At 41.1% G+C, this 144179-nt stretch overlaps 1 protein-coding gene across 2 annotated transcripts; it reads left to right on the top strand.

Moving 5' to 3' along the window:
• Positions 1-22925: 22925 nt before the first annotated feature.
• Positions 22926-141786, top strand: LOC126092592 (uncharacterized). Of its 2 annotated transcripts, XM_049908284.1 has the most exons (15): positions 22926-23310; positions 23421-23548; positions 23638-23794; positions 23880-24005; positions 24276-24416; positions 37441-37558; positions 53306-53499; positions 56915-57037; positions 76648-76864; positions 85590-85746; positions 98138-98332; positions 98417-98606; positions 111942-112079; positions 120706-120999; positions 137726-141786. In XM_049908284.1, the coding sequence occupies exons 1-15, from the start codon at positions 23308-23310 to the stop codon at positions 137999-138001; spliced, it is 2457 nt and encodes an 818-aa protein (XP_049764241.1). In that variant the 5' UTR covers positions 22926-23307; the 3' UTR covers positions 138002-141786. The 2 variants fall into 2 exon arrangements, with proteins under 2 accessions (XP_049764241.1, XP_049764240.1); XM_049908283.1 differs by lacking the exon at positions 22926-23310 and having other exon boundaries at positions 23319-23548.
• The last annotated feature ends 2393 nt before the right edge of the window (positions 141787-144179 follow it).

The following is a 144179-nucleotide window of genomic DNA, read 5'->3' as shown; positions in this document are numbered from 1 at the left end:
CTGTTGGCCAGATCAGTAAGAAATCTTAAGTACATTCGGTTCGACAATTTCAGATTGTTTTCGAATGTCTTTTCGCCCTTTACGCACACCGAACGGAGCAGGACTACACATAGGCCCTTGCTTCTGCATTTCGCTCACTAGCAAACACACGTTAGTTCTCCGTTCCACAAAAGACTGAAACGATACATGAACACACGATACCTCACGGTAAGACTGTACCCTCTGCTGGCGCTGGCTCTGACCTATAGGTCTGTTGACAGTGTAGATCAAAGCAAAGTGGCGGTCGAATCACCACGCTTAGTGCCGGCGGGCTGCAGAGAGCGTGGTGTGACCTTGGGGTATCTAATTTCGTGACGGCCACTTCACTAAATTTTTCGTTGACTAAGACAGCTATGACCATACCGCAGCTGCATTCTGAGAATGATCTCCGCAGCTTTATTCCCATCAGAGTTCCGAATACGAATAGTTCCTTCTAAGAATCTTGCTGGACACAGATTTACTAATTTTAGCCTGAAAAGTGCGTTAAACAACTTAACTGAATTTGTAATTAATACGTAAGCCACAGTGAAACATAGATGTTCGGTGTTTGATACCTACATTTACGTAAGTCGATACAAGAAATCAGTGATGTACTTCGCAGTGTACATGTCATTAAGTTACTTTAGATGATCTTAAGCACATGTTTATATGAGTGAAAGTAAGAACCATGGACTCATAATGCCGGTAAACACAATAAAAGTATGATGTATCGAGTACTCATGTAGTTGCAAGTATCGTACACACCGACATATGTGACCGTTCTCGGAGCAGATATGAATATCGGATATTGTAATTGAAAAGTGTATTGCCAGTGACATATGGGTCCTGTATCGGATACTACATTAAGTGGTTTTCCTATCTGGCAGTGACGTCTCAAGACATAAATGTAAATGACATATAATGAAATAAACACACCCACACTAAAAAAGAATTCCCTTAAGATTACTTAATGCAAACAAGGCACCAAGCTAAGACGGAATTCCCACTGAATTTTGCACTACATAAGCCGTGGAATTGGTCCCTTACCTAGTTCATATTTACTGAGGGTATCGCCACCGGATGATCCAGAAGAAGAAGTTCGGAACGACGTTGAACGGTATTTATGCTGGTGTAAATGAATGACAGCTCTCTTTAAATGTAAATTAATGTGACGTAATGCTCATAGCCAAGAGCAGGAAGGCGGTAGTGCCTGATTGCAACATTAATGGAAAATTTCTGGACTCCGCCCCATCGTTTAAAAACCTACTAACATTTATGAAATGGAACATACAAGCAAAATCAGTTGTACGAAAGATGACTGGAGGACCTCGCTCTGTTGAAACGGTTCTGGCGAAGTGCGGACCATCTTTAGAAGAAACCTATACAAGACTCTAGTACGAGCAATTCTAGTTCATTATTCCAACGTGTGGGGTCTTTCTTAGGTGCGAATGACGGAAGACATCGAGAAGTTTCAAAGTAGCTCTGCTAGGGTCATAACAGGTCAGAAGAGACTGAACTATAACGGGGCAGAAATACTTAGTGGAATTAGTTGTGAGTCTTTGGAAGATAAGCAACAGTACTGGTAGCTACATTGAAAGAAGGTAGCTGTTCTGCTATTCGCGTAGGGATGGCGAGAATAATAAAATAGAGTTAAGGACGAGACAAACGGACAGTCATTTATGCTCATCCATTCACGAGGACTCTGTAAACAAGCGCGAAACCTCTAACTGCTAAGTTTCGGTTTTTGAAGATTACTTCTCGAGTGTGCCGCAGTTAGAATTTTATTTACAACAGCGAGTATCGAACGCGCCGGCGTTCTAATTGCTAGTACCTAGGAAAGAAAGTAACGAGGCTGCTCGGATTATTAAGGTATTATTTTCCAAGCTGTACCACCACGCTACAGTGTTTTACCTTGAACTGTGCCCTTTTGGAGAGAAAGGTTCATCAAGACAAAAAATGGCTCTGAGCACTATGGGACTTAACGTCTAAGGTCATCAGTCGCCTAGAACTTAGAACTACTTAAACCTAACTAACCTAAGGACATCACACACATCCATGCCCGAGGCAGGATTCGAACCTGCGACCGTAGCGGCCGCGCGGTTCCAGGCTGTAGCGCCTTTAACCGCTTGGCCACCACGGCCGGCTTTCATCAAGACAGTCCGAGTCGGTGGCAGTGACCAGGGGCCTAATTCTGTATCATTCATACCGATCGGTGCAGTAGGTTACCCTCGGTAGTGACGTCAATTTGTGTCTTTTATCCGAAGTTCCTGTTCAGTAAGCTTCCGAGACCTGATACCGGTCGCCCCTCCTGCCTATTTTTCGACAACTTTTCAGAGAAGTTTTGAATTTCGGTATGCCTCTCCCGTTCGGTTCGGTGTGGTTTATTTACACCTATAATTTGTTATTTTAAACAAACAGTACTGCTGGAGTCTCTGCAGTCTGTAACATGTTTGATTAAGCAATTCAGAGGCGGGCTGCTAGATTTGTTGCCGGTAGGTTCGGACAGCACGCAAGTATTACGGAGATGCTTCGGGATCTCAATTGGGAATCCCTCGAGGGAAGGCGACATTCTTTTGAAGGAACGCTATTGAGAAAATTTCGCGAACTGCCATTTGAAGCTGACTGCAGAGGGATTCTGCTGCACGGCAATATACACTCCTGGAAATTGAAATAAGAACACTGTGAATTCATTGTCCCAGGAAGGGGAAACTTTATTGACACATTCCTGGGGTCAGATACATCACATGATCACACTGACAGAACCACAGGCACATAGACACAGGCAACAGAGCATGCACAATGTCGGCACTAGTACAGAGTATATCCACCTTCCGCAGCAATGCAGGCTGCTATTCTCCCATGGAGACGATCGTAGAGATGCTGGATGTAGTCCTGTGGAACGGCTTGCCATGCCATTTCCACCTGGCGCCTCAGTTGGACCAGCGTTCGTGCTGGACGTGCAGACCGCGTGAGACGACGCTTCATCCAGTCCCAAACATGCTCAATGGGGGACAGATCCGGAGATCTTGCTGGCCAGGGTAGTTGACTTACACCTTCTAGAGCACGTTGGGTGGCACGGGATACATGCGGACGTGCATTGTCCTGTTGGAACAGCAAGTTCCTTTGCCGGTCTAGGAATGGTAGAACGATGGGTTCGATGACGGTTTGGATGTACCGTGCACTATTCAGTGTCCCCTCGACGATCACCAGTGGTGTACGGCCAGTGTAGGAGATCGCTCCCCACACCATGATGCCGGGTGTTGGCCCTGTGTGCCTCGGTCGTATGCAGTCCTGATTGTGGCGCTCACCTGCACGGCGCCAAACACGCATACGACCATCATTGGCACCAAGGCAGAAGCGACTCTCATCGCTGAAGACGACACGTCTCCATTCGTCCCTCCATTCACGCCTGTCGCGACACCACTGGAGGCGGGCTGCACGATGTTGGGGCGTGAGCGGAAGACGGCCTGACGGTGTGCGGGACCGTAGCCCAGCTTCATGGAGACGGTTGCGAATGGTCCTCGCCGATACCCCAGGAACAACAGTGTCCCTAATTTGCTGGGAAGTGGCGGTGCGGTCCCCTACGGCACTGCGTAGGATCCTACGGTCTTGGCGTGCATCCGTGCGTCGCTGCGGTCCGGTCCCAGGTCGACGGGCACGTGCACCTTCCGCCGACCACTGGCGACAACATCGATGTACTGTGGAGACCTCACGCCCCACGTGTTGAGCAATTCGGCGGTACGTCCACCCGGCCTCCCGCATGCCCACTATACGCCCTCGCTCAAAGTCCGTCAACTGCACATACGGTTCACGTCCACGCTGTCGCGGCATGCTACCAGTGTTAAAGACTGCGATGGAGCTCCGTATGCCACGGCAAACTGGCTGACACTGACGGCGGCGGTGCACAAATGCTGCGCAGCTAGCGCCATTCGACGGCCAACACCGCGGTTTCTGGTGTGTCCGCTGTGCCGTGCTTGTGATCATTGCTTGTACAGCCCTCTCGCAGTGTCCGGAGCAAGTATGGTGGGTCTGACACACCGGTGTCAATGTGTTCTTTTTTCCATTTCCAGGAGTGTACATTTCACGTAAAGACCACAAAGATGAGATTAGGGTTCATACAGAGGTGTACAGTCGTTTTTCCTTCGCCCTGTCTGCGAGTGGAACAGGAAAGGAAATGACAAGCAGTGGTACAGGCTACTCCACGTACCGTACGGTGTCTTGCTGAGTACGTATGTAGATGTAGATGAAAATGTGGACCAAACATGGCCATCATATACTTTTGTAGACTGCCTGCCTCAGCAGTAGTAGTGGTGGAGAAGCTGACGGGAAGTTGGAGAATATTTCACGTAAATTTCTTGGTCACGTTATAGTTTTAAGAGAATATTTTAACTTACCAGTTATAGACTGGGAAACGCAAGTGATTGGGACGGGTAATAGGGACAGGGAATCGTGTGAAATGCTTTTGAGCGTCTTATCCGAAAATTATCTAGAGCAGTTAATCAGAGAACCGAATTGTGAAGATAACATCTTAGACATGATGGTAACAAACAGACCCGAACTTTCAAACCCAACTAACACAGAACAGGGAATAGTGATCATAAGACCACTACAGCTTCACTGAATACGACTGGAAGTGGGTATAAAAAGAAAGGCAGAAAGATCTTTCTTCTGACCAAGAGCGACGATAAACAGCGGTCAGGACCTAAATTTCGTCTCCAGTGCTAACAGCGTTGAGTGTCGGTGGGCAGAGTTGAAGAGCATTGTACATTATGCTTTGGAAAGGAGAGAAGTCTTCAGACATTTAAATAACTTCGTGCGTGCCGCTGGGAAGCGTCACAGGACGTTACATTTTGAAACGTCCCCTTAGAACAATTATACACGACTGTGCTTAAACTGACACACAATATTTTTAGCGCAACGCAATCTGACTATCAAAGATCCCTGCAAAAGAATGGCCCTGAGTAACATTAAACTATACCTTTCAGAAATCACTTACCTCTCAAAAATCTTCATTACTCGAACTACTGCAATCCAGCGAGCGCCACTACTGTCAGCTAAATAAAAGATTCAAACTACGGAAGGCACTAACTACTGATAGGGATAGTTAGCAAATGAAAGATATTAATAGAGAACAAACAATGTATTTACCTTAATAGTCATAATATATATAGCAGTTCATGACAAATTACAAAACTCCGCCATCTCTCTCCCCACATCCACCACTGCTGGCGGCTCACCTCCAACTGCGCAACGCTACGCGCTGTTCACATCCAGCTGCCGCTGCCCAACACTACAATGGCAGACAACAATGCAAACTAGCCACATACTGCACACAGCACAGCCAGTGATTCTCATATACAGCGCTACGTAAGGTTGCCAATAAGAAAATATAAACAGCCTACTTACAATTTCACAGCGCGTGCACTGCTCAAAACCGTTAGGGGATCAGGTGAGATATCGTACACAATAGACATATGGTAACGTATTTTATTCAGATATCAGTTACAATTGTAATTTGTGTGTGATATAGTACGATATTTTGCTGTCTCAACTCTTTACTTGATGTTTACATGGCGTTTACATAGAGCGAGGCACCATGGACTACCATAATAGTGAAACAGTCTTTCTCGTTGCCGTCTAATATGGTGTGTGATCACCTCGGACGACCAGTACAGCTGCACACCTGCGTGGCATGGACAGTATGAGGTTATCAATCAGCCCTTGAGGGGTATTTGGCCATTCTTCCACGAGTGCAATATCCAGCTCTGGAAACGTTGTGGGAGGTGCTAGTCTGGCTGCAATGAGACGCATTGCACGCCGAGTGCATCCCAGACATGCTCAGTCGGGTTTCAGTCCGGCAAACAAGCTGGCCACTCCATTTGTTCAATTTCTTCAGCTTCACGCAAGTTGTCCACCAGTGCAGCTCTGTAGGGACGAGCGTTATCGTCCACCAGAAGGAACCCACCTCTTATGGCACCAGCGTAGGGCACGACAACAGGTCGAAGGATCTCATCTCTACATCTCTGAGCAGTCAAAGCGCCATTCTGAACGTCAGTCCGCCAATACTGACTCCTGCCCACACCATTCGTCCACCACCATGATATGGTGATGTTTCCTGCACATAAGCAGCGTTGTTCCGAGTTCCACGTTCTCTCCAGATGTGGGAACGGCGATTGTCCGGCCGAACACAAAATCTTGACTCGTCTGTGAACAGCACCCGGCGCCATTCGTTACGACTCCAATACTGATGTTCCTCCGCCCAGCTTCTGCTGGCTAAACAGTGTCGTGTTTTTAATGGGACACACGCCATAGGCCTCCGTGCGTAGAGGCCCCATTCCCGAAGGCGACATCGTACTGTTTGTGTTGATATTGCGCGCCCCGTTGCCGCCTGGAGGGTGCGTTGCAGCTGAGTTGCGTTCAGCCTCTGGTCTCGGCGGGCTGTTGACCGGAGGTAACGCTCACCTCTTGCTGATGTTATCGGTGGGCGACCTTGGGCCTGCCTTCTTTTGTCTGAAATCGCGTCCAGCCCCTGGAAATTACTCTTTCGGAGTAGCTGCAATCACCTCCCTCTGCGTCTGTCCCGCCTCCAACCGTACTATGGCTCTCCATGCCATAGCTTCGGGTAAGTCGCGTTGTTGTTGCATTGCACTACCTGTTCACTACACTATCTGAATCCAACTACAGGGTGGCGCACGAAATGTGTTACCATTTTGTTTTTGAATGTAAACTTTATTGTCAATACAATCTGAAAGGAACATACGAGGGCAGTTCAATAAGTAATGCAACACATTTTTTTTCTCGGCCAATTTTGGTTGAAAAAACCGGAAATTTCTTGTGGAATATTTTCAAACATTCCCGCTTCGTCTCGTATAGTTTCATTGACTTCCGACAGGTGACAGTGCTGTACGGAGCTGTTAAAATGGCGTCTGTAACGGATGTGCGTTGCAAACAACGGGCAGTGATCGAGTTTCTTTTGGCGGAAAACCAGAGCATCTCAGATATTCGTAGGCGCTTGCAGAATGTCTACGGTGATCTGGCAGTGAACAAAAGCACGGTGAGTCGTTGGGCAAAGCGTGTGTCATCATCGCCGCAAGGTCAAGCAAGACTGTCTGATCTCCCGCGTGCGGGCCGGCCGTGCACAGCTGTGACTCCTGCAATGGCGGAGCGTGCGAACACACTCGTTCGAGATGATCGACGGATCACCATCAAACAACTCAGTGCTCAACTTGACATCTCTGTTGGTAGTGCTATCACAATTGTTCACCAGTTGGGATATTCAAAGGTTTGTTCCCGCTGGGTCCCTCGTTGTCTAACTGAACACCATAAAGAGCAAAGGAGAACCATCTGTGCGGAATTGCTTGCTCGTCATGTGACTGAGGGTGACAACTTCTTGTCAAAGATTGTTACAGGCGATGAAACATGGGTTCATCACTTCGAACCTGAAACAAAACGGCAATCAATGGAGTGGCGCCACACCCACTCCCCTACCAAGAAAAAGTTTAAAGCCATACCCTCAGCCGGTAAAGTCACGGTTACAGTCTTCTGGGACGCTGAAGGGGTTATTCTGTTCGATGTCCTTCCCCATGGTCAAACGATCAACTCTGAAGTGTATTGTGCTACTCTTCAGAAATTGAAGAAACGACTTCAGCGTGTTCGTAGGCACTAAAATCTGAACGAACTTCTCCTTCTTCATGACAACGCAAGACCTCACACAAGTCTTCGCACCCGAGAGGAGCTCACAAAACTTCAGTGGACTGTTCTTCCTCATGCACCCTACAGCCCCGATCTCGCACCGTCGGATTTCCATATGTTCGGCCCAATGAAGGACGCAATCCTTGGGAGGCACTACGTGGATGATGAAGTTATTCATGCAGTACGACGTTGGCTCCGACATCGACCAGTGGAATGGTACCGTGCAGGCATACAGGCCCTCATTTCAAGGTGGAGTAAGGCCGTAGCATTGAATGGAGATTACGTTGAAAAATAGTGTTGTGTAGCTAAAAGATTGGGGAATAACCTGGTGTATTTCAAAGCTGAATAAAACAACCCCTGTTTCAGAAAAAAAAAAAAAAATGTGTGTACACTACAATGAAGAGCCGGCCGCGATGGTCTAGCGGTTCTGGTGCTGCAGTCCGGAACCGCGGGACTGCTACGGTCGCAGGTTCGAATCCTGCCTCGGGCGTGGGTGTGTGTGATGTCCTTAGGTTAGTTAGGTTTAAGTAGTTCTAAATTCTAGGGGACTTATGACCTAAGATGTTGAGTCCCATAGTGCTCAGAGCCATTTTTGAACAATGAAGAGCCGTCCATGGAGATTTGTTCTAACTCAGCACATGCACAATATGTCCCATTTCGTTTCCTAACTTCCTTTAAACGAACACTGAAGTTAGTGATTACCCTACAGCACATGTCTTCCATAATTTCACTGCAAGCTTGAAGAATAAGCCTTCTGAGATTGTTGTTGTATACATTCCGTAGAACCGACAGAAAGACGTCGAACCATTTTAGTTCATTCTGCCGATGACAATACTTCAGAGCCTCGATATCTCAACTGATCCCCTAACTGTTTTGACCGAGCGAGGTGGCGCAGTGGTTAGACACTGGACTCGCATTCGGGAGGACGACGGTTCAATCCCGCGTCCGGCCATCCTGATTTAGGGTTTCCGTGATTTCCCTAAATCACTCCAGGCAAATGCCGGGTTGGTTCCTCTGAAAGGGCACGGCCGACTTCCTTCCCCATCCTTCCCTAATCCGATGAGACCGATGACCACGCTGTCTGGTCTCCTTCCACAAACAACCAACCAACCTAACTGTTTTGACGAGTGTGTAAATGACCTAGTAGATAAAGGTGGAATCTCCATGAGGCTTTTCGCGAATGATGCTGTTGTAGACAGAGAAGTCGTGACGCTAGAAAAACGCAGCTAAAAGCAAGCAGACATGCGGGGGATCGATACTTGGTGTAGGGAGCGGCAGTTGACCGTCAACGTAAACAAATGTAACGTATTGCGAATACATGAAAACGACAATCCTTTCTTGTATGATTACACAATTGCAGAACAACTATCGGAAGCAGTTACTTCCACAAAATACATAGGAGTATACGTACGGGACGATCTGAACTCGAACGATCATATAAAATTAATCGCGGGCAAGGCAGATGCTAGACTGGAATTCTTTGGAATAAATCTCAGGAAATGTAGTCGATCAACAAAGAAAGCACCTCACAACACACTCATTCGACCAGTGCTTGAATATTGCTCGTCAGTACGGGATCCTTATCGCAGGGGACTGGTAGAACAACTAGAGAAGGTAGGGCAGCGCGTTTCGTTACAGGTTAATTTAGTAAGTATGAAAGTCACATAGAGGTGATCAAGTAACTACAGTGACAGACACTGAAAGAGAGGCATTGTACATCAGGCGGCCGTTTTGTCCGAGCGGTTCTCGGCGCTTCAGTCTGGAACCGCGCGACCGCTACGGTCGCAGGTTCGAATCCTGCCTCGGGCATGGATGTGTGTGATGTCCTTTGGTTAGTTAGGTTTAAATAGTTTTAAGTTCTACGGGACTGATGACCTCAGACGTTAAGTCCCATAGTGCTCAGAGCCATTTGCATTCTACATCACCGTGTGGTTCATTGCTGAAGTTGCTAGAGCGTATATCCCTAGAGGCGTCAACAAATGTACTCGTATTGCTTCCTCCTACGTACATCTCGCGAAATGGCCATGAAGATAAAATTACAGACATTCCAGACCACCCGGAGGTTTGCCGGCAGTCATTCTTCCCGCGAACCATTCGCGACTGGAAGAGGAACTGGGGCGATGGTAGCGCCACACAAAATACCGTCAGCCATGCACCGCAAGATGGATCGTCGAGTATAGATGTAAATGTAGAAGTACTTTATTTCAGTAGGTTGTCAACTAACACTTACAAAAGTTTAAATTTCCTGTAGTAGGCTTTTCCAAATGGCTCTGAGCACTAAGGGACTTAACATCTGAGCTCTTCATTCCCCTAGAACTTAGAACTACTTAAACCTAACCAACCTAGGGACATCACACACATCCATGCCCGAGGCAGGATTAGAACCTGCGACCGTAGCAGTCGCGCTGTTCCGTACTGAAGCGACCAGAACCGCTCTGCCACCTCAGCCGCATAGGCTTTTCCTTCGCCCTATATGTTTGCATGTTTCGTTATTGAATGGCGCTCGTGTAATTCAAGCCTAATGTTAGATTTCACCCCTTTACTCAACATCTCTTTTTACACAGATTGATTTCCGCCGTTACACCCTACCCAATTACTGGTGGAAGGTGTGTTCTCTGAGAACCCATTGTTGCGCAAGTTTTACGGTAGTTCATCTGTTTTGAATGATGGAATAAATTGTACTATCTCGACATTTTTGAGCAGTTTGTTCTCGGACAAGTGAATCACTATGAAATGACAACGCCGAGGTCGAAACTGCTACCGGACACCTGGAGCGTTGCTCGTCGGTTACGCTGGATAGGCCACTCTTAAACTTGCATGGTTCATACAATTACTTCCGTATTGTTTTTTTTTTTTTTTTCACCCGAGAGAATATTTCTGACGGTGGGGCACTTTTCAAGAATAAAGATCGGGTCATAGGTTGGTGATCATCGAAACTCATAGCAGATGGGAGAAAGAAAATGTTAAATTAGTTAACTGGAGGAATGTCTATGGAAAGGTCCAGGAAGTAATCTCGCTTATAAACGGTAACAAATCCACATAAATATTAGGGACAGAAAGGTGTTTGAGAGCAGATGCCAGTAGCATGAAATTCTAAATTTCGATTGGAATGTATATAGTAAAGACAGTTTGAACGTTGGTGATGGAGGGCTGTTTGTAGCCATAAAAATGCGATAATATCTAGTGAGATTACTACAGATCTCAAATGCGAAATAATTTGTTTGAAGACAAGTGTGAAGTGTTCTCCTCGACGGTAAATGTTCATCGCAGACACGGGTAGCGTCAGGAGTGGCTCAGGGAAGTATTATAAACCACTATTATTTTCTACACTGAAGCGCCAAAGAGACTGGTACAGGCATGCGTACTCAAATACAGAAAGGGGGCGATGGCAGCGACACGCAAACTACCCTCTGCCATGCAACGCAAAGTGACTCACCGAGTGTAGATGTAAGTGTACAAGTACTTATTTCAGCGCTCACGTCATCGTAACTTAGGCCTTAGACGTTATGTTTATGTAAATATTAATCGAAAATACAGGATGCGTCAGGAGGAAAGGTACATGCATTGAGGGGTGACAGCATTAGTGATTCTGAATAAAGAACTCCATATGAGCAAATGCAATGTTCCAAATGGTTTCCGACATAACACACATGTAGTATCACTTTTCTATGATTTTTTTGAATCACTCTAAACCCGAACCTTCCAGCGAAAACAAAATTACATTCAGTTAAAAAAAAAAAAAGAGACCAAGTCATGTTTCTCTAGGAGTTGCAGTTTGCCCAAAGACAGCGAGGGGATGCTGAAAACGTGGCGCGACGCTCATGCGCTGTATCTTAGGTACTCTTTGTAGCCCAATTTCAAGTAGTTTCCCGACCGGATGGAACACAAGCGTCCTGTATCAAACTGTTCGTCTCAGCTTCCTCTACACTACCGTCGTGGGTTGTGAACAATAACATTGTTTGAATAACACAGGAAACAGTAACAAAGTATTGTTACATACGTCCTATCTCGGAAACCATTCGCAATAGGGCATATGTCCATATGAAGTTTTTTTGTTCAGAATCACTTATACTACACCCCTCAAACCCTTTACCTTTCCTCCTGACTCACCCTGTATAACTAACACACAAGGTTGTCAACCAACACAAAAGTTTAAATTTCGTGTATTAGGCTTTTCCTTCATTCTATATGTTCGCATGTTTCATTATTTAATGACACTCGTGTAACGCAAGTCTTGTGCCAGACTGCACTTCTTTGCCCAATATCTCTCTTTACACAGATTTACAGGGTGTTTCAAAAATGACCGGTATATTTGAAACGGCAATAAAAACTAAACGAGCAGCGTTAGAAATACACCGTTTGTTGCAATATGCTTGGGACAACAGTACATTTTCAGGCGGACAAACTTTCGAAATTACAGTAGTTACAATTTTCAACAACAGATGACGCTGCAAGTGATGTGAAAGATATAGAAGACAACGCAGTCTGTGGGTGCGCCATTCTGTACGTCGTCTTTCTGCTGTAAGCGTGTGCTGTTCACAACGTGCAAGTGTGCTGTAGACAACATGGTTTATTCCTTAGAACAGAGGATTTTTCTGGTGTTGGAATTCCACCGCCTAGAACACAGTGTTGTTGCAACAAGACGAATTTTTCAACGGAGGTTTAATGTAACCAAAGGACCGAAAAGCGATACAATAAAGGATCTGTTTGAAAAATTTCAACGGACTGGGAACGTGATGGATGAACGTGCTGGAAAGGTAGGGCGACCGCGTACAGCAACCACAGAGGGCAACGCGCAGCTAGTGCAGCAGGCGATCCGACAGCGGCCTCGGGTTTCCGTTCGCCGTGTTGCAGCTGCGGTCCAAATGACGCCAACGTCTACGTATCGTCTCGTGCGCCAGAGTTTACACCTCTATCCATACAAAATTCAAACGCGGCAACCCCTCAGCGCCGCTACCATTGCTGCACGTGAGACATTCGCTAACGATATAGTTCACAGGATTGATGACGGCGATATGCATGTGGGCAGCATTTGGTTTACTGACGAAGCTTATTTTTACCTGGACGGCTTCGTCAATAAACAGAACTGGCGCATATGGGGAACCGAAAAGCCCCATGTTGCAGTCCCATCGTCCCTGCATCCTCAAAAAGTACTGGTCTGGGCCGCCATTTCTTCCAAAGGATGCATTGGCCCATTTTTCAGATCCGAAACGATTACTGCATCACGCTATCTGGACATTCTTCGTGAATTTGTGGCGGTACAAACTGCCTTAGACGACACTGCGAACACCTCGTGGTTTATGCAAGATGGTGCCCGGCCACATCGCACGGCCGACGTCTTTAATTTCCTGAATGAATATTTCGATGATCGTGTGATTGCTTTGGGCTATCCGAAACATACAGGAGGCGGCGTGGATTGGCCTCCCTATTCGCCGGACATGAACCCCTGTGACTTCTTTCTGTGGGGACACTTGAAAGACCAGGTGTACCGCCAGAATCCAGAAACAATTGAACAGCTGAAGCAGTACATCTCATCTGCATGTGAAGCCATTCCGCCAGACACGTTGTCAAAGGTTTCGGGTAATTTCATTCAGAGACTACGCCATATTATTGCTACGCATGGTGGATATGTGGAAAATATCGTACTATAGAGTTTCCCAGACCGCAGCGCCATCTGTTGTTGAAAATTGTTACTACTGTAATTTCGAAAGTTTGTCTGCCTGAAAATGTACTGTTGTCCCAAGCATATTGCAACAAACGGTGTATTTCTATCGCTGCTCGTTTAGTTCGTATTGCCGTTTCAAATATACTGGTCATTTTTGAAACACCCTGTATTTCCGCCGATACACCAATCGAGGTACCTGTTTCCAGACACTTTCAAGGGCTTCCGTGCAATTACTCGACGTCACCTCGGCACACTACAGCAAACAACACTTCTCCAAACGATGCTAGAAATAAACACAATAACAAGCCGAATGTAACTTCTTGAGCGCTCAAAGAGCTTTCCTTATTTAAGCCAAGGATTTGTTACCACTCGTTCCGCCGCAGTCGGTATGAAATATAATGCATTATCAGCCTGAAGCCGTTAGTGCGAAAAAATTACTCTAACATTTGCTGGGAGAGTATCATATCAACACGTCTCATAAATTTCCCTGGCACGTGTTTAACACATTCAGTATATCATACAGATATCCTCAGTTTGACACTAGGTCAACCTGTGATGACGCACTTGATAAACAGGTGATTGTGAAAAGAGAAATTCATCTGAGGAATGCGAAAGCCTACGCGAACGGAAAAGATGCTTCAAGGAGAAAGCTCAACAGGGATTAGTATCAGTTATATATGTGGATCACGAATAAACTTTTCCCGTAGAAAATAATGCAAGGTTTTACGCACAAGAGCTGTAAATTAAATTTTTGGCTTGATGACTTCCCTATTGATGAAGTCATCTTATGTGCAAACCATACAGCAGCCACCATGAGAGAACAGAAAAAACTCTTTATTCTTCGTTTTCAGATGAGAGAGCTGTTGAGAATACTAGACACACGTGCTAGCTCATAGCCTCAAAATGTTCGATCGCGTAATTTACTTCTTTTCTACGAGAGGAGATCCATTCTCTCTCTTCCTCCCTCCCTCTTTTTCCCGACTATGATCAGACTCTCTCCTTAGCTTCTGATAGGAAGAATAATCTGGCCATTGACATACATCTGCATCTACATGATTACTCTGCAGTTCACATTTAAGTGCTTGGCAGAGGGTTCATCGAACCACAATCATACTATCTCTCTACCATTCCACTCCCGAACAGCGTGCGGGAAAAACGAACGCCTAAACCTTTCTGTTCGAGCTCTGATTTCTCTTATTTTATTTTGATGATCATTCCTACCTATGTACGTTGGGCTCAACAAAACATTTTCGCATTCGGAAGAGAAAGTTGGTGACTGAAATTTCGTAAATAAATCTCGCCGCGACGAAAAACGTCTTTACTTTAATGACTTCCATCCCAACTCGCGTATCATATCTGCCACACTCTCTCCCCTATTACGTTATAATAGAAAACGAGCTGCCCTTTTTTGCACCCTTTCGATGTCCTCCGTCAATCCCACCTGGTAAGGATCGCACACCGCGCAGCAATATTCTAAAAGAGAACGAACGAGTGTAGTGTAAGCTGTCTCTTTAGTGGACTTGTTGCATCTTCTAAGTGTCCTGCCAATGAAACGCAACCTTTGGCTCACCTTCCCCACAATATTATCTATTCTATGTGGACTTTCCAAATGAAGTTGTTCGTAATTTTAACACCCAGGTACTTAGTTGAATTGACAGCCTTGAGAATTGTACTATTTATCGAGTAATCGAATTCCAACGGATTTCTTTTGGAACTCGTGTGGAACACCTCACACTTTTCGTTATTTAGCGTCACACCATACAGCAATCTTTTCTAAATCGCTTTGCAACTGATACTGGTCTTCGGATGACCTTACTAGACGGTAAATTACAGTATCATCTGCGAACAACCTAAGAGAACTGCTCAGATTGTCACCCAGGTCATTTATATAGATCAGGAACAGCAGAGGTCCCAGGACGCTTCCCTGGGGAACACCTGATATCACTTCAGTTTTACTCGATGATTTGCCGTCTATTACTACGAACTGCGACCTTCATGACAGGAAATCACGAATCCAGTCGCACAACTGAGACGATACCCCATAGGCCCGCAGCTTGATTAGAACTCGCTTGTGAAGAACGAATGACTCGAATAGAGTTATTATTTCCTGTTGACAACATCCAGCACCTTTCAGCCTCTGAAAGGTACATGGTGGTTATAATTAAACTTTCAATACTGGCGCCAGAGTGGACGAAAATCTATTTACCGTATGCGTACCCAACTTTATAGGAATGACGTTCGCACTGTGCGCTGAAGAATTTCAGTTGTTAATAGTGTTAGTGTCATGATTTGCCGCTAGGAGCCGGTGCTGGTAAGGCGACGTAGGGTTGAACCACAAGCATCAGTGAGCATCACATTTGCAGACAGTCGTCACGGGTCTGGACAAGATGGGCGTGGCTTTAGTCGTAAATCTGTTTTATCAAAACAGCAGCAGCGATAGTGGTGCAGCTCTTCGCTAGTATTGTCGCATTAAAGGAATACGGAGAGGTCCTCTTTCCACATCGCAGTCGAAGCACATGATTCGGAAGTTCGAATTAAATGGCGATTTGGGAGTCGCTCCTGAGAGAGGTCAACGGCCAGTTGCGCCAAAAGCTATTGAAGAAGTTACTGTTGCCATGGCCGAGAAAGTTTGACGCAGAGTGCGATCTTCAATCAGTCACGATCTGTGTCACAACGGCTGAACATTCCACGGTCCACCGTTAGAAAAGTGCCGCGAACACCCTCTCGTGCAGTTCCAGGCTTTCGTGGATACAGATGGTCGTCACGTTGAGTAACGTGTGTAACCTGGAAGATAAACATTGTACGAAATCAACAAATATTACTATCTCTTGTAGAAATTAGGCCTGTTCGTTTCAACGCTTTATTCGTTATTTCTCTTCCACATGTCCTTAAGAAAATTTCCACAAAGTTTCATTGTTCTACGATCATTCGTTTCTCACAGGGGCCCTCCGAAGTAGCGAAAGTTTAATTATAACCACCATGTAGACAAGTCTCCGATAGTCTCCATTAAGGAAGCTGATCGGTGCTTCAGACCTTCTGGAGGGATACTTAGGGGACTAAGAATGCATTATGTTGAAGCAACCAGCAGAGAAATTTTCCTGTCAGACAGTTACACTGGTTCTCAGCGTACGGTTGCAATCAAAAACGTAGAGAATATTCCACAAGAATTGACTTTCAACCGGCTTCACATTTTCCTTCTTTTGTAAACTTCTTCAGCAAAGTGACTGCATCGAGCGAGGAAGCGGCTGAGCCAAACTTGAATATGATTGAATCTCATACAAATAATGGAGAAAAAGGTTGAAATTTGGCGTGAAGAGCTCTGTATTTCTAGTGCAGTTTTATGCCTAGAGGCGTACGATACCATCTGCAAGCGTCTTCACCTAGCAGAGCTACTGCAAGCAGCATCCCCTTGCAGTCCTCCATTGGTCTCCCTCTACAATTTTAATCCCTGCCACACACGCACTCACACTCATACACGTCCCTCCACAAGCAAACAGGCAATCCCTTGACGCCTCAGGATCCGAACTATCAAGCGATCCTTTCTTTTAGTGAAGCTGTGTCACAAATGTATTGTAACCCTTATTTGTTAATTGATCTCACCAACTGATATCCCACATTCTTCTCAAGCAACACATTTCAAAACATTCTGTCCCCTTCCCATCTGTCCACGCTTCACTCCTTAACAAGGCTACACTCCAGACAGTAACGTTAAGCGAAGACTTTCTAACGTTAAATTTCCATTAGGTCTTATCATACACTACTGGCCATAAAAATTGCTACACCAAGAAGAAATGCAGATGATCAACGGGTGTTCATTGGACAGATACATTATACTAGAACTGACATGTGATTACATTTTCACGCAGTTGGGGTGCATAGATCCTGAGAAATCAATACCCAGAACAACCACCTCTGGCCGTAATAACAGCCTTGATAAGCCTAGGCATGGAGTCAAACAGAGCTTGAATGAGGTGCATAGCTACAGCTGCCCATGCAGCTTCAACACGATATGACAATTCATCAAGAGTAGTGACTGGCATATTGTGATGAGCCTGCTGCTCGGCCACCACTGACCAGACGTTTGCAACTGGTCAGAGATCTAGAGAATGTGCTGGCCAGGGCAGCAGTCGAACATTTTCTGTATCCAGAAAGGTCCGTACAGGACCTGCTACATGCGGTCGTGCATTATCCTGTTGGAATGTAGGGTTTCGCATGGATCGAATGGAGGGTAGAGCCACGGGTCGTAACACATCTGAAATGTAACGTCCACTGTTCAAAGTGCCGTCAATGCGAACAAGAGGTGACCGAGACATGTAACCAATAGCACCCCATACCATCACGCTAGGTGATAAGCCAGGATGGCAATGACGAATACACACTTCCAATGTGCGTTCACCGCGATGTCGCCAAACACGGATGCGACCATCATGATGCTGTAAACAGAACCTGGATTCATCCGAAAAAATGACGTTTTGCCATTCGTGCACTCAGGTTCGCCGTTGAGTACACCATCTCAGGTGACCCTGTCTGTGATGCAGCGTCAAGGGTAACCGCAGCCATGATCTCCGAGCTGATAGTCCATGCTGCTGCAAACGTCGTCGAACTGTTCGTGCAGATGGTTGTTGTCTTGCAAACGTCCCCATCTGTTGACTCAGGGATCGAGAGAGGGATCGATCCGTTACAGCCATGCGGATAAGATGCCTGTCATCTCGTCTGCTAGTGATACGAGGCCGTTGGGATCCAGCACGGTGTTCCGTACTACCCTCCTGAACCCACCGACTCCATACTGTGCTAACAGTCATTGAATCTCGACCAACGCGAGGAGCAATGTCGCAATAGGATAAACCGCAATCGCGATAGGCTACAATCCGACCTTTATCAAAGTCAGAAACGTGATGGTAAGCATTTCTGCTCCTTACACGAGGCATCACAACAACGTTTCACAAGGCAACGCCGGTTAACTGCTGTTTGTGTGTGAGAAATCGTTTGGAAACTTTCCTCATGTCAGCACGTTGCAGGTGTCGCCACCGGCGCCAACCTTGTGTGAATGCTCTGGAAAGCTGATCACTTGCATATCACAGCATCTTCTTCCTGTCGGTTAAATTTTGCGTCTGTAGCACGTCATCTTCGTGGTGTAGCAATTTTAATGGCCAGTAGTGTATTTCTCTTTCTACGTAAAGCTTTTCTCGCCATTATCTGTCAGCATTTTAAACTGAAGTGACAGAAGTCGTGGGTTAGCTCCTAATATCGTGTCGGACCTCCTTTTGCCGGGCGTATTGCTACAACTCGACGTGTCGTGGACTCAACAAGTTAAGGGTCAGTTGCCACTCCCTGCACCAAGTGTCTATCCGCTGCTGATCTTCTCTTTTTGTCAAGCACAGTGTGAGGTGACTCAATTCGAGCAAAAATTTTGTAGCGAAAGAAATGGTCTTTCTCACAATGTCGCAGTGGCGACACTGCATCTCGACCTATGATGTTCAAGCAGGAAAGCCAAAAATGTCGTGTTCTATTACTTTCTCAGGACATCAGTGGCGGCACGGTGTCCCCTGCCCTCGGCTAAGCCAGATGCCGGCTCTGCCCACAGAAATACGAAGAGGGCCCCAGTCTGACTTCCAAGAAAACTGTCCGTCTCCCTAGGGAATCTCGTCTCTGCTAATGAGATTCACGGACTACCTTCTGCCGACAACAGGACCATGAGACCGAACCATGTGTGCACGTTCTCAGTGTGAAAGAAGGAAAGCCTTGCTCCCAAGGCCACATTTCCAATGCTCTCAATAAAATAACAACCAGCTACTCGTGAAAAATAAGCGATATGCGACAATAATGTCACACTCTGTTAAGAACCACAAGCAGTGTATAACATATACTTCAGACACATTGCTCATTAAAAACTCATAACAGCAGAGTATTAATTTCCAGTTATTAGTTCTTTTTTCGAAATACTCCCTCTCTCTGCAGTTAAAGTAATTCCGACCCTCCAGAGCTTCAAGAGTTCAAATTCAGATGATGAACACGTGGAGATAGTAACTTCCCTGTTTTTTTTTTTTTTTTTTTACCTGTAGGCTAAAAGCAGATTTTTTGAGGTCTGGATTGGCTCCCTTGTGACATGGGGCTATCACAGCTTGTGCTACTGCGAATTGAGCCCTTTTTGTTTCTAAACAGCATCGTTATAAAACTGTCAACTGATGAGCGTTCTGCAGACTTTGTCACTGAAGAAAGGTGCCCCTCCCTGCTTGATCTCTTCACTTCTGGTTGCTGGTAGTGGATGTAGGCTTTGTCCCTGTTAACAACTGATTCTTGCAAAGAATGATAACATCAAGTGCATTTAGTAAGTCTGTGGTTGTTTCAGTTCTAGAGTCAGCAGCAGCTCAAAGATTCTTAATGAAATTGGACTACCGGTATGTTATGTGTATCACTACACACCAGACGTTCACTTTTTTGTGTGAATCAGTTTTCCCTCTATATGGCTGATTTGTTCTGCTCTAACGTGAATGATAATATTAAAGGTGTGACATTAAGCACTTAGGAGGCTAGCGACCATTGCAGTAAATGTGAGTAGATCTGTAGTTAAGCTGGATAGATCGTTTAAAAAGTCACAGAGCAAGTGAAGAATGACATTACTGATGACAAAGTATGCACTACACGCTTAGTATGCACTACACGTTTCAGAATTATTTCCATCTTCAGAAATCCAACTGTAAAGGTAACAAAAATGGCTCTGAGCACTATGGGACTTAACTGCAGTGGTCATCAATCCCCTAGAACTTAGAACTACTTAAAACTAACTAACCTAAGGACATCACACACATCCATGCCCGAGGCAGGATTCGCACCTGCGACCGTGGCGGTCGCGCGGTTCCAGACTGTAGCGCCTAGAACCGCTCGCCCACTATGGCCGGCGTAAAGGTAACACAAGGAGAAGAGCGTTCGTTACCAGTTGTACACGTAACATGAGATGACGGACAGAAATAATTCCAAAACCCGTTGTACATACTTTCTCATCAATAAAATCATTCTTCACCTACAGTATTACTTTTTATGCAGTGAAGGAAAATCATGCCATACTGGTCCTGATATGCTTTCCTTGTGATTTTTATTTTTATTTTATTTTTACCAGTAGTAGTAGTGGTTTCATTCATCATTAGATCACTTTTACAGCATATTACAATCGGAGAACAAGAAATATAGCGTAATTCATATAAAGTATATAGGGATTTACATACTTACATGTCTAGCTTGCAAGGCTATTGGCCAGATTATAGAAGTAATTGCCTCAAGAAATTTAGGGAAACCATGGAGAACCTAAATCAGGGTGATCCGTACAGTTCAAAAATGGTTCAAATGGCGCTGAGCACTATGGGACTTAACATCTGAAGTCATCAGTCCCCTAGAACTACTTAAACCTAACTAACCTAAGGGCATCACACACACCCGATCCGTACAGTTCCTTGCTGCCTAGGACGCTCGATGAAGTCCCAGTACACTAGACATGGCGCTGTAGAACTGTCACAGAATGAAATAGAACTTTGTTAATCCAATTTTTAAGAAAAAAACTGTTCTAAATTTTGTTCTATCAACGTGTAACAAAGTATTTAAATTAATGAGTAAAACAAATTTAAATTGTCAACTTCTAATGTGTTAGTATTAGGGACCATAAGTCGTTCCAAACAATGAGCCATTCTAGTCTTTTCAATTACAATACATAGTACTTCTTTATGTTCAACAACTTTAGTACCCAAGTATCTGAAGTAACATTTTTAGCCAGTCTTAGTAACTTTACACATGTTAGATGCACTTGAAGTAATGGAATATATATAAAAATAAGGAAAGATTGCAGAAAGGATACATGTAACCGACTGTCCTTCATTTAGCTGCTAAAGAATCAAATCACAAGGAGGAACGTACTCACAGAAATCATGTTCATTGGTGCAACATGGTCCGGCGTACCATGACTTACGTTAACAATTGCTGCAAATGTTAGGTGTGTGGCTTGGCAGCTTTCTCTCAGTGAACACAACGTTCTCTTGAGCCACTGTGCAATGTATTTTATTCCGAGAGGGAAGATTGGGTACTGACATCACACCATTAGCAAACTTCGAACGCTATTTATAAAATGGTTGCTGTGATAAAGGTGCATCAGTGCTAACTGACCTTGAATCGATGATGAATTTTAGTAGATTCTGCACCTTCCTATACAGAAACCTAATACGTAGCAGAAAAATGTACGTTCATGACACTAGTTGCTACGTCGACGACAGTCCTTGTGTGTTGACAAGATATTCGCACCTGTTGGATCTCGATGCTCTGTTATTGCAAACATCTCTGATCAAAATACATATTAAAGTATGTATTAACAATATTGTGTAGTAGCAATAAAAGCAGAGCGAGAATATCAGGCTTTTTCCTTCGTAGAGTAGTTCACAAATTATCTGTACCGTATATCTTACCTAAATCCCTTATAATTTTGAAGAGTAATTTCAACTAACGCACTGTGCATCGTGTCAATGAGCTCCATTAAAGTGCATATAAATGCCCGCCACTAGGTTGCAGCAGATCTTAAAATAAATTCAAATTCTGCAGACTCAGGCCTTCAAAAACTTGGTATACGTCCTAATCAAGCTAAGTACGCAAATATAACTCACAGGGGCCTACTACTGTTTTGTGCGTATTATAACCGAAGTTTCAAATGACAGAATAAAATATGAAGAAATGCGCAATTCATTGTACTGGGAACATAATGCTTTGGCTGTCGCCACATTACGTGCCAGTACGTTTATTTACTCTCTAACGGAACGAATGTTTGTTTGTGACATGCTGTCCGATAGTACGGTCCACCTGCATCTTTGACTTGCCTACAACATTCTTTCAATGATTCTTGCACTGCTTTCCACCCAGTGAGCTCACTGTTTCGACCTTTTCATCAGTCAGAGATGAAATTACTTACGATTAAATCAGCGTTGATGAGTCAACCCTCAGTCTCCTTAACAAGGAGACTAATAGTATGTCACAAGAATTTCATGAAATTCGTTTACGGACTTTTTTTTGTATTACATCTCTTTATCCTAGCTCCACTTATTCGTTTCGATGGTGCTTTCTCAACGAACTTACGACCTTTATATCCCCATGGAAAAAGTGAGAGGAAAAAAGGCGCAAGGAAGCGCAAATCAGCCACTCACTTAGCCATTCCTGTTTTAAAACAAGCGTCAGGATTACCCAACTCAGCAGCGTAAATATTACGAACACGCAAGGAGCACGTGATATTCTTCACGTGTTCGGAGCATGCGCATGGAGTGTAGTTCTATGGTCTGTCGATCGCTGTTTGGAAATGTGAAATTACGTATGATACTACTAGTGTCAATGGAAACCACCAGTTGAAAATTATTCTTTGGTATGAGCCCATATAGAAAAATAAATATTATATAAGCTTTCAGAATAAATATTTCATAAAAAAAATTGCATCAAATGTAATTAGTTGCGTTAGAAGTCATTGATTTGATATCAAACGCCTAGAACAGTTGAGAAACGAATTCCGAAAATAAGACGACAACAACAACAACAAAAACAACAGTTGGTTGGGAGCGCTGAAATACTGCAACAAATCTGCTCCCTTTGCTGGAGAAAGCTGTCTGATAACTTCTTGCAGGAAATTTCGTTTGTAATCTTCATAGCCTTCACACCTCTAGGAAGCTCCGCCCACAATTTCCTATCCTTCAGTGCGGCGCGAGCAGAACTTGTATAAATGAAGGCGGTTGCTGGTAGCAGCTAGTAAAATTATCTCCACTGGTTTTTGTGTGATAGGAACGTGACCTCTTCAGAAAGGCAGAGTCCGGGTCACGGCGTATCAAGCAGCTATTTGCAGTCTGCGTGATAGTGCGTCGAACTTTTTGTAGCCGGCGAAGAAAACTTTCTTATTCCTTCACTCAGGACTCATTATGGTATGCGGTATTGGCGATATTACATCTACACGAAAGAGTGCTGCGTTTGCATTAGAAAACTGTTTTCGTCCTTGGCAATGACAGCTTCGTTCAATTGTTTTGTGTTTAAGGTTGACGATGGTTTCTCCGACACGATGGGTGACCCGGTAACTTCGAAATGCATGATAGTTGTATCCAACCGGTTACCCTTTGTTCTGAAGAGGAACGAGAAAACCGGTGCATTGGAACGAAAAGCAAGGTATTGTAATTCTTTTTAATGAAATGGGCACGGCAGTTGATATTTGTTAGTATTAAAATTAACTTACTTTGGCTTTTAAATTGCAATAGTGCAGGAGGTTTGGTTACTGCAGTAGCGCCAGTAGTGGTCCAGGGTCATGGTTTGTGGGTTGGATGGCCAGGTATTCATTTAGAAGATCCAGATGAGCCTATACCAGAATCCAATCCAAATGATAAAACTCCAACTGCTGGCCTGTTGTCCAAAAAGGTAAGTTATTTGGAGGTATTGTTCTGTGACTCGTTCGTTTTCTATGAAAGTAAACTCTTTTAAAATTGATCAATACCACTTTCAGGTAGTTCCTGTGTGTGTTGAACCAGGCAAGTTTGACTCATATTATAATGGTTGCTGTAATGGGACTTTCTGGCCTCTTTTTCACTCGATGCCAGACAGGGCTGTGTTCCTTGCTGAGCATTGGAAGGTAATGCGAAAGTAATATTTTATTTTTGTTGTGTCACAGTGATGACAGTTTCATTCTGATATGGTGGACTGCTTTATTTACTTTCATCAGTTGGATCATCTCCAATAACTGTAAATGTAATGGTATTGTGATAATTCTGCTGTGTTATTGCCATTGAATTTCTTACTGTTGTATTTACATCTGTTCTAAGAGTTTATGTATCTGGTTTCCAGACTGATATTGTGTCAAGACCATTTGCCTTAACACTTACGCAACTGCATTTGTTTACAGAATTATTACAGTGTGAATGAACTATTTGCTGAGAAAACAATAAAAGGTTTAAAAAGTTTACTAGAGGAGCAGCCAAATGCAACACCTCTTGTTTGGATACATGATTATCATCTTATGTTAGCAGCAAATTGGGTCAGGCAGGTAATGTTGATGAGGATCTCACACTTATTACATTTAAGTATTACTTTACATACATATAATTTGTGTTACATCTGGCATAGAAGAGGTGTATTTTGTCATATATATATGTAACTGCCTGTAAGTATGTATTAAATGTTTGTAACTTTTACCCGACCTCTGTAGTATGAGAACATCAATATACTTATTATGCTTTGTATATTTAGGTTACTGTAGGAGTACTGTGATTGTATTCATCTACTTTGGCAAATGGTTTCCACATATTAAGGAGATATAATTCTTTACTGATGCAGAACGTATGTACTTTACTCAAGCCACATCTGCAGTAGACTTCTTTCATTGTATAGCTCTTTCCCTTTAATAGCACCCCTACTGTTCAATTCTACACCTTAAACTTCATGCTCTCTAAGCACTCGACATAAGATCTTGTATGGCTATTACTGCATTTATGTAATTTTAATGTTTCACTACTTTACGTAGCCATAACAATAGGTTACATGAATTAAGAATAGGTTTTTAGTCTTTGATACTTAAGTTTTCTTTTAAAGTTTAGTAGGGACAAGAAAGTCACTATTAATGTACGCTTCATTGAAAAGGCTTAAAATAGAAATATCAGTTTTCCAGATTGAATTTGGACTCTTTACTGCATGTTAGTCAAATATTTTTGCATTATTGCTCAATATCCAAGCCCTGCATCTTACAAAAATACTTTTGTCTAATGCAAGAAAATGCTTTGGAGTTTGGAAGCTCTGAATGCTTATAGTAGGTTCTTCTGCTTATGCAAGAGAAGATTGCTTTGTTGCTGGGGATTTTTAATGCTGCAGAATTAAAGCGTAATTTAAATGCAAATGGAAAAATATTTTATTTCAATGGCAGATACCAAAGTAGTACTTTCCATGCTAAAAATAAAATTGTAAGTCGACTGCAATTACCAGAAACGGCTAATTGTATGTGTTCAAAAACTGAATTTGATTTATGTATCAGACTTTGAGGGCCTTTGTCATCTGTAGATGAAACACATGTATAAGAGTAAGATGAAGAAAGGTAACTAGAACACAAGTGCATAAGTAAATCAGGTAATTCAAGCGTTAGGGCACTGACATCAAAAACAGGAAATTAACAGAAAACAAGGGAAGTAGGTAACAGTTGAAATATATTTTAAATGAACTACCTAGGTATTAAAAAAATAAACTTTCACTGTTCATTTTTTTTATCCCCCCCTCCCCCCTGAAGGATATAAAAATTTTCACTCAAAGGCTGTATTTAGGACTAAGCAAATGATAAGGACCTTGTTTGTTATTACTCTATGAATAGACTTCTGTTTGCCTTACTGTTCCTTTCAGGAAAATATGTTATACTCTTACAATATTTACTGTGTGAAAATAAAAGTGCAGAAATAAGCTCTTACTTCACTATTGACAGAAAAAAATTGATTAATAATTATAGGCAGTACTTGATTATCAACTATTGGTGGAGGTATATTTACACTCTTTCCTTCAAAAACAGCAACATTGACAAGTACAGTACTAGAAGTAGAAATGACTGAACGTATGTATCACTCAGCCTTACAGTATCACAAGAAAGGAGTGAGGTATTCAGCCACTAAGATCATAGACTGCTGTTAATGAGATAGTATTAACTAAATTATCGGGCAGTGCTGAACGTAACATGACAATGATTTTAGAAAAAGCAGAAGATTGGCGGCATGTTTCTAATAATAATGATAGGAGACGAAGATGGTAGCGTGAAAGTTTCTTCGCAGTGCAAAATTTGTAGTAAAGTGGATAATATACATGTGTACTCAGCAGCCTATATTGTGGTGTGTTGCTCATTTAAGAGGCTGTTTCCATTTGATGGTTTCTTTTTTACTAAAAGTAAATAGAACACTATAGTGTTTCACAAAAACAATATAAATTAAACATGTAATTAACTCTCATTTCTGTGGTACATTTTGGGTGTATTGAAGTTTCGCACACAGCCACTGCGCTTTGACCAGTGACGTCGCCAATGTCAGTGTCACCTTGCTGGTTGATGGTGTCAGTATTCAGAGCTGAATGGGTGTGTGTGCACAAAAGGAGCAGCAAGCAGACATTGAGCTATTAACAAGTGTGTACTCCATGATGGGTACTTAAAGCACTGCTGCTAAAAGAATACAAGTTGAGAGCAATTAAATGTGTTACTTTAAGTAATTAAATTTTGCTCTATTAAGTGCGATCTAGATTTAGGTTTGATGTAATTTCCCAAAATCAGCTAAGGCCAATGGTTCCTATGGAGAAAGCAGGGGGAGGGAGGAAGATACTGCTGACTTCCTTCCCAATTCTTTTCCTATCAGAACTCGAACTCGTGTGTTATGACCTCTTTATCGATAGGAGATTATATGCAAATCTCCTCCTTCAAAGAGCAGTGCTAGGTTTCTATACATGTGCTCTGAAGCTACACCTACAGCACCTTAAAAAGTTTTTTCATTCGCTCATTAGCTTATAAATATTTAAACTGTTGATCGGTATATGGCTGGTGTATATTTTATATCACTTGTAGTGCAAAAGTATTTCAATAAAAATGAACTGCAGTAACAACACAATTATTCCTGAAATTGTATTCGCTTTAATATCTGTGCTTTGGGCATGTCCTGACTTGTTATAATACTCACATTTGGATGAAATATCTTGTTTGGACAAAACTTTGTGTAGGGTCTGTAGTTTCCATTACTGTTAAACAGCGGTCTTCACTGTAGGTGTTTTCACATTTCTTGTTGCTGATGACCAGTGAAACAGTAGGGCATCGAGTGGCAGCTGTTTTCAGGCCAGAAGTTGTTAGCAGAGTGCCAGGTGTCAGAGTAAATGATCGAACATATCATAGTGTGTATTGTTCTAATACAAAAGGTGCAACATCCTTGATGAAATACAACAGCCAGCCTGTGAAGTCTGGCTGAAATTCATCCTGTATAAAGCTTTGTTTTTCTTAACTGCCAGGTTGGGAATGACTGTCTTTTGCATTTATGGTAGTGGTTGATTTACCACTCGAGACTAAAATAAATACAACTGACCAACTTGTGTGGCCCCACTACTGCTCAACTGCATTCTTATGAACAGAATGCTCCTGTTTACCAGAACAGGTTGTTATTGACATTTTGGATTACTTGCTTTCTTTTGTTTGCCCAGTATATACTGGAATGGTTATTACTGCAGATAACATCATCTTGCTTTCCATTGCATAACATTATTCTGTTTTTCATTTGTGTCTTGTAACATCACCCAAGTTGCGGTAATTCATCAAAACAATGGAGCTCATACATGGACATAAAGCATATTTTAGAAAAATTCTTCAGGGTGATGACACCTTGAAAAAAAAAGAACTTCCAGCAGTAGCAGGCAAAATATTGCTTGTTTTATCACCACCATTAGTGGGGGATTATTCCAGCAAGGCTATACTATATCTGATAGATCCAAAAAGCATGTATGTAACTTTGACACAAACTGCTGCCAGCTGCCAGTATAGTGACTAAGTCAGGATCTGTCTAGTACAGATCTTAGAGTTGTGCAGAATATTTACTTTCCTGAATCAAAGTATTCCAAAAACTGTAGGTGTGACTATTTTTCCCAGAATATTTTGGAATGTTCAGTTTCCTGCCTAATGTGCATACATCTACATCTACATCTACATTTATACTCTGCAAGCCACCCAACGGTATGTGGCGGAGGGCACTTTACATGCCACTGTCATTATCTCCCTTTCCTGTTCCAGTCGCGTATGGTTCGCGGGAAGAACGACTGTCTGAAAGCCTCTGTGCGCGCTCTAATCTCTCTAATTTTACATTCGTGATCTCCTCGGGAGGTATAAGTAGGGGGAAGCAATATATTCGATACCTCATCCAGAAACACACCCTCTCAAAACCTGGCGAGCAAGCTACACCGCGATGCAGAGCGCCTCTCTTGCAGAGTCTGCCACTTGAGTTTGTTAAACATCTCCGTAACGCTATCACGGTTACCAAATAACCCTGTGACGAAACGCGCTGCTCTTCTTTGGATCTTCTCTATCTCCTCCGTCAACCCGATCTGGTACGGATCCCACACTGATGAGCAATACTCAAGTATAGGTCGAACGAGTGTTTTGTAAGCCACCTCCTTTGTTGATGGACTACATTTTCTAAGGACTCTCCCAATGAATCTCAACCTGGTACCCGCCTTACCAACAATTAATTTTATATGATCATTCCACTTCAAATCGTTCCGCACGCATACTCCCAGATATTTTACAGAAGTAACTGCTACCAGTGTTTGTTCCACTATCATATAATCATACAATAAAGGATCCTTCTTTCTATGTATTCGCAATACATTACATTTGTCTATGTTAAGGGTCAGTTGCCACTCCCTGCACCAAGTGCCTATCCGCTGCAGATCTTCCTGCATTTCGCTACAATTTTCTAATGCTGCAACTTCTCTGTATACTACAGCATCATCCGCGAAAAGCCGCATGGAACTTCCGACACTATCTACTAGGTCATTTATATATATTGTGAAAAGCAATGGTCCCATAACACTCCCCTGTGGCACGCCAGAGGTTACTTTAACGTCTGTAGATGTCTCTCCATTGAGAACAACATGCTGTGTTCTGTTTGCTAAAAACTCTTCAATCCAGCCACACAGCTGGTCTGATATTCCGTAGGCTCTTACTTTGTTTATCAGGCGACAGTGCGGAACTGTATCGAACGCCTTCCGGAAGTCAAGGAAAATGGCATCTACCTGGGAGCCTGTATCTAATATTTTCTGGGTTTCATGAACAAATAAAGCGAGTTGGGTTTCACACGATCGCTGTTTCCGGAATCCATGTTGATTCCTACATAGTAGATTCTGAGTTTCCAAAAACGACATGATACTCGAGCAAAAGACATGTTCTAAAATTCTACAACAGATCGACGTCAGAGAGATAGGTCTATAGTTTTGCGCATCTGCTCGACGACCCTTCTTGAAGACTAGGACTACCTGTGCTCTTTTCCAATCATTTGGAACCTTCTGTTCCTCTAGAGACTTGCGGTACACGGCTGTTAGAAGGGGGGCAAGTTCTTTTGCGTACTCTGTGTAGTATCGAATTGGTATCCCGTCAGGTCCAGTGGACTTTCCTCTGTTGAGTGATTCCAGTTGCTTTTCTATTCCTTGGACACTTATTTCAATGTCAGCCATTTTTTCGTTGGTGCGAGGATTTAGAGAAGGAACTGCAGTGCGGTCTTCCTCTGTGAAACAGCTTTGGAAAAAGGTGTTTAGTATTTCAGCTTTACGCTTGTCATCCTCTGTTTCAATGCCATCATCATCTCGGAGTGTCTGGACATGATGTTTCGAGCCACTTACTGATTTAACGTAAGACCAGAACTTCCTAGGATTTTCTGTCAAGTCGGTACCTAGTATTTTACTTTCGAATTCACTGAACGCTTCACGCATAGCCCTCCTTACGCTAACTTTGACATCGTTTAGCTTCTGTTTGTCTGAGAGGTTTTGGCTGCGTTTAAACTTGGAGTGAAGCTCTCTTTGCTTTCGCAGTAGTTTCCTAACTTTGTTATTGTACCACGGTGGGTTTTTCCCGTCCCTCACAGTTTTGCTAGGCACGTACCTGTCTAAAACGCATTTTACGATTGCCTTGAACTTTTTCCATAAACACTCAACATTGTCAGTGTCGGAACAGAAATTTTCGTTTTGATCTGTTAGGTAGTCTGAAATCTGCCTTCTATTACTCTTGCTAAACAGATAAACCTTCCTCCCTTTTTTTATATTCCTATTAACTTCCATATTCAGGGATGCTGCAACGGCCTTATGATCACTGATTCCCTGTTCTGCACTTACAGAGTCGAAAAGTTCGGGTCTGTTTGTTATCAGTAGGTCCAAGATGTTATCTCCACGAGTCGGTTCTCGGTTTAATTGCTCGAGGTAATTTTCGGATAGTGCACTCAGTATAATGTCACTCGATGCTCTGTCCCTACCACCCGTCCTAAACATCTGAGTGTCCCAGTCTATATCTGGTAAATTGAAATCTCCACCTAAGACCATAACATGCTGAGAAAATTTATGTGAAATGTATTCCAAATTTTCTCTCAGTTGTTCTGCCACTAATGCTGCTGAGTCGGGGGGTCGGTAAAAGGAGCCAATTATTAACCTAGCTCGGTTGTTGAGTGTAACCTCCACCCATAATAATTCACAGGAACTATCCACTTCTACTTCACTACAGGATAAACTACTACTAACAGCGACGAACACTCCACCACCGGTTGCATGCAATCTATCCTTTCTAAACACCGTCTGTGCCTTTGTAAAAATTTCGGCAGAATTTATCTCTGGCTTCAGCCAGCTTTCTGTACCTATAACGATTTCAGCTTCGGTGCTTTCTATCAGCGCTTGAAATTCCGGTACTTTACCAACGCAGCTTCGACAGTTTACAATTACAATACCGATTGCTGCTTGGTCCCCGCATGTCCTGACTTTGCCCCGCACCCGTTGAGGCTGTTACCCTTTCTGCACTTGCCCGAGGCCATCTAACCTAAAAAACCGCCCAGCCCACGCCACACAACCCCTGCTACCCGTGTAGCCGCTTGTTGCGTGTAGTGGACTCCTGACCTATCCAGCGGAACCCGAAACCCCACCACCCTATGGCGCAAGTCGAGGAATCTGCAGCCCACATGGTCGCAGAACCGTCTCAACCTCTGATTCAGACCCTCCACTCGGCTCTGTACCAAAGGTCCGCAGTCAGTCCTGTCGACGATGCTGCAGATGGTGAGCTCTGCTTTCATCCCACTAGCGAGACTGGCAGTCTTCACCAAATCAGATAGCCGCCGGAAGCCAGAGAGGATTTCCTCCGATCCATAGCGACACACATCATTGGTGCCGACATGAGCGACCACCTGCAGATGGGTGCACCCTGTACCCTTCATGGCATCCGGAAGGACCCTTTCCACATCTGGAATGACTCCCCCCGGTATGCACACGGAGTGCTCTTTGGTTTTCTTCCCCTCCCTTGCTGCCATATCCCTAAGGGGCCCCATTACGCGCCTGACGTTGGAGCTCCCAACTACCAGTAAGCCCACCCTCTGCGACTGCCCGGATCTTGCAGACTGAGGGGCAACCTCTGGAACAGGACAAGCAGCCATGTCAGGCTGAAGATCAGTATCAGCCTGAGACAGAGCCTGAAACCGGTTCGTCAGACAAAGTGGAGAGGCCTTCCGTTCAGCCCTCCGGAATGTCTTTCGCCCCCTGCCACACCTTGAGACGACCTCCCACTCTACCACAGGTGAGGGATCAGCCTCAATGCGGGCAGTATCCCGGGCAACCACAGTCGTAGTCCGATCGGGGGATGCATGGGACGAGCTGGCCGTCCCCGACAAACCCCCATCCGGACCCCCACAGTGATGCCCATTGGCAACAGCCTCAAGCTGTGTGACCGAAGCCAACACTGCCTGAAGCTGGGAGCGAAGGGAGTGTAAGAATCCCCACACCCCCTCAACCCGGCTAAGTTGTTGGCTGTCAGCCAGTAGTAATCCCATAAGAATGTGTAGTTTCACAGCAGTAATAACCAATAAGAAGTTCTAAGGTTTCCAGCTGTAGCAAGTGATTAAAATTTCATGAGCTTTTGTCAAGTGGTATGACTGACAGCGGGCTGCTGGTACACCCTTATATACACAAACTGCCGGCCGTGGTGTCGCTGGTTCACATGACATTGCCATAAATGGGATTGACTTGCATTCAGTGTGCCTGCCTCAGTCATGCAATTGCTGGATCCCATCCCACACTAAGCAGCAGGCTGCGGTATCTATTAAGGGTGCTCTCATTGATTTTTATTTCAATGACTTCTTTAATTACGTAGTCCCAGAAGCTGTTAGAGTGAACCTTGCATCTGCAGCTATCAAAGACGCTCATAGCCTTGGACTGGAATTGGGTTGACACAGCTGTGGTTTCCCAAGAATCATCATCACAGAAACTAACTACAAAGAAGCAGAAAGGGAAGTTCAGCTGCTTTCTGAACAACAACAACAACAACAACAACAACAACACAGTGCAACATGGTGACAGACATAGGCACAAGTGTAATGTTGCCACTCAAGGAAAGACCCAGCTTGGCACCGGACTACGGTACATTCCTGTCTGTGAAATTAATGCAGGTGTAATGTCAGCACTTAATAAAAGACCTAACTTGGCACCAGACCGCAGAACGTTCCTATCTGTGAAACAGCACCTGAAATATGCCGTGAAATGAACAGTACTCTCACAAAAGCAAAGCTACCAGCACCCACCATAGCCAAGGCTGAGCACTGCCCAAGCACTCTATGATGAAAGGCAATATGGTTAAGAATGTTATTCCTCAGACACATAGAGCACCAATTGATTATACTTTACTTAAGATCCCTAAAGTTGTTATGCCATTCTGCCTCATTCTATCCCCCATTGGTTCGCTGTCTGATGAAATGCTTGGCCAGTGGGACACTGTGACCATCATGTTAAAAACTCAGCTGATTTAATCAGCTGAATTAAGTTGTCAAATTAGTGAGGATAAAATTATTGTCAGTTTTGATGTGAAAGACTCTTTGGACCTAATACCTTAGTTGTTTGTAAGTGACATCTCTAAGTTGGATACACTCTTAAATCTTCTTATTTTTTGCTCACTGGCCAGTATTATGATCAGATGGATAGTGTTGTGGTAGGAAACCTGTTAGTTCCAGCTGTTGCAAACCTCTTTATGGAGAATTTAGAAGATATTGCCGTAGACACTGAACAATTAAAGCGTAGTTGTTTCTTTTGATACATTTACAGCACATTCATCACTTGAGCTTGAAAGGTTCTTTGAACATCTTAATAGCATTAACAATAACATCAAGTTTGCCATGGAGGTAGAAAAAGACTGTGGATTGTCCATCATCAACATTCTCATTTGCGGTAAACAGAATGGCTACCTAGGGCACTGCATCTATAGTAATCTTAGTCACACCGATCTGCACTTGCACGACATCAGCTATCATCACCCAGCACAGAAGTGCACTGTGTCCTAAGCGTTGATGAAGCATGCGAGAATATCAGATGCTGATAACCTGCCCCATGAGGTGAGCCACTGATGTGGGGTCTTCAGGAACTATGGCTACAACATTCATCAAATAAATTAAGTGATTTCAAGCAAGTATCTCAAAAAGATTGCTGACAAGGAGTAGAAAAAGAAACTTTTGCTGTGTGTGGCTCTGTGTCGGGCAAGATAAGACACAAGATCAAATAGATCTTCAGCCTTTTGATAAAAATTGGGCAGTTATTGAGACCAGTTAAAGATGCGCCAGTTCTCTGAAATTCTGGGGTATACAAGATATGTTGCGAATGTGATCAGTTTCACGTCGGACCAACAGGACACACTATAGAACAAAGCGGGAAGAAATATGAGAGGTTTTATCGCCTATGCTATCATCGAGGAATCTGTTTTAGCTTAGCATGCTTTAGGAAACTGTCACCAGATCAAATTTGATGAAACCTCTTTCGTGGCTCACATGAATGACTTCTGGTATTGTGTAATTAAGGAAGCCATTGGAAATAAAAATCACCGATAACACCTTTAGTAGAGACGGCAGCCTGCAACTGACCTTGGCGTGGGATCCAGTGGTTGAAGCAGGCGCATCAAAGACCGAGTCAATGTATGCCCATATATGGCGATGCCGCAAGCACCAGTGACATCACATCTGGCAACTTTTGTATGTAAGGAATGTACCAGCAGTCCACTGGCAGTCATACCACGTGACGATGGCCGAGGAGTGCTTGGCTGAAAGCTTGTGGGATTTTAATCACTTGAAGCAGCTGGAAATCTGAGTACTTTTTATTCAGTTGTAATTTTTTTCCATTGTTTTCCTGGCAGTGTGTGTTATGGATGTGTTTAGGCTTTTTATCAGCAAAAGTAATTGGCAAACATTACTGTTTTTGAAGGTCCTCCAGACTTTCAAGAAATAATTTACTTAGGTCAAGAACAGGGGCAGGACACATTTAATGTTTCTCCTTCTGAATTTAATATTATTCTTGTCATACCATTCACCTCTGTTTTCTGCTATTAAGATATGTCTCCATCCATGCAAGGAGAAGACCTTTAACACTATATTATTTTATTTTTCGATCCATCATTTTATGATCTACACGATGAGAAGTATTTGGCAAGATCACAGAAAATGCCAGCTGGGTGATTTGTATTGTTTAGTTCTAATATAATTGTGTTTGCAAGATCCTACACTGTCTTCTCAGTAAAGAAGTATTTAAGGAAATCAGACTGAGTTGTCGTAAAGAAGTTATTCTCAAAAAGACGGGTTCAGTATTTTATTGTAAGCTAACTTCTCAAAAAGTGTCATAACGTGTGTAGGAAACATGTCTGTCTATAATTAAGAGATTAGTCTCTTACATGCACTTCTTTTTATTCTTGTTGCTACTATATACTTCAGACTTACAAAGGTAACTCAGTGATGGTGCGACCAAGTCAGCACAAGACTTTAGTCCTTTGAGACTCTGTCATAGCCAGTAGCGCTACTACCTTCCAGTAACTTCTCTCGAAAGGCACCCATACACGTAACTGCTTGCTTGACAAATACACATGCACAAGCGTGCTTGCCTGAGCATGCTTGAGTGTGTATATGCATGTGCTCGATTGAGCGTGTGTACCAAGAATAGGGAGGCATGTACAGGCATTCGTCAGTTTGATTTGATGTACTTTTTATTTGGTACTGTTAAATTACATTCTATACAAATGTTTAACTGTAATGTAGGACAAGTCAGAGAATACACTATTACGTGGAGAAAAAGAGAAGGAAAGCAGCAATACAGTGAGACAGATACTGCAAATAGTTAGTATGGGAATAACATTTTTGTTTTTTAAACACGTAACTTTACATATTGTGTTTCCTCAATGCTTCTACAAGCACACTTGAGTTGTGTGGTGGCATGAGGAATTTGAGCATGCTTGTGCAAGTGTGCATGTGGAGCATACAGTTATGTGTGTGGCCATCATAACAGATCAGCTGGCAAAAGTAATGCTGCTGGTGGAGCATGCATTGCCTTTCTAAATAAGTTTATTAGATCTGCTTTCAATGGACCATTTCAAGTCATGTTTTCAGCTACTGTTAGGAATAAGTCATTGAATTTAGTAGGCAATGATTTTAATTTCATATCATTTTTCTCACTGTTACTGCCATCTGGAAGTTCAATACCATTTACTTTGCCAATTTTTGGGCATTTTGTACCTAGTAGTACTCCAAAAGTCCTTGTTTTGTACTTGAACAATATAGTTTTTTGTGCATTATACATGATGTTTGCCCTTTTGATGGCATGCAGAAGAATCTCAGTTTTTCTTGGTTATGACACAGCACTTCAAACTATAAGACAGGATAGGCAAAGGAAAGTTTTGAACCTTGTCTGTTGAGCTCTTCGCGGACCTTGTTTTTACAAGTAGTCCCATACTTTGTACCTATGCACACACTAAATATGTGCTGATTTGTAAATTGAGGTTTTAGGATGGCATGACTATCGGCTTCTGGACAAAACTCAGTCGGTTGCTGACATGTTTTCTGTCACAGGTTCCCTTTACCGCAGTTGCGCACATTCAGTTCAAACACCTACAAGAAACGGGATGGTACCAGAAATAGATATTGCTTATCATACACCAGATGAAACACTGCATCTTAAAGGCATTGGCGTTAGCATATTCTCCATATTTTTGAGGTCCTGCTGCCTTATAGAATTATCTTCTAGAACAACATAGTTAAAATGAGGGGAGTTTCTTTTCAGCAAAAGTGACCAGAAGCTTCTTCAAAGGGTAGGGTTGTCACTTCCACTTTTCAACATTATTTGTTGCTGGCGATAAAAATTAATTTGTTTAAGTGTGATTACACAACTATAATCACAATAAACAACCATAACTTAATGTATACATTGTCTGCTTACCATTGTTCTGTATTCTGGTACAAAAGTATTGAATGAACCCCATAAACATAAGGCAAGAGACAGGGAATCCCAACAAATTCAGAAGAAAATAAATAAATACCTTATTAGCTACTCCTACAAATTATCTGATTATAGTATTGAAGATTTCTGCTAGCTGCGTGACCAGTAGCAGTATTTGTTGTTGTAGATGTAGATATTAAGTTAGCAAAGATGAGGGGGACTACAAACACAATGAGTGAATGAATGGAAGTATAACAGGAAACCAGTATTTGGCATTAGAAGGTAAGTTCATTGTTGCTGTTACACATTGAAAGTGGAAAGAAAACTATTTGTAATTTTTCAGAGCTGTTAGTTTGTTTGGTAGGAAGAATATAGAGAGAGGTTTTAGAAGGACTGGGGGGGGGGGGGGGGGGGGGAGGACATTCACTCATTCCCCAGGATGAGAGGGGAGCCACCTGATATGGGAATGAGGGGAGACAAAGACGTTTCTGTAGGTACGAACATTTTGCCTCCTGGGTGTAAGTAAGTGCTGAAGAGCCATACTCTCTGTTTGTAGTGGTTTACAGTTTTCTCAAGTGAACTCTCCTTTCAGTATGAATGGATAGCAATAAATTCAGAACTGGAATCATAAAATTTTATTTAATTGTCTTAAAGCTTCATTAAATAAAAATGCCAACATGGTATTTGTTTCTGATAATGTTAGTATGTGAATTTTGGATCATTGTAAAATTGAGACAAATGAATGAAGTGTAAACTTATTGGATAATGTGCTGTAGAAATTTGTAAATCTAATGTAGATAGAATCCATAGTAGACTTTGATCAATTTTTTATGGGAGGGAAATCTAAGTTAACACACACGTGACTGTGTAGTAGAGGAGTGGTGGGTCATGAATCGTACTTTTGACAACTTGTAAGTTTCAGTGAACTATTGCATTAGAGAATAATGAATTATTTCGCTGTTTCACTACGTTTAGCTAACTGCCTTGTTTAACAATCATTTTTGCATCGTGGGATTTGTTGTTACGTTTATGCCATCCCTTCATGTGTGACACTTGTTACACTTTTGTCAATCTAGATATGTTGATTTCAGATCGCAGAAGAATCAAATTTAAGGTTGAAGCTTGGATTCTTCCTACACATACCATTTCCCCCGTGGGACATTTTTCGACTGTGTCCGTGGTCTGATGAAATTCTGCAAGGTATACTTGGTAAGTATAACAAATTGTTTCTGAGAAATTATATGAGAGAGACTGACGCAGAATGATTTGCTTCAACTTTATTGATAATCATACACAACTGTATCACTAATCTCTGCCTGACTCATTTGTGCGTGTTGAGTCCAGTCATATTCTCTTCAATGTAAGAAAACATAGTGCTTAGAAGAAACTGACTATACGTAAGTGATAAAACATGTTATATATTCCTGACATGGTCACTCAGGGGGCAGTGTGCATTATATGGTCAGTGTAGAAAACTTCACAACCAAGATTGCTAAAAAAGCATTGTATTAGATGACTGGTTTTTATTGGGCTATCCTGTCATTGAATTTTTTAAACCTATTATCAATTACTGTTACAAATTGCTTCACACTTCCCACTACCATGAAGGTCACCGCACATCAGCATGTCAGATGTAAAAGATTATCTACAAACATAAACCTAACTGTATTGTACTGACTGTGAGTGGTCTTATTTACCACCAACTGGTGACTGACTTGGGTCATAGGCTTGTTGATGTCTATTGGTGCAGGAACATAACATCTGTATTTTATACTGCTTCAAAAATATTTTTCTTTTCTTTTTGCCCTTGGCTGCATGTTTCTGTTTAGCATAATTTTAATAGTATCATTTATCTTCCTTCCTTCTTGCTTGTTATTCACTCAGGTGAGGTATATTCTCTAAAAAATTATTTTTCTTCAGTCCATTTAAAGTTCTTGTAGTTTAATTGGTCTCAGTGACTTCTTTTCTGGTAAATATTGTTTTACTATTAAAAGTCTCTCCTATAGAGGTCAAACTGTTAAATTCACCTAAATGTTTGGTTGGGGAGGGGGGGGGGGGGGGGGCAGAAATAGCAGCTCTAATTATTACAAGACTCTGTTGCTAACATTTAGTATTAAGAAACAGTTGAGACTGTCAGTGATGTCATCTCATTAATGTGTTCGCTCCGTTTGTCATTGTTAAATGTGGATGTATTGTCAACTCACCCAATTTAACTGCTCATGTACTGTGAAGGCAGTTCTTAGGCCATGAGCAGAAGATTTGTTGGAAATAAGACGTACCAATTGTTTCACTGACTCATTACTTTGTGGTTAAATAAAACACTAACAAAAGCTGGATATAATTTCTCTTTTTTATCACTGTAAATATAAATACATTCAAGTAAAATTCATTTTCATTCTAAAATTTACTATGGTGCTTATATTATGATTGAGGGAGATACTAGCTAATATCTAATATCACATTGCACTCTGGGTAATGCTTTCAGAAATTTTGGGGGACCACTTATGTTGACGTAGAATCCTGTTATAGTTTTGGAGGTTGAAAATAGGTGCTATTATTTTGTCGTTCAATCTGCAGTATAGTGTTGTCAAATGCAAGTGCAGCAGTTTATGTATGTATAGTGAGAGAGAGATTTTTTATTACAACAGTGAGAACAGAGAAACATAAAATTTCCTGCTAAAACTCAAACCTAGAATATTTTACAGGAAATGGATTCGCAGTTGTGAATATGGACAACCATCAGCTGTATAATGGAATGACGACAATAAAAATTTATGCCAAACCAGGACTCTAAACTAGATTTCTGCATATCGCAAGCAGTTGCCTTACCATTACGTTATCGAAACATGACTCTTGGCCAGATCCAAACTTCCATGTGTCTACAGCCACCACTCATACATCCATTTGCATATCCTGTACAGGGGAGACTAATTGGAAGTCACTTTCACTTAGCATCGTACTTCTGGACAACACAGTCACTGCAATATTTTATAGAATATTTTAGATTCTAAATGTGAACTTTAATTACTTACAGCAATAAAAAGTAATGTTTCTCTTTTTATGAATGATGCTGCTTGAAACATTTTTGTGTCGCACAACTGTATATTGTTTGCAAGTCGGGGGCCACACTGACACTTATTGCAAATGTGGACACTCCGTGTGGCTTTGTTTATTGTGCTGTCTTCTCAGTGCTGGGTATGACACCTCAATAAGGAAAAGTGGCTTTGTTTCTAGTTTCCTTCTGGGGCATTGTCATCTTATCCCATATCAACGTTTTCATCTTTTTTTCAGACATTTGACGTGTTTCCATGGTATGCTTTTTGCAAATGTTTTAATGTAATTTGTAAATGCTCATAAAAAAATTCATCTGAATATTAATTCATAAGATGATATGATTCTGTTTAATTCCTGCTAGCTAGTTTTGTCACATTTTATGCCACTCATTTTGTTCTTTTTGACAGCCATTTTATGAGAAAAATTAATGATAGTTGATAAATTTCAGCAAATCACACATGTAGAAGTTTCAGCAGTTACTAGTGCTGACCAAAAAGTCACGAAAAAGTCATGGTCGGGATTGCTTTGAAATAAGAAATTTGTGGTATGGTTGTTGAAAAGTAATCACATTATTAGTGTCTTCTGATGAATTTTTTCTCTGTGATTTAATTAAGAGATATGAAGCAGACCTTAAATTTTCTAAAACAAATAACCCCTCTCTTATTTTATGTTTTTGAAGTTTTACTATTTTCAATTATTCAAATGGACAACAAATGAAATAACTAATAAAACTATATGAACCAGTTAGAATTACTGGTGGAATACTTTCCTAATTTAGCATTACTCATTATTTTCCCATAACTATGTTGTCATCAAGGAGTTACATTATTTGTTAAACACACTTTGAGAAAGATTATATTTTTAGATGTGTGTGGAGATATAATGGGCTGTTATTAATTTACAGAACTGAGAATCAGAGTGGAATAAAGTTTGCTATTGCTAGTATCTTGGGCAGATTTCTGTTTGACTCTGCACAAGATTTGTCATTGAAGAACAAATTTTTACTTGTATGACATTGACATGACACTATAATTTATATTTGAATAATTAACCAAATCAGTGACACATAGTTTCAAACTTTAAACGATGTAGGTTTCATTTGAGCAATCAGATGGATGTGAAAACTGACATGGAGGCCAAAGGGTCAAACTGCTGACTTAGATGTGCCTGAGGTACGGTGTGTAACATAATTATTTTATAACATAAAGAATTAAATTTTCTGAAGCAAAGCGCTTTGCTACGATACATCACTCATATTCCATAAATTGAAGAAAAACTGGGAGAAATGTAAGTTGAGAAATTATATGTTAATTGTATATACCTTGCCAAAAATGTGGAGCATGACACAGTACAAATAAAATGTGGAGAAACAATTCCAGACCAAAAAGTTGCATACAGATTTATAATGTGTTTGAAATGCAGAAAGTAGATGTGTTAGTTAAGTTCAGCATAAGTAATGTTGCCCTGAATGACAATATAGGAAATGCAGTAATGTTGCTGTTAGTGTGATGTCTATGAACTCCATAGGAAGTCAGTTCCATTTTTCTTGCAAATATATCCTCCATATGCCAGTGAGTCCCAAACATGCTCCTGGAATTAGAGTTGAGAGATGGGATCCTGAGGTTCCCTCTCCCCTCTGTGAACTGAGTTGTTTGGTTTTGAAGGTATTCCTGTATGTGACGAGCACAGGCAAAAAGTGTAGGATTAACTGTGATTCTCATAGGGCTGTAAGACTGAGAGACCACATTCATAGACAATTTGTGAACATGATTTTAAAGCTCATGGGACCTCAGCTGAATGCAATAATGTAACCTAGCAGACTTCCTGCTTGGGACATAGCAGTGATGATGTAGAACTCCCAAGATCTCAAAGTGGTGTGACAAATGCCACCACCTTCCATTAGCTGTATCTTGGGTATGGAAGCTACTGTAGAGCCCACTCTAAGAAACAAAAGCAATGCTATTTGATAACCTTCATGATTGGATTCCCACTGTCCATCTGCAGTAAAGTGCTCGGTAGGCCAATTAGGTTGCTACTGCTCCATGTGCTGTACATGCATATATCAGCAGGATGTACTGTATGTTGAAGGGTTATTGTTATTTCTCACTACATGGTTTTTTGGGGTAAGATACTTATTTTTTTCAGAAATTGGGAACAATTGTTAGACTGTGTTCTGTGATGCATCTCAAGACTTTCAGGATTTCCTTTGTATCCACCTGTACACCATCTATTGCATCTGTATCCTTTTCACCTAGTATTTTTTAATACTCAGTGGTCTCTTTTGTATTTTTGTTGTTTAAATATATCCATTGTTCTTCAACCAATGTACTTTATACCTAGTTACAGACTATCATTTGGCATCTGCTGTGTTATTGACTGTTGTGCAGTTTAACTAAACCACAATAGCACAATGTTGACTTGATGCTTCTAAGCATTTTCACTGTCACATTACTATTTTTTCACTTATAATTCCACTGTAGCCAAGTGATGTGGTGTGAAGGAGAGAAAGTGGCAGATTGTATGCTTCCCCTATTCTCACTGACTGAGGCGGCCAGGTGCTAAGGCTCTGGACTCGCATCTGGGAAAACTGTGGTTCAGTTACCTGTCTGGCCATCTGCATTTAAAATTTTCACGGTTACCTTAAATCACTTACAGCAAATGTTAGGACACAGACTACTACATACTCTGTTCCTCTGCCCAGACAAAGCTTATGCTCCTCTTCTAATGTCCTCATTATCAGTGGAACATGAATCACTAATCTTCTATCTTACTCATAGCTTCACTCTATTCATCAGTCAGTATAAATTCTGCCTGCAATTGCTGAATTGGATGGATTATGAATCTTAAGCATTTGATAGCCGTAGAAAAGGACTTTGAAAGAAGTATTTGATAGCCTAGTACAGTTTTAAAATAATAGCTGTTCAATATTTTTCTAGTATTTGAACATTTGTCATGATAGGTTGAATTATAAGTTCCACTTGCACTGAACATATTTATTGAACTTGTAGGTTACTGTCCTAAAAAAGAGAAGTTTTCTTCATGGCCACAAAAAACAGAGTGGCATGCAGCTCACTGCCTTCAGCCTTTCCCACACCAACTACAAGGCATATCACCCGCAACCTGCAGAGGGTGTGTTCACGACCTGATTGCAGCTTAAAGTAGATATTTGACTACATATTTAACTGCATTACATTTCATTTGAGGTTGTAAATCATATTGTCCCAAGAAAATAAAATGAATTAAGAAATATCACAAAAATTGGTGTGCGGAAAAGTTTTTATGGTGAAAATACATGGAAAAAAGATGGACTCCTTGGGGCAAATAGTAAAGAATAGTCATTGGTTTTGCCATCAAACTCTACTGTTGTGAAATATTAGTTATAGCTCTATTGTTGACCCTCTCTGTTTTTGATGTGATGTATTTGCAAGAATTATTACACAAGCTGTTGCTAAATATACTGTTACAATGTATCTGCAAGTTTATAAAGTAATTTCTGTTTCAATTACATGGGCAGTTAAGAGTTGATCAGCTCAAGGGAACAGAGTGCCTGTTGCACTGCTTGAGCTATTTGGATCCTCCCACCTGGTAATGGTTTCCCATAACTCCAGAGATAATGACTTACCGTATTTACTCGAATCTAAGCCGCACTCGAATCTAAGCCGCACCTGAAAAATGAGACTCAAAATTCAAGGGGAGAGAAAAGTTTTAGGCCGCACCTCCATATCGAAACAAAATTGGTCCATTGCAGTATGAGACACAATTTAGGTCGAATGAATGACGATACAGCTACAGTAGTTTGGTTCGAGTCGTAAGCTTAGCAGTTCAGCTTTACCAGGTAGCTATTGCTATGCATCAGGTGCTCCATCAGTATTTAGACGGGTACCCTTCCCTTTTCACGTGCTTCGTCTGGTTTGAATCGTTTGCTTATTTTCCTTTGATCTGATAAGTGCCGTTTTCTTTGTTATAGGTGTTTACGCCACTCTAAGCTGCAAATGCATTACTGTACTGTGCCATGCACTGTTTGTCGCATTCTGATAATGCGTGTTTACGGCCTGTCGCCGCTTGCGGCATGGCTTGCTTTTGCGCGCGCTACCGCCGCTTACAATTTAAAAAAAAGAGAGAGGAATCGTCTCATTAGCGAAACAATGGCAAGAGACTGCTATTTGTTGTTACTTACACTGCTGCTTTCTTTGATAATGATCAACAAGAACCAAATAATAGACTGCGTATGATAGAACATGTTCTGAACGAGAGTTAGGCGAAAATTTTTCTCCGTTTGAAAATCTTTGTGGCCGTTTCTTTAGTACATCAAATTCTGCACAGAAATTAGTCATCTTAGATTTAAAAATCTAGTCAGTTGCCATGCTTCATTTCTGACTGTATCACTATTAGGCATGAAAATAATACGAATATAAACTTGACACGATACGTATATTCTTCCGCGATTGCTGTTGTCTCGCTCTGTAGTTTCGTAGTTTATTAGGCAGACAGGATTTAAATGAGATAGCAGCAAACACGAAAGAATACATGGCAAAATGTTTATATTCGTATTATTCTTATGGTGAAGAGAATAGTGCATGTGATTCACATTTCATCAGGTTCCTATTAGCAACCATCTCTTCTCACAGGTAGGAAAAAATTCAGAACGTAGAGTTCGCCATATTGACAAACATCTCAAATAGTCTTGCCAGTCGTATTTTCGTAGTACATTGAAATTCTGCTACATTTGAAGATGAACAATACGGAATTTGTATTTACTTCTTTGGATAATGTATGAAAATGGTCGAAACTCGGGACGGAGAAAAAAAGCTCGTCTTCCACCTTTTTTTAAAATTTATTTATTGACGCAGAGGTTTTGGCGCCAGTATTTATCTTTGTGTCTACAAAGCATGCCTATGTAGTGCTACATATATTCGACGGCAGAAGTTAGTTGTGGCGGCACCTACTAACATTTTTCAGAAATTCCGCTTGCTTTGCACTCGATTCTAAGCCGCAGGGGTTTTTTGGATTACAAAAACAGGAAAAAAAGTGCGGCTTAGATTCGAGTAAATACGGTATCCTCCAACACATCCTCACAGGCAACACCCTCCCACCCCTCCCCCTGCGGGTCTGGGGATTAGAATAGGCCCGAGGTATTCCTGCCTGTCGTAAGAGGCGACTAAAAGGAGTCCCTCCCCCTCAAGGGGGTAGTTAGCGCCTGCGTCCGGAGACGGATGGTTCCACGACCTATATTTGCGGTCATTCTGGTTTTTCACTTCTTCTCGTTTCTTCCTTCCTTTGGTTGGTTCCTTACTTTGTTCTTCTCCATCTCACTGTCTTCCTTACTTTTTCCCTTGCCTTCTTCTCCTTGCCTTCTTCTCCTTGCCTTCTCCTCCTTGCCTTCTCCTCCTTGCCTTCTCCTCCTTGCCTTCTCCTCCTTGCCTTCTCCTCCTTGCCTTCTCTGGTCTCCGCCTCGGCGTTTCAGACAGTCTGTCCTCTCTCTCCCACTCTCTCTCTTCTTTATCCTCTTCTTCCTTCCTCCCTGTGCGCGCCTGAAGGCCGACCCACGCGTTCGCACGCGTAGCCGGTGACGGGGTAACGCGTAATTCCCCGCCCTGGGTAGACAAGTAAGGCACGCGCGTACCCCCCTGGTAAAGGCCAGGCCCAGGGAGGGGTGATTGCCTGAGCTGATACCTTCTGACCATGCCGATTGGTCCCTCCGTCTGTTTCTCGGGAGGTGTGACATGAGGTGTAAACATTCACCTAAGGCGGGAGTGCCCTCTGAGAGGGTCCCCACAAGGAAGGAGCGCGCCATCAGAGACGCTGGCAATCATGGGGGATTCCTTCGCAATGGATTTCTCGTCTTCTTCTCTCTCGACTTCTGCCCATAAACGGAAACTTGACCAGCCACCAGTGGCAAAAGTACTACCGCCTGCCCCACAGTTCCTCATAGTTTCTCGATCTGAGGACGGCAAGGATTTTTCCTCTGTCAACCCTTTTGTTATCCAGAAGGGCGTAGATGCCATAGCCAGATCTGTCAAGTCGTGTACCTGGTTGCGTAATGGTACCTTGTTACTAGAAACTGAGAGCACCTTTCAGGCACAAAAACTGCTTCGGGCCACACTCCTGTACACGTTCCCTGTCCGGGTGGAGGCTCACCGCACTTTGAATTCGTCTCGTGGTGTGGTATATACTCGACCACTCGACGGATTGACTAACGAGGAGATTCAGTCTTTCCTCGCTGAGCAGGGCATGACGGCTGTCCATAGGGTCATGAAAAAGGTCAACAATGACCTTGTACCGACTTGGACACTTTTCTTGACCTTTGATAGTGTTCAGCTGCCGTCGCATATCAAAGCGGGCTACGAGGTTATTTCTGTTCGCCCCTATGTCCCGACACCTACACGCTGCTACCAGTGTCAGCATTTTAATCACACTCGCCAGTCTTGTTCCAATGCGGCTAAATGTGTCACTTGTGGCAGGGATGCCCATGAGGGTGACTGTCCACCTCCGTCTCCTCGTTGTGTGAACTGTCAGGGTGACCATGCAGCGTCCTCCCGCGACTGTCCCATCTACAAGGAAGAACGCTGTATCCAAGAAATTCGGGTCAAAGAGAAAGTGTCCACCTCGGCTGCTCGCAAGCTATTCGCTAGTAGGAAGCCCACGCTGCTCCCAGTGGGAAAATACAGTACTGTCCTCGCCTCTCCTCGGACTACCAGGGAGATGGCGACGCAGACATGCGATCTGACCTTCAGCACCACGGTCATCCGTTCGGCCAGTGCTAAGATCGCGCGGTCGACGTCTCCTCTTCCTCCCGTCACCCCTCAGACACAAGCACCTTCATCAGCTTCTGCCAAGACGAATACCCAGTAGTCAGATGCACGGGCCTTCAAGAAGGAACCGTCCCATGCAGACTTCCTACTTACCTCGAACTCCCAGCCGTCGACCAGTACTTCCACTAAACGACCATCCAAGAAGGCTCATAGGAAGCACAGTTCTCCCTCTCCGCCACGGCGCATTTCTTCTCCTGCGCCACCCAGCGGTTGCCGCCCCAGGCAGTCATCCATTTCACCTGGCCGCACCGCTGGTAGCTGAACATCTGGCCGTCCACCGGCGGAGGAAGCTCCTCCTCCCAGCCATCTTAACGAGATGGCCGATGAACCTATAGAACCAATGGACGATGACTGTCCGCCTACTGATAGCGGCGGCAGTGCTTGCTCGAAGCCAGGCCCTCAGCGGCCTTCGAGGTGACCCTTTCTTTCATCTTCCTTTTCTTCTCACGATGGCACTTATTCACTGGAATATTTGCAGCATTCGCTCCAACCGAGAGGACTTGAAGTTGCTGCTCCGCTTGCACCGTCCGCTCGTCGTAGCCCTCCAGGAAACGAAGCTACGCCCATGCGATCACATTGCCTTGGCACACTACACCTCTGTGCATTTTGACCTACCCCCTGTGGTAGGTATTCCGGCTCATGGAGGGGTTATGTTGCTGGTCCGGGATGATATTTACTACGATCCCATCACATTGCACACCGGCCTGCAGGCAGTTGCCGTCCGAATTACTCTCCCCACTTTTACATTTTCCATTTGTACCGTTTACACTCCATCGTCGTCTGCCGTTACCAGGGCAGACATGATGCAAATTATTGCTCAGCTACCTGCACCATTTTTGTTAACTGGAGACTTCAATGCCCATCATCCCCTTTGGGGCTCTCCAGCATCCTGCCCGAGGGGCTCCCTGTTATCAGACCTTTTCAACCAGCTCAGTCTTGTCTGCCTCAATACTGGCGCCCCTACTTTTCTTTCGGACACATCTCACACCTATTCCCATTTAGACCTCTCTATATGTACTACCCAACTTGTGCGCCGGTTTGAGTGGTATGCACTTTCTGATACATATTCGAGCGACCACTTCCCGTGTGTCATCCATATCCTGCATCATACCCCCTCTCTGTGCTCAACTAGTTGGAACATCTCCAAAGCAGACTGGGGGCTCTTCTCTTCCAGGGCGACCTTTCAGGATCAAACCTTCACAAGCTGCGATAGTCAGGTCGCACACCTCACGGAAGTCATTCTCACTGCTGCTGAATATTCCATCCCTCACACTACTTCTTCTCCACGTCGCGTACCGATCCCCTGGTGGACCGCAGCATGTAGAGACGCTTTACGTGCTCGTCGACGTGCTTTACGCACCTTTAAACGCCACCCTACAGTGGCGAATTGTATCACTTATAAACGATTACGTGCGCAGTGCCGTCGTATTATTAAAGAAAGCCAGCTGGGCTGCTTTCACAAGCACCTTCAACAGTTTTACTCCTTCTTCTGTTGTCTGGGGTAGCCTGCGCCGGCTATCTGGCACTAAGGTCCACTCACCAGTTTCTGGCTTGATGGTCGTGAATGACGTCCTTGTGGCCCCTGAGGATGTCTCCAATGCCTTCGGTCGCTTTTTCGCAGAGGTTTCAAGCTCCGCTCATTACCACCCTGCCTTCCTCCCCCGAAAATAGGCAGAGGAGGCTAGGCCACCTAACTTCCACTCCTCGAATCGTGAAAGTTATAATGCCCCTTTCACCATGCGGGGACTCGAAAATGCACTTGCCCGGTCACGGTCCTCCGCTCCAGGGCCTGATTCTATTCATATTCAGATGCTGAAGAACCTTTCTCCTGCGGGTAAAGGTTTCCTTCTTCGTACTTATAATTGCATCTGGATTGAGGGACATGTTCCCGCATGCTGGTGCGAGTCTATTGTTGTACCGATTCCTAAGCCGGGGAAGGACAAGCACTTGCCTTCCAGTTATCGACCCATCTCGCTTACCAGCTGTGTCTGTAAGGTGATGGAGCGAATGGTTAACTCTCGTTTGGTTTGGCTGCTCGAATCTCGACGCCTACTTACCAATGTACAATGTGGATTTCGTAGGCGCCGCTCTGCTGTTGACCATCTGGTTACCTTGTCGACCTTCATTATGAATAACTTCTTGCGGAAGCGCCCGACTGCGGCTGTGTTCTTTGATTTGGAGGGCGGGCATTCTCCGCACCATGCATACATGGTGCCTTCGCGGTCGCCCCCCTCTTTTTATTCGTTCCTTTTTAATGGATCGACAGTTCAGGGTACGTGTGAGTTCTGTCCTGTCAGACACCTTTCGCCAGGAGAATGGGGTGCCACAGGGCTCAGTTTTGAGCGTCGCTCTCTTCACCATAGCGATCAATCCAATAATGGATTGCCTCCTAGCTGATGTATCAGGCTCCCTTTTCGTGGACGATTTTACCATCTATTGCAGCGCGCAGCGTACATGTTTCCTGGAGCGCTGTCTTCAGCGTTCTCTTGACCATCTTTACTCCTGGAGTGTCGTCAATGGCTTCAGTTTTTCTGCCGAGAAGACGGTCTGTATTAACTTCTGGCGCTACAAAGTGTTTCTCCCACCATCCTTACGACTCGGTCCCGTTGCTCTCCCATTCGTGGAGACAACAAAATTTTTAGGTCTTACATTTGACAGGAAACTTAGCTGGTCTCCACATGTGTCTTATTTGGCTGCCCGTTGTACCCATTCTCTAAATGTCCTCCGTGTTCTCAGTGGTATGTCATGGGGAGCGGATCGAACCGTCCTACTTCGCCTATATCGGTCGATCGTCCGCTCAAAGCTGGATTATGGGAGCTTCGTATACTCCTCTGCACAGCCGTCCATCTTACGCCGCCTCAACTCCATACAACATCGGGGTTTACGTCTTGCGATCCGAGCGTTTTATACTAGTCCCGTCGAGAGTCTTCATGCTGAAGCCGGTGAATTGCCACTGACCTACCGGCGCGATATACTGCTTTGTCGGTATGCCTGTCAGCTACTGTCAATGCTCGACCACCCGTCTTATCGTTCCTTTTTTGACGACTCTCTCGATTGTCAATACGGGTTGTATGTCTCTGCCCTGCTACCTCCTGGAGTTCGCTTTCATCGCCTCCTTCAACACCTTGATTTTTCACTCCCTGCAACCTTGAGTGGGCGAGAGCCACACGCCACCTTGGCTCCAGGCTCAGGTTCGCGTTCACCTTGACCTCAGCTCGCTCCCAAAGGAGGTTACCCCGGTTCGGTATACCACTCCCGTTTTGTCGAACTTCGTTCGAAGTTCATTAATATGACCTTCATTTATACAGATGGCTCTAAGACCAATGACGGGGTCGGGTGTTCTTTTATTGTCGGGGTACAAAGTTTCAAATATCGGCTCCATGGCCATTGTTCGGTCTTCACACCTGAGCTCTTTGCCCTCTACCAGGCTGTGCTTTATATCTGCCGCCACCGACATTCTGCTTATGTCATCTACTCCGATTCCCTGAGTGCCATCCAGAGCCTCAGAGATCCGTATCTGGTTCACCCTTTCGTGCACCGGATCCAACGCTCTCTTCAGCAGCTGGTGGACGACGGTTCTCCGGTTAGCTTTATGTGGGTTCCTGGCCATGTCGGTATCCCTGGGAACGAAGCTGCAGATGCCGTGGCCAAGGCTGCAGTCCTCCAGCCTCGGACAGCTTCTTGTTGTGTCCCTTCGTCAGATTGTAGCAGGGTCATTTGTCGGCGCATTTTATCGCTGTGGCATGCCGATTGGGCTGCACTTACGGACAACAAGCTTCGGGCCTTGAAACCTCTTCCCGTGGCTTGGACGTCCTCCTCACGCCCTTCTCGGTGGGAGGAGGTAGTTTTGGCCCGGTTACGGATTGGACACTGCCGGTTCAGCCATCGCCATCTGCTGACGGCTGCACTGGCGCCGTTCTGCCCATGTGGGCAATTGCTGACGGTCCGCCACATTTTAACGTCCTGTCCGGATTTTACTACACTGCGTCTTGATCTTGGCCTGCCATGTACTCTCGATGCCATTTTAGCGGATGACCCAGGAGCAGCTGCTCGCGTTCTTCGTTTTATCAACTTGACAAACCTGTCTAAAGACATTTGATTATGCTGTTTTTTTACTTCTATGCATGTCAGTCTTTTATCGTGTTTTCCCTTTTAGTTGCTGTTTTAAACTTGTGCCTCGCGGTGCATTCCTAACGTAGTCTGGGCGCTAATGGCCATTGAAGTTGTGCGCCCTAAAACCATAAAAAAAAACTCCCCCCCCCCCCCGCCCCGCCCTCCCCCCCCTCCCCTCCTCCCCCTTGCACCTGTGACTTTTTTTTCGTCTTTGTCTACCCACACCTTTGCTACAGATGGGTCTCTCTCATCCTGGAGTCTTACTGCCTTTTAACCTAACCCAGCATATTGCTTTTTCATCCTCGAGGAAATAACTACTAGTCCTGAAAGTTAGAAATTGTATCCCTTTTACTGGTATACAGGGTGTTCTTTGAGGAATGGTCAGTATTAAGGGACATGGCAGGAATGATCATTCAAAGCAAAAAGTCCTGTAAACATGGGCTCTAAACTGCATATGTAAGAGATATGAGCACTTCTTCAGTAGTAGATATGTGTTTCACAATATCAAAGATGAAAAAGTGCTTGTAGCTCTTAAGGTATGCATTTTAGAACCCACATTTACTGACCTTTTCTGCTTCAAACGATCATTCCTGTTGTGTACTTTAATATTGACCATTCCTTCTGTGTATGTTGGCAATAATACAGATTTCACCTCCTGGAAGTAAGACCTAGCCAACAATTCTGTATCACAATTTGTTTTCTCAGTTTGATTTTTCTTTAAAGCAATTAACATTCAGTAGCTCTGTGGGCACAGTTCAACCTTAGTACATAGCTCACAACAGTTGAAACCTGAAAATGTGCCAGCACAGGCAGCCAGTGGTTCTACTAGATCAGCTAACAAATATTTTAATTACATCTGCCAGCTTTTTATGACTGGATGACGTGTTGTGAATGAATAATGCAAATAATGTAAATTTCATTCTGGAATTTGTCCTTCTCACTTGGTTCTTCCAGTAACATTTTTCTTTGGAGACTGAAAGTTACTTTCTTCTTCATGGATTTTCATTCCTTTTACTTATATAAATTTCTTCTGAACTGTTCCATAAAATTTCGAGCATACAGCCAATAAATTCAGCTTCTTCTTCTAATATTTCAGCTGAATACCATCTGAAATTGAAAACAGTTTATCTGTTTGTTAAGGGATTAATATGGGTCAGTTCTATGATAATCAAGACACATACAGTCCAGGAGAGATGCATAGAGCACCGCAGGTACACCTGTCTCTTACAACCTAATAAATCTGCAGTAGCGGAGCACTGTATGGACACTGGGCTCTCTATTGTGTACCATAATGTCGAAATTTTGGCCTTGACTTCATCTTTCAGGGACTCATCAGTGAAAGAAGCAATTGAAATTCAGTTGGCAACGGATTTAAGTAATAGAGATAGTGGCTTCATCTTGGACAAATCATGGAATCCGGCAATTTCTGTAATTAATTACAAAGACGACGTGGCAGTGCAGCTCTCTGTGACACATGGATATCACCGTGTGGATTGACTGTGCAGCCATAGATTTAATTTCCATGCATATGTTACACCTCTTTGCCGTGTATCAACATCTCTGGCACCTTGTGTATCTTTGGCTGCATACGCATCGGTTCAGCACTAAAGTTTAAAAGGACGGAGCAATTGCGGGAGCGTTAGTTACCTTGGCTCACTCTGAAGATGGCTGTACCGTATTCAGCCGAAATATTAGAAGAATAAGAAGAAGAATTTATGCGGCTGCACACCCAAAATTTTATGGAACAGTCTTTATGCCACGAAAGCGTGAAGATGCACTTCTTCCGAACTATTTGTAGTACACCACCTCACGCTCTTGCTGTTGCAATCTTTAGTGCTACCAGGATTTCAGTTTTTCTGGCATTCTTTCGGTCGTGAAAAAAATCATGCAGCGTGTATATGATTTTGATCTTGATTATCATAGAATTGAGCCATATTAATCGCATAACAAGCAGATAACAAATGTGTTGTACTAACAGCAAACATGTAAATGATTGAATAAATGGGAACACAGTGGTAAAGTCGTCAATGAAAGCTCTGGAAGTAAAGTGTGTTCTTGCACATAAACAACAACAGTGATAGACATCTATTTGGAAGATGATGTTTCTTTCTTAATCTACTGATATTGCAATCACAGTATGAATGACATTATCATGAGAGCTGCAATCATTTATCTCCTTTGGGCAACCAGTGACAACTCGTTGGCAGTAACAGAAGGAGGAGTCACAAAGAATGGAAGGACTGAAATTCCCCCTCAGGCTACATTTACAACAAATAAATATCAGTGACTACTTTTTTTTTCAAGTATCAGAAGATATACAGACCAGAAAGAAAGCCAGTTAATATATCTGTGGTTTTCTTTATGGTTTGTAAAATCTTCTGATACTCCTTATAATTTTAATCTGGTGGAAATGATTGTAAATGCACATTAGGATTCTGACATTGTTAAGTTTTGCAAATAGCACATTTGCCTTGCAATAAAATCAGCACATAAGCTGTAAATTCTGTGTGCCACTTGTTCCATTGCTTACAATTGTAACAAAAGAGGAAATACATGGTAGCAGCTGTAAGATTTCTGTAATGGTAAGAGATATTTGTATAGTATCACACTTACTATAATTGGACATTTCATGTTAGGTATTTGATGGGAAAACAGATCATAAGAATTAGAACTTGATAACAGCAGTATTGTTTGTGGCTGGTTGCTGTATTTAATTTACAATCTTTGTAATTGTTCCTCACTGTAAATATGACACACAAGCAAGCACACCTCGCATAATAGTCATTTCTGCATGAAGTGTGCTTGCTTGTGTGAATGTGGTGTGCATTACTTTCTGAAGAAGGCTTTGACTGAAAGCTCAGTGTGTAACAGAGTTTTCGTTATGCCTTTCTGCATATCATTGTATCATCTTTATAGTAATATTGTTGACATTCCAACCTGGACTTTCCATTGTTTAATTTCTTGACTATATACTTAGGTAATGACATGGTGGGATTCCACATTGAGGATTACTGTCTCAATTTCATCGACTGCTGCCAAAGGAGACTGGGTTGCCGTGTAGACAGAAAAGGACTGCTTGTTGAACATGGTGGCCGCACAGTGCTCGTTAGGCCCTTGCCTATCGGTATTCCATATGACCGGTTTGTCAAGATGGCCGAAGTTGCACCTAAAGTAAGTTGTGATGTGCAACATCATTCAGCGTTATTACAGATTATGTTAAAGTCCGAAATGTTATTAAATTTATTTGTACTTCCAGTGCCATCTTTCACTTCCTTCTTTATCCAAGCTTTTTTTCACTTTAGGACTGGATTTTCCATATGATATGTTGCCTGTTTTACTGATTTACTAGTAATATTTCTGCATGTCGCAAATAACGTTGTCAGGTGGTATACACAAATGCAAATATGATAGAATAACTCAAGTTTTGCAACATATTTTGTTGTATTTTCTTTTTTACACAAGACATAACTTTCAGTTGTTTGATCTCTATCCAGCACCAATGTAGGAGAGAATATACAGTTGTTGAGATAGAATGTGTCAGCTATTCCGTCCCATATAAGTGTGTAAGAGGCTCAAGATTTCAGTATTGACAAACGTACCATCACCAGGTGTTCTGCTGCACTGAGATGTTGTAGTGGTACATGCTCTTATTGTACCTGTATCATATCCGTTTGTGGTCCATGTCAGTCCTGGGCAGGCATTGGGGGGGAGGGGGGGGGCTGGCATTGTCACTGGAGATGGTTACTCTATTGTGGGACATTTTTTTGTGGTTGTGTGCTGTGGTGTGATTTCTGAAATAAATACAGTGCTTGGTACCGTGCCTCACTAATGTAACATTTGTTCCAGTAATGATATCATGAGATAGATGGTCTATGTGACGGTACTGTCTCAGAAGGCAGAAGCTTATGCCACAGTGTGTTTGCGGCTATTACTATGTCTGTTGTAGCTGAAGTGTGACAGAACAGGAAGTCGCTAAAAGTGACATCTACCTGTGCTGTCATCATCAGATAGGCTGCAGAAATCTGCATGCCCGAGAATTATGTCAATATTAGGAAAAAGTGCAAAATTATTGGAAATATTATGCCGCAGTGCTTAAGATATAGGAAGATGTTCATGATGTAACTGCCTTCTGTTATCATATGGCAACTCCAGAGGGCGTAATGTGAATAGAACACCCTCTAGACACTGGCGGTATCTAAATTCTCTGCTCCAGCAACACAAAGAGATGAATAGGGGCATATATTATGATAATCTTTCCATGGATCTGTGCATCTGATAAGGTCTGACTTTGAAATATTGTGGCGCTTGGTTTCTTTTGTCAGCCAATGAATCATAGACCTCTACCTTCAAGCCACCTGCTAGGATTGACTGTACTCTCACCACATTCCGTTCCCTCTGGTTTCCAAGAATAAAGGAGTGTATGATGAGGGGAACAGAGAAAGTACGTCCTGTAGTACTGCCGGTTGGTACACATTAAAGTAATGATACTATACTAGCCTTTGGAACTGTCAGTTACTTCATCAGGGAAGATTAAAAAGGAAGGGCAGCTTGCTCAGACTCCAGGATAAGATGGACCCACCTGTTGTGAGGGTAGACCAAGTAACATTCCAGAAGCTTGGACAGTATTGTAACTTTTACTCATACACTTGTCTATCAGTAGTACTACACATTTCACTTTCTGAAGGTAAATTTTGTCTCATAATTTATTAGTATTCTCAACTGAATTTCCCTTTTGATAGAAAGTACATCCTGTGATTGTCATTCCAAGAAGTCTGCTTCTAATGCAATTCAGCAATATTTATTTTGCACAATTACAGATCATTTTAGTGCCACTAGTTTAATCACCAGTCTACTTTATTTGAGTGTGTCACTTACAGCATTGGTGGTTTTTCCCTGTTTTTGTTATATAAGTACAATAATCATGTCAGATACATTCCTGTCTATAATTTAAGGGATCTTGGAGACCTCTGAAACAACAAAAAGCATTGTGCTTGTATATGTTCCAGTAGTTGCACCAGTACTAGGTATACTGAAACAAGCCTCAGGTCACGTTCGTGGCACTTACTTTGGTCAAGCCTCTGCTAACAGCATACAGAATGTTATTGCAGGGTTGATATCATTATATGGCAGTATAGGTTGTGCAAATTTGCTTCCCATAATTTGGACTGAGCCACCCAGTGTAGCTAGTGATAATGTTTTCCTTTCTGTGACAAGTGGCATCTGGTGTTAAAATGGTGGTGGGGTAGCTGCAGTGTTTTAGCCTAGTGTGGCCCATGCCAATTCATCCATTGAACTATGTGTCATAGTGTATAAAACATCTTACTTGCATTCAAAAGAACAGTAATTCAGATATCAATCAGGCCATCCATATTTATGTTTTTTCATGCTGTCCCTAAACTACACTGGGCCAACACTGAGGCTGTTTCCTGAGAAAATATACGACTAGTTTCCTTTTCCATCCTTCTACTATGTGTGCTGCTGCTTCTTCTGTTATCATCTCACAGTCCGTAGAGCACTGAACCTGTTTTCCTTCCTTCCTCAGTTTCAGTCACTTGTAAGTCTGTGGAGCCAGCTGGCCACTCTAAGCAAGTGAAGTATTCATATTGAAGGTAGTCGCCCACCAGGGCATCTGTTCATGACTGGGTATTATCGTGCATCAGATGAAAATAAGATCCAATATCATTGTTAGCTGTCATCCTTATAGGCTCCAGTAATTGCAGTAGCCCTGGGAAACAAGTGATGTACACTGTGCTTCTCTGACAGAAACACTGGCACCATAACATTGGTCGCTTTGCTCAGTATTGGCAGGCTTGTAATTTGAAATGTGTGACAGATTAATAGAATTTGGGAATAGCTCTCCAGGCTAAACTGTAACTCATTCACAGTCAGAAAACTGTCCCTCTTTTCCTGGCTCCTTTCCTAGTGGGCTGGACAAGACTTTCACCAAGATGTGTGAAGTCATTGAGAATAATGTACCTGCTGGGTTGCCAGATGAATAGAGTAATCTCGTAGAGTTGACAATGTGGTCTCAGAGGAGATCTGAAACACAGAGGTTTTCATAAGGTCTCTTCCAGGGCACTGTGGGCGCTGTGCGAACATATTTGGACACTCCGACCTTACCTGTACTGCTGACCCCCACCCTCCCTCTTTTCCATTGTACGATATTCCCTGCAACCTCGAACTGATGCTACAAGAGATGTAGAAATCGTGACCCACTTTGTGATGAATGTGGCAGCCTTCTGTCTACCACAGATTTGTGTATGGGTAGTTCCATCCAGATGTGCTAGCTGTCCCATGTTCTTTTTTGTGGCTCCTGCTACTGTGCATCAAACTTGTATAACATAAGTTTGCCACATATTTCCTGTGTTTCCCCACTGCAGTTTAGTCTATTTGGTGCCATGACAATACAAGATTTTCTTGCAAGTTCCATAGATTCCTTAATTTATGGAAGAGAATGTTTTTCCTAAGCTCTGATTTGTCACTTGCTTTGAAGGATTATTGCATTGCTGATACGTATGAACAGTTGTAGCAGTGAAATGTTGTACCAAGTGACTAAAATTTTTACAGGTGATTTTGTGTGTTCTAGGTATTACCTACAAACCAGAAATTTGTTTTGGGAGTAGATCGTCTTGATTACACAAAAGGCCTTGTGCACAGGCTGAAAGCATTTGAGTTACTACTGGAAAAATATCCAGAACATATTGAAAAGGTAAGACAAATTATGAATGGCATGCATATAATCATATCACATACAAATTTCCTTGACTTAAGAGAAATGTGCAGAAAGTCAATGCTGTGGCCTAGTTCCAGTAATGTTACTGGATAATTTCTACCATTCTTTCAGATAGAAAGCCACATTGTAATGAACCCTATCCCTATCCTCTTCTGCATATCTGCCCCCCCCCCCTCCACTCCCCCTTCAAATATTGCAATTTTAAGAAACTAAATTATTTTGTCATGCACCGGTAACCATCTTTCAGTGTCAAATATGTCATTATCATTATTACCTTGCAGCTCTTGCTATAGTTAAAACCAGTTTGAGAGTAAAGTGATGGTTACAAGATTTGGAAGGTGCAGTTTCAGACAGACAACTGAGGTCAAACGTATCTGCTGTGTTAGGAAGCATTGTCATACAGAACACAAGGTGACAACTTTGTTTGAGTTTAGGTTTGGTGTAATTATCTGTGATGCACCTGTTCATATTGTTTTGAAAGTATATCTGTCTGCAGCATTCCGAAGTCTTTTTCTGTTAGTTACAGCTTACTGCACTAGTCTAGATTGGTTGACAAACTACTTAGTGAGGGTACTAATTTTTTTTTTTTTTTTTTTTTTTTTTTTTTTTTTTTTTTTTTTGGTTGAGTGCCAGCTGAAAGAAGTTGCCAAACTTCATGAAAATGATAAAGCTAGGGAAAAGACAATATGCAGCAGCCTTCATAAACAAGCAGATACTGATAAAATGCAAAGAGAAGAGAGGGGTCAGAATGATCAGAAATTTTCATGACTGTGTGTTTGGAGCCCATAAACAAAATAAAAATGATTTTATATTGCATATACAGACCTCTAAAAATGATTTTATATTGCATTTACAGACCTCTATCGGCATATTAAAATAATGCAGTCTCAGATGTGCTCATATGCTTTTGTTAAAAACTTTTCAATCCAACATTTCAGCTGTAGGTGCTGAATGCTGTGTTTTTCACAGTGCAATCTCACTATCTGTTTCATTTATTACTTTAAAAATAAGAAGTAGATCAGATACATATATCAAATATAAAAAAGTAAGCACGGAAAAATACTGAAGAAGTTTTCGTATCACATGAGTGTAAGTGATATAGTTCCATTGTTTGTCCTTTGCACCTATGTACTAATGCATGCAAAAGCACTGGGAAGTGCATAATGATAAGTATTCTTGCAACAGAGTCATCATCATCACAGGTAACATGAAAGGATCTGTGTACTGACCCTTCCATCTAATCTGCTTCATACTTCATGTGTATCCCAATTTTACTCTTCACAAGCTTCTCATTTCTCATATGTATCCTTACTCTTAAGCCCTACAGTGTATGCAGATTTTCTGATTACCATTCATACTGTATTAAGTTCTTCAAAATGCAATAGATGATCTGTGCTCAGATACTCTGTAATGCATGATTTTCTATAGGAAACAGTGAGATATGAAATAGTCATGCCATTCTAATGTTTTTTCATCTAGTGTATCTTCTTTTCCACTTTCCTTTCATGCTAAGAAATGAATGTAAAACAAGGCAGTAAGATAATGATTTAATAAAACATGTTTGTAACCCCTAAAATGTGTTTTCTTTTCTAAATGATGGAGTTGGAGAATTTGATTCTCAGGGAAGACCGCTACTGATTTTTGTGTGTGTGTGTGTGTGTGTGTGTGTGTGTGTGTGTGTGTGTGTGTGTGTGCTTATGTGTGTGGGCATGCATGTGCTAGCTTACATAAAGAGGTATTTTGTGAGAGGTGTACCCTTGAACATATTTCAATGCATCTGTTGCCCTGAGTAAGTGCCCCTTCTTTTATGATGTAAATATGTTTCCCAAAATGGCACTGTGCCTGTATTTTTCTTTGTAGAAATCAAGCAATGGAAAATCCAGGATGGAATGTAACAATATTGTGAGAAGGAAAGTTGCTACTCACCATATAGCTAAGTCACACGTAGGCACAACAAAAAGACTTTCACATTTAAAGCTTTCGGCCATTGGACTTCGTCAAGGCCCCCCCCCCCCCCCCCCCCCCCACACACACGTTACTTGCATTTGTGTGTGTGTGTGTGTGTGTGTGTGTGTCTATTGTTGATGGAGGCCAATGGCTTTAATCATGAAAGTCTTTTTGTTGTGCCTATCTGCGACTCAGCATCTCTGCTATATGGTGAGTAGCAACTTTCCTTCTCATAATATTGTTTCTTTGTAGAAACATATTTTAGGGGTGAAATATTGTTTCTTTGTAGAAACATATTTTAGGGGTGAAAAATTAGGTAAAGAGCACCCACTGAGGTTAACACAACTGTGTTGAAACTTGTTTGAGGTGTAATAAAAATTATAAATAATTGGCAGACAGTTTATTTTTCTGGTGCGCACAAGTAGCCTATACATCTGTAAGTTACTGAAAAGGACTGCATTGAAACCACACAGATATTTACTTCATAAATAAGTTACTTTTCTTTCCCCAGCATATCTACTTTCGTGTAGAGATAGTCATTTTTTTAACTCTCATAATAGCATGCTTTTCTAAACATTTAAAGTGAAAATTGTAGGTCTCTACAAAAGTTGCTGTAAAACATGATCTATTAAGTTACAAACATTTTCTTTTAAAAATAATATCTCCAGAAATAGTATGTAGAAAGCGCATATTATGAAACACATACTTTGAGAAATGGAAAAAGGGGGGGGGGGGAGGAGGAATTAAAGTTTTTATAGAAAAGGAATTAAAACTTTGATCCCTGTTTTCATTAAGATGTATTCAATGTGCATGTGCTTATGCTCGTTACATTCTCATGCTGTAGAATATATTCAAAGAAAGAAACACTTTTTACTGGTGTCTGCACCATAGCTTGGAAAAATATTGTTACTGAAAGTAATTCATGACAAAAATTCACCATCACAGGCCAATTTTTTTTATCATAAAACATTGAAAACCACAAAAATGAAAGTCTTCAACCATCACATGAATGTCGTGAAATGGTGCTATGAAACATACTATTTTATGCAATGAAACTGCAAATTCAACAAATGTGTCGCTGGTTGAAGTCACATGTGGCATTTTTTATTTGTCACTTTTTGATGGGATTTCTTTTAACAACACCAGATTAATTCAAAATTATAGTAGATCTTATAATTAAAAATCTCCACATTTCAATAATGCTCTATGTATTAAAAGTTTAAAAATATGGGTGTGAGATTATGGAGTAATAAGACAACTACATGTAGATTTTGTCAAACATTTATCTGAGTTTGAGTCTCAGCCTGGTACACAGTTTTAATTTATAACATTAACTGGATAAAAATTTTCTAAAATTTCACCACCAGGAAAAACAGAGGATATGCACACAGGTGCTGAAGAGAATAAAAACTTTCTGCAGACCTTAGATAAGGAAGGACATGAGGCATAGGAAATTACTATAGACTATCAGCCAATACTCGCATCCCAAAATACTGTCAGTAACAAACTGTTCAAAGGACCATGGATATTTCATTTAAACAATAGTGTTAACATATTGCACGCAAACTATTTTTAATGGTGTATTGTGAAAATGCACGGCACGAATCTGAGTTCAATGAGTCATAAACCGACCTTGGCTTTTTTCTTTGCTATTTGAGAAAGTCATTGCTTCTCAAAATGTATTGCATTTAGTTGAAACCTGAGTCAGGAAAGCCAACAATTTTGTCTCATATGAATGTTAAATATAGACACATTATGTATGGAACTGAACTGTTCATGCTGGAAAGCATCTCAAGATAGCCATCAGTACAGATTCAAAATATTTTATTTAGAAAGTGAACAATTCAAGTGATTATGGAGTGATGTTATGATCTAGTTTCAGTGACTAGTAGCAATCAATAATTGTTGGTGTCAGTTCACACTCTATAGTGTCAGTGGCACTGAATATCAGATATTCTTCCCTGTAGTTTAAGTGGCAGGGTACACAATCTTATTGTTGAGCAGTCTGATACAATATTTCGGTGTTGACAGTCTTAGGAGTGACTGTTCACGGTTTCATGACTCTCCTGCTTACGGTAGTCTGGACTTGTTCACAGCTGTGTTGATTCACTGTTCATACAAAATTTGATGTCACCTGCCACGAGACCACTGCCAGCCACAGCATTCCCTCACACATGTCAGTGGCCACTTGTTCCATTCCCTTTAGGCACACGTTTGTAATACGGCTGTGGGTCACTTGTTGCTTGTTCACTTAAAGAGGAATGATTCAGTGCTTAGCCAAATCATCATAAACAGTTTTTGAGAAAAGTTTAAGATAATTTATTTAATTCCACTATTGTATAATACATATTCTCTACAGGCAAATACTAAGAAAGCAAGCGGAGGCTGTCAGACGAAACATGGCTTCACAATGGATAATGTGACCTCTAGGTGCAATGAGGACTTTGCCTGTCTCAGCTTAAATATCTCATAGCAATGATGAAAACAGGGTAGTTGTTATGAGGAGTAAAGAAATTATGTACAAAATGAAGTAAAAGATCATGCATATAAGGTAACAGGTAGTGAGTAGGCGGGTAGGTTAAGGATGTAGATATGTATCAGCTAATGTGTTTGTGACATGCAATTTGAGCACAACCATTTGTTCAAAGTTTCACAGTGTGTATCTTCTTCACACAGTTCACAGTTAGACATTCCATAAGTTCTAACAATCTACATATACATTCATACTCCGCAAGCCACCTGACGCTGTGTGGCGGAGGGTACTTTGAGTACTTCTATCGGTTCTCCCTTCTATTCCAGTCTCGTATTGTTCGTGGAAAGAAAGGTTGTTGGTATGCCTCTGTGTGGGCTCTAATCTCTCTGATTGTATCCTCATGGTCTCTTCGCGAGGTATATGTAGGAGCGAGCAATATACTGCTTGACTCCTCGGTGAAGGTATGTTCTAGAAACTTCAACAAAAGCCCGTACTGAGCTACTGAGCGTCTCTCCTGCAAAGTCTTCCACTAGACTTTATCTATCATCTCCATAACGCTTTCGCGATTACTAAATGATCCTGTAACGAAGTGCGCTGCTCACCGTTGGATCCTCTCTATCTCTTCTATCAACCCTATCTGATACGGATCCCACACTGGTGAGCAGTATTCAAGCAGTGGGCGAACAAGTGTACTGTAACCTACTTCCTTTTTTTTTCGGATTGCATTTCCTTAGGGTTCTTCCAATGAATCTCAGTCTGGCATCTGCTTTACCGACGATCAACTTTATATGGTCATTCCATTTTAAATCACTCCTAATGCCTACTCCCAGATAATTTATGGAATTAACTGCTTCCAGTTGCTGACCTGCTATATTGTAGCTAAATGATAAGGGATCTTTCTTTCTATGTATTCGCAGCACATTACACTTGTCTACATTGAGATTCAATTGCCATTCCCTGCACCGTGCGTCAATTCGCTGCAGATCCTCCAGCATGCATCTTCTATACACGCCAGGCCTCTCTCGCTTTCCTATTTCTGTTGTCTTTCTATCTTGTAATTGTCAGACTGTGGTACTGATTGTTTCCTGTTACTGGATTGAGATTGTCGTAATCTTTCACAGCACCTATATTCCTGTAGTAATTTTTGTTCATTGCACATGCCCTAGTAATTTTTGTTCATTGCACATGCCCCGTTATGTTTTATAATTTTTACCATTAAGGCCTTTATTAGCATTGTGTTTGCTGCTGTCTCCCTATGTAATACACTTGCATTTGTCACTGAAGTGGCAAAGAAAGTTGACTTTCTGACACTATTGTAATTCCTCCTGTAAGGGTGAAAAGTAAATAGCCATGAAATGTGTACTACTTTTTTTGCTTTTACTACATCCCATGATGACTTGCTGGTTTCAGCTTTTCATTTCCAGGTAGACCATTTTCACACCCAATGTAACATGTTTTGTCGGTATAAAACACGTTTCATTTTTATGTTTTCCGGTAACAACTGTCATAACAAAACCCTTTACCTACAATGCCCCTCTTTTTTATCCTAAATTCATTAATAAGAGGACAATGCCTTCTGATCTTCTTCGGTGATCTTACCACGTTTCTTTATTCCCAAGAAGCTCCTTTGTGACACGCGCGCGCGTACACACACACACACACACACACACACACACACACACACACACACACACACACACACACACACACACACACACATTTCTAAAAATCTATGTATTGTATGAAAGTGAGTAGTGAACTGTGGGAAAAGATGAGAGTCAAAGTGTTAAATGTGCCGTTGCACAAGAACAGTGAAAACAAAGTGGACTGCCAAGACAGGAAAAGATAAGTCCTTTGCAGAGTTGGCAGAAATAGGAATGTATGGAAAAAACTAACCAGAAGATGGGACAGAATGATCGGATATGTTTCAAGTCAACACAGAATAGTTTCCACTGTGCTAGAGCAAGCCATAGAAGGCAAAATTTGTAGGAGATGGGAGGGAGATTGGAATATATCCCACAGTCAGTTAAGAACATGGAGTGTAAGTGCTACTCAGAGATGAAGAGCTTGCTACAGGATGGATGTAGCAGCAGGCATCCATCATCTAAGTGCAGTCCCCCTTGACTTCACTCCTCAATTTGTGTGACAAGCACTGGAAAACATGTAACTTCTGATCTTGAATGATGTATCATGGAAGATGACATGATCACACTCAGGTGTGATTCAAGCAGAAGTCACCACCATTCACTGTGGAGGTAGATATATAAATTATCCAGCTTTGCTTGCTTTGAAAAACTAAAACTGTGCTACTTTTGCCATCAGATAACTCTAAACCATTTATCTGTTACCATGCAGTAATGACTATTGTTCTTGACGTTGTAAAGACAAAATGTTAGAAATAATAGGTATTGAAAGTACCTGTAGTTGAAGTCAAAATTTCAAGAGCTCGCTGTGCAGGCCCTAAAAAAATATCTACCACTGCATGTTATAAAGTATTAGGAAGAAAATTACGTCGAAAATCTGAATACAGTGCATCATAGGAAATAAGTACAGTTCGTGAACACTTGCAGTGAAATGTATCTACCATCAGTACAAGTAAATGAAATGTTTAATGTGTTTATCAGGAAATATTTTCTCAGCTGCAGAAGTTGAGCAGTTAGAAGTGAACATTTTGTTATAGAACTAGTTAAGAAATGTAAAAGAATCAAAAACTCAAATCCCAAGCCCTATATCTGAGACATTCTCATGTCAAACAGTTCTTTGAACATTGTGCAATACTTGTGAGATTGCAAGCATAAGGCTTAGTATCCCTAACTGTACACAGCCCACCAAACAGATATTTTTAACCATTAACAAATGGTCTGACAGGGTACTGATAATGTTTTGTGGGGACTTAAATACTGATCTTATAAACCTACAGCCAGTCGATGTGTGTCCTAGCAATGCTCCCATCAAGGACAGGACGTCATAGTGGAATTGCCATTGGCAGTCATTTTTGATCCAGTGGTTATACTGGCCACAAAGGCCAAATAATAGCAATAAAACTTCCTGTTCAAGTAATTTTATGTAAAAAAGAACAATATTGCCAAAAGAATTGTGAATAGTTATTCCATTAGAATGTGTAAAACAGAATTACAGAAACAACTGTCAAAACTTGACTACTGACATCATTTGTAGATTAGGAATTTAGTTCCTGCTTATTTCGTACACCAGTGTAATCCTAGATTCATGGTAAGGTAGGAGAGTGTATGTATGCACTGAAGTGGGGAGAAATGATGGTTAAAATCAGATTTGTTTAAATCAGTTACTGCAGTTTCATTTGCTATTACAACATTGAAAAATTGCAATATACACAAAATATAAAGTCAAAGGAAAGAGCAAAAGCAAAACTAAACTGTTTTGTTACTAAGCTGAAAGATATGAAAAGTGACAAGATGAAACAGACCGCTGTGTGTATTAGAAGACATATGAAGTAAGGATAAACAATGGAAAACATATGCACAGAATAGTCTTGTGTTACTGACAGACACTAGTTTCAACAATCATTGGATCATTGAAAACCTATAATTTTCTTTTGATGAGGCAATGTCACAGCATGAAAATTGTTTCTCGACTGGAGTGTGCACATCTTATCACTTAACTTTCCAAATTGTGCTCTAATGTTTTAGATGGTGTTTTCCTTTGGTATTTATTGTAGTTTATTTTAATCTTTGCTGCCTCCTTTTTAATTGAATCCAAATATCAAAAGATGTTTCTTCTAATATGATCAAAATTTTTTTCTGATGACTGTCAATAGCATAGGTATACTTTGATAAATGCATGGTAAACACTGCGCTGTCTTACAGTATATTTGTTCACAACCAATTTTAATCATTGATCATCTTCACAGTGGAAAATTATTGTGATAACTTCACATGTCATACATGCTATTTAACATTGAAAAATGAAACCATCTGACAGTAGTAAGCGCACAGCACCATTGCTCAGATTTGGTTGTTGTGCCTAAGAATGGGTGCTGTGCACTTACTGCTGTCACCTGGTTTCATTTTTCAATGTTTTCTGTTTGCTTAAGCTGGTAATATGGTGTGAAGTATCTTTTTCTGCTGTTTGCAAGTCAGCTATGGCATCTTATCTGGTTAAGTAACGTGTATGACATTTGAAGTTCTCACAATATTTATCCACCGTGAAGACAATTCTTGATTAAAACCAGTAGTGAATAAATATATTGTAAGACAGCACAGTGTTTGCCATGCGTTTCTCCAAGTCTTCTGATTTATATTTCTTCAAAGATTTTTGAAAAATTAACCCGCATTAAATTACTCTTTGACTTTCCTGACAATAACTTGTTAAAAACTTTTCAGTCTGACTTGTTAAATGGGTTCCATATAAAGAATCACTCATTTGGTTTTACAAATAAGATTTCAACAATGTTAAACAGGAAAAGTTGTCCTTTAACATCTCCCTTACTGGGGATTTCAGCTGTGTAGATATTAAAATTTTATTTGGGAAATTAAGAAATTGTAGTACATGGCACCCCTCTTGGATTGCTGTGGTTTTTGAAATGATTGTCGCTGTTCCTGCATGGTATATAGATGATCAACAAATTAAACTTGAATCTACACTTTGATAGACTATGAAATCATCTTTTTATGTAGAATTGTGTCTCATCGACTTGACTTCAACATAAAATTGAACTCTGTGCATGCTTTCACCACCTGCTGCCTTACGAGATAATCTTCTGGAGCAATGCACCTTATGTCAGTCAGGCATTTATTCACCAAAATTGAGCATTATGAGCATAATTGGGGTTTTGTTAACGGAATTTCTTACTGAAGTTTCATAAAAGACAATAGAATTCTTGTAGCTGCATAACAATACATAACTTTTTGATGCTATTTACTGTTTACTATTTGCAGTCTCAAATGATCTGTGGAGTAAATAATCACAATACAAAATATGCAATTATTTTTATATGGGGACTCACCGTATCTTTTTTGGTACAAAACATAATTCTTTATTCTGGTGCAAACATATACATCAGTTGCCTGCAGTTATTGGGACATTCTATAGAGCATTTCAATAAATTATTTGAACAATGTCTGAGTAATACAAATGGGCATCTTGAAATCAACTGATAATCAGAAAAAATAAGAAAGCAATTATAAAGCAGTAGGTAGGTTTGGACACCATAGAGCTGTTGTGGCCTGCCTTCTGTTTATGAAAGGGATTACCCAGTCAGTTATAAGGAGTGTGCAGTATGACTTTGGTGGGATTTAATTTTTTTCACTTGCTCAAACTAAGTGTCAAGTGTCAGAAAAAAATCTTAAGACCAGCCGAGGACATTTTTGTGTAGTCTTTCACACCTAGCCACTGTGTACATTGGGAATGGTATAGCACCCCCAATAGCCCTAACTGGATTCTCTGTCACTTGGCAGAACCTGGTGATAATTACAAGTGAAGAAAGACATTTTATAATGTTCTACAAAAAGTTTTATGGAATCACTGTGTGTTACAAATCTGCAGCGTACCATTCCATGATGACTCCCTCATATCTGTCCCAGTATCCAAATTCAACTTTTAAAGAGATTTATGCCCAGATGTATCATTTGCACCAGTGCCTACAACTGTCCTGATTGTTAACAGTCTACACATAAAGAAAGACGTAAAACTGCACTGCCACACACATAGGCAAAACTAGATTTATTCTAAAAATTTAGAATTGTGCAAATATGGGCTTCCATTTAAAAATAGTAATAACATAAGTATGATATTATCCAATAACAGAGATGCTGTCAAATCTTTAGAAAAAGGTAATGCGTAATCACCAAAAGCAAGTGCTGTGAAACATCATATCAAGTGCAGTAAGAGAGTGCTGTGACAGTTAGTTTGGTTGAAAATCAAAGTAACTACATCCTGCAAAAAAAAAAATAATTCAGCTTCTCCTCTTCAAACTGATAAATCATTCTTTGACACAATTCATTCCCTGATTTATTCGTGTACAATTAATCACTGTGAAGGAGAACTTTTGGAGAAGTAAAACAAAGTATAAATGGAAGAAGATGTAGATGAAGATGAAATGGGAGTTGTGATACTGCGTGAAGTATTTGACAGAGCACTGAAAGACCTAAGTCAAAAAGGCCCTTGGAGTAGATAACATTCTGTTAGAACTACTGATAGCCTTGGGAGAGCCAGCCATGACAAAACTCTACCATCTGGTGAGCAAGGTGTATGAGACTGGTGAAATACCCTCATACTTCAAGAAGAATATAATAATTTCAATTCCAAAGAACGCAGGTGTCTGCAGGTGTGAAAATTACCAAACTTCACTTTAATAAATCATGGCTGCAAAATACTAACATGAATTATTTACAGATAAATGGAAAGACTGGTAGAAGCCGACCTTGGGGAAGATCAGTTTGGATTCCATAGAAATGTTGGAAAACGCAAGCCAATACTCACCCTACGACTTATCTTAGAAGACAGATTAAGGAAAGGCAAACCTACAATTTCTACAGAAATCAGATGGCAGTTCTAAGAGTCGAGGGACATGGAAAGGGAAGCAGTGGTTGAGAAGGGAGTGAGACGAGCTTGTAGCCTATCCCTGATATTCAATCTGTGTATTGAGCAAGCAGTAAAGGAAACAAAAGAAAAAATTTGGAGCAGGAATTAAAATCCATGGGGAAGAAATAAAAACTGTGAGGTGTGCCAGTGAAATTGTAATTCTGTCAGAGACAGCAAATGACCTGTAAAAGCAGTTGAATGGAGTGAATAGTGTCTTGAAAGGAGGATATAAGATGAACATCAACAAAAGCAAAATGAGAATAATGGAATTTAGTCAAATTAAATCAGGTGATTCTTAGAGAATTAGATTAGGAAATGAGACATTTGGAGTAGTAGATGAGTTACGATGAAGGTCGAAGTAGAGAGGGTATACAATGAAGATTGGCTCTGGCAAGGAAAGCGTTTCTGAGGAAGAGAAATTTGTTAACATCGAATATAGGTTTAAGTATCAGGAACTCCTTTCTAAAAGTATTTGTATGGAGTGTAGCAATGTATGAAAGCGAAACATGGACAATAAATAGTTTAGACAAGAAGAGAATAGAAGCTTTTGAAATGTGGTGCTACAGAGAATGCTGAAGATTAGATGGGTAGATCACATAACTATTGAGGAGGTAGTGAATAGAATTGGGGAGAAGAGGAATGTGTGGCACAACCTGTCTGAAAGAAGGAATTGGTTGGTAGTACACATTCGGAGGCATCAAGGGATCACCAATTTAGTATTGGAGGGAGGCGTGGAGAGTAAAAATTGAGAGGGAGACAGATGAATACAGTAAGCAAATTCAGAAGGATGTTGGTTGCAGTAGTTACTTGGAGATGAAGAACCTAGCACAGGATAGAGTAGCATAGAGAGCTGCATCAAACCAGTCTCTGGACTGAAGACCACAACACCAACATTTGTATGTATTCATTCAAGGATCATCTCTCAACGATACAGGATTTGTTGAGGTAATGCGGTGCACATTAGTAGGTCAGAATGTAGAACATATAGCTTATTCTTACAAAATTTTCATTGTGTTTTCTCACATCCTCTCAAAGGCATTTGCAAATAATGGGCATATCATGTTTGTGTTAACATTTACATGAAGCTTTTGTCCTCTATTTAACACTGCCTTGTTTCTTGTGAAGTTTTCTTTTCTTTTGCTTTCTTCACACCTGCAACATATTCTGCTGTTTGTATCACTGTCATAATTAAATAATTTCCACTTTTGTCTTTGTCTGTATAACTTTCTAAAATTTGTTGCTTAACTTAATCTGCTACAAAATTTTCAAATCAACTTGTCATAGGCCGCATTACAAAATTTTCAAATCAGCTGTCATAATCTGCATTACTGACATTGACAGAAAGAGCAAAATGGCTGAGCAGGAAAGGCTAGAGGACAAATGAAAGACAGTAGAAGCATGCATGACTAGTGGAAAGATAAATGCTACTTATAGGAAAATTAAATAAACCTTTGGAGAAAAGAGAAGCACCTGTGTATGTATTAAGGGCTGAGATGGAAAGCTAGTACTAAACAAAGAAGGAAAGGCTGAAAGGTGGAAGGAATATATAGAAGGACTACACAAGGAAAACGAATTTCAAGACAACATTATAGAAGAAAAAGAGGAAGTAGATGATAATGAGACAGTGAGAGGACTGTGACAGTAGCCAACATTCCCTCAGACCTATTGAGATCCTTGGGAGAACCAACCGTGACAAACTATTCCACCTGGTGTGCAAGATATGTGCGATTGGTGTAATACCCTCAGAGTACAAGAAGAATGTAATAATTCTAATGAGAAAGAAGGCAGATGCTGACAAGTGTGAACCTTATCAGTCTATAGTTTAGCAAACAATGGAAAATCCAAGATGGAATGTGACAGTATTATGAAAAGGATAGTTGCTACTTAGCAAGCAGAGAAGCTGAGTCACAGACAGATACAACAAAAAGATTGTCTAGAAGTAAGCTTTCAGCCCGCAATAGACAACATACACACTCATGCAAAAGCAACTCACGCATACTTGACCACAGTCTCTGGCTCCTAAGGCAAACCAGAGTTGCATTTACGTGAGTGTGTATGTTGTATATTTCCGATGAAGACCTTGTTGGCCGAAAGCTTACTTTCGGACAGTCTTTTTTGTTGTGCCTACTGCGACTCAGAATCACCACTATATTGTGACTGGCGACTATCCTTTTCGTAATATTAATTTAGTAACTTGTGTTTTCAAAATATTGACACAAATTATTTAGATTTAGAGGAACTTTTGATAATGTTGACTGGAAATACATTCTTTGAAACTCCGAATGTAGCAGGAATCAATTACAGGGAGCGAAAGGTTATATGTAGTTCGTAATGAGAGAAGACAACAGTTGTAAGTGTCAAAGAACATAGAAGAGTAGCATTAGGTGAGATGGGAGTGGGACAGAGTTGTAACCTTTCCCTGATTTATTCAGTCTGTATCTCTGTTATTTAATTGGATAGATTTTGTCAATAATTGATTGTTTTTGTTGTTATATTAGTCAATGTGTACATCTGTTAAGCAGTGAAGGAAACAGTTGAATTTGAAAGGTACTTAGAGTTTAGGGAGAATAAATGAAAACTTAAGAGATGTGACAGTGCCATTGTAATTCTGTCAGATACGGTAAAAAACTTGGAAGAGCAGTTGAGCGAAATGGTTATTATCTTGAAAAGGTGAATTTCAACAAAAGTTAAAAAAAATTATGGCATGTAACTCAGGTAAGTGAGGCAATGCTGAGGGAATTAGATTAGGAAATGAAACACTATCAATAGCGAATTACTTTTTTTATTTGAGAAACAAAATAACTGACCATGTCCTAGGCAGAGAAGGTATAAAATTCAGACTGACAAATAGCAAGAAAAGCATTTCTGAAGAATAATTTGTTAACATCAAATGTAAATTTAATGCAGGGAAGTCTTGTCTGAAGGTAGTGTAGCCGTGTGTAGTAGTGAAGAAAAGAACAGAAGGTTTTGAAATGTGATGCTACAGAAGACTAGACGTGTAGATTGAGTAACAAATAATGAGGTCTGGAATCAATCTGGGGAGAAAAGCAATTTATGGAACAATTTATCTAAAAGAAGGGATTGGTTGAGAGAACACATTCTAGGGTATGAAGTAACTGTCGCTTTGGTAATAGAGGGAAATGTAACAGTAACAATTGTAGAGGGAGTGCAAGGCTTGAATATGGTAAACAGGTTGAGATGGATGTTGGTCATAGTAGCTACGGAGAGATGTAGAAAGTTGCACAGAACAGACTAGTGTGGAGACCAGTCCTCAGACTGAAGACGACCACCACCACCACCACCACCACAACCACCGACAACAACAACAAATTTCTGATGGCATAAAGTACCAGCAACATCAAGTTGCTTCTGCTGAATCCTATCCTGATCTGGAGGGTGTGACCCATATACACACATTTGCTCTCTTCCCATCCGACTGCCCCATCTGTCTTCATCATCATCATCATCATCTCATCCCCATAGACCCACAAGTCGCCGAAGTGGCGTCACCTAAAAAGACTTGCACCAGGCGACTGGTCTACATGATGGGAGGCCCTAGCCACACAACATTTCCATATGAGATAACATGCTGTGTGTGTCCTCCTTACCAAGAAATCCTTAGTCCGATCACAAATGTAATTTGATACCCCATAGAATCATACTTTTGTTAATAAACATTGTTGTGGGTCTGAGTAAAATGATTTTCAGAAGTCATGAAATACCGCATCCTCTTGATTAACTTGATCCATGGCTTTCAGGATGTCATACGAGAAAGGCTTATGTTGCGTTTCACATGACTGGTGTTTTTGAAATCCTTGCTGGTTAGTGTGGAGGAGGTCATTCTGTTGGAGTTACATTATTATGTTTGGGTTCAGAATATGTTGCAAGATTCTGAAACAGATAGATGTCAATGAAATTGAATGGTAATTTTGTGTATCTCATCTGATACCCTTCTTATTGATGTGCTTTCTTCCATTCACTCCCCATAACTTTTGTTTAAAGAAATGCAAAGTACAACTTTGGTGCTGCTGACAGCCTATAAATACATCCAGATTTTCTAAGGGTTTTGTAAAAGTTTTTTTGATAAGATTCTGCTATGGCAGGCATTGAAGGCTTCACACGTTGACCTCTCGACAGCCAAATGCATGTCATTTGGCATATCTCTAGCTCTTTGCTTTCTTTTTGCCCAGCACATAAAACACCTTTAAAATATTACTACAATAATCTGAACTATTTCGTTGGTTTCATAGTACTTCCCAGCCTACAAGGAATGTTTTAAATAATCTATTACTCCTATCGACAGCTTAGCTTACACTTACAGATTAGATGGTACAACTTTCATGACATAAATTGGTCAGTTGTGTTATTCATCGATACTTGTCTCATTGTACCGGACAAGCCATTCCACGAGTCTACTAAGAAAATAATTTTGCTAAATATAAGATGTGAGAACATCGAATAAATACAACTGATGTTAATTAAGGATAGCACTATAGATATGTAGCACAGCATGCAAAACATTTTTGTTTAAAATATTCTCTGCCTTCTCACAGCATCAAATTGGAGTAAAAACTTGAACTTTCAGTATTAACCTCCATTACTTTCATGTAAAGAAACTGTTGCTGTGATGGCTTTATGTAATGAATAATTAGCATAGGGTTTGTTGAATGTTTAGTCATGACATGATGCTGGCAGACACCGTGCCAGTGCTTGTGATGACAGTGGCTTCCATTGGAATGTAAATAACTTGATGAATTTCTCTGTAGTCTCTCAACAAATAAAGCCCTATTCCATGTACCACTTAGATTATCTCTGCCTGTCTTGGTTAAAGCTATTTTCCATTTATCTTCAAGAGAGAGTCCCAGTAGGTTGATGTGTGGGGAAGATTTTTAGTTCATCAAATATAATTTTTTATTAATTCATAAGCCCGTTCTCGGCAATCATTGACTTTCCTATGTCACTCTTCGTGATATACCGTTGGTTTCCTCCACAGAGTTCGAAAACTGTTGATCGATTAACTGTTATAGTTGATTCCACTCTGAGGCTTTACCCTTAGCCAAAGTCTGTCCTTAACTGTGTACATTGTCTCTTTTATCTTCTTGTAGTTAGAAAATGATCTTAATGGCATGTGTGTCCATGGGCCCTATGTTCTTTATTAGATGTAGCTTCACAGGAAGGAAGGAGGATGATGGGCAAATTGTCTCTTGACTGGGACAATGCTAACTTAACGTATTGATTCTTATAGACGTTCTTTTCAAACAAATGCTTCAGACATTTTACCATGGAATCAGAGTGGAACCTGTTAGAAATGATTATAGCTCTGTGTACCAACGTATCTAAAATTGTTCACTTCTGGTCTAGCTGATACAAGATATTGCTTTCTGATGTGTAAGTCAGTCACCGTCAGCGTGTGATAAGCGTATTGGCCAAGTTGCCCACCCAATTTATGTTAAAAAAAATGGCAACTTGCCTCCTGTTACCATTTTCACAGTGAACTGGGTGTTTAGATGTGTGCTATTTGTAACATCAAGGAGCTGCTGAAGATTTTTGACACTTGTTGGTGAGATCACAAAATATTTTGTTAGTCATTTCATAAACTTTTCAACCATATAAAAAGTAAGTAGACATCATACTGCGATGGAAGAACGTAATAGTCTGAAGAGGAAAGTGATCTACTGACAAGTTCATTGCATTTTCCATGGTGATTTTGTGATCAGAATGTGCGAAGATAACTCTGAGATAATGACTATAAGCTTTATGGTGCATGAAATCAGGCCCCCAGTATTGAAAGATTACAGAGAAATTCACTGAGTTCTGATGACTGCAGTGAGAGGGATGGTGCCATGGGGGCTCAGATATTCTCTATGATCTCTGGCTGCATGACATTACAGTCACATTATTTGACCAATCACAGGTCATATAAGGCCATCACAGTAGCAGTTATGACAATCAGTTGTTCCTGCAAAAAGACGATGATGATTATCATAGAAAGCTCAAGCTTTTACTCAAATTAAATACAGCAGGGAGACTGAGAATGTTTTATACAAAGATGTCGTCATGAGAAAATATGTTCTCATATCCAGCTAAGTACAGGGTGCAGCACGATAACTTCCTTATTTAAAAAAAAAAATCGTAAATTAGAAAGCCTTAGAGCCATCAATTTAAGTTTTTTTCTTTACAAAGAGTAACATCTAAAGTTTTGTTCCATTAAGTTCCGAAAATGATATCTTGAAGGTGGTCTCTGTTCTGCTCAATGCATTTGGAGACTCGAAATCGGAAGTTTCAGTCCACTTTTTCCAATAAGTCTCTGTTGTTCACGCTGGCAATAGCAACACAAATATTGTTCTGTAGCCCATCCAGGGTCTGCGGGTAATTGGTATAAACCAAGGATTTCAGATAGCCCCATAAGAAAAAGTCGCATACCGCTAAATCTGGGGTGCATGCTGGCTACTGGAGATCACCCCTCAAAGAGATGAGATGTTCGATGAAGTGTTCGCGCAACATGGCCATCGATGTTCGTGCCATGCAAGCTGTGGTGCCACCTTGTTGGAACTAGACATCACCCACATCCATTTTGTCAATTTCTGGAAGAAAAAACTGCTCAATCAACTGAACATAACACTCAGAAGTGACTGTCACTGCCTTATCAATCTCTTTGAAAAACCATGGGCCAATAATGCCAACTTTAGATAGTGCACACCAAACAGTCACACATTCTGTATGCAGGGGCTGCTCATGAAGTTCTTGGGGGTTCGATCCCCTCCAATACCACATATTTTGTTTATTTACTCAGCCAGACAAATGAAAATGTGCCTCATCACCGAAGAACACTAAGGTATCATGAGGCAGCTCATCGATTAAGGCTTCATACACATTGTTTTGTGAAACAGAATCACATGGATGAAGTATGTGTACCACTGACAGTTTATAAGGATGAAATTTCAACTCTTCATGAAGAATTCGTCTTACCGTGTGTTCATAAATTGCAAGGGCATCTGCATGTTTGTGTGCAGATCGCTTGGGGGAATTCAAAATTGACATCCTCATTCTCTCGATGTTTTCAGGTGCTCTGATGGTTCTTGAAGATCCTGTTTTTTTTTTTTTTTTTTTTTTCTGCACACTTCCAGTATCCATAAAGGTGTCTACCCACATAATAATTGATTTCTCATAAGGAACACAATGTCCAGGCGCAATGTTGAACTGTTTCCTGACTGCACGCTTAGTTCTGATGACCGAGCATCCATTCAAAGAGTAGTCCACAATGACGAACACGCGCTCCTCTCTTCTCCATTGCATGATCACTTAAACTAACCTTAAAAAAATCAAGTCTCACATTTTTGATTGCACTGAAACCCATGCAACAATGAGTAACAGCCACCGTGTGCTGAGCGTTTCAAATAAGGAAGTCCCTGCACCGAATCCTGTATATAGGGAAAAAATCTTCTCACTAAGCAGCAGGAAAATACACATATAAAAGACTGTTGTAATTGGCAAGCTTTCAGAGTCAGTGACTTCTTCTTCAGGCAGAAGGGTTGAAGCGGAAGGAAGAAGGGTGAAGGAAAAGGTCTAGGGAGGTTTAGGAAAAGGGGTAGATTTCGGGAAAGTCAACCAGAACTGCGGGTCAGGGGAGACTTTCCATACGGGGCGAGAAGGAAAGACTGATTGTTGAGGACGGCCCAATAATTTTGTCAATAATTGATTGTTTTCATTGTTATAAATACCCAGATAGCTATTATTGTGTAGTGTTCCTTGTTCCGGGATTATTTTCTGGCAAATATGATCTTCTCCAATGAGTGTTGCATTTTACAAAAATGTTTTGTGTTGTTAGGCTACAATGTTCATTAGAAAGATGTCGCAGAAATGTTTCAAGTATATCTGGAAAACAACATAAAAGATATAAGTCTGAACAAGATGCAGAAGTTATTTCATCTATCTGGAGGAGAAAATGTTTATTTTTGGAAATGACTGTTTTAATAGTCAAATCCTCACTTACAGTCACTTATTTTGGTGTGGAAAGTGTCCTCTATACTTATGACGTGCAGTTTAAGAGGAGCCTCGAGAAGGTGTTTATGACCATTTCCTTGTTCCCTGCTGAATTCCTTAGCAATTGATTTGTGTATTATTTGCCACTTTGAAATTTATAGGTTTTGCACATCTTCATTGCAGTAATGCGATCTCTTTTGATGATCATGGTTGTTTTCTTTTTGTGACTCTTTGATGTGAATGCCATTCCTTTTTCAAGGATCTTCCTGTTATGGTTTGTGGAATAAACCATATATCAAATATAATCTTAACACAATTTGTGACTGGTGCTCCACATTCAGTACCAATAATTTAATTTGTCAGGAGAGCACACGTTGCTTATTGCAGCCTTTATTTTAAATGAATAATTTACGATAGGTTCTATAAGAGTTTTATACCTGAGTTTCTGCAATTGTTTTCTATGTGACTGCAGATCAGTTGTATTTTGATCTTAATTTGTTCTGATCCAAAATGATGAGAGAACTGCTTAAATAGTAATGGTGGTATACTTCTTAATGAATGAGCAATTATTAATGACTAAGATTGGGTTATTATAATACCTCAGTGTTTTTACTGCCAACAGGTTACGCTTCTTCAAATATCAGTTCCATCAAGAACAGATGTGAAAGAATATCAAGATCTGAAAGAAGAGATGGACCAAATGGTGGGGCGCATAAATGGTCGTTTCACAACTTACAACTGGTCCCCGATTCGATACATTTATGGCCAAGTGGGGCAAGATGAGCTGGCTGCCTTCTATCGAGATGCTGCTGTCGCTCTTGTTACACCTCTTCGAGATGGTATGTTTGACTTTCAATTCCCTTGTTGATCCCATATGAAATCAGACTGCCAGAAGCAGCTGAATATTTTAATTTCACTGACTTGATATGCATATCGGGAATGATGCTCAGCCCGCATTCTGGAAGTCGTACCCATTGCTTTTGTATCATTAAATGGCAAGATATAGTTTTCTGGTGTTGTGTCTTTCATGTATGTGACAGCATAATCTGCAAACATCCTCACAATACTTCTGATGTTGTTTACTAGGCTTGTTGTACCTGTTGTGAATGATAATGGGCTTACAACACTCCCTTGGGACAGTCTCAGCTACTTTGACACAATTAATCTCCATATTGGCCATAAAGTCTCTCTAATTGTAAAGTTGGTCTGGTATTGCTCCAGCTCATATTTTATTCAGTAACTGATGGTGGGAACTGTGTCAAACATTGTCTGGCAGTCAAGGTACATGGCATTACCTGGGAACTGCTATTTATTGCCGCCTGGACGAGCAGGGGAATTGAATTTTACAAGACCACTGTTTCTGAATCTGTGTTGATTTTTATGGAGCAGAGTTTCAACTTTCAGAAAGATCATTATGTACAAATATAAAATGTGTTCCTTAATTTTACAGTAAACTGATGCTAGCCATATAGGCCTATAACTATGTACATGTTCTTGAGAAGACTTCTTCAAAACACGAATAACCTGTGCAATGATAGGCAATGAAAACCTCTTAACTCTACCTAGCTGTGAAAACTCGTAATTCCAGTAACCAGTAATTCCATAATCAAAGAGAGATGTGAAAGTGGACGGATTTCACTAATCTGTCAATAACTAGCCTTCTACTGTACAGTTAACACATGTAGCATCATTCCGTATCACTTTATTTTATAAGAAACCACTTTTGTTTCACCTGCAGAATTTAACAAAATGGAGTTATGGGATTTTCATTGCCTACCATCGCTGTGTCTTTTCAAGGCTTAGTTTGTTTCGTTGCTCCAGCAGTCTGAGATAAACTGATCCTAGGAGGAGGAAAATTCTATCACCTGGTCTGTATACACTGGCAGTGATGTACTTTGTGTTTGTGTCATGAAACCTTCACTAAGCACACACAACCTCCTTGGCCCTCAGTGTTATTGTTGCTGTAACCTAATAAGTTAAGTATTTGATAACTTTGATAATGAACAGTCGTGTATGTTTTTCTTGTGTGAATAAAAGTATGTTCTTACATTTAAAAGCTGCATAACATAATTTTTGTGTGGCCTATCTATCTAACCCATGTAATTTGTAGTCCCACATTTACCATTATGTTTTCTAGTTGTTTAGTTTTGAATGTAGCCTCTTTCAAATTATTTTCCAGTAGTGCAAGAATGTCTGCAAATATGAGGCAGTAAAGGTTTCTATTTGCACCAATCTTGATGTTTCACCGGAATTTCATTCTCGCAGGACTGGGTGAAGTATGGAATTAAACCGTACAGGTTGGGGTCCATCCCCCTGTAGAAGACCGGTTGAGAATGCAAATTGTTCCAACAATTCATCTTTAAATGAAACTCTTGATTTAGTGTTCTTGAATGTAATTTTAGTTACATTGATATGTTTTTATGTTTCAAGCTGTTTGATGTTTCATATTCGTCTTATGATTGCCAAGCTTTTTCTGAATTCTTGTGTGAATAACTTTGGATAAAAGTTATTCTCACAACTAGGGATGTAATTCAAATGTGACCTATAACCCCCTTTTTTTGTGCAGTGAATGAATTATACCTGTGTTCGATTCCTCAGGCATTAGGTTTGTTTGATTTGCCATATTGCAATGGTCATTCCATTGGTCATGAGCAATTCCTCCAGCTATAGCTTTCAATTGATCATCATTCCCAATTTGTCAGTTGTGTGTGTATTGGATATATCCATTGTATAGTTTTTAGTGTATGTTCATGACTCCTTTTCCTCTGTCTGTCTGTCTGTGTGTGTGTGTGTGTGTGTGTGTGTGTGTGTGTGTGTGTCCTAAGAGTATTAGAAGATAAAAAAGTGTAAGTGCATGTGCTCCTACACATGTTACAGTGAAACTAAGGCAATTCAGATATAAATAATGAAAGGAGGGAAGGTAACAACTCACCATATATGGGCATGACCTGAAATTTAGCAACATTTCAAATCTTGTTTATGTGATTGTCAACTGTCCTGTGCCTCAACTACACTGATTAGCCAGAACATTATGACCACCTACTTAATAGCTGGTATGTCCGTCCACTTTTGGCATGGATAACAGTAGCGACACATCATGGCATTAAAGCAGTGAGGCCATGGTAGGCCACTGGAGGGAGCTGGCACCAAATCTGCACACACAAATCAACTAATTCCCGTAAATTCCAGGGAGAGGGACAATGAACTCTGATGCCATGTTCAGTCACGCCCCCAATGTATTTGACTGGGTTCAGATTTGGGAAGTTGGGGAGGGGAGGGGGGGGGGGGCGCAGCACATCAATAGGAACTGCGTTTCTCAAACCACTCCATCACACTCCTGACCTTATGACATGGTGCATTATCTTGAAAAATGCAACATGATAGTCATGAAAGGATTTACGTGATCTGCAACCAGTGTACAATACTCCTTGACCATCGTGGTGCTTTGCACAATCTCCACTATACCCATGGGTGCCCATGTGGATGTTCCCTATAGTATAAGGGAGCCACTGACAGCTTGTCTCCGTCCCGCAGTACAGGTGTCAAGGAGACGACAGACTCACACCCTCCCATTGGCATGATGAAGAAAGTATTGGGATTTGTCAGACATTGTAATGCTCTGTCACTGTGCCACTGTCCATTGCCAATGGTCACGTGCCCACTTCAGTTGTAGTTGTCGATGTCGTGGAGTTAACGTTGGCACATGCATAAGTCGTCACCTGTGAAGGTCCATCGTTAGGATTGTTTGGTTCTCTGTGTGTTCATACACACTTGTACTCTGCCCAGCATTAAAGTCTGATGTTAGTTCCCACACAATTCACCACCTTTCCTGTTTTACGAGTCTATCCAGCCTAAGTCATCCAACTTCTGCAGTGAAGGGTGGCTAGACAACCCTCTGATGTCTGGATGTAGTTTCACCTTGATTTCGCCACGGGTTGGAGACACTCACCACAGCACTCCTGGAACACTCGACAAGTCGTGCAGTTTCCGAAGTGCTGATGCCGAGCCTCGGGGCCATCATAATGTGCCCTTGGCCAAACTCACATATATAGTGTGCCTCCCCATACCAAAATTCATTCTTCACCAGGTGACACTGCTACTCGCCTGGATGGGTTTGTATTGATAGTAGGTTGGTCATCATAATGTTCCGGCTGATCAGTGTGTACAGTGAGTTGTTACCTTCACTCATTCCATTTTTTGCATTCATACAGTGTTGTTTATGTTGTCATGTGGTTCTCACATGGTCTACAAACTTATATCCCTCCTTCATTTTGCAAGTTTAAGGCACTGAAGACTTCCTTGAGATACATTTGAAGAAAGAATTCAACATTTCATCTTTTATTTTGCCATTTTTTATTTTAGCTCCTCTTTCGTACCCGAGTGTCTTGGAACCAATTTTCGTGCCACTGACAGCCCTAAAACAAACTAAAAATCTCTTGAATTAATAGAGGGAAACATTCCACATGGGAAAAATATATCTAAAAACAAAGATGATGTGACTTACCAAACGAAAGCGCTGGCATGTTGATAGACACACAAAAACACACACACACACACACACACACACACAAAACTCAAGCTTTTGCAACAAACTGTTGCCTCATCAGGAAAGAGGGAAGGAGAGGGAAAGACGAAAGGATGTGTTTTAAGGGAGAGGGTAAGGAGTCATTCCAATCCCGGGAGCGGAAAGACTTACCTTAGGGGGAAAAAAGGACGGGTATACACTCGCACACACACACACATCCATCCACACATATACAGACACAAGCAGACATATTTAAAGACCAAATATGTCTTTAAATATGTCTGCCCGTGCCTGCACACGTGCGGATGGACATGCGTGCGTGTGCGAGTGCACACCCGTCCCTGTCCCCCCCCCCCTCCCCCCTCCCAAAGGCAAGTCCCTCTGCTCCCGGGACCGGAACGACTCCCCACCCTCCCCCCAAAACCCACATCCCCCCGTCCCCCCCCCCCTCCCCCCCCGACGAGGCAACAGCCCGCCGCGAAAGCTTGAACCCTGTGTGCATGTATCTGTCCGTCCGTCCCTCCATCGACCCGCTAGCGCCCCCGCATGGTAAGTCACATCATCTTTCTTTTTAAAAATATATATATATATTTTTCCCACGTGGAATGATTCCCTCTATATATATATATATATATATATATAATAGAGGGAAACATTCCACGTGGGAAAAATATAATTAAAAAGAAAGATGATGAGACTTACCAAACAAAAGCGCTGGCAGGTCGATAGACACACAAACAAACACAAACATACACACAAAAATCTGCTTTCGCAACCAACGGTCGCCTCGTCAGGAAAGAGGGAAGGAGAAGGGAAGACAAAAGGATATGGGTTTTAAGGGAGAGGGTAAGGAGTCATTCCAATTCCGGGAGCGGAAAGACTTACCTTAGGGGGAAAAAAGGACAGGTATACACTCGCGCACACACACATATCCATCCGCATATACACAGACACAAGCAGACATTTGTAAAGGCAAAGAGTTTGGGCAGAGATGTCAGTCGGGACAGAAGTACAGAGGCAAAGATGATGTTGAAAGACAGGTGAGGTATGAGCGGCGGCAGATTGAAATTAGAAATTAGCGGAGATTGAGGCCTGGCGGATAGCGAGAAGAGAGGATATGCTGAAGGGCAAGTTCCCATCTCCGGAGTTCAGACAGGTTGGTGTTAGTGGGAAGTATCCAGATAACCCGGACGGTGTAACACTGTGCCAAGATGTGCTGGCCGTGCACCAAGGCATGTTTAGCCACAGGGTGATCCTCATTGCCAACAAACACTGTCTGCCTGTGTCCATTCATGCGAATGGACAGTTTGTTGCTGGTCATTCCCACATAGAACGCTTCACAGTGTAGGCAGGTCAGTTGGTAAATCACGTGGGTGCTTTCACACGTGGCTCTGCCTTTGATCGTGTACACCTTCCGGGTTACAGGACTGGAATAGGTGGTGGTGGGAGGGTGCATGGGACAGGTTTTACACCGGGGGCGGTTACAGGGGTAGGAGCCAGAGGGTAGGGAAGGTGGTTTGGGGATTTCATAGGGATGAACTAAGAGGTTACGAAGGTTAGGTGGACGGCGGAAAGACACTCTTGGTGGAATGGGGAGGATTTCATGAAGGATGGATCTCATTTCAGGGCAGGATTTGAGGAAGTCGTATCCCTGCTGGAGAGTCACATTCAGAATCTGATCCAGTCCCGGAACGTATCCTGTCACAAGTGGGGCACTTTTGGGGTTCTTCTGTGGAAGGTTCCGGGTTTGAGAAGATGAGGAAGTGGCTCTGGTTATTTGCTTCTGTACCAGGTCGGGAGGGTAGTTACGGGATGCAAAAGCTGTTTTCAGGTTGTTGGTGTAATGATTCAAGGATTCCGGACTGGAGCAGATTCGTTTGCCACGAAGACCTAGGCTGTAGGGAAGGGACCGTTTGATGTGGAATGGGTGTGTATGTTTGTGTTTGTGTATGTGGGTGTGTATGTTTGTGTTTGTTTGTGTGTCTATCGACCTGCCAGCGCTTTTGTTTGGTAAGTCTCATCATCTTTCTTTTTAATTATATATATATATATATATATATATATATATATATATATATATATATAGTTATAATAGAAGGAAACATTCCACGAAGGAAAAATATACCTCTTTGTCTTTAAATATGTCTGCTTGTGTCTGTATATGTGTGGATGGATATGTGTGTGTGTGCGAGTGTATACCCGTCCTTTTTTCCCCTTAAGGTAAGTCTTTCCGCTCCCGGGACTGGAATGACTCCTTACCCTCTCCCCAAAACCCACATCCTTTCGTCTTTCCCTCTCCTTCCCTCTTTCCTGATGAGGCAACAGTTTGTTGCGAAAGCAGAATTTTGTGTGTATGTTTGTGTTCGTTTGTGTGTCTGTCGACCTGCCAGCACTTTTTTAGGTGTATATATATATATATATATATAAACAAAGATGATGTGACCCACCAAACAAAAGCGCTGGCACGTCGATAGACACACAAACAAACACAAACACACACACAAAATTCAAGCCCCCGCAACAAACTGCCGCCCCACCAGGAAAGAGGGAAGGAGAGGGAAAGACGAAAGGATGTGGGTTCCAAGGGAGAGGGCAGGGAGCCACCCCAATCCCGGGAGCGGAAAGACCCACCCTAGGGGGGAAAAAAGGACGGGCACACACTCGCATACACACACACACATATCCATCCACACACACACAGACACAAGCAGACATATTTAAATACAAAGAGTTTGGGCAGAGATGTCAGTCGAGGCGGAAGTGCAGAGGCAAAGATGTTGAATGACAGGTGAGGTATGAGTGACGGCAACTTGAAATTAGCTGAGATTGAGGCCTGGTGGATAACGGGAAGAGAGGGTATATTGAAGAGCAAGTTCCCATCTCCGGAGTTCGGGACTTGCCTTGGGGGTACGGGAAGGACGGGTGTGCACTCGCACACGCACGCATGTCCATCCGCACGTGTGCAGGCATGGGCAGACATATTTAAAGACATATTTGGTCTTTAAATATGTCTGCTTGTGTCTGTATATGTGTGGATGGATATGTGTGTGTGTGCGACTGTATACCCGTCCTTTTCTCCTCCTAAGGTAAGTCTTTCCGCTCCCGGGATTGGAATGACTCCTTACCCTCTCCCTTAAAACCCACATCCTTTCGTCTTTCCCTCTCCTTCCCTCTTTCCTGATGAGGCAACAGTTCGTTGCGAAAGCTTGAATTTTGTGTGTATGTTTGTGTTTGTTTGTGTGTCTATCGATGTGCCAGCGCTTTCGTTTGGTAAGTCACATCATCTTTGTTTTTAGATATATAAAAATCTCTTGAGGTTGAGGTATAGGTATTGTGATTATATATATTTTGCTCTAGAAGTTATTCAAGCTGGTAGCCAATTCATTTCATTTAACATCTGCAATCTAAAGATTTGTTCTTTGTTTGTATGTAGGCTAGTGTGGATACTTGTTCCTTAACAAGCTTTCTGAAATTGTCTGTATATCAAAGGCATTCTCCACTATCTTCAATTATTCTTGTATGTACTTGTTTTTCTAGAGCTTGGAGAACTGTTCAAACTAGAGCCATACTTTCTCTGCATGTTCACAGCCAGAACCAAATGATTCTAATTCCTCTCTGAGAAATGGGCTAACCTCATCCTTCTCCATTTTATTGAACATCTGGAATTTGTTGTGTACTTTTCTAGGTGTTTGTACCTTGCTCCCTATTGTTGCTAGAACTTGATTAGGATCACTGATTCCAGTCTGTATGTGAACACCATCAGAGAGATGATTATATAAGCTGAGCCATTTGTTCTGACCACTTTACGGACAAACCTATATTTGTTTTGTAGGAATTTTTCTCTTGTCCTCTACTTGTGAAGTAGCAAGTTTCCCACTACTGCTAAAATTGTCAGTGTGTATATGTTGCTACTGGTTTCTGAGTATTGCTGACAGATGTTGCAGCTCTTGTCAAATAACAATTAACATATTCTACATCCTGGACGATCTCCCTACTATAGATCTGTTGGGACAATCGCTTGCTCCTCAGGGCCTTTTTAAGGGGACCAAAACTGGCGCAATCACAGGGAAAGAGGCCCGGACTGTATGGAGGGTGGCTGAGAACCTGCCATTTGAATTCCTGCAGGAGTGCTGTGACTGTGCTGGCCGTATGAGGCTTTGCATTTCATAAAGCAGAATGGCCTCACGGGTGAGACTTCCTGGTCGTTTTGATTTATCGCTTGGCAAAGGGTAGTCAAGGTTTGTGAGTAATGCTGGGCATTCACTGTTGTCCCATGCTGCAGGAAGTGAATCAGAAGGGGCCATATTGGCCAAAGAAGAACATCAGTATAACCTTTCATGCACTCGTGTGGATGACAATGTCCAGCTCTACCTGCAGAACTGGTTAACATCACAGCACTGGGAATTTTATGAGACAGCTATTCACCACCTTAAGCCACAGTGGGACAAGTGTCTCAACACCCAGGGTCAATACAGGTACTGGTTTCTGTAATTATGTCTCCGGCTTGTTTCTTTTTGAACGCCCCTTATATAATGTAATCTAATTAAATCTCCAGTGGATCAACATGTTACGGTGCAGGAAAATGTCTGTAGCCAACAGTGGCCATAGAAACTCTTTTTGCACTGGTGAGTGAGGAAGTTGTGTTTGCCTGCATTTATTTTAGCATTGCTGTTACTTTTTCTTTTCAGTGAAAGAAGCCTGTAAACATCCATAATATCCTTTTTATAGGCTCAGTGCCCTCCGTTAATCTAATCTGATGTGAATCCAACAAATGTATTAGACAAATTGCAGATGTGCTCAAAATTAACTTTTAATATTCTCCGTGGTTTATGATTGTTGTACGTATTTATGTATCAATATTATGATATTCTTTGCATTTTTTACCTTTTATTTTTTGTTACTCAAGGATTCTACTGGAAGAAAAGTTATGCAATTAACTGGGAGGTTGTGTGACAGTGCAGAAGTTTAACGTATAATGAGCTTCTGCCATTTTAAAATTTCCATCTAATGTGACCTAATTAAATATTATTTCATTCCAGGAATGAACCTTGTCGCCAAGGAGTTTGTTGCTTGTCAGATTAATGAGCCTCCAGGAGTTCTAATAGTTTCACCATTTGCTGGAGCAGGTGAGATGATGCATGAGGCACTGATCTGTAATCCATATGAGGTACACATGGCTGCTGAAATAATTCACAGGTGAGCAGCATGATGTTCAGTACTACTACTTTTAAAATATTAGGTGTTTGTTTTTTCTATTTGTTTATACATAACAACAAGTTCAATGACGGTTGCAGACACATTATTCATTATGTAGAAAGTGCTTGTACAAATTGTTATAAGGAGTAAAACAGTACTGTACTTTTGATTTACTGTATCTAGTTGTGTTCAGTATGGTAGTAACAACATGGAACTTTCCCAATTGCACAAGTGCAGGGAACAGATGGATTGTTTCAAAGCAAAGGGTTGTTAACCAGATGTCCCCCACACCAAAAGTGAGCCTACTTCAGAAATTTGTTGTACAATGGACAACATTGCAGAAAGCAGTGTCTTATATTTTGCAACATATCAGTGCTAAATAGTGATACATTAAAGTCTTACTTTGGCTTGAACATTTTGTGTTGTCATTACTGCTGCGACAGTTTCAACTGTGGGTGTATCGTTTGCCAGCTGTCAGATCACGATATGGAGACTGTTGCTGATGTGAAAATTCGGAATGGAACTGTGCCTCATGTAATTCATGAAACATTTGGTTATGACAAAGTTTGTGGAAGTGTGCATCTAGCCATCTCTCAAAGAACTAGAAAGTGCCGAAAGTGGATGCTAACTTGACACATCAGTGCAGCCCTCCAACAACTCTTTTATTTGTGTCAAAATAAATTTGCTGAATGGGAATGACTTAACATCAGCGGCATTAAGTACAGATATCCTATCTATTGGTGACATGTGAAAATTTGTGCCGCTCCGGGACACGAAGCTGGATTTCCTGCTTATCAATAGCAGTCACCTTACCATTAGGTTGCCCATGCGTGCTTCATGGACCAACCCAGTCTTTAGTATGTCATGCTGTTGACATCCCTATATCATTGTCTACTAGATTCATCAGTGACTGCTCACAGCTTGACCTTGTATCTCTGCACCAATGAGAATAAGACAGTGGGGAATTGAGACCTATGAAGTTATCATTTTGCACACTCCTCAGCGTGTAGAGTTTACATTCATATCAATTGACAACCATTCTAAATTAGATCAAAATAAATTCACTGAGTACGAATAACTTGGCAGCAGCTGTGCTACGTGTAGATGTCCTACCTATTGAACAATGGGAAATTCAGGATGGAATAATGACAATATTATTGCCTGTGCCATATGGATCCTTCCCACCAACACCAGCTTTTCTGAATTTGCGCAGGTGGGAACTTTCTGTGCAGTACCCTCCTGGCCTCAAACTTTGTTAGTTGCTGAACACCCATTCAGCCCCTTCCTTGTTCCCATTCCAGCACTACACAGCTTTCATCTTTCATTCCACCACCACACCCAGTCTTTTTATTTCACTCCTTTTCTGCTACTCCACCCCCCCTCCCCACCTCTCTCTTGCCCTCAGTCTAACCTGCAGCACTTCGTTGTCCACCACCCCCACCATGCACTGGTGCTGCTGCTTGCAGTATGGTTTCAGTTGCCTGCCACTGTAGTCATGTGAGTGAGTTGCATTTGCGTGTGTGACAGTGCTATAATTGTGACAGGCTTTTTGTTGTCTCTATCTGCGACTCAGCATCTCCACTATATGGGGATAGCAGCTCTCCATCTCATAATATTGTTATATTATGAAAATGGTAGATTGCTACTCACCATATAGTGGAGATGTGGAGTCACAGACAAGCACACCATGGTGTAAGATAAAAACAATTTTGATTGAAAGCTCACTTGTTTAGCAATCTCTTTAGTTGTGCTTGTCTGCAACTCAACATGTTCACTATATGGTGAGTAACAGTCTAAGCTTTTCATAATATTGTCCCGTCTATTGCTGACATGTGAGACTTTGTGCAAGACAGGGGCTTGAAACCAGATTTCCTGTTTATTGGGAGTAGTCTGCTTACCAATAGATTATTTGTACACACTTCACAAACTGACCCAAACATCCATATATCACACTGTATGCATCTCTGTATCACAGTCTTATAGATTCATTAGTGAATGCTCACAGGTTAACCCTTTATTCCTGCACCAGCAAGAAAAAGACTGTGGGGCATCAAGACTTATGAATTTATCATGTAGTGCCTGCCTCTGCATGTAATATTTACATTGATGATGCTCGAGAGCCATTTGAAATTAGATCGAAATAGACTTCCTGAATACATCACCAATAAGTAGGACATCTATACCTAATACAGCTGAAAATAATGATTGTAACAGAATATTTTTACATGAATATGACTGCTTGATTAGGTTTGTGAAATACTTTTTTTGAAGGAGTAGGATGAGAGAGAGAGAGAGAGAGAGAGAGAGAGAGAGAGAGAGAGAGAGAGAGAGAGAGAGACCGACCGACTGACCATATATTATTTTTACATCGATATAAATTGGAGATATGCTATTTGACAGATTTAACTTTCTTTCATATACTCAGCTTCCATCACACTGATTCTTAAAATGCTACCTTTCTCATAAGGGTATAAAACAAATGAGAAATAGCTTTCCCCTATTCAAAACAATATCAAATACTATAGTCAATCTCAGTTCATTCACTATTGTGAATGAAGGTTATTCACTCATGAGGCATGTACAAGTTAAAATCTGTATATGCAATGTTTTATTCTAGAGTGGTGAGGTAATATAATATCTGGCCCACAGAAACTTTGGTACTTTGCAGCAGTATTTATCATGTAACATAAGAAATGTATTATTTTGAAAAGTCTTCTTCACACATGCTGTAGCTTAGGTCTACAAAAATTAGTTCCCAAAACAGAACATTTTTACACATTTTTTCGTCTTTTTGTTTACATGTGGTATACTCATTAAAGGAACCTCACATATCCCATTTCAGGCTTATGGCAGCCACATTTTTAAATGTCATATGCCAGTTTACAATGTAAACTACAACCTGTGATAATGTAATTTGCTCATAATGAAACGATATTAAAATGAGCTAATTTAATTTTGGTTGTGTATTAAAGATAACACTACCATCATATCCTAGTAGGCACTTATTCCTCTAATATTAAGAAAATTTTAATATCAATCTCATTGGTTTCATGGCACTCATACTGCGCCGTTGAGTACCCTAAATCCACAAACATATACATACACTTCTTCAGCATCATATGTCCATTTGAGGGTTCTTTCATTGTCATATAAACCTAACACTTTTATATCAAACAGTGGAAAATCCAGGATGGAATACTGTTAGTATTTTGAAAATGATGTAAAAACTTTAAAGAACACCACTCACTGAAAAGCAGAAGCGTTGAGCTGATAGGCACACACAAAAGAAAAAAACTTGCTAGTTTTTGGAGAGTTCCATTAACGAGCTAGAGTAAAAAAACACACACACACACACACACACACACACACACACACACACACACGTATTCACATGCCTATGCCACTACATGGTGCCAGATAGACTAACAGTGCCAATGGTATTTTTTGGCTGGTGGGTTGGTTGTGGTGGATGGGTGCCAGTGGCTTGGAGGAAGGCAGCCGGTTTGCAGGCTAAGACTATGGGAGGGAAGGGTGACAGGTATATGGGCTGGCATGATTGAAGCAGCCAGTGGGAAGTGGCACACGCTGAAGATGACGTGTGGACATGAATTAGAAGGGACTGACAGGACAATAGGAAGTGAAAAAAAGGGCTCGGGTGTGTGGGCAGAGGCATACCTGAGATTGATACCAGTATGATTGTGAGATTGGAGGATGTGTTGCAAGGAAGGATAACTTCCATCTACGCAAATGGGACTTGTCCTCTCCTTCCTCCGTCCTGTCATACCCTCCCAATTCAGGTCAACGTGTTGCCTCTAGCGTGTGCTTCTTCCCAGTGGCCACTATAGTCGTGCCAATCCTACATCCCTAGCCTGCAAGCTGGCTGTCTCTCCCCAAGCTGCTAGTCACCCACCCACAGTCCCTCTCCCTGCCTCCCATCTTTCTCTCCCTCTACCCGCCCTATCCCACCCGACACTACCCTCACTACAGCCAGTCCACCTGCCAAAAAATAACATTGGTACTGTTAATCTATGCAGTACCACGTAGGGGCGTAGGTGTGTGTGTGTGTGTGTGTGTGTGCGTGTGTGTAGAAAGTTTTATTTACTTTCTGTGTGCCTGTCGACAACTTAAACCTTCATTTTTCAACACCACAGACACCAATACTTATGGAATGAGGATTAAATTGGGGCAGTTATCATGAATTTTCCTTTGTAAAGTAACATTTGGAAACAGTTTTGAGCATTTCACCTTTTACTTTGCTACTCTCAATTTCAATTCCTGTCTCATTCACCAGGGACTGGGCAATTAACTTTGTTGCCACTAACAGCCTTTGCATACAATTAGAATTTCTTTGGGTTTTGTGGAAGATCATTTGATAATATCCTGCTATGGTAGTCATTGAAGACTTCGTGACCGCCAAACCCGTTCCATTCAGCATCTCTCTATTTACTGTTCTACACTTTGTTCTAAACCTATTATGCAGCAGTCTCTTATTCTTTCGAAGTTTTTCTACAGTGACTGTATACTGTGGATTCTACTGGGTACATATCTGTCCAGTGGATGATCAACTACTCTTTCAAAATTTTAGCCATAGTTCCTCTACATGCTCCTCCCTGTGTAAAAGTTTCAAGTTCCTCATTGAGATATGACACTACTGATGTCACCTAGTTTACTGAACATGTATATCCTTCTGCTTGTTTTAGTTGTCCTTTTTGCTGTGGTAATCACTGCTGCCGCAACCACATCATGGTCACTGATATCTGTTTCGATGTTGACGCCCTCAAAGAAGTCAATTCTCTTTGTTGACATTAAATCCAATATATTTCCATCATGATTGGATTTTGAACTATAAGTTCTAGACAGTTCTCAGTGAAGGCATTTAGTAATGCTTCAAAGGAAATCTTATCATGCCGACCAGTAGCATAGTGTAGTTTTCCCAATTGATTGCTGGATGGTTAAAGTCTCCTCCAGTGATTACAGTATGATTCAGAAACTTACTTGCAAGCTAACTGAAGTTTTCTCTAAAGTTTTCAATGACGTCAGGAGATAAGTCTGTTGGACAATTGTACGATTCAATTGCCATTTTATGCCCACCTCTGATACTGAGTCTTGTCCAAACAATCTCACATGCATCTTCAATTTCTGTCTTTATGGATATGAGTTTCTTGTCTACTGCAACAAATACGCCACCTCCATTTCCCATTAGTCTATTCTTTTTATATACGTCTAAATTTTCCCAAAACATCTCGCTGCTATCATTTTAAATAGCTTTCTCTACCTAGCATTATGTGAGCTTCACTGCTTTTCATGAACCCTTCGAACTCATGCGCTTTTTGATGAATACTTCGGCAGTTAAGCATTAGGATTTCAATACTTTCACCTGTAGAAGGCATTCCTTTTGATCTTAGATAGGTACTTTTGGGTTTCCTACAGATATCATTTATCTGGATTGTAAGTGATCGAAAACACCTGGGTAGCAGCCTCTGACATGTATTGCACACCTGACCCACTTAAGGAATGCCACAGTTTTCAAACCTATGGCAGAAGTTCAGGAAGTTGTAGCTATCATGTCACAGAACCTTTGAAATCTCAGGTTCAGTCCTTCCACTGGACTCAGAACCAAAGGGCAGTGATCGGTTCTGGGAACAATACTGTAGATTGTGAGCTTCATTGAAACTATGTGCACAAAGCTGGTCTCCTCAACTTTCTCTGTTAATCGCTGGAATAATCCAAGTATGACCCCAGAGCCCAGATGACAGGTGTCATTTGATCCAATATGCACCACAATCTGCAGGTGGCTGCACCCTGTTCCCCCAATGTCTGCTGGACTAGTCTCATCAACATGTCAAATAAAATAAAGCCCCCGGGCATACACACTAAGTGTACATGATGTCCTGTTGTGTCCCTTGCTGCCATTTCCCTGAGGGGTACTATCATTCACTGTACATTTCAATTGCCAATGATTTTGCATTTGACTCCTCTTGACACTGGACAAAACAGGTTTCCCCAAATCAGATGAAGTGAGACCCATTGGCTCAATTTCAGTTTCAATGAAAGACAGCACCACAAACTTGTCGTTTGGGGGATGAGTATAACACCTTGAGTCCTCCATGGCCCCCATCCACCCTGTACAGGATGCCTAGCTTTACCACTGAAATGCCACTCATAGGCAAGTGGATGAGGATGAATAATGACAGATTCCTTACTTTCCTCAGAGGAGACAGGATCCACAGAAGAGGGTAGTACTTGAAGTAAATTTGGTACCAGAACCACAGATATGACTCTTGGGAGCTTTTCCAACACACTGATTTGCAGCAGCTGCCAATCTTTTGGCAGTAATCGGGGCAATTTCCAGCCACTTACAAATGTCAGCCAACTCATTCTGTGTTCAAGAACAGCATTAACAGTGGGCTGTATTTTGGCTGGTGCAGTGTATTACAGCACAGCAAACAAATAACTTTAAACTGAGTGTGCTAATTGTCTTTTAATGAGTTGAGTTAAAAAATGCTAAAACTTGTCTGGAAATCAGGGAAATATCAGGGAATTTTACTTGGGGAAGCTTGTGGCAACCCTGATGGCACTAATGAATGTTTGATATTTCATGGCATGTCACAGTACAAACAGGTATTGATACAACTAATGAAAGATTATGCAGATAAATGTGAACAGTCGAATATGTGAATCTAGAATTTCAAATCGACACACAAATCTTGCAGACAGGGTCTCGCACAAAAGAAAACTACGAAGTGGGCTCTTGCCTGTGAATGAATATGCAAATTGCAATGATTTTTTTCTTAGCTGTTTCTACACTGTTGTACTAAAGAAGAGCACTGCAGCCTGAGTTTATCTCAGTCAAAATTGCAAAAATGTGCAGCACCAACAAAGCATGTCTTCTTCCTGTTGCACTAACAGTTGCCATAATCACATGAAGATTGGTACTCAGCTATTTAAATATTTTTCAAACATGCAGTGGGTTATGCAACTGCATAATGCATTTAGCACGTTTTTCAGGACAATGGCTAGCCATTTTGTTTGTCTGTTGTCTTGGAAAACCTGTCCTTTTTTATGTCAGGGATTTGGAAAGGATAGTGATACCAAACTTCCTAAAAAAATTTTATTATTATGATTATTATTATTATTTTAATTTTAACAAAGATTTCCTATTAGCTTAACATCCATCTATAGTTCAACTGATATCAGTTCACAAGTACTAGTTGAAAAATTAAACAATACAGTAACATCAAAATACAATGAAGTTGAACCTAATGACTTCAGAAGGAGTTTATTCAACATTCACTTTGAAGAAACTCAGATAAATCAATATATTCTTTTGTATCCTAGAAAGAGAAGAAAAACTTTTTATCATGTTAGCCAGTAACACTCAGCAGTGTAGTAAAGTCCAAGTTCACATGTAGTAAATCCTGGTTTACATGAAATTCACTTCATCCTCTTCCATTATATCAAAATTTCTCCAACTGTCATTGTATCCAAAGTCAACTATGCAGCCTTCTTTCATAGAAACTTAAGCAGCAAAGATAATTTTGTAGACCTGCTAATTCTTGTTTGCATCCCAGTTTTCATCATTCTTCAGCTTTGGTGCCTTCACTTGATCCCTTTTCTTCAACACCTGCAGTGCAGCTGTTCTTCCTGACTTTTTTCCTGTGTTACACTGGCTGCTAGGTTCACTTATATCAGTATTGTAAGAGGGATCACCTGGAACTAAAGTCACCTTCTTGTTCTTGCTACATCTGACTGTATATTTTTTAATTTTTTTTTTTTTTTTTTTAATTTGAAATGTCATTGTCCTAGCTGTTTGAGGATACCATCAGAGTAGGATTTCCAGTTTCTGAATGCATATCTTTGTCCCTAGTGGTTTGCCATAGCATGCCTTTCTATCAGCTTTGCGTACTCTTCTGGGCTGTCAGTCACATTCCTGTGCCTGATGCACATAGTGCACTTTGCAACACTGTGCATTCTCCCCTCTCAGAAGACTTGCAGCACATTTTGAAATGCAGATTATAACAAAATCTGTTGGTCATAAAAATAAAGAAGGATGTGGGATGAAAACCCTGAAATTTAACTTTCTGTCATATAGCAGGTTGCTATCCAGGCTTGACTCATAACTCACCCTCACAGTGGACATTCTACAAAATAGTGAAAGCAATGAAGCATACGAGTGTGGGATTTGTCTCTGTGTCGAGGCGCCATGATCGGCCTCATTTGAACTCTTCCGTCGGGAGGGTGAACTTGGAGTTGGGGTGGCTGCTTTGGTTTGATTCCTGTAGATGCTATCGATAGGTGGGACTACACAAGGCATGGCCTTCACCTCAATAGAAAGGGAAGGGAAAACTGTCTGGGTTGGTTGCAGAAAACTTAAGGGGGGACACTGTCACAAGTGGTAAAATACCAGTGGTCACAGGTGTCAGAGGGATGCCTTTTTTAGGATAGGGAAGGGGGAAAGAAAACGTGTTTTAAGAGAGATTGGAAGACACAGATGAGAAAACAGATGAACAGGAGTCAGATTTTAGCATACAGCCTCCATTTAAACAATGTTTAACAGAAAGTAATCAGAAACTGCCAGTTCATCTTCGCCAAAGCAGTTATAATCCCATTAGTATGCAGTATCAGTTATCTTTATTACACCAGAACATTCCAGGACTCAGAAATAAAGTTGATTAACTACTCATTTGTATCAATGAAATGAATTCATCTAATCAAATTGACATAATCTGCCTCTCTGAACATCAAGTGACCACTGGTATAGATATGCTAGACATTTCAGGATTTAAGCTAGCTTCCTACTCCTGCAGAGTAGATATGGATGGAGGAGGAGTTGCGACATTTATTAAAAACTGCCATAAATTCAAGAACATTGACATTAATAAATTGTGTTTAGAGCAGCATCTAGAAGCATGTGCAACGGAAGTAGAGTTACATAACAGATCCTATATAATAGTAACTATTTACCGAGCACCTGCAGGACATTATAATCTAATCATAAATCAATTAGAAGCTCTTTTGGGTTATTTAACAGGAAGAAACAAAGAAATTTTGATTGCTGGTGACTTTAATGCAGATTTTCTAATGCAATCTTCCAGTAAACATTTACTGCAGTTAGTAATGTTGTCTTTCAATCTGACTCACACTGTAAACTTTCCAACTAGGGTCACTAAATCCTCAAGGACAGCCATTGATAACATTTTTATAGACAAATGAAAGGAACAAAATCATACCATAAAACCTGTAATAAATGGACTATCAGATCATGACATGGAGCTCCTTGTTTTAGATGTAAATTCTAAGCAGATTATCAAGACTGCTAAATCTGAGTACAGGAGAGTAGTCAATCAACCAATAATTGAGTGTTTTAGAAAAATGCTCAAAGATATGAACTGCAAAGATGTTTATAGTGCCCATGACATGAATGAAAAATATAACACATTCATGAACAATGTTAGTACCATGTTTGAAAACTGTTTTCCTCTAAAAGTTACTCAAATTAAACAGAAGTCTAAAATAAAACCATGGATTACACAAGGTATAAAGATTTCCTGTAAGACAAAAAGGAAAATTTATCTGTCAACCAAAAATAGCTCCAATGCTGATGATTCAGCTAAATATAAGGAGTACTGTAAAATATAAAAAAAAAAAAAAAACAATTCAGACATTTAACAAATGCACTACGAGAAGAAGATAGCGATGCCAGGGAACAAAATAAAAACAATATGGGATATAGTGAAAGACGAGACTGGTAGAACCAGAAAGGAACAGGAGCAAATAGCATTAGCAACCGATGGGCATTGTGTGGCAAATCTATTTAACAAGTACTTTATATCCCTTACTGATAGAATGGGATTGTCAGGATCAGTAAATAATGCCTTGAATATCTGAAACTAGCCTTCACAAATAGCTTCAGGTACTGAATATGTCACTCACTTCACCACAAGAAATAATTTCCATAATAAAATCTTTAAAAACAAAGCATTCTGGTGGTTTCGATGAAATATCAACAAAGATAATTAAGGCATGTTCTTGTGAGTTTAGTACAATTCTAAGTTACTTGTGTAACCAGTAAATTATAACTGTGACATTCCTGACTGCCTAAAATATGCAGATGTTAAGCCTCTATTCAAGAAAGGGGATAAAGAGATACCATCAAACTACAGACTATTTTCACTTTTGCCACCATTCTCAAAAATTTTAGAAAAAGTAATGTACAGGCAGCTTTTCAACCATCTGACCACAAATAACATATTATCAAGAACACAGTTTCTATATCCGAATGGTTCTCATATCGAGAAGGCTATTTACACCTACAGTGAAAATGCACTTAATTCATTAAATATCAAGTTACAAGCAGCAGGTATTTTCTGTGATTTGTCAAAGGCATTTGATTGTGTGAACCGCAAAATCCTTTTAAATAAATTACAATTCTATTGTGTCACGGGCAGTGTTGCAAAATGGTTCGAGTCATTCCTTTCTAACAGGAAACAAAGGGTGTCAGTGCAAGGGACTAGTGAATTAAGTCATCAGTCATCATCAGGATGGGAAGAAATTACATGTGCTGTCCCACAAGGATCCATCTTAGGGCCATTGCTTTTTCTTGTGTACATTTATGATCTCTTATCAGTTACACTGCCAGAAGCAGAGTTCGTTTTGTTTGCAGATGACACTAGTATTGCAATAAATAGTATGTCGAGTGTAGTTCTAGAAAGATCTGCTAATGATATTTTCATGGATATTAATTAAATGGTTTAAAGCCAACTCACTGACGTTAAACTTCGAAAAGACTCAGTAAGAGGTTTCCACCCAGAATATGCATAAAGTATGAAGAAGAGCAGATAGAAGAGGTTGACAGTCTTAAATTCCTGGGATTACAACTTGATAATAAATTCAGTTGGGAGGAGCACACCACAGAATTGCAGAAACACCTTAACAAATCTGTATTTGCAATTCGAGTGTTAGCAGACATAGGCGACATAAAAATGAAAAAGCTTGCATACTTTGCCTACTTTCATTCCATAATGTCATATGGTATAATATTTTGGGGTAACTCTTCAAGTCAAACAAAAGTTTTCAAGAGTCCAAAAGCGTGTAATACGTATTATTTGTGGAGTAAATTCACAGACGTCCTGTAGAAGCCTCTTGAAAGAACTCGGTATACTAACTACTGCCTCTCAGTATATTTACTCCTTAATGAAATTTGTCCTCAATAATATATCTCTTTTTCCAACAAACAGCTCAGTTCATACATGCAATACCAGGAAAAAAAAGATCTGCACAAGGACTTAAAAGCACTTACTTTAGTTCAAAAAGGGGTCCACTACTCAGGAACACTCATCTTCAATAATTTGCCAGCTAACATAAAAAATTTAGTTACAAATAAAGATCAGTTTAAAAGGAGGCTGAAAGACTTATTAGTGGCCAACTCCTTCTACTCAATTGACAAATTTTCTAATAGAAACAAATGATGTGTTGTATATATATTCGTACTATTAGTATTGTTATTTTAGCTTAAAAAAAATTGACATGTTTCACATCCACGAGGAGCTCCTCAACACGGATCTATGGAACGAAAAACTAATCTAATCTAATCATCACCCTGGAAACAATCCCCAATGCTGTGACAAAAGTATTTCTCTGAAATACCCTCTCCTCCAGGGCTGCTAGTCCCATAAGGTTTATGGAGGAGCTTGAGTGAAGTTTGGGAAGAAATCCAGAACCTTACCAACTCTTCTATTAAAGTCCCAGTCTGGCACACAGTTTTAATCTTGCAGGAAGTTTCAGATCAGCTGATACTACACTGCAGAGTGAAATATTCATTCCAGACCCATAATGTTCTTTTTAATCTAATGAGTTCTTTCTGTCACACAAAATTTTTGGTGACTGGAACAATGACTGCAATAGGCATATAACTTTTGCAGATTTCAAATTTTGTGCTGATTTATATCATATCCTTCTATCTTTTTCATTCATGTTTGTATATTTATACTACATCTTTTTTCATTGGTCTCCTCTGCCCTTGAAAGAAATTGATCTTTCTTTTTATTTGTTATTGATTTGTTTATTCTGTATTCTGATCTGTCTCCTTATAAAAGAACTGATTTATAAAATGAGGATGTTAATAATTCAGTGTAGTCTCTCTCTCTCTCTCTCTCTCTCTCTCTCTCTCTCTCTCTCTCTCTGACACTGACTCTGACTCTTCCTTTTTAAAGATAATGGCTTTTGTTCTTAACCTGCATTTTACTTTTTGAGTTACATATGTAACATGTGTATCTCTTTAATATTAATCCAGTCTGGTTTTATTTCTACTTGGTATTTTATTTTAATTGTTAATGTTGTTGCAATAAGTGTAAAAGTGTTACTTGAAGTGAATAATGAATTTTTATGCCAGGGCATTAACAATGCCTGAAGATGAACGGACACTACGAATGAACTACCTTCGTCGGAGAGAAAAGCTTCATGATGTAAACTATTGGATGAAATCATTTTTCAAGGCCATGGGCTCACTGAGGGAAGATGGTGATGATGGTTTACCCACAACAATGCAGCCAGTGACTATGGATGACTTTGATGAATATTTGTCCAAGTAACAACACAGAGTATTCATTGTGAAGTAATTAAGAGCTAGTTTAAAATGTTGGGATCCATTTCTGATCATGGTCTCTCTCAGGTACCTGGGCAACCACCACAAGCTGGCCCTGCTGCTGGATTATGACGGAACCCTGGCTCCTATTGCACCTCACCCAGACTTGGCAATTCTGCCTCCAGAGACCAAGAGTGTCTTGGAACGATTATCAAACATGCCTGATGTTTATGTTGCTATTATATCTGGAAGAAATGTTGTAAATGTGAAACAAATGGTAAGTATCTTCATGTTTTCATGGCACAATAACTGTTGAACTAAATTTTGGCTGTGCAGCCGTATGAACTCTGTTTATTCTTCTTCTTCTTCTAATAATTTGGCTTTATACCTTTTTTCCATCTTCAGAGTGAGGCAACAGATCAAACTTACAGGACTCAATCCATTGTTTCCATAGACACACAAAAACTAGAGACCTTGATTGATGGCAAAGAGTATGCATTAACTGAATGTGTGCATACGTGCTCAATCCATACTAGGATGTCAATATATGATTATTAGGTGCACTGTAGTGACATATTTTTCAAGTTTGTTAAAGATAGTGCTGTATTCCATGATTTGTCCATGTTGGAACCACTCTCTCTAATAATTAAATTCTTCATCGAATTAATTTCAACTTTTTCTTTCACCACTGAATCCCATAAGATGAAGTCATTGCTAGAATTTTGACTTTTTCATACTGTTTATAATGACTGGTGTTGACACAGTGTTCTGTTACAGCTGATCTCTTGGGCTGTAAGATCCAGGTGTACCTACAGTGTTCCATGCATCTTTCTTGTACTATAGGAGTCATTTTCCTTATTAGCGAAAGGCCACACTCGCAGTGAATCATGTAAACTCCAGCTTTGCTGTGTATCAAGTTATCTTTGCCAGAACCCAAAAGTGCTTCTGTCTTCCGTGGATGGTAAACCACTTTGTGCTTGAAGAGGAGCCAACCTATTTTTGACGAAAGCTTTCCCATCTGTGGCAGGAAAGCCATGGATTTAAATTTCTCTCTGTCTTGTAATGTGGCTCGATTTTGAGAATACATCTCAAGTATTTTAAAATCATTTAAATTCAATTTGCAGTATAAATCAAAGAAGAGTTCTGCCTTTCATTTTTGAATATTTTGATTTGTTGCGAAAATGATGGCACGTTGGGTCACACAGATTATTGGAAACTGCTTCATACAGACTTATATTTACATGCAAATAGCTGCCACCACCATTCCCAGATGATAAGTGTCCTCACAATTTTTGTTTGCTAAGCACACAGCATTGCGGATGAAAACAGTCTGTATGATGAGATTCTACAATAAGAGAATTTTTGAAGCAAATGGGTGTTGTCCACAACAGGTTTGTTAAGTGCTACAACTAACAAAGATGGACATAAGGAGTCAGGAAGAAAATCAAGAGAGATTTAAATTAGTGGGTTCCCTGACTTATGTGGGAAAACTGTCATCAAAAATAGGTCAGATCTTCTCCAGGCATAAAGTTAAAGTGATTTTTTTGCCCTCTCACAAAGATAGCAGCATTTTGGGGTTCCATCAAAGACAACTTGACATTTTACAAGGCTGAGACTTAACAAGATGTGCTGCGAGTGTGTGGTGTATCATTCATCAGGTAGACAACTCCGTGAAAGCTGCATGGAATACTCCATGAAAGACACATGGAATACCCTAGGTACACGCAGGTCTTACAGCCCAAAAATTTATCTGTGGCAGAAAATATTGCATCGACACTAATCACACTGTGCAGCATGATAATATCAAAATTCTATCATAACTTCATCTTTTTGCAACTAGGTGACAAAAGAAGCAGTTGAAATTTATTTTGTGAAGAGTGTCATTAACAGAGATTGCAGTTTCAGTGTGCACAAATCATGGAATTATGTGCTTTCTTTAACTAACTCACAAAGACATCATTACAGTACAGTTAATATTATATATATTGATGCCCAGCATTAATCAACCATGTAGCCACAGACTCAGTTCATGCATACTCATTGCCGCTGATCAATTTCTCTGATACTCGTGTTTCTGTGGTGTAAAACAATGGAACAAGTACTGTAGCTTCAGTCTGTTGTCTCACTCTGAAGATGATGAAAAGGTATCACGCTGAAAAATCAGAAGAGGAAGAAACTGAGTTTATTTGGCTGAAATACCAGCATTTAATTTATCAAATGGTAAGTAAGTTATATGGCAATGGCCTTGCCGCAGTAGTAACACCGGTTCCCATCAGACCACCGAAGTTAAGTGCTTTCGGGCTGTGCTAGCACTTGGATGGGTGACCATCTGGTCTGCCGAGCGCTGTTGGCAAGTGGGTGCACTCAGCCCTTGTGAGGAAAATTGAGGAGCTACTTGATTGAGAAGTAGCAGCTCTGGTCTTGGAAAGTGACATACAGCTGGGAGAGTGGTGTGCTGACCACATGCCCCTCCATATCCGCATCCAGTGATGCCTGTGGGCTAGGGATGACACAGCGGCCGGTTGGTACCGTTGGGCCTTCATGGCCTGTTCCGGAGGAGTTAAGTAAGTCATATAGAAGCTAATAATATCACATTTCCAGAAATTGGTGCAAGGGAAGTCTACAAGTGGATGAGATTATGGTGCAGGCACTTTCAAGATTTTTTAATGTGTGACAAAATTTTGATGTGCTGCTCACCAGCACTTCTTGTAATGCCTTGAGCAATTATTCTTTGTTATCTTGGCTTGGTTAATGTTTTGCACACTAGTATATCGATTTAACTCATTCACTGTTTATGTTATCTTAGTTTTGCAAATTAACTCTCGTATACCAGATTGTGGCTCTGTTTCTCAATGTAGATGTTGTTTGCATAAATTTCTCCACCATTTCAATCACTATTTTACCTGACAACTCTGCAGGTCGTGCTACATGTACCTCTGGCTTTTGTAATGGTATCATTGAAAATGTGGTGCCAGTAAAAGTAATGTAATAGTTGTGTACTGTACAAGTGGTCATGTAACAGTGAGATCAGTAAAAAATGACTCTTATCCCTTTCAAAGGAGTTTGTTGTAAAATACAGGGAAAATCTTGTTCCCCAGGTTCCAGTTCATCCCTCCCACACACCATAATTACTTGAGTTATTGTCAGATTATTTCCCAAATCCATTTGACAGGAAAGACATTCAGCATGGTTGGACAATGCTAAATATGCTAACTCACAAGAGAAAAAGGGGGGAAATATTAAGAAATAAATAAGATATTGTTTTAAAGACTGTGATGTTCCTCTATGCGTGATATATTCTTTCAGGAATTTTCACATCCTAAAAATCTGTATGAGGCATGTAGCAAATGAGATTGACAAAATGGATAAAAATTATATTTTAGGCTCCTTAAAGCCTGAGGTAAACCACAATGGATTATCTGTTACAATATTTCTTTTTGGGACATACCGAAAATGTAGTCATTGGTATCACAAGATACATTACAGATATGCAAATGCAGAAATAATAAACTGTTCTTGAACATTTCATTGCTGGAATTCAATGTATGAAGGGCCCAAGAGCTCTCTATTAACACAGAAAACTTCCTACATTATATCTTTATAAAAGACACATAGAAACTAGGTAACACAGCACGTGGAGCAGAATAAAAAGAACTTAGCTTTAAAACATGGAATATTATGTTACTGTGGACTATGTAACAAAGAAGACAAGGAAATGTAGAAAAGGATAAAAAACAAAAAATGTAACTTTGCTAAACAACACGTATTAAGAAAGTCAAACAATGGAAACTCCGGGTTGAAACATCTGCAATGTAGGATAAGACAGATTGCTACTTACCATAAAGAAGTCACATCAAGTTGCAGATGGGCACAATTACAACAGACTTGCATATAGCTTTGGACCACAACACCCCAGAACCACCTCTGCTTCCTCCACAAGATACTACTACTACTACTACTACTACTACTACTACTAGTAGTAGTAGTAGTAGTAGTAGTAGTAGTAGTAGTACCAGCACCTGGAGGAGCATTCCAGACACCACCTCCATCAACACCTCCATAAGTTATCCAACCTGCTAACATCTTACTGCCACCTCGGGGCACCCCTATCCAACCCCTGTGTTCCTCCTCACCCACCCTCATAGCAGTGAAACCCTGCCTAGCTGACCTTTTCAGCTTGACACAACCCTCAAAACTCACTAACTCCCTACCAACTCACTACCAAATCCAGAGCCAAAACATTCCATTAATGCTGTTGTTAACCTTTCCACCAGAATCCTCAGCTCCACAAGTGTTCCAGCCCTATCCAAAGGCCACATCATTAGGCCTACACCCAAATATAAGAATGCTGGACTGCTGCTCTCCTCCTCCCAATCCCTCCAATGAAAGTGCTTCTTTGCTGCCAACCCCTCCAACCAAACTGCCCTAATTCCAACACTGAACCCTGCCCCTTCCAATTACATCACCATCCAACTGTGATCCTCCCTCCCTCCCACCTATCCTCCCACTTAGTTTCACCATACTTCCCCCTGGTCCCTTCCTCAGAACATAAATCTTTCAATTGAAGAAAGAAAAGCCATACACAACCTCAAAACAAATCCTGACCTAATCATCCTACCTGGAGACAAAGATTCCACTACTGTTATTATGAACCTCAGTGACTACCTGGCAGAAGGCCTCCACCAATTATCTGACTCTTCCATCTATAAAACCTGCCAGAGTGATATCATCCCAGAAATCCATCACAAACTCCAATCCCTGCTTAAAGTCTTAGACCTTTCCGAGAACATCTCTCCTGGATTTGTTTGGAACCGATGACCAAGCAGTTTGGTCCCTTGCCCCTGACCCCCCCCCCCCCCCCGCCCCCTCCTCCCTAAACCAACCAGAATCAATTTCCCTCCTCACCCCTATGACACCCTGCATACTGACCTTCTACATGGTCCCCGAAATCCAGAAACCCAAAAATCCTGGATGCCCCATTGTGGCTGATTATTGTGCCACCACTGAAAGAATTCCAGCCCTTATTAACAAACACCTCCATCCAGTTGGCCATAATCTAGCCTCCCTCGTCGAAGACACTGACCATTCCTTCACCGACACTCCACCACACACACCTCTTTACATCCTGGATTCCTACTCGCCACTGTTGACGTCACCGTCCTATAGACCAACATCCCTCATGCACATGGTTTTATCGCTATTGAACACTACCTTTCCCAACATCCTTCAGACTGCAAGCACACTACCTCATTCATCTCTTACATCTTACTAACATACATCTTACTAACATACATCTTACTAACATACATCTTACTAACATACATCTTACTAACATACATCTTACTAACATACATCTTACTAACATACATCTTACTAACATACATCTTACTAACATACATCTTACTAACATACATCTTACTAACTTTATCCTAACCCAGAACCACTTGTCATTTGAAGGGAAGGTATATAAATAGATCTGTGGCACACCCATATGCACCTGCATGGCACACTCCTATGCCAACCATTTCATTATTCATCTAGAGGAGACCTTCCTAGCCTCCCAAAACCCTAAACCCCTAGGCTGGTTCAGGTTCATTGATGATATCTTAATGATTTGGACTCAGGACCAAGACACCCTATCTTCTTTACTTTGCAGCCTTAACACCTTGTCTCCCATCCACTTCCTGTGGTCCTCTTCAACCTAGAGTGACACCTTACTAGATGTTGACATCCCCCTCTCTGATGGCTCCATCTGCACCTCTGTCCACATTAAGCCGACCAGCCACCAACAGTACCTGCATTTTGACAGGTGTCATCCCTTTCACTCCAAAAAATCCCTCCCATACAACTTGGCCAACTGGGGCAGCATATCTGCTGTGACGAAAACTCCCTTGCGCAGTATCCTAAGGGTGTCACTAAGGCTTTCCAGACAGGCACTATCCCCCAAAGGTAATCTGCAAACAGATCCCCTCACACCCCCAATCCTCGCACCAACGTCAAGAACCAGCCACAAAGGAGTGTCACCTTCTACACACAAATACAACCCCAGACAGGAACAACTGAACCATATCCTTTGCCAGGACTTTGATTACCTGTCGTCATGTCCTGAAATGAAGGGCACCTACCCGAGATACTTCCACCCTCCTAAAGTGATGTTCCACTGCCCACCATCCTCCACAATATCCTAGTCCATCCCTATTCCACTCACAATCGCAGCTCCTGCCACGAGGATCTTATCCATGTGGAAGACTTAGGCGCAGAACCTGTCCTGCCCACCCACTCAGCACTTACTATTCCAGTCTTGTCACAGGTTTATATTACCTCATCGGGGGCAGGGCCAGCTGTGAAAGTAGCCATGTCATTTAACAGCTCTGCCGTTATCATTGCACAGTTTTTTATATTAGTATGACTACCAACCAGCTGTACACCAGGATGAACGGCCACCGTCAAACTGTGGTCAAGAGCAAAATTAACCACCCTGTGGCACAACATGCAGCTGAACATAATTCACTTTATTTCAATGGCTGCTTTGCTACCTGAGCCATCTGAATCCTTCCCTCCACCACCAGGTTTTCTGAACTGCTCAGATGGGTGTTATCCTTGTGGTGTCACCGCCAGACACCACACTTGCTAGGTGGTAGCCTTTAAATTGGCCGCGGTCCGTTAGTATACGTCGGACCCACGTGTCGCCACTATAAGTGATTGCAGACCGAGCACCGCCACACGGCAGTTCTAGTCTAGAGAGACTTCCTACCACTCGTCCCAGTTGTACAGCCGACTTTGCTAGCAATAGTTCACTGACTACATACGCTCTCATTTGCAGATACGACAGTTTAGCATAGCCTTCAGCTATGTCATTTGTTACGACATAGCAAGGCACCATATTCAGTTACTATAAGTACTATGTGAACAGATAATATTGTGAGTCATGTACCGCCAAGAGCGACGTTCATCGTTAATGGATTAAAGTTAAGCATCAAACTAATTACATCTGCTTTCTGAATTCTAATGCCTTGGCATGTTCCAGACCTCATGTCAGTATAGTCCTTCCCTCCTCATGCCAGCCTGCGTGAACTAAAATGCGTGCATTTCCTCCTCCTCTAGTAACACGGTGTTGGCTCTTCTGCCAACACAACAATCCTTATAACACATTCTCCACTTCCGTAATTATCCTGGCCTCAACCTACAGTCCCCACACCCTCCACCCAAAAGTTTCCACCCCCTCTGTTCTGTCATCTCCTCCCCATTCTCATCACCCACCCTGTTTATTTGCAGCCCTCTGCCAAAGCATCTGCCCATCTTTTCCCATTCCATTCCTTTTTGTTACTTTTTTTTCCCTCCAACTCCCAGCCCCACAACCTCCTGACACTATGCCTGTTGGCAATCTAGTACCTGCACCCTCCACCCTCCACCAGACACCATCCATTTCTCTCCTCATTTGCACACTACCACCCTTTCCCCTCCTCCAGCCCCTCCAGATTGCTGCTTGCATCCCAGGTGGTAGTTGCATTCCAGCCCCAGACCTCTGGGGGTCTTCAGCATCCGTGACGTCTGGCGGGGATTCAAATTCCGCAATTCCGCAGCGCGTTACCAGATTTACGGTAGCAATCTGTCTTTTCCTACATTGTTCGTATTAAGAAAGTGTCGGGTACACTAGCATCCAGTATGTGGTGTTCTTTCATATCGAAAAAGAGAGAGGAAAAGTTTTGTAAATAATTGGAGCTTGCAGTGGCAAGGCAGAAAGGTCCATTGAGACCCCACATCAGAAGGCTAGCATGAGTGAAACTGACATTTTCTTTCTATGTGTATCTTATCTGCTACAATCACAAGACAGTGCTTTTGCATCTCTTTTTGATTTTAGTTTCATTTGGAATTGGTCTTATCTGTATATACAAGGGTGTGCTGACAAGTAATGCCTCAATTCTTTTTGCCTGAAAATTCTTAAAGCTTTTTAAATAAAGCAAACATTATTAACATTCTCCATCTTTATTCTTCATGTTCACATATTTACAGCCCCCTGCCACTAGAGAAATCTGAATTGTGTGTGTCACCCAGTGGTATGTAATGTAACTACGGATGTGTGTGAGAAACAGCGCGCTGTATTAGAGTTTTGAAATCAAAGTGTTTGTCCACAAATGCAGCACACTCTCTTTCAGCACCATACAACCAGACAGCACCTGCAACATTTTGACACCTCAAGTTCACTATCGTCGATCGTCCTCCGTACGGTCCTGACTTGACCCCATCCGATCGTCTGTTTCCAAAAGCTGAAGAACATCTTTGAGGACCTCATTTTGATAGGCATGAAGTGGTGTAAGTGGAGTTTAGGTTATGGCTCCGTAAACAAAATCAAACATCACAGTGACAGTACACAACAAACTGGTCTCTCATTGGGAGAAAAGTGTTTGTTGCAAACTCAACGATGTTGAGAAATAAATGTGTAGACATGTAGAATAAAGATGTGGAATGTTAGTAACGTTTGGTTGGTTGGTTGGTTTTGGGGAAGGAGACCAGACAGCGTGGTCATCGGTCTCATCGGATTAGGGAAGGATGGGGAAGGAAGTCGGCCATGCCCTTTCAGAGGAACCATCCCGGCATTTGCCTGAAGTGATTTAGGGAAATCACGGAAAACCTAAATCAGGATGGCCGGACGCGGGATTGAACCGTCGTCTTTATTTAAAATGCTGTAACAGTTTTTGTGTAAAAAGTTCAGAGGCATTAACTTTCCAGCATGCCATCATACGTTGTTACACTGTCTGACAAAAGTAGTGAAGCATACAGCATGGGAGGAGGAAGTGAAATGAAACTTCACAGGATGGGAGGGTTTCAGTGACTGCAAAATAGAGTCAAATTTACAAGGAGCCTGGCAGTATGAGCCCACTTACTGGTGTGACATTGCATCCTCTTCTGTACGGATGCATGCACTGATTGTGAAGGGAAGGGTGGCACAAAGCTCTCATGCCACATCCTGAGACAAGCTGGCCCACAGTAACTGCCGATGGCCGGCCCTCGATACATTGGATACTGGCACTAGTACGGAGATGACGCCCCGACTGGTCCCACAGGTGTTTTATCGGGTGCAGATAAAAGGTATGACGTAGACAGTTTGTAGAGAAATGTTCTGTGTGCGGACGAGCATTGTCCTGTTGAAAAAAAAGCACCATGATATTGTAACATAAGGGATAACATATGAGGATGTGGATATCTGTGAAAAACTGCTGTGTGCACAGTCACTGCCAACGGTGACCTGAAGTTACCCACACTGTCGTGCTGAAAGTAACACTGCTGTACCTCTTCAAAACATTCTCAGGATGAGACCTCTCCTCAGGTTGCCCCCGTACTCACTGATGATGGTTCGCTGAGTAATGGAGAACAGCTGCTCGGTGCTGAACACGATGTGACATAATTTGTTAGTAGTCCGTGCTTTCTGTTCACAGCACTACTCCAAATGTTGTCGTATGTGCTGTGTTAACTGCCGCCTTTGTGTGGGACGGTAGTTTCTTACTCCGATTGTTACTGACTGGTGGTGCATGTTGACACTGACTGCTATGTGCGGTGATCTTCCTTTCTTGTGGTCAGACATGTTCAACTGTGCCTGCCCTCATGTTCCTGTGCAGTCCATCATCAGGCCACTGTCACATCCTAATGTTCCACAATCTGGATATTGCGTGACTTGACCAGCTGGCCAAATGGAGGCCTATCGTGATGTCCCTTTCAAACTCTATCAGGTGTCAATAAAGCCATCTTACTTGATATCTCCTTGTCCTCTGCATTGATCACTTGACATCTGATGCTGTTCAAACCCCTCGTATATCCTACCCGGCCCGGCAACAACACTAAACATTAATTGCACTAATGCACTCTGATCGTTGTTCTCCCTGTAACAGAGAATTGAAACTCTATAATCATTTACATATCTGCCAATGATGGGTATGTGTGTGAAGTGACTTTGACCTCTGATCACATCTTCTGTGTGCTTCACCTTTCTTTGGCAGGAAATGTGTTCTCAGTAACTAGATGTTGGAAATGGTATCAGAATTCCACATTGGTAAAAAGTTTTGAATAATTGTACTTGTATTGCTTACTGTAATTCACATTCAGTTTTATGTCTTCAGCATGTTTAACAATACAATAGCTTCATGAGAGTGATAGTTCACATCAGAGAACACAAATAAGTTGACCAAGGAATGAGACATGCAAATGCTCTCTCACCTTCGTCACATCCAGAAGAAGCATACACGAGTGATTGATGCAGATCAGAGTAAAGCCTGCCCTGGCACACTCAGTATGCTACTTAGCAGGCCATAGTCACATTTGCAGAATGTACAGCATGTTATTTTCTACTAAATAGTTATATCAAAGTAAGGTTCATTTTTTTCTGTTCATTGTAACCAGCAACGTGAAAGAAATGAGCACTGCTGAGTTTGTAAGCCTACTCACTACAGTGACTGACATGGTTAATTATTATGCAAATTCAGGCTGTGAGTCTGATGAAAGGTTCAGGCAGTTGCAGTCGCAGAAACTGTCATACTGTTTAGCCATTTTTTAAAATTGCTGTGGTAGTTATTGAACAACGTTAATATCAGAAGTTATCATCTAGTTGTACAAGAGATATGTAACACTAAATGAATGTGTGTCCTTTACATTAACTTGCTCTCGTTGCGAATATTGTTCATAACTATGTTTTTAATTTAATTTGTAACAACATCTGTGTTACAGCAGAACCTCACTAATTCATCTCCTACAGGACCTGGAGGATAGACAGAATGCAAAAAAGGATGGAGTATCAGAATAACACTTTCTTTTTATCTGTAACATCACAGTACAGTACAGTACAACTCATTTTCAACTGGAAATACTGTCTGAAAGTTTGTTCTGCATTAAAATAGTAACAAAATGAAAATGTTGACACATCAAAAAACCTTACATGAAAGTATACTGTGCAGTAGTGCCTGTACTGTATAATATGTCTGTATCACTAGTAAGGTATTGTTACAGTGAGTAAAAGTTTAACAACCTTACATACCTTATTACACTACTCCACTGACATACAACAGGTTTGCACTTAATTTTTCAAAACATGAGAAATCACACAGTAAAAAATGTTTTGTTCTTATGTAGGGCGAAAAATTGTATAACTTTCTTTTGCTTAGCAGATAACAACCTGATTTTTCCGTGAGGTTCTGCCATTCCCTTCACAAAATGTGTGTTGTAGTAGGCATTGAGCTTTGTTCAGTGTACTGAAGGGCTACATCAAATGCATTTTTACCACCTGGATGTGATACTCAAGCTGTAGGTTCATTGTCATCATCATTGTTCTGATTCTGATTGGCTGTTCGAGTTATACCGATTCTGATTGGCTGTTCGAGTTATACCATCAGTGGTTTGGTCATCGGTTAATTCTTCTTCCATTGTGCAGACATTGTCAGCTGTACTGATCCATTCACTTACATCATTGAGCTCAACATTCAGTTGTAAAGCTTACAACTCCATCAAAAATCACTGGAGTGTCTTCATCTTGACTTTCATCGTTTATCTTCATTGATTCTTTTGATGTTTCCTCTTCATTTTCATTAAATTTTGGCCACAGTTTGTGCTAAGGTTTTTCAAGCATTTCTGCTGGCATTTCTTCCCAAGCATTGGCAATTGTGTAGAGTTCATCTCTTACATTTATTGACTTCATCACTTGAAACAAGCTATTGCCTTCTTTTGTCCTCTCTAAAATTGATCCAGTGTATTTTCTACAATATCGCCTCTTCAGCAACTCACTAACTCCCTGGTCCATGGGTTTGATTAGACATGTCACTTTATTAGGAAGAAATAAAGCCCTTATTTCACCTTTTTCAGTTTCATCTTGAGATGGATGAAATTTCACATTGTCAAGCATCAGTATAGCGTGTTTAGGGAGTATTTCCCTTTTATGTGTTTTGTAATAGCAGGGATGAACTAGTCATAAAACCATTCCTTAAAGAGTCTGGATTCCATCCATGTTGACGTTTACTTACAAAATCATACTGGCAGTGATGCCATGTCAAGGTTTCTGAAAGCCCTTGGTTCTTTTGCTTTTCCAATCACAAACAATGGCATTTTGTGACTACCATTCCATTAACGTTACTGCAGAGAGCAATAGTTATTTTACCTTTGGCAAATTTTGTAGCTGTTATAGACTCATTTTGTGCAGCAAGAGTTCTTGTAGGAAGCGTTTTGTAGTTTAAGCAAGACTCAACAATGTTATACCCTTCATCAAGGTCAGCTAAGCCCTTTAACTGAGTTTTTGAATTTCAAAACAAATTCATTGGTAGCTGTTTTCACAGCAGACAGATTCTTGCCAGAAAAAATTACATTTTGAATGTCATGTTGTTTTTTCCACCGATGTAGCCGGCCTTCACATGTTGCAAACTTCTGATTTTCATTGTCCCCACTTAAATTTTTCCTGCAAATTCAGTGCCTTTTCTTTTATGATTGATCAAGACAGTGGAGTTTCTTTTTTTCTCCATCCACAAGCATTGTCTAGAGTTTCACTTTTAGGGTTCTTCAAAGTCATGGATATTTTCTGTTCTTTCTTGTCATCGATCATCACTGTATTATTTTCAAGAGCTTGGCTATTTTTTCTCCAGTCTTAAAAGTTGTTATGCCAGTCCCAACCTAATGTACAATGTTTTGAACAGATTTGCCTTATCTAATCTTTCAAGCACTTTCAGTGATGGTGTCACATGTTTACATTTAGTTGATGCCATAATTCAGTTATGATTGTGCTAGGAAAAAGTTGATCAAAGTACCGCAACAATCAGCGGTTGACTGCTTACTGACCGGTATGCAGATGACAATTTCTCAGCAAGTCTAGACCTGACTGTAGCAGTGGCCTGTGCATGTGGGGGCCGCTTCTGATGACACAACTGAGAAGTGCTTCTCTTCTGTGCTCCGGCCTTCATGTGGCTTCACTGGCAATGGGCGCAACTACTGTAGTGAGCAGCTTTGATTCTGTCACTACCGCTGCTTCTATGCTGACATCACTTGCCAATTGTTTATATGTGGTGACCTGTTCCTCGGTCTGTCAGCAGTGCCACTGAGTGGAGTTATGTGAAGGCTGTTCAAACAGACACTGGAAATGGGATAGTCGGTCTGAGCGAGGAGTCTGACCATCTGAGGTTGGATTAGCGAGGTTCTGCTGTACCACTTCTTATGTAAACGTGTCACAGTTCTTTTGTGCACAGGGTGGCACAAAATGTGTAAAGTATGTTCACGTCTTGTTTGAAGCTCAGAGTTACAGACCCAGACTTTTGGACATCATGATTGCATAGCCCTGGGCCACTCCGCTTCCCCATTGTTTCACATTCTCCCTCCCTCCCTGTTTTCCACCACTCACTCCCATTAAAGGGTTGCAATCTGTGAATTTTGTTTCTGTCTGTTGCAATAGTATGTTTGGGTGCAGCAACTTAGATACACACAGAGAGTTCTTATGTGCGGCCTTTTTTCTCAGAGAGAGGGTACTGGGGAATAAATGTAGATAGAATTATAAGGTCATATTAATTTTCATTGCAGTTTTTGTTTTTATAAGGCTGCTCATGATTGTGAGATTGACAGGAAATCTGCATTTGCTTTTGTCTTTTAGGTGGGCATTGAGGGCATAACATATGCTGGTAACCATGGTCTTGAAATTCTGCATCCTGATGGAAGCAAATTTGTTCATCCAATGCCAATAGAATTTGAAGACAAGGTGACTGATTTGTTAAAAGCCCTTCAGGAGCAGGTAAAGTGTTATTTCTCTTTAGTATTAAGATTTTTGTATTACTTACTTCTATATAATTTAATATACTGTGACATAATTAATAGCTTTACCATAGGGTAGGTAGAATCAGAATCAGAACTATGAAGTCCTAGGTCCCGGGATTGGAGCGTACTGCGTAAAAAAGGAGTGGAAATTTGTTCGTATGCATTCCAACTCCCAATAGATACTGGAATTGATGGGTAAAAGAACTACAGTTCAATGAAAGAAAGACCACTGTGAACAGCTCATTTCTCGGAGTAGTTCATATGAACTAGTGCACTCATGAGTGTGATATACTAAATTCTGACACATCTGCTGGTGATTCACATTGTAAGTTGTCTGACCTGTCATTTGTGTTCCTCGGTAGTGTTCTAATTTTCAAAGTCCATTTGTTGACTGCAAGGAGCTGTAAGTGATTTTTAAATAATTTTACACATCATCACCAAAGAAAGTTTTTGAAGTTAGTGTTTATTTATTATCATTGTCTGTCATGATGATGATCAGTTGTATGGAAAAATTCATATACACAAGGACTTTGAGAAGTCTAGTGACATTTAACAAGTGGCAATAGTACTTTATATGCACACAATAACTATTCCACATAAGTGATTGTGTATACATAATTTAATCCTATCTGTATTCAGACTACTGACATAGAAATATACATGACAAAATGCTAAACACAAACTGACTGCCTGAACATTACTCGATGGTCACTTACCATAGTCCCGCTTGATATAATGCTGACTAACACTGAACTCTACATGATGATTACTGCTGGGTGCAGATTGACTATGGCTCTGTGCACATCACCTATATTAAGACACGTGTAGGACAGCCATCACGGAATACTACATCATTCAGATATCATATGCATGGTTGCATAGTATATGTATTTTGTATGTAAAAAAAGAGCAGAAAAGGGGGGATAAGTAGTATTTGATATAGTAGTAGGATTATAGCAAGCAGGTATTGCACCTTGCTGTTTCAACATAGTAGTATTTATCAAATTCTAGTATTTTAATTATTCAGTAGAGAAAAAAAAATCACTTGGTTTTGGAAAAAAAGTCATAAAAAACTTATCAGTACATTTGACATCTGCTTTTCAGTTTTTTTTTTATGTCGACATTCTGTGTCAGTTGATTTCAGTGTATGTCTGCTATTATTGCACTTGTATTTGTATGGAAAAATGAGAACTGTTTTGATGGAAGTTACAGAGGAAGTTGAAGTAATTGCACTGTTCTTCAGTACAATTTTTCTCCCCACTAAATGAGCACTTACAGGCTGCCTCTGCAATTCATATTCATGAAAATTAATTTGTGCAAGGAAATCAAAGGTAAAGTGTTGTGGAAACTTGTTTCAGTTTATTCAACTGATACCACAGTAAATCAAATATTTACTGATGTATTGAGTAAGAATAGCTCCAGCACTTAATGACTTGTAGTTGATTTATAAAGTTATCATTCAGTTCTAGTGTGCCTATATGAACTCTTACTTACATTTATAATACTCTGACCTGCTCCAAGACAATACAATCCATGCAGAAAAATCACAAGACAATTGTAAAATGCACTGAAGCACCAAAGAAACTGGCATAGGCATGCATATTAAAAGACAGAGATATATAAACAGCTAGAATACGGCCCTGTGGTCAGCAATGCCTACATAAGACATCAAACATGAGCGATGGGGCGCAGCATCTCCGAGGTAGTGATGAAGAGAGTCTGTGTGTGTGTGTGTGTGTGTGTGTGTGTGTGTGTTGTCTATTTCTGCAAATGCCTTATTTTGCGGCAGTCTTTTTGTCGTGTCTATCTGCAACTCAGCATCTCCGTTATATGGTTAGTAGCAACTACATAATGTTGGTATGTTCCATCCTGGATTTTCCATATTTTGTTTCTACTTGTTTTATTTTTTTAAGTATTTTTATAACTATTGTTGCACATGGTCATTGATACCAATTTCAATGTATGCATCCTCACAGGTCTGTTTAATGCCATTAGATCCACTATAGTTCTACCAAAACTACCATTTATAGGTAGTTTTAAAATAACACAATGTTTCGCAGACTGTCTTGCCATGCCCTCATTTACAAACTTTAGGTATTCCAGTTGACTGTTGGATGATTAAAATCTCCTCTAATGATGATGATATGTTTGAGAACATACCTACTAGTGAACTAAGGTTATCTCTAAATTTTCTGCTGCATCTAGGTGTGTGTCTGTAGGATGATAAAAACATCTAACTACAAGTTTATGTCCACCATTGATACCAAGTCTTGCACAAAGCATCTCACATGCAGCTTCAATTTCTATCTCAATGAATTTTGAGTTTCTTGTCAACAGTGACAAATATACCACCTCAATATCCCATAAGCCTGTGATTTCAGTGTATGCTTAGGTGTATTTGATGGATCTTGCACAAATAATTAGGGAGATCATACAGCTGCCATTATCTGATATGGGTGGAGAGTAGTCTAGTCTAAGAAAACCCTAGTGTGCATCCCACAGAGTCAGCTACGCCGGTAGCAGCCTCTAATGAGTAGTGTACACCTATTTGTGGGCCCCATCAGTTCTTAACCCTGTTGCGTTATTCTGGGAGGTGACAGACTAGCTTGTGACACAAAATTTTGAAGTCTCTGGTAGTTGCCTCCCTCTCAACTTCTCAGTTTCAGCACATTGAACTTCTTGGTTAGGGGATATCTGTAACACCCAGACTATTCCCTGGTTCCTGTTTCTCTCCATAGGGACTCCCAAATCTACCACTGACCCATCAGTTAGACAAGTGCTTGATAGATCCTCATAGTTCCACTGAATTTTTCTACCCCTTCAGTCAGTTGCAGTTCTGTCATTCAATTGTTAAGGAAAGTTTAAATATAGCCTTTATTTTTACAGATGTGTAACTTGTGCAATCCCCAAGACTAAATGCTGGGAAGTTTGATGATTGTTTTATTAACCCTTCAGTAAATTTCCTGTTTGGTGGTGAATATCAGAAACAAACCAATAGAGTGCGCTATTTCCCATTGTGACAAATCTTCATATCTGGAGAAAATGTAGTAGAATTTTGGGGAACGCTGTATCGTTATACACCCTCCCGCCCCCCCCCCCCCCCCCCCTCGCCCTCAGCCACTCTTACAAGGATTACTTGCATGAATGGCTGCTAAATACATAAAAACAACTTTGAAAAAAATCAAAAAAGTTTTCTTCTCTTAGCTGTCACTCCAGTCACTGGTTCACATTGCACATCTTAAAGAACTTTCAGCTCACAATCATCAGTCCTTTTGCACTGTCCATCATTTGTCTGCAACCCCTCTTTGTCTGGCAGTCTCTATTCTGTAGTAGCACAGTCCACTATTAGTTTCACAGTTTTTTAATTTTCACTTCCGTGTCAGTTCTCTAGGTAGGAGCGGGGATGGACTCATTACTCAAGGTACTCGTGTAGGTTACAATTAAGGTCACATCAGGTATGAATATATCAAAAGCTTTCACATATATTACACTATACTATTAGCATATTTACAAAGAACAAAACTAAATTATATATGTATCCATTCATTTTGATTAATATTTCAGTATATTCCACTATACAGTATATTTGAACTCACTAGATCTCATTTAACTCTTTATCATATCAAACAAATTCACAGACTGTTGATTGTCACACCACCTTGTAATAACAAACTTTTTACAAAATGTCTTATGTCACAGTGCAATTTGTCCATTTAGTAATACATGTACATCTACCATTGTCCATTTGTTCATCTCATTAGCAAATTCATAAAATAATTACCATACCTGCAATTCTCAAAGAACCACCCACAAATCAAATACATGCTCTACAGGGTATAACTACAATAATTGATCAATCACTATTATAGGAAAGTCAAATTTAGTACACAGTTTACATTTTCAAATTATTCCTCAAATAATGTCACTCAATAGTCATATTATATACAGAAAACTTATACTACAGAGAATGGATAGTATTTTCAGTAAGAGATAACTTAACTACAGGTTTATAGATGAGTAAAAGATGTAGCATCCGAAAACGAAAAGAAGAAAATAGAATGGTACATAGCTCGGAGACCTAGTGCTCGCCACACACTTGACACAAAGGTGTGTCCTCATGAGGGCATTTTCATCATCTCATTTTTTCTTGGTGTTTAACACTTACTCCGTACGGTTTGACAAAATTTGGTTTGTGAGGTTTTAGATTAAATCTACATTCATAGTTTTTCACTTTCCCAGGTTTCTCACTAAACACATCTTTGTATTCCCACAGCAAACTACCTAATTGATCTGTCTGTTCTTTATTTAGACTTCCAGCTTCTTTTAGTTTGGTGGCCACTAATTCAGCATACTTGTCTTCACTGCATTCTTCTTCATTGTCTTCCTCGTTAACATCAATCTTTTCATTTGCACAAACCACTCTTCTAATTTGCAAAATTGTTCTCTACACAATTTTGGATGATTAGTTCAGTCACATGTGTTATATCTGTCTTTGGGATGGTAAGCATTAACTTTTTGTTATTCCAGTCAAAATCCACACTTATTCCTTGTATCCAGCTCATTCTGAACAAAATATTTTCATTGAGGTCAGGTACTACAAAATATCATTGGTTATACTGTACATCATTAATTGTGAAAGATATTAAGGCTTGCCTGTTTACAACTTTGCTGCGCCTACCAGTTCCTCCCTTAATTTTGATTCCAATAACAGGATATTCTTAAAGTTAGCACTGTGTCTTATCTGGTCTCTAAATTTTTCAGAAATGGCACAGACAGGACTACCTGTGTCTAAGAGGCAAACTCCCTCATAATTTGCAACTTTTATACGTATATACTGGCAACCTAAAACTTTTTTCTTCCTGCTTTCCTCATCTTCATGCAGAAAATCACCCTCAGTCTCTCTAAAGTCCAAGTTGTTTATACCATTTTTTTTTCTGCACAATTTCTCTTACTTGTCTGAATTTTGCTTAGAGCTACATCAGATGATTGCTTGATGTCATGTCCCTCATTTACACACTGTTTGCTTTTCCCGTAACTGATCTCACTGTAAGCCTGTTGGTTGGTTCTACGTTCCTAGTTGGAATGCAATTCTTCACAAATAATCTTGATGACCCTTTGTACTCTGTCGTCATCATCACTATAAGCCTTAAAAGTATCCCATAAAGTTTCTATCAAACAATGGAAAATCCAGGATGGAATGTGACAATATGAGAGAAGGGAAGTTGCTACTCACCATATAGTGGAGATGCTGAGTCGCGATAGGCACAATAAAAAGATTCACACACTCATAGCTTTCGGCCATTAAGGCCTTTGTCAGCAGTAGACACACGTACACAATTGCGCGCGCGCGCACACACACACACACTCACGCAAGTGCAAATTGCACACACGTCTGCAGTCTCAGGGAGCTAAAACTACACTGTGAGCAGCAGCACCAGTGCATGATGGGAGTGGCGATTGGGTGGGGTTAAGGAGGAGGCTGGGGCGGGGAGGCAGAGAAATAGTATGGTTGGTGTGGCAGACAGTGAAATGTTGCAGTTTAGACGGGGGGGTAGGAGAGAAGGTGCGAAGGGGGAGGGGGTAAGTAGCGGAAAGGAGAGAAATAAAAATAAAAGAAATTAAAAGACTGGGTGTGGTGGTGAAATGACAGCTGTGTAGTGCTGGAATGGGAACAGGGAGGGCGCTGGATGGGTGAGGACAGTGACTAACGAAGGTTGAGGCCTGGAGGGTTACGGGAACATAGGATGTATTCCCACCTGCAAATTCAGAAAAGCTGGTGTTGGTGGGAAGGATCCATGTGGCACAGGCTGTGCAGCAGTCATTGAGATGAGGGGTATTATGTTTGGCAGCGTGTTCAGCAACAGGATGGTCCACTCGTTTTTTGGCCACAGTTTGTTGGTGGCCATTCATGCGGACAGACAGCTTGTTGGTGTACATACCTACATAGAATGCAGCACAGTGTTGCAGCTTAGCTTGTAAATCGGATGACTGGTTTCACAGGTAGCCCTGCCTTTGATGGGACAGGTGATGTTAGTGACTGTACTGGAGTAAGTGGTGGTAGGAGAATGTATGGGACAGGTGTTGCATCTAGGTCTATTACAGGGGTATGTGACATGAGGTAAGGAATTGGGAGCAGGGGTTGTGTAAGGGTGGATGAGTATATTGTGTAGGTTCGGTGGATGGCGGAATACCTCGGTAGGAGGGGTGGGAAAGATAGTGGGTAGGACATTTCTCATTTCAGGGCACGATGAGAGGTAATCGAAACCATGGTTGACAATGTAATTCAGTTGCTCCAGTCCCGGATGGTACTGAGTTACGAGGGGAATGCTTCTCTGTGGCCGGACTGTGGACTTTGGGAGGTGGTGGGAGACTGGAAAGATAAGGCATGGGAGATCTGTTTTTGTACAGGGATGGGAGGATAATTATGGTCAGTGAAGGCTTCACTGAGACCTTCGGTATATTTAGAGAGGGGCTGTTCATCACTGCAGATGCGACGACCACAGGTAGAGGGACTTCTTGGTATGAAACGGGTGGCAGCTGTTGAAGTGGAGGTATTGCTGCTAGTTAGTAGGTTTGATATGGACAGAGGTGGAGGTCAACATCTAGGAAGGTGGCTTGTTGGGATGAGTAGCTCGTGTACAGATAGTGTTAGTTAATGTTAAATACATAAAGGATTAATGTACAACAAAGGTAAGGATAAACATATAGGAATTATTTTAATACAAGGTGTACAACTTTGCTTCTGCTGTTTTTTCCCCAACATTTGAGGCTTTAATGAAACACAAGTATAATTCAAAGTATTTTATATCGTTGGCCACTACTTTCTCCCATCTTTCACGCAGTGTACGAATTCTGCGTCGAAATTTCACCTTTTGAAGCGATCCAAGAATTGATCCAATTTGTGACTTCTTCATGAGATTGGAATTGTTGGTAAGCCAGGCCATGCGCCGTTGACCTAAACAGGTGATAGTCAGAGGGAGCAATGTCTGGAGAGTACAGTGGGTAGGGTAGGACTTCCCATTTTAACATTTCCAAGTACATTTTGACCTCTTTTTTGCAACATGGGGTCAAGCACTGTTGTGCTGCAAAATCACTTTATGGTGCCTCTCGCTGTATTGCGGCCGTTTGTCTTTTGATGCTCTGCTCAAAGGCATTAATTGCGTTTGATAACGAGCACCTGTGATTGTTTCACTTGGTTTTAACACCTCATAGTACACGATGCCGAACTGGTCCCACAAAATGCAGAGCATGATCTTGGAGCCGTGAATATTCTGTTTGGCCATTGATGTGGAAGCATGGCCGGGATATCCCCAACCCCATGATTTTTTGCATTTAGGGTTATCGTAATGAACCAATTTTTTGTCCCCAGTCACAATGCGATGCAGAAATCCCTTCTGTTTTTACCTCTGAAGCAACTGTTCACAAACACACAAATGCCATTTAACATCTCTTGGTTTCAGTTCACACGGGACCCATGTTCCTTCTTTCTGAATCACGCCCATAACCTTGAGACATTTTGAAATGGCTTGCTGTGTCACTCCCACTAATCGTGCCATTTCTTCTTGAGTTTGACGCGAGTCTTCACTCAGCAATGTCTCCAATTCTGCATCTTTGAAAACATTTTCTCTTCCACCACTGTGCTGTTCTATGACATTAAAATCACCATTCTTGAAGCGTTGAAACCACTCACAACATGTTCTTTCACTAATAGCGTCCTTACCATACGTACTTGAGAGCACTCGATGACATTCAGCCACTGTTTTCTTCATATTGAAACAAACAGTAACACCTCCTGCAAATGACGAGAATTAGGCTTGTACTGACTTTTTTCAATCAAGAACAACTTTATGATGCAGACACAATCGACTAATGTTTGAATGAGGTTACATTGACCGAGGTCGAAGCTAACTGTCTGAAGTCTGTGATCTGTTTCTTTTGACTGCTACATACCGTTGTCGCCATCTATCGGCAAATGGCGGAAGCAAAGTTTTACACCTTGTAATATAAATATATTTTAATAATTAAATATTATTCACTTTTTTCTAATTTACTTTCTGTTTTTACTTTTTTTACTTTCTTTTAAAAATTACTCTGTTTACTACAGCCAATAAACTGTAGGCATGTCTTTACATCTAGTTGCTTAACAATTCATATCATTGAGCTCAAGGAAGAAAATGAATGTTCCAGTGATAAAACACAAGATTTGTGTTTTGCATGTTCAGTTGTGTCTCAACATCATTGTGCTTCCTGTTACGTATACCTCAGTTTTTGGAAATCCATTTTTGCCTCTGGATACCTTCCTTTTCCCACTTGTATCGTTATACTTATTATTATACTTTTATTTCATCATACTCCATTTTTACAAATTGTCAGATAAATTGACAGCCATCTTGTGCCTTCATTTAAAATGCGTTTCCCTGTTACACATTTATCTTTTCTTGTAGAAAACAAGTAACTCATTTTGATTATTCATTACATGAGTTAATTAAATTAAGTCCATTTATTATTTAGAACAGCTTGCAATTTTATTTTGAGTAACTTTATAACAGAGGGATTTGTTTTGGTAAAAAGTTTGTATGAGTATGTGCCTTTTTACTTCACAGGTGTGCAGAGAAGGAGCATGGGTGGAAAATAAAGGGGCTCTGTTAACATTCCACTATCGTGAGACACCTATGCACTTGCGGTCTGAAATGGTTGCGCAAGCTCAGACTCTGATTGAGCAGGCAGGATTCAAAGCTGGATCTGCCCACTGCGCAATCGAAGCAAAGCCTCCGGTACAGTGGAACAAAGGACGAGCATCTCTTTATATTCTGCGAACTGCCTTTGGAGTTGACTGGAGTGAACGAATCCGTATAATTTACGCTGGTGATGACGTTACTGATGAAGATGCCATGGAGGTATGTGCCTACCATTTAGAGCCAATTTATTTTTCTCAAATTAAGAGAAGGGGCTAAAGGGTGAGTATTTTTGTGCGGAATGGCACAAATGCTTCATCATATCAAAAATCTGTTGTTGTTGTATAGCAAGTTGTGCATTCTACACTTGCCAGGTCAAAGTACACACATCATGAAGAAATAATTTCTCATTTTTAAGAACCATTAAAAATAACTACCCTTATTGCAAAGGTTGGTATCTGCTAGGCACAGTACAATTCCAGGTGGAACACCCTCGCCTTGGTGTAGTCTTTGACTTGACTTTCCAAGCAATTTGTATGAGGATGTACAGTTTAGGTACACTCCAAATTATTGTGCAATTTGGCCTTTTTCTTGTGTAGAAATTATAGCCAGAGATGGGAGAAGTGATAAGTGACAGAAAAAATCCCAGGATCAGCTTCATTTGTTAATATTCTTAATCACTTTGAGTTTACCCTTCAAAACTAACCATGGAGCAATGTAAAGTATCTTGCTCTCTGTTTGTCGGTCCGCAATTGCACTTCTTCAGCTTGGTCTTGCTTAGAACACTAGACTCACATCAGCAGGACTGACAAGGGGAAGGTCTCAGACACAGCCAACCGATTCAGCTCAAATTTGGCAGGTCGCTTGTATACAGCCTAAAATGAAGGAATCTAAGATAGTTTGCATCAACACTCCCGCGTTTTTGAGAAAATTACCCCTAAAGGTTATGACGAGCAATCGACTCAAAATTCGCGGTATCGATAGATAATTATAAATGGAGCATTTTTCATCATCAAGTAAGGGGTCCGAAAACGCATACTTTCCCAGAAATTGAGGTAAGAAACTTTTACTACTGCCACTTCTGTACCTACATGGTGAAAGCTTTTTCGCTGACAGCACTGATAGCGCAACGGCCAAAGTAACTGGCTGGGAATCGGAGAACCCAGGTTCGAGTCTTGAAGAAACCTAGCGGATATTCTTCTTTTCATTTGTATTTTTCCATATCTCAATTGATAGGAATAGGAGGGTTAATAAGGTAAGTAAATCAATAAAGAATGATGATAATGATAATAATAAGACAGGAAAATAAATTTCTCTAACCTCTTGGGATAGTCAACAACTAAAATGTTACTCCATGTCACTTTACAATGGATCTTCCAGTCACTGTTACGTGTCCTCACTTTTCTTCGAACAACTAAATGGATGGTACTTTTGTCATATAAACATTCGAAACAAATATACTCACGGCACCAAGAACATCCAAATGAATGGAATCTTTCAACAGTTACACTGTTCCTTCCGAAGAGTCGGCAGAAAACAAACTTGGTTTATATTTAAAAATATGTCTTTTTCGGGAATTAATTTTGATGCATACCACGCATACGATATCATTACCTTGAAAAATCTGTGCTGAAAGTTGGTTATGAATTATACTGTGAATAGTTATTGCATCCGTGCATTTGTGCAATTCCTGCTGGGTTTCCAAAAGCACACTGTAATTCTGAAGCCTGGAAATAGTTTTTAACCTTGCGATAGAAATAAACATCACTCGGCTAGCACACAGGTGTGCAGTTTGGTGGTATTACTTTTACTGTGCACGTTGGCTGACCCTCGCCATCTATAAACATCGTGTCATATATTGTAGTATTAATTTGTCCACTCCAGGAAACCAATATTGGACAAAACTTGTTATCAGAAACGTATGGTTTTAAAACATTCTCAAAATATCTTCTGTAAATCGCTTTCGTCAGCAGGTAACGTAAACATTTTTCAACGAGTCGGATAAACGATTGACCTCTTCTATAACCCGAGGGCCAAATGTAACATTCGTTTCTTGTAAACACAGGAAAACCTTAGACAACACTTTTCCAGAGGCTGTGATGGCATATTTTGCCGTGTACGAATGTGTTAGTTTGTTTTTACTACCAACTGTGACAAGGGTTCGTTTTTGTCCCTTATGCGACAAAGTGTGTCGAATGTTCACTCGATACTCGCATCCTATTTGATCACGATTAAAACCAGTCATAAGTGACGCCATTTGCGTGCTGAAAATCTGCTATATTTTGTACCTCCTTATGAGAGACATATTTAGTGACATGCCGATGACAAATCTTATACTCTGATTTGAAATTTCTTGCCCAAGATAATGATGCAGCAAATGTAAAATCCTTGTTGGCCGTATATTGAAGCGCTGCACCTGCAGCCCACTCCTGAAGTATTCTCGTTCTTACATACTCGTTACGACAACGAGATTCGACAAATCGGTCGTATTTCCACTTATTTATTGCCTGGTATTTGTCGTATCTTGTCCCTCCTTTAACGATATCACTTTCCCACAATTTCAAGTCCTCCTTCCTTTTCAGGGCTGTTGTTGCTCCATTCTTTTGCAGTGTTTGTAAGTTCCAATTTGGAAGATTCCTGGCTAGCGCTACCACCTTTACTTTTACTTCAAGGGGTATAGTGCCGTAGTTCAGTCGTTTAGTAACCGGTTCGTAATACTCATCGGGAACAGATGAAGCACTTATTCCCAGTGACGTGGAGATTTCCAAAGTGTTATGACCATTTTGCGATTCGCTAGTCGGGATATCTTCCACTCAATCACCTTCTGCTTAATCTTCATGGTATAGTACTTCAGTATCAACAAAAGTCATTTCATTCGTCAGCTCCAAAAATCGCTCGACGATAGCCGCTCCTACAATCTGGAACGCCAAGAAACAGAACTGCCTGCTTCCGGTAGTGCATTGATAATACATCTCTCTTGCAACACTTTTACAAACCAAAACATAGCATCGCTAACTTCCCGCTTGCCATCGTCTGTGACAGGCTCCCAATTACATGTTACAGCACTAGTTGAAGGGTGTACATCCTCCATTATTCAGATTACGCACCTGAAAGATATGACACAACAAACAATAACTAGTTACAACGGCATAAACAAACAATCTAATTACTACAAACTACATACAGTAATCGTCGTATGTTACTTAAGGAAGAACACTGTATTCATTCGCAAAACGTATTTCAAAAGGCGCATTAACGATGGAAAAATCACTACATGTATCCGTGAGGTTCGCTGCAGCCTAATGATGGAAAACAACCCTTTCCGATTAACTTCTATAAGGCTCATGCTGGACACCTTGCCTCTTCCAGGTTCACAACTATGATATGACGAAGAGGCAACCGGGACAACATAAGTCTCCCCGCGTGAATTCTGTCCCGTGCCTTGCTGTAAACAAGTGTCGCGCGGTTGGCTATCTGTGATCACTCGTGAGGAATTCGCAGCACTCTTACTCGGAGTTGTTTTCATGTGGCAAGGCTTAAAAGCTTAATACTTTACTAACTCATGGCGTTTGGGAAATCAGTTTGCCTACCTTATTATTATCATTCCTTATTGATTTACGTATCTTATTAACCCTCCTATCCCTATCAATTGAGATATGGAAAAACACAAACGAAAATATGAACATCCGCTAGGTTTCTTCGAGATTCGGACCCGGGTTTTCCGATTCCCAGCCAGTTACCTTAGCTGTTGCGCTATGGGCGCTGTCAGCAAAAGGCTTTTACCATGTGAGTTCAGAAGCGACAGATGTAAAAGTTTCTTTCCTCGATTTCTGGAAAAGTTTGTGTTTGCGGACTCCATACCTGATGATGAAAAATGCTCTATTTACAATTATCTATCGATCCCTCCAATTTTGAGTCGATTGCTCATTATAACCTTTAGGGGTGATTTTCTCACAAACACAGAGGTGTTGACCCAAAATACCTTAGATTCCTTCATTTTAGGCTGTATACAAGCGACCTGCCAAATTTGAGCTGAATCGGTTGGCTGTGTCTGAGTCCTTCCCCTTGTAAGATCAAATCCTTGTTGAGCCATTCTGATGTGAAATTAGCTCTGTTTCTCTTAACATTAAGTGCCAGGTCAGTTCTGTGGGTTATGCTGTTAAAAATGAACAATTTTGGTTATTAATGTTGTTGCACTGGGAAAGTGAGTGTGAGAGTTTAGAGACTCAGCATTTGTGATGGACTGCAGAACAATCCTACAGGTACTGAGATATGTGTTGTGTAAGGATGGTAAGATAAGATAGAGAAATGAGGGCTCATACTAAAGCATATAAATAGTCATTTTTCCCTTTCTCCATTTGTGAGTGGAACAGAAAAGGAATGACTAACAGTAGTACAGAGTACCTTCCACAATGCACCGTATTGGTGGCCTGTGGAGTATACATTTAGATGTAGATGATGATATAAATGAATGTATTCACATTTATGTCAACATTTTAGAAGTACTTTCTTCTTTTTTCCTGTCAATATTGCTGAAATAGTGGTGAGCTGACACTAATGCAGAGAGCACTTACATCTGAAATACCTATGCTGTGAACACAAACTAGGACCATCATATACCACTGTAGGTGCCTAGAGCCGCAAGGAACACAGTAGAAAGCAATGCTCAAAAGCAAATACTCCAGCCCATAATTTGTATTCACTCAGTGGTTTTCAGATGCATTTAGCCCCCAACCTGTATGGGCTGTATGTTGTGTATGTTGGAGTGGAAGGTGAGATGTGGAAGTGTGCTGTCGTAACACCGCATGCGTCACACTCAAGTTGATAATCAGCAAATTAAACAGTTAACCATAATAATTAAGAAAAGTTATTAGTTGGAAACTTGTTAGTTGGTACAGTTATTTATTACACTCAGAACGCTGGAAACCACATAATGATGGGAGTATCTATATGGGAGGTATTCGAATTTTAATTCAGCGAGTGTAACAGAAATTAGTCAGGAATGGCTGGAGTGCAAGGAGGCCAAATAGTGCATCTGGAGGAGGCTGGGTGGCAGTCCCAAATAATGCCAGTTAGCATGAAGGGCAAAGCAAGTGGGGACTGGAAAGGGAAGGAGCAGGTGCAGAGATCCTGAAAAAGAAGCCGAAGTTGCAGTTAAGAGGTAGTCGATGGAAGTGTACCTCACTTCACTTTGCTATCTGTGAACAAGTCCATCAGTGGACCTAACTCAAGGGAAAAGTGGTCCACCTTACATTTTACTGTGGTGAACAGTAAAGAATTCACAGTATTTATTAAAGTGAAGTTTAGAGTTGTCTCCATGTTAGAAAACCATAGAGAATGATATTAATTACAAGCAAAGTTAATGTTTGGCAAACTGTAGTGTGTGACATCGCGGCTATCAAGAGTGAGGAGCAAGGGGGGGGGGGGGGGGGGGGTGATTTATCGTTGTTAGAGAGACGAAACTTAGCATTGTTGCTCAATAAGTTTTGCTAATGAACATACTGTGCTAGTAATGTTGTCCAAGGAAAGTAGCACAGGCAGCGAACTTTAAGACTGTGTTTGTAAGAGACTGCTTAGATGCAAGTAGTGGATGAACAAAGCTTATGGTGTGTGCACTCCTGAGTGCGAATGTAGGTTGGACGGGGCCTACTGACAAGCTGTTAACCACTGAAGTGTTGTGTTATTGTTATTTCTGATGACCCTTTGGTCACAATTTGCAGTTTGTGGAATTTGCTGGCTTGGGGAATAGCTAATTATTTCTAGGTTTCCAAACTGCAGTGGCAAGTTGTGATAAGTCCCATGTGGCAGAAAGTATTATTTGCATCCCCCCAATATAAATTAGCTGTGTTGTGACATTTATGAAACATAAATTCTTAACTGAGTGAAGTCTTTTTGTATAGCCTTTGTGCCACTGGTATCAGTGCACGGACGTTTACACAGTGTCTGTGAATTCTGATGAGCACCATCTTTGATGTAATTACTAATGTACAACCACTTATTTTGAGGACACTGGGCCTCCACAATATAGATAACTTCCGCCACAGTTAGTTTCTCTTTATAGGTATTTGTTTCAAGTTCCCCAAGTGCGGTTGTGTCAAAAACTTACCAAGGCAGATTTCACATGCTGAAACACAGCCTCCTGATAACTGCACTAGAGGTAAATATGACTGGCAAAGTGAGACTGCCTGTCCGGGATGCAGTACTGAAAGGTACATCAGTGTCTATATAGTTCCATACACCCCTGTACACTACCTCGTACTGTAACAGTGTGATATGCCCAACAGTAAGTTGTAGATTAGGATTTTACATTCTAGTTTCTCTCTGAGATGGCTGATGTACGAGGGCTGCCCAAAAAACAAAAACAGATTACATTGTAGTATTAAAAAAAAATTGTAAAAATGAAGTCTTATTGATTTTGAAAGCGACACACAAGTTCTACTTTTCAGCATTGTCTCCACACAAATTAAGGTTTTACGTACTTATCAAAGCGGTGAACAAGCTTTGAAATTCCAGTGAAATAAAATTCTGCCACCTAAGACCTCAACTAGATGGTCACACATTTCTGCAGATCAGTGTCACCATCAAAGTGCTGTGTTAACAAGCTGGGTCCTCATTGTTGGAAACAGATGGTACTCACTGGGAGCAAAGTCCGGACTGTACTGTGGATGAGGAAACACCTCACACTTCTCGAATGCGGTTGTCCGTGTGTGGTCAATTGTTGTTATGCAAAAACAAAATTTCTGAACTCTACTTTCCTTTGTGCTTATTTTGCAATGATTTGGTGCAGGAAATTTGTGGAAAACTAAACAAGAGCTCTGTCATAGTGAAACGGCAGTCTTCTTGAATCTTCTCATTGATTTTTGACTGTTTCATCAGTCAGAATACTCGGCCATCCACCTCACTCTTCATTGTGAACATTAGTTCGGCCACTTTTAAACCTGGTGTGCCATTGGCACACTTCACCTTCAGTGATTAAATTCTCTCTGTATACTTCATACAGTTACTCATAAATATCAACTGGTTTATGATTTTCTGCCAACAAAAATCTTACTACTGATCACACTTCACAACTCATAGGAATTTCTGTTGTGGCACACATTTAAAAATTCTATTGTGAAATACTTTGAAAGGCATGAACCTCACACTATCACAACCGGATGCCAACTGAACGGCCAAATGCTCGTACAACAGTGTACCCCCCACCCCATGCTAGCCCCATCCATTGTTATTGCATGCAAAAACGTAATCTGCTTCCAGGATAGCCCTTGTACTTGTGTTGTATTCGTCAGCACCACATTTGTTAGATTCAGAGCAAAAATTAATCTGATCATGAGAGGATATTAGAAATGTTTCAGGGAGCGGTTCATTCAGCGAGGACCAAATGACTTTGTTAAAAATTCACTATCCTCTTTCTTTCTGAAGAATAAAGTGACGTATTATTAGTGCCTTGTTTACATTGTACCCATTCCTGACAAAGGAGGTTATTGCAGTCAACAGTGATGTCATGGTGGAGTTGTTTTCTTTTCCTGATGCACTCATATTTGATGTAATTGAAACTCCAAAACACAATAAATTAAGCGTGCATTGTTATCCTGTGATACTGTGTTCGATTGTTTGCTTAATGTAAAGCTTACATCAGAAGTAATTCATTTGACTTTTTTGCCACACAGTATATAAGAGAGACAGTGCTGAGATTGTAGCAGTGCTCACTGCAAATTAATTACTATCAAAAGAGGGATTCTTTGGAGCACTGCCAATCTTACACAGTCAGATTTGGCAGTCTGATGCAATCAACGTAAACTGCCACTTGAAAATTTGGCTTAGTTGCAGCTTACCTACACACATATCACCTGTTGTGTGCAAACTGTAGAAAACAGGTCAGTTATTTGCTGGCAGTGTTTATGCGTTCTCACAGTCAGCTGTTGAATGTGAAGTGGCATTGGAAAAGTGGCACACATTGCTTGAGCGGAAACACCTCAGAAAAGGTGGAGAAGTGACCTAATTCCCCATACCCACCCTTTATGTTCTCCTCTATAATATCTTGACAGCAATATCTTGCTCACAATACATTCGAAAATCTTACGCTTTATTTTGAATACGTTGGACAGCCAAGTTTGATCTAAGAGGTGTCAGGTCACAATCATGACTTCTCATCAGTAAAGTTGTAAATCAGCAAGAATGTTCCGAAGCGGTTACACATTCATCTCCTCCTATGCATTCAGGTCCATACTAATACATGTTATTTGAGAACTTGTGATAGTTCAGTGTAGTGATAAGTGAATTACATCTCCCTTTGTTGAAGTACAATACCTTAATAGGCATTATCTTCAAACAAATGTCGCGCATGGACTGGAGGTCCTATGAGATAGAAAAGCCATCCTAAAACTTATAAAAGCTATTATATTCAATACTTTTGAGTTCTGCCTGGGCTTTTGGTGCCAATAAACCATCCTTTCTACATCTACACATACATCGGTACTCTTACGCATGCGCCATACCACTACTAGTTATTTTCGTTCTTGTTCCACTTGCAAATAGAATGATGCAAAAGTAGCTGTCTATATGCCTTCATAGGATTTCTAATTTCTCGTATCTTATGTTTGTGGTCCTTTCACGCAATGTATGTTGGAGGCAACGGAATCATTCTGCAGTCAGCTTCAAATCCCAGTTCTCTTAATTTTCTCAATAGTGTTCCTGAAAAAGAATCCCTCCAGGCATTCCCATTAGAGTTCCAAAGCATCTCCGTTACACTTGTGTTTTGTTTGAACCTACCAATAACAAATGTAGGACCCTGCCTGCGAATTTCTTCAATAATGTCTTCCTTTAATCCGACCTGGTAAAGATCGCAAACACTCAAGTAGTAGTCAAGAATAGGTCACACTAGCATCCTATAGGCGGTCTCCTTTACAGATGAACCACGAACCACACTTTCCTAAAATTCCCCCAATACACCGAAGGCAACCATTCATCTTTCCTACCACAATTCTCACATGCTCGTTCCCCCCTGTTGGCCCGGGGTTAGAATAGGCCTGAGGTGTTCCTACTTGTCGTAAGAGGTGACTAAAAGGAGTCTCACACATTTCGGCCTTTATGTGATGGTCTCCTGTAGGGTTTGACCTCCATTTTTCAAAATTTTCCCCAAGAGCAAGCCAATTGGGAAAGGTGCCTTACTAGGTGCATAGTGTCTGTCATGCACCGAGACCTCTCGCATCCTTCGTCAACGTGGATCTGCAATTCTGCTAGTTCTCCAGCTGTTGGATGAGGTCATCCTCCTGGGTGCATTTTCCTCCATCCTCTGTGCAGTATCACTTTCTGTGCTGTTGATGTCCAACACAGTAGCCAGTCTGTTGTGGTGGGGCCGCTATGTACCCTGTTGGTTGTAGGTGCGTGACCACACAGGGATTGCTCTGCAGATGCCTGCACTGTTAACTTCCCACGTATGCCAAGGAGTAGATGCCCATCACATCACACTGGAGCATTGGGACTCCTGGCCTTTGCTGCAGCTGGGTGGCACCCACGGGGAGGGCCCCTGGTCGGAGTATGTGGCATCGGGGTGGATGACACACCGTGAAGCATAGTACAGCATCTTTTGCTGGTGGTCAGACACCAGCAGTCTCTAAGCGGCCAAGGTCTAACTTTAATGCTAAGAAATATGACCCCATATTGTTCCCAACCCCCTCCCCTGACCACACTGTGGGAGGGTTGCCAGGTAAGGATGGCAGCGAAGGTTATTCAGCCTGGTCCTCGTATGTACAAAAGTTGATGGGGAATCTTTCTTGTCAGTTTTTTGTGGGGCATTTAGAGAACAAGTTTGGGGAGGTGGAGGGCTTGTCCAAAATGCGGTCAGGGTCGGTCTTGATCAAAACAGCATCCCCTGCCCAGTCACGAGCACTACTCGCCTGTGACAGGCTGGGGGATGTTTCTGTTTCCATCACGCCTCATAAGAGCTTAAATATGGTCCAGGGACCTTTGTTTGCAGTCTGACAATGAGCTGCACACCAATTTAGAGTGGCAACGTGTCCATTTCGTCTGGCACAACCACCGGGGTACGAGCGATAATCAGGTTGCCACTGGTGCCTCGATCTTGGCCTACAAGGGAGACACATTACCCGAGAAGATCAGGGTGATGGTCTACAGCTGTGACGTAAAGCCATATATTCCTCCCCCGATGCAGTGCTTTAAGTGCTGGAAGTTCGGCCATATGTCTTCCCGCTGTACTTCCAGTACCACCTGTCGGGATTGTGGACATCCGTCACATCCCAATACTCCCTGTGCCCCACCTCTCTTCTATGTCAGTTATGGAGAACACCATTCGCCTTGCTCGGCAGACAGCAGGATTCTCCAGAAAGAAAGAAAAATAGTGGAATACAAGACCCTGGACCAACTAGTCTACACTGAGGCTAAGAGAAAATATTAGAGGCTACATCCAGTGCATATGATGTCAACCTAAGCCCCCCCATCAGGGACATCAGTCCCCACTTCGCAGCCACACAGCCAGAGAAGCATAAGTCTTCTTCGGCTCCTCTCACCAGGAAGGGATCCCTTGGGTCAGTCCCTTCCCAGGTTCCTACCAGTGGCAAAGCTGACACCTGCCAGTGGCAGAAGCAATCACAGGAAGCTGGTTATAGGGATTTGCAGTCCTCCTCAGTCTCTGAGACTGAATCAGTGAAGCTCTCCCAGCCGGACAAACCTAAGGAACAGCAAGAGAAACCTAAAAAGGAAAAGACCCCCAAGAACCAAGGCACTGCAGTGGGACTCACACCACCACTAGCTACCAGCTCTGTGTCTGAGGATGAAGTGGAGATTCTCGCTGGACCCTAAGACACAATGGATGTCAATCGCACGGGTACTCATCTGGTGGCAGTAGGTGACTCTGAGACGTAGAATGCCTCATCGAGTGTTCCATGCCTTCCCAGTCTCACGATTACGTAATCCTACAGTGGAATTGTGGTGGTTTTTTTTACACCACCTGGCTGAGCTATGGCAACTGTTAAGCTTTACACTTGCTTTCTGCATTACCCTCCAGAAAACCTGGTTCCCGGCAATGCGGACCCCGGCCCTCCGTGGCTACAAGGGATATTGCAGGAACTGTAGTGACTAAAATAGAGTGTCAGGTGGAGTTTGTGACTATTTCCTGAACCCAGTATGTAGTGAACCTGTGCCCCTTCAAACACCTCTTGAAGCGGTGGCTGTCAGGATAATCTTCCTCCTGATGGTGCAGTACCTCTGAACGTATTGGCCACACTGATTGATCAACTCCCTAAACCTTTCTTACTTTTGGGAGATTTTAGTGCACATAACCCCTTGTAGGGTAGCGTCATGCTTACTGGCCGAGGTAGGGAAGTCGAAAATTTACTGTCACAACTCGACCTCTGCCTCTTAAAATACAGGTGCCTCCACACATTTCAGTGTGGCACATGGCACATATTTGGCCATTGATCTCTCAGTTTACAGTCCTGGCCTTCCCACATCTATCCATTGGAGAGCACATGATGACCTGTGTGGTAGTGACCACTTCCCAATTTTCCTGTCACTCCCCTGGCATCATGCCCATGGACGCTTACCCAGATGGGCTTTAAACAAGGCAGACTGGGAAGCATTCACCTCCGCTGTCACCTCTGAATCTCCCCCACATGGTGCCATTGATGTTGTCGTTGAGCAGGTCACTACAACAATCATTTCTGTGGTGGAAACGCAATCCCTTGTTTTTTAGGGTGCTCTGGCAAAGACAGTCCCTTGGTGGTTGCCAGAAGTTGCTGAGGCAATTAAAAAGCATTGGTGAGCTCTACAGTGACATAAGCAGCACCCTTCCCTAGAGCACTTATTAGCTTTTAAGCGGCTCTGTGCCCGCATTCGCCAGCTTATAAAATGACGAAAACAGGAGTGTTAGGAGAGGTACATGTCGACCATTGGGTGTCATACGTCACCTTCCCAAGTCTGGACAAAGATCAGATGTGTTTTTGGGTACCAGACCCCAGCAGGTGTCCCTGGCATTAACATCAATGGTGTGTTATCTACCAATGCTAACATGATTGCCGAACACTTTGCTGAGCACTATGCATTATGCTTGAACATCTGCGTCGGAGAACTACCCCCCAGCCACTTGTACCCTCAAATGGCAGATGAAAAGGAAAGTCTTGTTCACTACACGCCAAGTGAACCCTATAACGCCCCATTTACAGAGTAGGAGCTCCTCAGTGGCCTTGCATATTGCCCCGACACAGCTTCTGGGCTGGATCGGATCCACAGTCAGATGATTCAACATCTCTCGTCTGACTACAAGCGACATCTCCTCATCATCTTCAACTGGGGATCTGGTGCGATGGAGTCTTTCTATCGCAATGGCAGAACAGCACCATCATTCCGGTGCTCAAACCTGGTCAATACCTGCTTGTGTGGATAGCTACCGACCCATCAGCCTCCTCATCTTTCTTTGTAAGCTGCTGGAACGTATGGTGAGTCAGCGGTTGGGTTGGGTCCTGGAGTCACGTGGCCTACTGGCTACATGTAAGGGTGACTTCTGCCAGGGTCACTCTACCACTGATAACCTTGTGTCCCTTGAGTCTGCCATCCAAACAGCCTTTCCCAGACGTCAACATCTGGTTGCCATCTTTTTTGACTTACGTAAAGCATATGACATGACATGGCAACATCATATCCTTGCCACATTGTATGAGTGGGGTCTTCGGGGCCCACTCCCGATTTTTATCCAAAATGTCCTGTCACGCCGTATTTTCCGTGTCCAAGTTCCCCCATATACAGGAGAATGGCGTTCCGCAGGGCTCCATATTGAGTGTCTCTTTATTTTTAGTGGCTATTAACAGTCTAGCAGCAGCTGTAGGTCTGTCGGTGTCAGCTTCTCTGTATGCAGATGATTTCTGCATTTTGTACCGCTCCTCCAGTACTGGTGTTGCTGAGCAGCGCCTACAGAGAGCCATTCACAAGGTACAGTCATGGGCTCTAGCCCACGACTTCCAGTTTTCAGTTGCAAAGTCGTGTGTCATGCATTTCTCTCGGCATCATGTAACATATTGATTATTCCTTGCTACTGTAGTGTTATCTTGAAGCTGTGAGAAAGGAGGACAGGCACTCCAAGGCGCGGAAGCAGAGACGATGCTGAGGGCAGACGAAACTAGGAGAGATATTGTTACATGAAGTAAACCGTAAGGGGGAGAGCCTTGCGAAAATGCAGACGCCCTCGGATGCTATTCCAGGGTTTTAGTTACTCTTCAAGGAATTAACATGTAACTTCATATGTCGTCTAGACGCTGTGGTAGGTTGCCACTGTAGAACTTTGTAACCAAGAGTCACGTACTAGCGTATAAAGCCAGCTTTATACCAGCCCTGAGAACAGCAATGTCAGTAGGCTCACAAGGGTTAGAAAGTGAGTGAACACACCAAAAATTGTTGACCTAGCAGTCCCTACCCCAGGGAGCCCGAGGGGTGGGGCTAAATGACGTATAACAATAATGTTGCAAGCCTTATTTGGCAGAGCAGTTATGTTTAGCTTTCAGCTGAACAATGTTGATACCAAATACGGACTTAGTTAGTGCAATTGCATGAACATCCCTGCCTTAGGAGGAGTAGAAGGGACCTAACTAAACCATGATTGGCAGGCGCCTGCAAGAGACCTGCAGGATTGGCTGGGTGACTTTAAGTGGGAAAAACAGTGCCCACACGCGACTCTTTAAACCCCTAGATTCTGCATTGTGGCAGGGTTCTCAGTAAGACGATCTGGGCGCCGAATCCGCGTCCGTCAACTCCAGCCTCGGTCCAGCTCCGCGTAAGTCTGCTCTCTCACTTGTAGTGCATAAGTGAACAGTTTCACATTCAGTATGTTTTTTTTTGAAACTAAGTTGTTGCCTTAAGATGCTGCTAGTGTTTGCTACTGTGGTTAGCATCCACTCCTGGGACTTCTGCTCTGGTTTCTCTTGCAACAGTGTTATTCGTGCTTTTTATAACCCTAGAATTAGCCTCCAGTGTATTAGTTAGTCCTGTCTGGAATAAACAACCATTTCAAAACCCTGTTTGTCCAAGAGTCTCCACAATGAGTTCCCTAATTCAAAACCCTGTTTGTCCAAGAGCCTCCACAACAAGATCCCTACCGAGTCTCACCACCTGCATTTCTAGCAAATGCCTGTACCAGTGTTGGCTCAGATAGAAGAAAACAATCAAATGCCCTTACTGTGAATTGTCCTTCTGCCTTCTGCTCTGTACCACTTGGGAGTGCGGACTGACCAGTAACCCCTTTTCTCCCTCTCCCACCATGTCAGGACACGACAATCGCACCGTTCATCCAGAACCAGAACTTTATCGTAATGACAATCCACTCACTGTAATGGAGACATGTCAATTCTTAGGACTGGTTTTCAATACTCGATTGACTTGGCTACCTCACCTTTGTCAGCTTAAGCGGAAGTGCTGGCAGCACCTCAATGCCCTCCGCTGCCTGAGTAACACCAACTGGGGTGCAGATCGCTCTATGCTTCTGCAGCTCTACAGAGCCCTTGTTCAATCCTGCCTTGACTATGGGAGTCTGGTTTACTGTTTGGCTGCACCCTCAGCATTGCGTTTACTCGACCCATTGCGCCAATGTTGCGTTCGGCTAACGACAGGAGCTTTTGGAACGAGTCCAGTGACCAGTGTCCTGGTGGAGGCCGGAGTCCCTCCATGTCCTGCATCGGCGACCCAGGTCAGGCCTTACGATTGCTGTTCGCGTCCAGTCCCTTCTGTCTGAAATGGAGTCCTTCCCATTATCACCTGTCCTGTCCTTGAGGTCCAGTCACATACACCTCCATCGTGTACACCTAGGCAGCAGATTCTTCTGGACCTTTTGCATGGCTCTAAGGACTCTGTTAACCCTGGTGGCTCTCCACTATCACTTCCTCTCGATTCTTGACATGTACCAGGGCCATGAGGTGGTTTGCACCGACGGCTCGATGGCTAATGGTCATATAGGCTTTGGGTATGTTCATGGAGGATGTATTGAACAGCACTCCTTGCCAGATGGCTGCAGTGTTTTCACTGCAGAGCTGGCGGCCATATCTCGTGCTCTTGAGCACATCTGCTCATTCCCTGGCGAGTCATTTCTCCTGTGTACTGACTCCTTGAGCAGCCTGTAAGCTGTTGACCTGTGCTACTCTCACCAGCCATTGGTAGTGTCCATTCAAGAGTCCATCTATGCCCTGGAATGGTCCCATCGTTCAGTGGTGTTTGTGTGAACCGCAGGACACCTCGGAATCCCAGGCAACGACCTTGCCGACAGGCTGGCCAAACAGGCTACACGGAAACCGCTTCTGGGGATAGGTATCTCCGAAACTGACCTGCGTTCTGTCGTACGCCACAGGGTTTTTCGGCTTTGGCATAACAGTACACACAACAAACTGCATGTCATTAAGGAGAATACGAATGTGTGGAAGTCTTCCATGTGGTCCTCTCGCAGGGAATCAGTCGTCCTCTGCCAGCTCCACATTGGCCATACGTGGTTAATGCAGGGTTACCTCCTCCGTCGTGAGGACCCACCTCTGTGTCGCTGTGGCTCACAAATGACGGTCGTCCATCTCTTGCTGCACTGCCCACTTTTATCTGCTCTGCAGCAGACTTTTAACTTATCCAGCACCCTACCTTCAGTGTTGGGTGACAATGCCTCAACAGCAGCTTTAGTTTTACTTTTTATTTGTGAGGGTGGGTTTTATCATTTGATTTCAGTTTTAGCGTATGTCCTTTGTCCCTCTGTGTCCTCCGTCCTAGTGCCTGTAGGGTGGAGATTTTAATGTGTTGCAGAGTGGCTGGCTTCTCCTTTTTATTCTCATGGTCAGCCATGGTAATCTGCTCTCTTGTTTTGATCTCTTCTACATGTTTCTTGTGTGTGTCTGTTGTTTTCTTGTCCAGTTTTGTCCATTTTAGTGTTTGTTGCCCTTCTGTCATTCTTGTACTTTTCTCCTTTCTTCCAGCTGTGTTTTGTGTGTCTGTATTATTTTACTCCCACCTTTGTGGAATTATTTTAATCAGAACGAGGGACCGATGACCTACCAGTTTAGTCCCTCTCCCCCTCTTTTACACCAACCAACCTCACATGCTCATATGATTTCATATCGCTTTGCATCATTATGCCCAGATATTTCAGTGATGTGGCTCTGTCAAGCAGGATACTGCTAACGCTGCATCCAAACACTACAGGTTTGTTTTTCCTACTCATCTTCATTAACTTACATTTTTTCTACATTTAGAGCTAGTGTCATTCATCACACCGACTAGAAATTTTGTCTAAGTCAGCTTGTTTCTTCCTACAGTCACTCAACTTTGACACCTTATCATACACCACAGCATCATCAGCAAACAACTGCAGATTGCTGGCCATCCTGTCCACCAAATTATTTATGTGTATCACTGTTCCCTGAGGCGCTCCTGACGATACCCTTGTCTCTGATGTACATTCACCATCAAGGACAACATACTGGTTTCTATAACTTAAGGAAACTTCGAGACACTCACTGAACTTATTCCATATGCTTGTACCTTCTTTAACAGTCCTTCCATGTTATGTTGATCATATTTGTTAAACCAACAATGATGATTCAAGACAGAAACTACTGATAAATATTAAAAATAGTTAATATGATAGCTTTTGGAGGATTTAAGATGTCTCTTCTTGTTGCTTTGAGAGATTTGGAGTACTGCTTGCAGAAAGTGCTATGAAATAGTAAATGGCACTCAAAAGGTTTATAAAACATTCTTATGTTATTAAAAAGTCTCGTTATTTATTTTAAAGTGGATTTGTAAATGTAGTCAAGTTTTAAATAACCATGTTTCTTTTGTGATGAACAGTTTGTCATCTATAAGGTAATAATTCCATCTCAGCAAAAAGAATAGTATATGTCTGTCTCTACAGTAGTACAAGAAGCATTATGTGCCACATAACTAATTTTTTGCGCCATTTCTTTTCCAGGCTCTAAAAGGAATGGCAGCTACTTTCAGGGTGACGTCATCCCACATAGTGAAGACTGCTGCCGAACGGCGACTTCCAAACACCGATTCAGTCCTCACGATGCTCAAGTGGTTAGAGCGCCACTTGAGTGGGAGAGAGCCTCGACAGGATGCAAATGGTGGCCCCTACAGGCGCCCTTCCAAAAGTAAGGGATCTCGATTAAGTGTTACAAGTGAAATGTCATATACACCACATTCCGTGTCACCAGAACCTCAGTCACCAGCAGTCTCTAATTAGGTGGTCAGTCCATCTCTGCCTGTCTGTCTGCTATGTAGGGAAGTTCATCACTTGTGTATGTCACTTTTTTTCTCGAGTTTGAATATGGGGTTACCAGTAGTGTATGTTCCCATATTTGTCTATTTGTCTCTAATTACGATTTATTGAGAAAGACATAGTTAGAGGATAGAGAGATTGTTCCCAGTGTAACATGTTGTAAGATAACAAATGTCTACTACTGTACCTACAGAAGTTTTTATGCATTTTGGTGCACAAATATGTGACAATGTGTAAGAGTATCTGGTAAGAAATGATACAAGTGGTTTGCTAATTGTTTACAAAAATATTTTTCATACATAATTCTTCAAACAGTGTGTATAAAAGGAAAGCAAAAGATGTCATGAGAATGCCTTCTGTGTCTTTTATTCTTACGGAATACTTATTTAGTGTTCTTTTCGTACTTGGATTCTGTCCTCTGTATTGTGTTCCTGACGTTGCACACTAAATGGAATCAGATTTGTAGAGATTTTGCCTGAATGTTTACATTTTATTTTGTGGAAAGATTTATCTTTTGTATTTTACAGATGAGATTAAAGCTGTAATTTGTTGAATTCAGTGATATATGTTTTTAGGCCGATTTTGTATGTATATTGGAAAAAGAATGTTTTTAACAAGAGATTTAATGTTATACAGTGTCTTCCTTTGCAACAACTACTCCAGTCACTGTTTTGTTGTTTCTTCCTCTTTATACCCATAATCTTGTATGTTGCATGTATGGAAATTAGGTTTTCATTTCTATGTGTATTTTTTGTGCTGCTCTTCATCACTTTCTCAGTGTCGTGCAATCAGAAATTTTGTTGTTGCATTAGAGAGAAAATACCTGTAAGATGCCAGCAGTTCAATTTTAATATCATGTAGAAAGATTCTTTCAGATATTTAAACTGGAGACGACAGAGTGATGTTAAGGCAGATGTGGGTCAGTATGTAGCCACTAATTTGTCCAATGTTCAGTGCTTTGCATTAAGGGCTGACACCTTTGTAAATAGTCAGAGAAACTATTTTAAAATATGGTTTCTGTATTCTATTTTTTTGTGTTTTTCTTTTTTAGTCTTTGTATTTCAACAGCCACATGTGTGATATATTGTCTGTGGTATGTTGTTAAAAGTATAATGTAATTATGGAAAGGGATGTCACATACATTGTAAAATATGGGACACATTGAGTTGTTAAGTTTATCTTTTTTGTAGTAGAAATAATTGTTGGAGTAAGATCTATGTAATTATTTTTATTACAACCTTAAATCAACTTTCAGCTTTAAAATCTGAAGCTTTAATAAATATCTCAATATCAGTAACAGAGAAACTTATCGATAAGAAAGTCATTGAAGCATAAAAATGCATACACATTTCCAATTTGAAACTAAACAGTTTTATTGTAGTAGATATTATATGTGATAAAGATAGTGAGCAGAGGCCAGTAAAGAAGCTTAGTTGTTTAATTCGTGATATTCACATTCTGTGGTCCATTGGGTATCTATATAGAACAGAGGTACATATTTTTATATACATTGGGTGGTATTTAAGTGTGCCAAAAGTGACTGTCACCAGTTTCACTTAGTGAGGACCCTGCATTTCTGTGTCACTGTGGTAAGTGGTGAAAACACAGAAGTGGAGCCAATGTGTTATATTTATTCAGATGAATTTTACAGTAGAAAATATCTAATCATACTTGTCATCTTTTATGGTGTTTCACCCTAAAATCCAATAATTTTTTCCAATTGCTGTTGTGTCTACCATTTAGCTGATTAATGATTAATGCAGAGTTAAATTGCCACCACTCACATAACTATAAATACAGACTCTACACAAGCCTCCATTCCTCACAGCCTGAAATTTTTCTATTCCATTTATGAATTAAAATGCCTTTCATCAAACAGATAGTGTTACACAGAACTCCATCAGTCACCCTACACATGATAATTGCGACAGCTTGAGGTTTCTGCCTCACGGAGCTGCAGGGAGTATTATATCTAATAAATGATGTGAAGTTGAACTATGTTGAAGACCAAAATGGTCTGAAACAGGAATCCAATTGTATCAGCCTGTCATAAATTGCAAGTTGAAAATTACATAATATTCTCAGCTGAGAGTAATGTGGCCATTTAGTCAACTGCTCATTTCTTATTTTGTTCATTATCATTGAGAATATTCCATGTTTTGAAAATTATATTAAATTTAAAATATTATACACAATTTTGGAGTTCTTATAGCCTCACAGAATTCTACATCTTGTTTGCGTCCTATAACAAAATGTTTGCACATTCCAGAACATCTCACAGAAGTAAAAATAAATAGGATATTGAATAAATTGTTATTATGGATTTCTGATCACTGCAGAAACTGTCTCATTTCACCTTTGAGATGAACATTCAGCAAGAGTAGGGAATAATGATGTTAACTTCCCAGCAAATCTCACATTCTTAGTCTAAAACTGCTATCAAAAGCTACAATCTACTGACCACAGTAAGCTCATCAGAATAAACACTTGCCTTACACCAGTTTATTATGCAAAAACATAAGAAGTGTGATTTAAAATTGTGTCTATTCATTGTGAATTATGAATAATGGCAAGTATTTTGTGACTGGAGGTTTGTGAAACATTTATGCGTATGGTATTGGTTTCATCCATTATATGGCAGTCTTTAGTATAAATATTAGCTCACTGTTTCCTGTTTCTTGAGAGGAAAAAATTGGTCTTCCTCTGGTGTTGGTTCTTCCAAATGTCTTGTGCTATTTCCAAGGTTCCTATTTGGATCTGCTTTTCTGTTCGGAAAGGCAGTCTTGTGTAAGCCTAAGTGAATCTCTTTTTTTTTTTTTTTTTTTTTTTTTTTTTTTAGTATACAGATACTGTGAAATGTGTGTTTGGAAACTAATCAAGGGCACCAGTGGCTTTTTTATAAATCCAGTATATTCTATTTTTATGTGTTAAGGAAATGTTGATATATTTTAGATGTTTATCATTGTATAAAGTAATTGTGACTTAGTTGACGCACAGTCATGAGAGTTGTTGCAGTTCCAAAATGAACTTTTTGTTGTTAATTTCTTTAAGGTAATGTTAGAAATTGTTTCAGACATTTCAGTGAGAGTTGTTAAAATGATATTTTTGTGATAAAATCTGTATTTTTTTCTTCCGTGATTTTTATTTAATTAGTTGTTCTGCCACAGCCAAAATAGATTTTGTTATTGTCCTGCTGTAACTATCACTGAGTAACCCAAAGTTAAGACCCTCCATACAGATCAGCTTTCCTTAGCAACATTGTTTCATACATGTATGGCTTTTTATAAAGGCTGTGACACGACATGAAATCTAGTATAAACATTTAAGTAATTCCCCTGCAGACAGGGGTCAAACACAAGCCATGGTGCTATTACTCGTGGAAAGGAAAGAAACAAAACAAAGGTGATTTAATTTGTACACATTTACTGTATTTAAAGATAAAGCTCTTGTTAGTGTAAGTAATTTTATTAAAGTTATATATGTTAAGTAAGCTCAGTATTGAAACAAAGATTCCCTTTACGTACTTTCTAAAAGTGTTTGTTGAACTTATTTTTATGACTGTTATACATATCAAGAAAATGTGACGCTAATGTTAAGTGAATGTCGTAGTTTAATTTAAATGTTAACACAAGTATATACGAGACGTGGAAATTTCAGGAAAATACTCTGTGCAGTTTTTTGTATCTGTCAGTGGACAAGATGAAAAACAAATAAAAATACTATAACATTGATTTTTTTTTAACAAAGAGCATGTGAATTTTCTTTCCATCAATCCTCAGTACTGTAATCAGGCATTAGTAAAATAGTCAGGGAAAGAAGAAAATCAAAATTTTTAATAATGCATACCTGCTATCAATAAATGAATGATGATCTGATTTGCTATTACGTTTGAGCTTATAATGTTTGGAAATGGCACAGTCTTTCTTAAAGTACAGTTATAAAAAAGATAATTCTCTCACTTGCACTCTGATATTCATAAATAGGTACTTTCCATTTAATAATGAACAGTTATTTTTTATTTTTATCTGTTTGTAACGATAATCCAAAACTGTCTGAATGTATCTAATCAAACAATGGAAAATCCAGTATGGAATAATGACAATATTATGTCACCATATAGTGGAGATATTGAGTTGCAGACATGCACAACAAAAAGACAGCTAAAAAAAGTAAGTTATTGGCCAAAAGGCCTTTGAATGAGACAACATACACAAAAACATTGATGCAAACATAACTCACACACAAATGACCACTGTCTCTGGCTGTTGAGCTATGAGCAACATCGCATGATTGGAGAAGCAGTATGAGTGGTGGGGATAAGTAGGAGGAGTGTTAGCAGGGCTGGGGTTGGGGACGGTAAAGTGCTGCCTGTGGGTGCATGCAGGGATGAGGTATGGAGAGAATAGGGTGGCTGGGTGCAGTTGGGAGGTTAGGTGGGGGGGGGGGGGGGGGCAGGGGAGCAGAAAAGGAGAGAAGTAAGAAGACTGGAATAGAAAGCTGTGTAGTTCTGGAGTGGGAACAGGAAGAGGATAGGTGGGTGAAGGACAATGATTAATGAACGCTGAGGCCAGGAGGGTTATGGGAATGTAGGATATATTGCAGGGAGGGTTCCCATTTGTGCAGTTCAGAAAACCCGGTTGTAGTAGTAGGAAGGATCCAGATGGCACAGACCATGAAGTAATCATTGAAATGAAGAACATTGTGTTGGGTAGCATGCTCAGCAATTGGGTGGTCCTGCTGGTAGTCAATGCCATTCACTCACATGTCTCCTTCCCTGTTCCCACTCCAGCTCTACAAAGCTTTCTCTTCAATCAATTCACCCATAGTCGTTTTTGCTTCTCTATTCTCTCCTCCACCCCCCCCCCCCCTCCCAACTCACCCCTACCCACTCATCCACCCTCCTTCCATGTGATCTTCCGACTGCACCTAGCTGTCCTACTGTCTCCCTACCTCGTCTCTGTATGCTCCCACAAACAGCACTTTACCATCCTTTCCTTCAGCCTGCTATTCCTCCCTCTCCCCACCCCAACCACCTGCAAATTTATACAAAGGTGAAACCAGTGATGGAGTTTTGCTGAATGCTTCTAAGTCCTCAGACTGAGCTGTAATGATTAAGTGGTTCTGTACCCCAACATAAGCATCAGTCACTAAATAAAGACCGATGACCTCGCTGTCTGGTCTCCTTCCCCAAAACCAACCATCACTAAATAAACTGAAAAGGAAAAGAAGTTCTGGCATTGAATATCTGGAGGTCACTGGAGACAGAGTACAAGCTGGGGTCGGGGCAGGAAAATGGACCATCCTGACATTTGTCTTAACTGATTCGAGGAGACAACAGAGAACCTAAGCCAGCCGGTGCGGCTGAGCAGTTCTAGGTGCTTCAGTCTGGAACCACGCGACCACTACGCTTGCAGGTTCGAATCCTGCCTCGGGCATGGATGTGTGTGATCCCCTTAGGTTAGTTAGGTTTAAGTAGTTCTAAGTTCTAGGGGACTGATGACCTCAGATGTTAAGTCCCATAGTGCTCAGAGCCATTTGAACCATTTTGAACAGAGAACCTAATCTGGATATTCAGACAGGAACCTGAACTCCCATTTCTCTCAAAATGTAAGTTCAGTGAACTGTGTATATGAGCAATGAAACCCTCTACTGCACTGGATTGGGGCATTTAGAAGTTATCTTATCCCCTTTCTTCTTCTCGGGTGGGCACTACACTACCTTCTCACTCTGTTATTGGGCAAAATAGTGTCACATCTTGGCCAATACTGGGGAACGTAGCCAAATTTTCTCTTTCTTCTATGCCTCTTCAGTCAGCAAGGCTTGCCGTTCCTCACAATTATTTCAGTCAAATTATCAAGAAAATTTCCAAGTGGCTGCATTATTGAGGTAAATTTGATATTTTAATGTGTTGTGCTGGTTTTCATCCAGAGTATTTCGCAGTAGTTTGCCAACAACATTTTTTTACCCCTTTCTACAAAAAAACTGTGAAGTGTATAACTTTCATTTTTAGATTTGGTCAGATACTTGCAAATCAATCTGTATTTTCTTTATATCTTCAGTAGAGTCAGAGCTCTTGAAATTTTATAAAACTTTCTGAAAAAATAGAGAAGTAAGAACCTACTGCTAGTTTTTACACAGTAGA

The sequence above is a fragment of the Schistocerca cancellata genome, chromosome 7 (assembly GCF_023864275.1).
Source record: "Schistocerca cancellata isolate TAMUIC-IGC-003103 chromosome 7, iqSchCanc2.1, whole genome shotgun sequence".
NCBI classification, from domain to species: domain Eukaryota; kingdom Metazoa; phylum Arthropoda; class Insecta; order Orthoptera; family Acrididae; genus Schistocerca; species Schistocerca cancellata.
This window is presented reverse-complemented; position numbering and strand designations above follow the sequence as displayed.

Excerpts from the sequence above, each read along its gene's own strand:
- LOC126092592 (XM_049908283.1), top strand. The coding sequence starts at position 23,388 with ATGACAGCTTCGTTCAATTGTTTTGTGTTTAAGGTTGACGATGGTTTC. Across the intron at positions 76,865-85,589 it reads TGTTACACCTCTTCGAGATG|GAATGAACCTTGTCGCCAAG; the intron begins GTATGTTTGACT and ends ATTTCATTCCAG. Across the intron at positions 121,000-137,725 it reads CTGATGAAGATGCCATGGAG|GCTCTAAAAGGAATGGCAGC; the intron begins GTATGTGCCTAC and ends TTTCTTTTCCAG.